The sequence below is a fragment of the Rhea pennata genome, chromosome 11, assembly GCF_028389875.1.
Source record: "Rhea pennata isolate bPtePen1 chromosome 11, bPtePen1.pri, whole genome shotgun sequence".
In the NCBI taxonomy this organism is placed as follows: Eukaryota; Metazoa; Chordata; class Aves; order Rheiformes; family Rheidae; genus Rhea; species Rhea pennata.
The window spans coordinates 671,007-780,099 of NC_084673.1; the positions used below are offsets into that span (position 1 = coordinate 671,007).

General features: G+C 46.8%; 1 protein-coding gene across 1 annotated transcript; it reads left to right on the forward strand.

The window, feature by feature from the left end:
• Positions 1-46,057: 46,057 nt before the first annotated feature.
• On the forward strand, positions 46,058-108,548 carry AR (androgen receptor). Its single transcript, XM_062584511.1, has 8 exons — positions 46,058-46,974; positions 74,790-74,941; positions 83,291-83,407; positions 91,637-91,924; positions 104,139-104,283; positions 105,971-106,101; positions 106,652-106,809; positions 108,393-108,548. Exons 1-8 carry the CDS (start codon positions 46,058-46,060, stop codon positions 108,546-108,548), a joined length of 2,064 nt encoding a protein of 687 aa, XP_062440495.1.
• The last annotated feature ends 545 nt before the right edge of the window (positions 108,549-109,093 follow it).

The following is a 109,093-nucleotide window of genomic DNA, read 5'->3' on the forward strand; positions in this document are numbered from 1 at the left end:
CTAAACTGCAAAAGCAGTTGCTCCGCTATTAACTCTTTTATTACCAGTTTTAGCTGAGGGTCTCAGAAGAAAGTCTCACAGGCAATCCGATTTTCAGAGAAAACTGTAACAAGTTGTAAGACTGGGTGTACAACTGACTCAAGCGGGAATTGTTTTCTGATCTGACCTAAGCACTGTATTAAACAACACTGGAGCTGTTGCATAATGGTTCTGCTTTCCAAAGTACTGACTCTTAGCAGTAAATGAATTTAAGGTCTGTGTGCAACCACATGGATGGATCAGAAAGAAGGTCTTGTGTCAAACACAAGTGTAAGTTTATTGTTCTTTGTAATATGCAGCTCATGGGGAAGATAGGCTGTGATACCAAACTATATCTGTGGCAAAGCCCTTCCTGAGCTTTGCTAAAGCGGTGCTACCTCTCTGCATTCTCTGAGTGTCATGAAGCTGAAATCCAACCTGTTTGGAATTTGCAAAGGGTTAAAAACTTTTCAAAGGAAATTCAGATCCTAGAAGAAAGTTAACATATGTAGGCTGATAGATATAGCACTGTTTTTTATGTGGCATATATACAGATGTGCTTCTATTTACATCAGTTCTTTAGAAGTAGAGCAGGGATTCAGAAAAGGTATACAGGCCACCTGGCTTTAAAACTCATGCTCTGTAGAGAAACCTGCCTGGAAATAAACATTTTTGGAGTGTTTCTTTCAGGCACTGTAACAAGACTTTCCCTGTGGTACTTACATGCGTTTCTCACCACTGTGCTGCATTTTCTCTCTTGTTTATTTCAACAAAAATGTCTTTCTTGCTTCTTTGCTCTCATTCCTGCTGTATGGCCTTGCTGTGACCGCAGGCTGCCTTGACAGAAATCACTAGCTAGAACGGTGTACTTTGCCAAGGTTGTCTTTATTTAGACAAGGCTTCTTCTTTCTGAATTCTCTTATAGGAACAAATGGATCATAAAGTAATGGTGCTGCACGTTCCCAGGTTGGAGGGCTGTATAGTGCTCTCAGGGAGAGTGTCTTTGACACTCCTACCTTGTTTAGCTTCCTATTTCAATTTTGTACAAGGAAAACAGGATCTTCTGAAAAAATAAGCAGTGAACAGACGATTTCTAAGGATTTTCTGCTTTGAATATAACTCCTGTTTGTTGAGGATAGTGAATAATCCTCTCTACAAAGAACTGATGTTGTCAGTGCAGTAGCCTATGCATGGACATGCATGTAAACACTCTGACTCTTCTAAAGGAGTGGCATGTGGACAGTGTCTTGAATTTTCATCCCTTCAGTATATACCAGAACACGGCAGACTGCAGTACAAGTAGTATATCTGTGCTGAGCATGTATATTATAATTATTAGTATTCCAAAGGAATCTAAAGAGTCTAGCATAGGTCAGTCTCTTTTCCGCACTCTTTCAGGCACTGTAATTGAGGTAATGTTTATAGTGAAGAGTTTACATCCAGAGACAAGAAAGGGAACTGAGTGGAAACTGAAAGAACAGCAGAAAACAGATTTACCCAGGCCAGTGGCAAAGCCAGGAACAGAGTTTAGGTTCCTACCCAATAAACTAACAACCTCTCTTAAATTCATATCACATGGGCCAAAGAGATTATCCTGCATTTAATATAATCAAATTCTATTCTAATTGGTAACATTTTCTGGTTAGGTGTCAAGCCCAAACTGAAGAACTGAGATATGAAACAATGTGTATATGATGGAACATGTTTCTTTTCTTTTTTCCTTTTTTTTTTTTTTTTTTTTTTTTTTTTTTTAACTAGAAAACAGAATTCAAAGCCATGAACCTGATCCTCAGCTAGTACAGACTGAGAATTCTAATGAATCTGGGCAGAATGATGGGAGGAGGATCTGAGCACAGGTGTTGGTTTCACATCCCCACACAGGGGATTTGGAATGAGTATTTCATCAATTCAGAAACATCCTGAGAAATTTTTATGATAAAAAGTACCAGTTAGCTTGAAAGTGGTTAATAGCAGGTTAGAATGGAGTAGATTTCATGGGGCTTTCAATTAGAAAAATTCAGGTATCTTTCCTAATATCTCTACTGTCAAATAGTCCTTCTGTACTGCTCTTCCCTTTCACAAAGGTGGGAAACAGAGGCCTTGAACAAAATAGATGATGTTTGGTCAGATGGGGATTTAAATCAGCCAACTAGTGTGCACAGATAGTGCCACCTATTTAAGATTTTTTTACATGTTGAGGAAAGATTTTGCAATAGACAAATAATTAATAATTTTGGAACACAATCCAAATAATGGGACAGGATTACTCTGTTTACAGTTTCATCCTCCCCAAGGAAATCTATCTGCATGCATTGCACTTTAACCATTGGTGAAATTTGTTAATGCCCATTACAGAACCAGCTGTACTAAAGTACTTATGTGATTTATGTTCAGGTAATCATTAGTGGACTACCATCATGGAATGACAATATCACAACCATACAACCAAAATAGGTCATAAGACATTCCCCTTAAATACATGATTTTTCCAGTGGCCAGACTGATTATATGCATGATTTTGCATTTAATACTTTTGCTTGGAGATTTGTGAGATACTGGATCACTTATTTGCTGAAGGTTAAATAGACTTATGTACATGACTCAGTGTCACCTTAAGTCTTATTCTGCTGTAGAATTAATCCCACACAGGGTAACTGCCTTTGGGAAAGCCTGAAAATTTGAAATATTTGAATTCACAAACAATTAAAATATTCTAACGTTTCTAAATTCTGTAATATAGACTCCCTGGAGCATCTTTTGAAAAGATCTTGCATTTGGCATCCTGATTCATACGACCCTGAGGAATTATCTGTATCCTACAAAATGGGCAGAGTAATTCTCCCAGAATCAGAACTAGTGAAGCCTGTTTATCTCTGAGTTTATGTGATATGGTTAATATTCTGAATGAGTTTGAAGTAGCTGATATTAGTGAAGCATATTAAGGAACAGCCTGAAATCGCACCTTAATAGATACCAGTCAACAAAAAAATGCGAACGCTAACTAAAGTTTTTCTTTCTTCTGTTTACAGAACATGTAATACCTTTCCCTTGTGTGACTTTTTCATGTCTGAAAGGGACTGGGATGATATTGTAGTTTTTCACCTGCAAAGAGCCATTAGTAGGTTCTCCAACCCCTACAAAGACACTTTATTCACAACGCTGTTAGGATTCAGCTTCATGGGCCCCATACGAATAGTTCTTCTCTAGCAAAACACTACTGGAGGCAGTGAAACAATTTCTTCACATGCATGTGTCTGGACATACACATGCAGACAATGTGATTATATGAATTTATTTTCCTTAGGAAATCAGGCTTAGAAGAGGAGGATGCCATTTGAACTTCCTCTCAGTCAATGTTTTATGAAATAAGCAAACATGGAATTAATGTGTTTTGTATTCCAGGGTGAAAACAGAATGAAGTCTATGTGGAAGTTTAGTTTAAAGCACAAATAGATTTCTAAAAAAAAGAAAAAAGGAAAGGAGGAGCTAATGGCAAAAAATACCCAGAAGAAGCCTTGGTTATTTAGCAATATTCCCTAGGAGAACAGTTTCCTCTCCCAGACTTCCATCTGTGCTATGACCAGAGTTTTCTCTCCTTGTATTAATTTGGGGGGCTGGATCCTTGGGTTCTCTGCTGACAAAATGAGCACCTGAAGCAGAACATAAGGAAGGAACTGGCCAGCTAGAAAGGGAGAGAAATAGAGCTAATGAGATGCGGGTGATGCATTTCTTAAACTTTAAATATGAAGTACACGTGTCACAGCTGTGTTCCTACCCTGCGATTTTCACATGCAATTTCTCTTCCTCAACAGACCTTCCACTAACAAGATGTGCATTTCCTCAGTCAACATTTGTGCTACAACCCACCCAGCACATCTGTATGATAGCAGGGAGACCTCTTCCTCTCCTCCAGCAATACTGTAACACAGACAAAATCATGAAACAAATGCTGTTGTCTCTATCCTTACCGACATGCATCAGCTCTGCCAAACATGGATCACACACTGGATGGCTCAAGATTATGGAAATGTATTGCATCTCTTTTTGACTCAAACCACTGGTTCAAAGGAGAACCCGATCAGGAGTCACTGCAAAACAGAATAAATACCTGGTGATCATTCAGCCTGCTGCGCAGCACATGATGTTCAGTAGTGTCAGAGTTGGCACCTGATTGCCCCAGTAAAGAACTTGCGGCTAAAAAGCTGGGATGAGTTGTCCAGAAGTAGTTATTGCCTTATTACCAATCATCTGTTTAGCTTTAGGGTTGGCACATTGGCAGGAAATCATAGAATCATGGAATGGTAAGGTTGGAAGGGACCTCTGGAGATCATCTAGTCCAACCCTCAGCAGAGCCCATATGGGGGTTGAACCCGCAACCTTGGCATTAGCAGCACCACACTCTAACCAAAGCAGCTCTGCTGCTCCTCCTGTCCTGACAGCGTTTCACCCAGGCAGCTGGGGTCTGCCAAAGAACTGATATTTTATTCCAGCACTAAAAATGGTGTTTTGTTTGCCTTTACATTTAATAAGAAATCAGCCACTTACAAGCCACTTAACAGCTGTTGTTCCTTGAATGCTCCTTCACATCTCAGCTCTACAGCATTACGCTTGCTTGCCAGGAGGAATGTGTTTCTGAAACTTCTATGTGTTAGGTTGGCTGAGAAAAATCAATCTGGCCTTGTCGCACCCCGCTGCCAGCTTCAACATCAAGGTTGCAGAAAGCTGTGACAAAATATTTTCTTTTTACTTCTTTTAGAGCTTATTTAAATCTTATTGCCTTCCAAAGTAAATTAAAAGTCAAAACCTCTCTGGACAGAAAAAAACATATAATACGAGGATTACAGGATTTTTTTCACTAAGCATTCTTTATGTTATTTAGGGCTTTGCACAACAGTTTTTCACTTCATGTAGTATTTTCAGAAGAATTTAATTTTCAAAGGAAACATAAGCTTGTGCCATGCAAATAATAAATATTCTCATTAGAAAGATTTTCTTGAATTTTTTGAATTATTAAGTAATGAAAAAAAGAAGCATGCATTCAGAAATTAGGTATTATTTCAGTTGAATGGACTGTGTGCAGTGGAAGGCACCAAAGGAATTAAAACTGTTGGTCATGTCTCATGCAGAAGTACTCACTGTCAGCATCAAGTTCGGTTATCATTTCTCTGTTGTAACAATATAGACCTCAGTGTGTCCCCTGTTTCCAAATGCACCATAATTACTGAACTTCAAAATTGCTCATGTTCTTCTAAATCTAGAACCATGGTGGATATTAATTTGGTGAAAATGCACTCTAATAAATTTGTTAGCAGATAAAAACCCAACAAATTCCATCCAGATAGGAAACAGCACCAAAAACCTGCACAACTATAAGGCTGAAAAGTAAAATTGAGGGTATGGAAGGAAAGAAGGAACCTGCAGTATCTGGGTATGAAGGTCAAGAGAACATTGCTTACTACTGAGAAGCACTATACCTGGATGCTTTTCCTGATACCTGTTCTTTAGTGATTACTGGATCATACTGGGCATAAACCTGGGTTACGTGAGGACTGATGTTCAAAGGGTAACACACTGTTTGGGTAACACAGTGCTAGAGGGAGCTTGCTAGTTGGCTGCAGTAACAATTCACACCAGCTAGCCAAAACAAAAACAAGACAATAAAGAATGATCTGAGCTTTGCAAAGTCAAATTTCTTTAGCTGACTAAACAGAAGGAGGGGGTAATAAAGGAGTCAGGAAGCACTCCCAGGGGTACCCTTTGGCTTGAGGAAGTATTGCTGCTGCAAAATGCCAAGGCATGAGCAGCAGTGAATGGAGCTGGAATGGAGCTGAAGTACATTCAGCTTGTCATGAGACTGGACAGGGCAACCCCCCTGCCAGAACTGCAGACAGCCCAGCGCCTGCCAACAAAAACTACAGCTGAGTTAGGCACTGAAGGGAGAGTTGAGATGAGTTCAAGCTTGGCTTCTGGAAGTCCAGACTAACCCAGAGTTTTGTGGGAAAATTTCTGCCTTGTCTATGCTGGAAATACCTGGGAAAAACAACACATCCATTGCTGAGAGACAGAGAAGATCTCACTCTCAGTATGGTAAAGGCCAGGGAAGGTGGGCATCATGCTGTTTTCTGGTGCAAAAGTGTCTCTAGAAAGTCTAGGCCTTGTAGAGAAGCTTCAAGAGTGGATAAAATCCAAAAATGCTAAAAATTCACATCAGCTTTTGCTAAGGATTCCCAGTTATTCATTACCCTCCCTTCATGCTATTTCCTCTATATAGCTGGATTCTTGAGCAGAATTTCAATTGCAGCTATTCATTTTTCAAGCACAAAGAAATAGTTTTAAACCTTTTTAAGTATTTGAATGACTTGTTATCTTTTACACACATATACACAGACCAGTTACCGTATTCACACCAAAAGGAAACTGGAAGCCGGACAGAGAAAGGAGCTGGAATAGTAAGAGCTAACCTTCATGCTGTCTGCTGGATGATAACTGAAAAGCCCAAAGCAAGTATGGAGTGTTCATTATGTAGCAGTACTTGGGAAACTGAGCACTCGGGCGTTCTCTCCTCTTCTGCCTCTGACTGCATCTGTGGGCTTGGTCACTCACTTCAATCTCAATCAAAAAAATTGTCAGGCTTTAGGTATCTAATTCAGGTACAATAGACTAGTAAGAATGAAAGATCCACATCCCTCAGCATGACTCAAACTATGAAAATCCCTTTTCTTGGCCTGAAAATTCTTTTGGAGATGTGTGGATATGGTTCTGGGAAAGCCAAATTGACCCAGGCCAAGAAAGTAAGCGCAAAAGAACTACAAATTGAAGAGAATCTATGTAGACTTGTAGAGGCTTTGGTTCTCCTGGCTAACATACCATCTTAGAGAAAATACTTGTCCTAGGTAATGCAACAACTATTGCATCTGTCTTATTCTAGTATTATTATTTATACTATTATTACGATTATAATTTTTCCCCAACTTGATGGTATCCAAACTTATAAGAGAGGATTCCATCCACAATTCTTACATTCTTACAGGCTAACCTGGCTGGTTATATGTGGAAATGAACAGCTTCTAGCAATCCTCTTTTTTTTTTTTTTTTTTTTTTTTTTTCCTAGCAATGAATGCAACATTTGCAAAGAAAACAAAATGTGTTGATAGTCTCAAGGACAGGAACGTAATTGAATGTGTAGAGCCTTGAATTCTGGCCCTAGTTCCATCATTGTTTAGGAATTCCTCTTAAGGAACCATTGAATAAAAACCAGATGACTCCTGCTTTATTTTCTACTATTTTTTGGCCCGGTCTTCGTTCTTGAAATTATTTGGTCCAAAGGATTTTCAAAGTTTAATTATTTGTCTTTTATTATTTTACTTTGCAACGACTATTGATAAATCATTACTGTTAGATTCACTAATCATGGGGACTCTTTATGAGTTGCTCTCTTCAGATCACAGATAGGTTCTGAGGAATGTGTTTTTCTATGTGAACATTTTTGTAAGTTAACTGCTGCTTTCAAACATTAATGTAGTGCTATTTTTATTTTGGAGGCAAAGCTAAGGTGGAAATTTTGGGTTTCTTTTAGCTTGTTTGCTTTTTTAAACTTGGCTGAAGAGCTGTAGAGTTCTAGATTATCCATTAACTTCAAAATTGTTTTTTTAAAGCACAGATGAGGGTATTAAAGAGAAAAACAAAAGAGCACTCTACGGGTTACTCCCTGAGTGGGAATGAGTCATCTACAAAGCTTCAACTACTACACAGCACAAGATCCTATCTTTAGAAAGTTTCTGAAACCATTTGAAATTTGGGCAAGGATTTTCAGTGCATCAGCTGACTTTCTTATATTAAAGAAAAAGAGGGGAAGTTAAAAAAAACCCTCTGTTGGGAAGATGAGTTCTTTTTGTTTTTAATTAATTTAAGCCTGATAAAATGTGCTGAAGTATTAATCTCATTGAAGTGCAACCTCTGCTTATCTCTGAAACAAATGCGATGTAGGGATCTTCTGTGGGGCACTTTTAGGTAGTTCGACTTACGCTTGAGGTCTGACTGAAACACTGTCCTCATTCAAGAGCAGTTGCAAATTGGCAACCTGAATTTGAGATAATTTCTGAATTAGAATTACCTTGGAGACAAGACCACCTCTTTAAGGCCCCTGAAAAATATCAGTTGTTTTAGAATTTACCTGGTTTTAGCTAATTCACTAATTCTGAGGGAGCACAGTAGGGCTCTAATCCTCCACCAAAGAAGTAATGTATCCAAGTTCAGTCTGAGCTCAGAGGAACATACATGACTTCAAAAGCGGGGAGTATATCAGTCAGAAATACTGAGTTCACTGAGTTCACAGTCGTACTGTGACTTCAAGCACAGGACTGCAGGGCATGGTGCTCCTTTCTATCTGTAGCAAAAGGATTTTATTACAGCAGAGTGACAGCTCTCTTAAAACTATGGCTGAACATCACTCCCTACTTAAAAGTCAACCATTATAAGTGCTCTGAAATCCTCATACTTACTTGGGCTGGCTTGCAATCTCCTGTATCTCTTCAGGGTGATGTAAGGTAATATCATAGATGGGGGTCACTCACCAAAAGGATTTGTGCGATTCAGCCCTGTTTAAAACAAGCTGATCTCATAACCTCCTTTAAAAAAGCGAACATGTTTCTGGGGTCAAACTTCGTCCCTTATCTTCCAAAAAATAATCTCAGTTGTTCAGGAATGACCTTAGCTGTTCCACACTTCCCACAGCCACTTCCCTAACGGAGGTTAGTGTTTTGCGAGGTTGGTCCAACACATGGGCAAAGCAGAGTGTAGAGAGTGGGGCAAGGACTCTTGACTGTCACCATCTGTACATCTCTAGTCACAGGAGCCTCTGGAGTACGTGCCTCTGAAGTTGAGCAGTGCTGCTGGGCCAGGGAGCTTGAATTCTGTCTCTGGCAATTTACAGAAATTGTATATTGTGGCACGTATTTTGTTCACAGACTCCTAGCGAGAGTCTGGGGGCAAAGATCAATACTGTATGTTCTCAGCACTGTTTTATCGGGTGATTTAAAGCCCACACACGGACTGCAATTTTACTTCAGAAATAGGTCTGGGAAATTAATGGTAATTAAATACCAGAAAATCACTAATAAGCAGGTGGTAAACTATTCAGAAAGATCTGTGAAGGGCATGAGTCATGACTGCAACATGATCAAGAGAACAAGTGAGGAGTAGGTGAGTGGGCAATTGGTCAAGCAGTGCTTGATGTATGTACAACCTTTCCCACCCCACCTAAACTGTTCATGAGATTTTTAGATCTTTAGGATTATTTTGGTGAGGATCTAGGGGAAGGAAGCAAAACACTGAGGAGAATGTACATACAAACACTTGAGGGAAGGTGAAACAACAGGAAGGAGCAGTTGTTAGAGAATGCAGAGTAGCGGGGATCAAAAGAGTAAAGGGTCAATTTTCAGCACCTGCAGTTATAACCAGACCTGCCTTTTATCTGGGAGAGAGAATTGGAGGCTCCCAAGTCTTCTCCAGTGTCAGGCCAAAGCAGGGGAAAAGAACAACCTCCTTGCTAGTCCCTATTTAGAGAAAGGATGCAGAAATTTCCAGCCTTCATTCTGACTGTCTCCAGCAAGGAGAGAAGAGTTTCAAGTTCACCTGGAAGGGCATCCCATGGCTGTTCCTGTGGAGGAAGGGATTGAGTCAAACCTGGCTATGCTGAGAAAAGTTCAGCTGACCCCAGATTCTCATTTTGTCTCTTAATGCAAGTCTAGCCATTGCCTGAACAATCTCTTCCCCAGTCTCCATGCTTGTCTTAATCTGTGGCACATGCCATCACCTCCGTCTATGTGCGACTTAGTGGAGTCCTTTTGTACATAGGATAGGTGGAGATGAGGAGAAAATGAAGGTGCAGAGAAGTGGCTAATGGCAGCAGGAGACACTGAAGGAGCCAGTGATAGTGAGGAGGGGAGAGCTCATATGTAGTGTAAGGACTGGCAGGACTTTAAACAGCAGTAAAAATAATTAAGGAAGGTAAATACTCAGAAACAGTTACACAGAGTGAAGCTGCCCTGGTGGTGCTTTGTGCATTTCCAGAATGCAGAGAAGGGTTATATTTCAATCTCAAAAAAAAAAAAAAAAAAAAAAAAAAGAGAAATAACAGGTTAAAGCGATACTGGTGTAGGACTTGGAAAAGCAGGAAATAAAAACAAATGTCCACGCCATCTTCCAAGTTCACGCTTTGTCTTCTCCGACAGTGCCCAGCCTGCCTCAGCGTACCAGCAACGCGCCGGTCTGTCTGCCCTCACACACACCCAGAGGAGCTGGGGACATGGTCGCGTTGCAAAGGCAAAGCCAACACTTTGACTTTGCTAGGGCAAAGCTCCGTGATGGGCCAGGCAGAGCAGTGCCCGGCCTTGGCTACAGCTCTCGCCCTCCCGTCCCCTTTTCCTGTCTGCACAGTGTTAACTCTCTAGATGCTTGTCCTTGGATACCTTCTGGGATGTTTTCTTTCACTTACTCCTCAGGAAAACCTGCAGTGTATGCTGACAGTTCGTTTGCTAACAAAATATCCTTAAACAACCAGTTTCTCTGACTTCACAAATTAAGAAAGTTTACACAGACACTTGCGTTCATGTTTTTAGTGCTGCTTACCCATCGAAGATTGTTTCACTGGTTTTCTGTCTGTCTGCTTATTTCTGCCTCTTCCTTCTGGAGTGGTTGAAGAGTGCTTAGAATAGCACTGGAGCAGTATTTCTTTTTCCTGCATTTATGGAAAAGTTGATGCCATAGAAAGGCATTCCTAGGAATGTCTCAATAACTCAGTCTTATCAAAAGGAATTGCTTCCTTCCACTCCAGGAGTGATCCTGATGAGTTCAAAGAGAAAGCCAGACCTTACACTGAGCTCCATTTTCGTGTAAGAGTAACAAAGTTTCTTACAGTAATGTTTCAGAGGAATAAGTCAGTCAAGGTGCTTTTGCAGATGCATAGTTGGTGCTTTCCAGAAAACTTTTTCTTCAAAAAATGAAATACTTCACTAAAAAGGAACAGAATCAAACCTTATTCTCCAGGAATGCACCTCAAAATTACTCAGTGCAATAAAAATGTTTTGCTGAGTAAAGTCAAATGAATTACTTCTCATTGCTTCCTAATTCTTCTGAAGGAGAAGTTGAAATCAAAGATTTTCAAAAAAGAGACAGATATTTTCCTAAAGGAATTTAGTCAATTTGAAAACTCATATTTTGCTCAAACACTGTTATGTCTCTTCTAGTTACAATGAACAGTTATGAGGATCAGAAGTTAAAGAAGTCAGTAAAAGCAAATCTGTTTCTTCATTTTTCCATGATGTCTCTGACAGCATTTTATACACAACCTGTTTGACTGTTTCTCCTGCACATTCAGATAGTCCATTTCTGGTTGTCCATGATGATAATGAACAAAAAAATCTTCACTGAAGTGTTTGAAGTGCTTTCTAAAGGGGGGAGGGAGGATTAAATGGTGCTCTGTAGTCACAGTAATAATATATTTTTCAATTGGTCTTAAAATTCTTTGTGACTATGTTTCCTTTAGCTCTCAGAAATGGGAAAAGATCACTTAACCTAAACCAAGAAAGCCCTCAACATGCCTTGGGAATATAGGAGGGAACACCAAGAGTCTTACAGGCAAGTAATTGTGAATGCTATGATCTTTAGGTGTACCATTTATTTGTTTTAAATGATGTATTTTGAGTGACAAGGTGCCCCCATTTACAGATGCCCATCTGTTACCTTTGGCCCCACTTAATGTTTGCCATTGCCAGAAGATGTAAGTATGTGTGCATTCAGTGTCCTTTCTTTGCTTATCCTCGCTTAACTCTTTATTTGATCTTAAATCATTTAGTGTAAGAAGACATGTTTGTTCTCTATCTATGGGAAAATAGGGAAAGCAACATGATAGGAGTATGAGACATGTCCTGTCTGAGTGCAGGAGTGTAAAATTGTAAAACAGTACACACAAAAAGTTGCAAGCTGAATTTTTCTTCTGTCTCTCTTCAGGCTTTGTTACATAGCCACTTTTTCACCTAAAAACCTGAGATGCTATAGATTTTTTTCAGCCAAAAGTTCTACTTAAATAAAAACAAATATAGTCTCAAAATTGAAAACTCAAGTTTTTCTACACTGTAGAAAATAGTTGCCTCAAACAGTCGGTGAAATATGAAATGTCCTGGTTTTGATGTGCAAATAACAGTTGAGGGAGACAGTATTTCTTTCTTGTGTTGCAGAGTACTGAAAATGTGTTCAAAAATACTGTCTTTTAACTCTGCTCTGACTCACTGCTTCCACAAAATGCTATATAGACACTGGTATCATTATTTTCTGAATTCACATCACCTTTCTTGTTCATATTTACCTAATGAATTCTTCAAAACTGGATGAAACCTGCTACAGTTTGAAGCAGAGGAAATAAAATAGGCCATCTCCCCCTAAACTTGACATACTTCATATCCATTGTCCAAAGACATAAAAAGTAAATATCTTATTATATCATACCCGTGGCTACTTTGCTGAATTTTGGGCACAGGAGTTTAGGGTGGGAAAGATTCAGCTTTTCATTAGTGAATTGGTAGCTGCACAAATAGTTTGATCTGAAACGTCCCACTGGGTGTCCTGTTGTTGACAATAGCAAGTGACTCTGTAACAGCTTCACAAATCAGCTACGCTGGCAACTTTAATGATCTTGAAGAAGTTTGAAGTCCACACAACACCCATCAGTACACCTGATCAAATAGCCAAGATGATGATTTTCAGGTTGGTGTGATAAAGCAAATGCTTTATCATAACATCTCTTGTCTGAAAGAACCTTAAGCTTTTCCTTTTGTTTAGACCTCTTTGCTGTGGTTCCCTTCTGTGCTCTGATGCCCTAAGGAGATCAGTTTCTTCAACCTGGCACAGCCATGTTACCTTGCAGTAACAACGTTATCGCTCTAAACAAGAGGAGGATTCCTTTACCTGAAAGACAAATCTCTTTAGTCTGGTGGAACAACAAGAGCTCAGAACTGGCATCAGCCTGTGGTGTGGCATTCTGCGTGTCCCCCACCGCAGCAGCATCGAGGGGACATACCCTTTCAGATCAACAGGATTGCACAGGCTGGGATAATCCAACCTTTGTCACTGTAAATCTGTTCAGTCATCCACATATTGATATAATTTACTACCGGTGCTGCCTTACAATGCAAAAGCACAGTAATAAATGATTATTGCCTTCTACCACTGTAACTCACAAAGCAGGGAGACTTAAGCTGCACACCTCCCAGTCCGTGAAGCTCTGTAAGAAGGCCAGACTGTTTCTTAAATTCACACCCGCTTGATGATATTATCTAGGCTGTGGGTAATTGGTTCAGGATGTATTTCTTGATGCATTCTAGCAGACTATGCATATCTTGTTCAGCTGATGGTACGATAGACAGCTGTGTTTGTACTTTCCAGAGACAGGTCAAGTTAATCAGTTTTTTACCCTGAGATCTAAGAAGTTTTACAGGAAAATAATGATCTTCTTTTGTGAAATTATCTATCCTATCGGAAGTAGAGCATTTATTATGTAGCATAACATTAGGCTAATAAGAAAAAAATGTCTGGCATCAAATAACTGTTCCTCAAATAAACTCCACTCAAAAAAAAATACTTGAAAGTATACTCATAATATATGAACTCAGATTATTGTTATCAAGCAAAGGTCGAAATACTTTGTTGCCAAACATGTACATGCATGTCTGTATTAGTCAGAAGGGAAATACTGTTTGGGGATACCTATTTCAGCTTAGGACATATTGAACTGAGAAGATCAAGCACTTGGATGCGTTGATGAGAGCTTGTGCAAACACTTACATAGTAAAGCTGCTTTAGGTACTCATTATAGAAATACTGGCTCCAAAGACTTATATTTGTTGTAATTTGTATGTGAGCAGTTTCTCATGAGGAGGCTTGCAAAGGTGAAGCCAAGTAAATTGATGTGCATCTGTGACCAGGAACAAGCAGAGCAGAGCAACAGCAGGAATGATGAGCTGAGCAGGGAAGTGAACGAAGAGACCAAGTTGCGTGCTGGCCTGCTTGTCAAGTTTTGGCAAAGGTCCTGCAGAATCAGCTCAGTAACCTCCTCACTCTACAGATATTTCTGTTTGGTCTTGAGCACTGTGCTGACCATAACAGAGGCTCACTCTCTGCCAGGAGAGAATGAGAAAAAAATTCAAATTTCTGTGACATTTCCAGAGTGTTAGGGTTCCCTCTGCTTGGTAATCTTTTCAGATCCCTAGACTATCTTTAACATGACTGTGTTTCCTGGTACAGAGGAATTTTTGTTCTATGTTTTTCTTACAGGCCTTTCCACAATTAGGGAGAAATGTGTAGTCCCCAATGACCCCTTCAGAACTGTCCAAGAACATTCCCAGATCTAATTGGTCTCATTTCCAACTTCTGAGGAAACTCTAAACTCACAGCCTCTTTTGCCCTGGACAAGTCTGTGGCTGTGTCAACTGCTGCTGCTGGGCAGTTGCTCCTTCTGGAAGGCATTATGGCCAGTCACAGGACAGACTGGGGTCCCTGACGTCTCTTCTGTAGTCAGCATGCCTGTCTCAGCCTGGTTTTTGCTGCTTTTGTTCAAGGATGTTGCAGTGGTCCTGAGCCAAAAGCCTGAAGACATCCTTCATAAGTAAGGCACATGATCATTCCCCATCCCAAACCTCCACTTCTGGTAACAATCTAAATGACGCATCTGGTCTGAGATCACTCCTGTTTTTCTGATCTGCTTATTTTTTTTCCAAAAACCCCATCTCTCAATTTCTATCTATATTTTAAGTTTAGAAGTCCATCCTAAAGTTAGACTGCTCTGCAGAGAGCTCATGCTCAGTGTTTTTGTTATTATGGGTCACTTCTGTCTCAGAGAAACCTTTTGTAGCCTGAGACCAATAAGGCTCTAACCCTGCAACCAGCCTTATTTCATCATCTCATCATTTGTAGAATCTGCTGGATTCCCTTGTAGTCTGAAGTTTCCGAGAGCCTACCTCAGGCCCCTAGCTCTTCCAAGAACTGATAAATTTAAGAAGTTGAGCTCTTCAGACCTCTCTGTCATCAGCAGTTCCTTGCTGTTCTTCTTTCAGCCTTCTTTTCCCAGGTGGCTAGGTCCACCTTTACCTGTTGGCCTTCAAATTTATCCATGTGGTGGCACAGGAAAATTAACAACCTTAGCAGAAGCTAAACATTGACTTGAAAAGTGTGCTGTGCAAATCTGCAGGGGGATTGTCATAGCGTGAGAGATGTCCCTTCTATACTTCTCAAAAGAAAAATTACCCAAACATGACTATAAGATAAGTCCTAATAAATTTCAATTTGCATAATTTAGTAGAAATCTCTTGGAGTCTGGTAGCAACATCCTTTTGAACATGCTCTAGACAAGATGTTCAGTCAGACTTTCTCTACAGTATTGCTTGTAGCTGTTGTGGACAGCCGTGGCACCAAAAATGGGAGTGATAATAGCACTTCCTATAACCCAGCTAATAGGAAGGAAGAAATTAAATAACACATTCAGAGTCAGACCAGAATTAGACCAGACTAGGTAGGGGAACATGCTGCAAATCAGGAGCCTGAAAGGTTTGGGGACAGAGAGTTTTAATTCTCTGTGTTAGCAACTTCATGTTAGCTGTTATCTTGGTGAGTCTTTTGGTATGTAGTTCTCCCCTGGAGTGATAGGAGTGTTTGGGAGCCATCAAAGAGCTAAGAAAAATCAGTATATGTGAACACATTCTCTCATTCCCTGCTGTTGACAAACAGGCATTCGTTTATCCTAAAATGCTGTTCCAGAAGGAGAGCGTCATGGACTGGCATTACGATGACAATGCACCAAAACCAGGTCTTGAGACTAATATTTACAAAAATAGTTACATCAAAAATTCGCATTGCATTCATAGTTTTCATCAAGTGAGTCTTTTCTGAGTTAGCAATACTAGATGTTTATAATATTAGCAGCCTTCCTTCCACATATACATAATTATGAAATTATGGGCTACAAAACTGGTGCCACTGATGGAAAATTACCTACTGGGTTGTATCTGGTTCATCTTTCATAGGCCAGTGGCAGACGGCAATTCATAGACTTCCTCAGGGCAACTATCTAATCTAATCAATATTATCATCAAATTGTCCTAGTGCTCAGACTGAATTAGAGCACAACTCATTGTTTGAATGTTTAGCAACATGGGTTATCTTGATTTTGGAGAAGACACAAATCAAATACTGAAATTTCAAACTGGTCAAAGAGCTTGAAGACTGAATCTCCTGATGCTGTGGCTATGCATTACAGACATTTAAGAGAAGGAAACTTCAGGTAGCTATGTAAAATTTTTATTTGATTTTTTTAAGGATATAATCTCTCTGGCAATATGAATAAGAGAACATCTGAACAGGATGCAAGCACACATCAGACTGCCAATTTCTAAATGGGAATTTTAAGAAAGTATCACTAAGATCAAGTTCTTGGAAAAAATGCTAATAGATTTAATGGCTATTGGTAAATGTATGTAACTGTAAGTATACGTATGTAGATATTATGGCATACATATGTCCTGAAGAAGGTTGGAAGTACAAGGAGGCAGCCTCACTAGACTAAGGAAGGGATTTGAGGTATAGATAAGCAAGAAAAAAGCTACAAAAGAGAGATGAACTGACTGGCAAAGTGCCTACCACTGAGGGTAGTACGTGCGAGGAGAAAGGAATAAGGAATGAGATCTGGACAGCAGTGGAGCCAGACAGCACCTCAAGGGTGGATTGGAGAAGTCTGAGCACTTACCTAAGGGGATTAGAAGGCAGCAGAGACACTCTAGAGGAGTAGGACTAGGAAGGGGAAATTCACTTCCATATGGCAGTTAGCTATCTAGGATCTGATAAGCAGCGAGCTCATGAGGTGAGAATTACACTGAGAACTGCCACAGGTCTGCAGGTGCTCAGCCATTCTGGGCCTGATGTAGTCATTGGGAATGGCACATCAGGGGGAGGAAGAGCAGACAAAAAAGCTTGCCTAGAACAGAAGCTGGTGGCAAAACCTGAAATTACTGTGTTCTGGGCTCGGGTGTTCTGGCAAAATATCACAGAGGCCCATGCCTTAATGGAAATGGATAAAAAGAGAATAGTGAGAAGTGCTGCAGGGTAGGGAGAGGTAAATTGGCAGCAGAAAAACTAATAAATTGAGGTTTGCAAGTTTGGACTGAAAGACCTGGGGAGGTTGGACTGAAAGGAGCTGGAGAGAAAAGGTAAAAGGGTGGGTCTGGACCTGTTGGCAGTATGGGGTAAAGAAGTTTGTGAAGTTTCTGCATGCAAGGCCATCTCCCAGCAGGTATGAGGGTCTCTTGTTCTTCACAAGGGTCCTCCAACATACCCAGTCTCCAGCTTACCAGTCAGGAAACTGTGCTTAAGTCCAGGTCCAGGTGCGAAAAGGTACTGGCACAGTCATCCACTTCACCACCCTTCTTCCTAGAAACTGCTGTCTCGAACTTGAAGGAAGCTTCGTGAACGTGTTTGCAGTCACATGGTCACTACTAACACTGCATTTCCCGGTGACCTCATGCTCAGTCCCCTCGCAGGAGATGGTGCCATGAATACGCGTACCCTTCCCCACCTACACTCTGAGCGGTCACTAGGAGCAGTCCCCAGTTCAGTTCTTTCTGTTTCGTGATTACACGCACATAACCCTTCGTTAAGCAAAGCGTTTTATTCTCATGTGTTTTCACATGCAGCAAGCAGCCCAGCGTGGGACTCTGTGTTACTTTTATATTCACATGAACAACCAAGCAGCTACTTTTCTGAAAGTCGCTTAAGAATGTGAATATCCATTAGGAGAAATAAAAATCCAGGACAAGAACAAGCTGCAACATCCTGGCCTAGAAAAGAATTGCACAAAGGTTTCCAATTGGTTTTTCTTTTTCTCTCCCCCACCTCTCCACCTCCCCCAGCCAAGGGAAGCTAAATATCGATGGCCTACTTTAACCTTAGTTTCTCTGCTAAAATTGTCCACAGGAATAGTGAGTAACTGTGCGGGTTGGTCCTGACATATGGGATCCTGCCCATTAGCAAGTAGACTCAAAGACCCAACACCTGGACTTTCTTGATAATTAAACTCTCCTGAAGAGTGTGTTCTTCAGACAATAGCCCATTCACACTCTGCTTTCTCTGAGCCTGCTTCCTAGGGCAGAACATGCTCCTTATATATTCCCCAAGGCACTGATATTGATCTCCATCAAAACAGAGTCCCAGAAGAATGAAAGTACAATCACAGCAATGGATAGAATTACAGTACAATGCCTTGAAGCTAAGCAGTGACAGCTTAATAGACCTGCAATAAATGAACTACAAGACAAAAACAATATGCTGTGGGAACCATAAATATGTGATTATGAAATAACAAACCAGGATTCCCTAAGTGCCAACAACCTCCTAGCATTCCATTTAAAAACTATAAATCTGCCACGGCCCAAGTTAAGTAAATTCCCCTCAGTGTATTAAACTCTTTGTTTACAGGAAGGGTAATTACACCATCTCTTAGTGCAAATAAGAGATGCCCACTCCAGAGCATGTAAAATTAAACAAGGACATTTCATGCTAAGCTGAAAAGTTCCCTGTGACATTAGGGGAAAACTGCCATCTTCTCAGGCAGGGATAGTCTGTACACAACATTGCTAAACTGCAACATTTTCCTTGATGCAGTGGGAACAGGAAGGGGTTAAAGTCTTCTGGCAGATCTTGATGTGGGCAGGAATGGATCGTGCAGCAAGTTGCTAACTGAATTTTCTGCAAGAGGGACAAGGTCACACCCCAGGAACAGGAGCTAAAATTCTCCGAGTTTTAACCTTGATTCTGACACTGACTCTTTTATGAGCTTGAAGAAAGTAGAGAACTTCACTATGGATAGAGGAAGGATCATAAAACTCACCAACCTTACAAGGAAGTTTTGCAGTTTATTTAGAGTTCATTTTCATAGTGCTCGGAATGTGAAAGGTGCTGGGATAAAAAAAAATTAGAAAAGGTTACAGATTAAGCTGCAGCAGAGAAAGATATAAAATACTTGATGCAAATTCAATGGGAGGAGCAGGGCCAGTTCAGCTATAAGAAAAGAATTGAAAAAAATATGGAAAACTAACTTAATTGCCAATGTCTGAATAGTATTCCTGTGTACTCAGGTGAGAGAGGTTGCCAGAGAGGGGCATTGCTAAAGCTTTTGCCTCCATCACGAACATTCTTAATGTTCGCAGCTACCAAATGGACTCCCAAGGATAATGTGCAACCAGTGCTTGATATTTGAAGCCGTCAATTTAAACTGAATGGTGGAGAATGAGCTTAATTATGCCCAAGGGAAAAATGAAAGGTGAAAATAAGGTTGAAGGCAACCTGGTGGTCCTCAGAAACAATCACTGAACAGAAACTCATGTGAACAAGGAAACAAACTAGACAGGGAAATTGTCCTTATAGACATTCACACGGGGCAAATTCTGCACTCACGCCTGGTCACTGGAAGAGCCAAAAGTAGAAGAGCTTAAGGCTGTGAAGAAATCACAGACACACAACTTGGCACGGAAATGGGACCCAACAGTGTCAGCTTATTCAGGATGAATCTAAGGTCCTATCTGCATGTGGATGTTTTCTCTGCATCTTCCAAATGTCACAATCTGCCACAGCTTTGCAAACTCAGGTGTTAACTCAGGGAAGAATCGTCAGGAAGTTTGGAAGCAGTTCATTAGCATATGTAAAAGTTCAGAAAGGAGCCCCTCATGAGAATGAATTTAGTCTCAGCAAACTTGTAACTATATAAAATATCTATTCAGACCTTGAGATGCTTGTCAAAGGTTTGTTTTTAGCTGTTCTATTGACTGTCAGCTGTCAGCCCATACCACTCAGGTAAAAAAACTGCGGAAATTGCTAAAAAGGATAAAGTAACTGAGCATTTCTCAGAGCGGGACTGAGTCCCAGCAGGCAATCACAGAGACCCTGCAACATACAGCACACTCTTGTCCATTTGTGATATCTCATTATATATAAAAAATGGCCATAGTTCATTTCACACACTACGACTTAGGCCAAATGGCATCATAGACAATGCTTCACAGATGAAAATCTTTAGTTTGGCTATACAGCTGCAGCGCTGGATGACTGAGGGTGAAGCAGAGACCACACGCCTCTGAAAGTAGCATGGAAGGAAAAGCTTTGAAGTTCAATGGAGAACCTTCTGAATAGTCTGGGGACAGCACCCACAAACTTTAAAAGATATTCCTCAGAATTTTTCTCTGCTGAAACTTGATGGATCAGACCTTAGACTCAGAGCAGAGATGGGAGAAAAGATCAGTTTTCTTGGGCTGGATTTTCTGAAGGACAGGAGATTAATAGAAGAATCCAGCAGTCTACCAGCACAGGTATACAAAGAAAAAAAATCAGAGAAAGAAAAGCAGTGACAACAGAAGTGCTCGCTGACAAATCAAAATCAGATCAAGATCTTCCCCACATGCTAGCAGGAGGAAGACTGCTGTAAGAATACCTGAAATAAGCAGCTGGAACAGCCCCTTTGAAGTAACACTCTCTCTCTGCCTTCTGCAGACAGGGCTCCAAGGGACAAACATTCTGGGTTACACCAAAACAAGAAATGTCCTTGAATCCAACACCTGAACAAATTAAGAAATAGAATGGAAAGAACTTTTTTAAAAGTGATTTCAGTAAATTTTTCCCTGGATTAAGAAGCCAAAGGAGTCAGGTCTGTGAGAATGAGGAAGAGCTTTTGGCCAGGAGACAGGATCATCTGTGGTTAGCTAGCTAGAAAATTTGTCAAGATTCAAACAAGTATCAAATTATACAAGATAATCAGACCCCTTTGACCTAGAAATCCAGCTGAACATCTTCCAGAGGCTGGTGTAGTTGTCTATTTCTCTCATTTTATGATTCTGGCTAAAAGAAACCAACATTGTTGGATATTTTGTGGTACTTTTCCTTCCAGCCTTGTCACAAAGAAATGCAGAGGCAAACAAGGAGTCCTAACTGGCAAAATAAAGTCAGGTCCCCAGCTGGAACTGAAGAATAGTGGACCAACCATGGGGGGGAAAAATAAACAACAAATGTGAATGTCTTTCAGGTCTGGGTACAATTCAAAGATTATTGAGGTAAGTGGAAAGATCCTCAGATCATTCTGTTGTGCATTGCATACAGGTCAGTATCTGTTCTGCATCTAGCTATTACGCAGTTACAAAATACGCAGGTGTCTGTCATCCAAATAACACTAATCCTAATCACTTCAAGGGATGTGATCACTTCACTACAGTATAATGACAGCCCATCATCTTCTCCCCTCTGAAGTCCCTAGCATTTTCACTGTATAAGAAAATAGAAATAGCCAAGGGTAGGAACATAGTCCTCCACTGTAAACACTGTGCGATGCCACGGCCCAACAAGGCTAAGGCTTCTCTATGTATTAGAGCTTTTGGTACTCGCCCAACAAATCAACAGTCAAAATCACCAGGGATGTTTCAACAGACTTAAATGGAATTCAGAAGAAGGCATGATGATCAAGTAATCTAATTAATCAGACCTTTCCCTTAAGCCACTTAAAATAGTTATCAAGGGATAGTCTCTCACAAAATCACAGATCATAGAACGGGTAAGGTTGGAAGGGACCTCTGGAGATCATCTAGTCCAACCTCCCTGCTCAGCAGGGTCACCTAGAGCATGTTAGACAGGGTTGCATCCAGGCAGGCTTTGAATATCTCTAGAGAAGGAGACTCCACAACCTCTCTGGGCAACCTCTCAGGCCTCCCTTTTGTGCAATTAGCCCCTGTGAGGCACTTCATAATCATTTTTCTGTTCCAAGAAGTCTTCTCCTGTCCACTTACTACCTTTCATAGATGAATGCACTTTAAAAGACATAAACATTTTTACCACGAGCTTTTCTTTTTGAAATGTATGGCTCCATCTGATAGGGCTAATCTTCTGGTTTGGGTCAGTAGATTCTGGTCAGTCAGAAGGCCAAAGCTCTTCCCTGCCCTTTCCCTCCCCAGGCTTCCTGGCAGCTCAGACCTGTTTGTAGTTGACAGCTCTGCACCTGTATTCCTCAACCTTTTCAGGTTTTCCTGAAAGGCAAGCCCTAAACCAAGCGCACTAAACAGCTCTGCCTGTTTTACCAACCAAGACTCAGGTATTACATACTTCTGCTGCCTGTACAGTCATTTCTGCTGAGAAATCTGGCAGAATGACTATACCCGGTCCTCTTAAACTTCCTTTCAGAGATTTCTTTCAGATTTTCATGTTATGTCAAGCCCCAGGAACACCTTCAAGTTTTTTTGTGAATGTCTTTTGAAAGTATCTGACTGTAAATAATTTTAATTATTATTTGTTAAGTATCAAAACTAAATGATGCAATCAATAATCCCTTGGCCTTGTGTTCCTAGAGCCCTCTTTCTTGAAGTTCACTAATCTTAGAAAAAAATCTTCTATGGAATTAGAGGCTGAACTAGTTTTTCAAGACATTAGAAATCTAATCCTGTTGTGTTATATAAGCAGGTAGTCAGCTAGCTTCTGAATTATCGTTAGCAAACTGATAATCTTTCTTAGCTGTTTGAATTCTCTCTGAAAATTGGCTGTCCCATAGAGCAAGGAACTCTTCAGCTAGTTTATGCTAATCCTTCCTGAAATTTCTATCAAACAAGAAGTAGCTCAGATCCCGTTTAGCCTAATACATTTACTTGTTTTCTGTTGAGAGCAGAGGGTGGAGGGAATACAAAAGTCCTACTTTCTTTCCCTTTCCCACCTACAGCATATTCAAATTTCTTTTCTCCAGCTGTACAAGTTGATTGTGTTGGCTGGAGCGTGCACACGCTTTGGATTGGTGCTGCATGTCCTTCAGCTGAAGCATATTGCTGGGTCATGTAATGGCAGCGCTGCCCGAGAGGAGACTCCACCAGACTCTACACGTCTCACAGATGATTAACAATTATGTCAAAACACATGATGTAACCCAAAGTCCAGGAGACAATCAGAGGCAATTTCAATTTACTTTGGAAAGTTATCTCTGACCCGCGTACCTTAAGAGACAATCTTGCTTTATATGTAACCCCTAGTTATGATGATAATTAATAAGCACTTCTGCCTCTCCTGTGAAGTTGTGGTAATAGCAGACTTTCCCTCAGGAACACTTTATAAGATTGATTGAAATGTGACTTTTCAGCAGTACTCTTAAGGGTCCCAGGTGGACAAGTTTGAGAGTGTTTTACTGAATACAATCTGTGAAACTGGATTCATCCTCCGTTTTTGCACCACGATGGCACACTGATTCTTGAACTGCTCCCATGCACCAGGAGGATGACTGTGAGACAGACATAACAGGGAACACTGTGTAAAAGGCCATGTAAAGACAGCATGAACAAATATAAAGTAATAAACAAAACTTTCAAGAGACTTTAAAGCACATGCAGATTCTGGGTGTAAATTCTCAGCACGAGGCAGAACTAAAATGAAGATGAAGATGTAACATACTAGGTATTAATATTCCATTTTTGGAATGAATATTGACTCGCGGAAAGCAGGGTGGAGTCCTGCGTTAGGCATGGTCGGTTCTTCAGCGTGACTGGAATTAAGTGCGGCCAAGGGTTACGAAGACATGACCAGATCCTGAGCATAAAGTTCCAGTAGCCAGTGCAATTACAGTTTTGCCCACTCATTTCCTGTGTCACCAACCTACACGGGCTGGCAATTTATGAAGGAAGTGAAAGCCCTCCTACGTGTTTATTCTGAAAGGATCATTACTTTCTACACTACAGTTGTATTGCAGGTACTCATAATGTATCCTGAAAGAGCCATAACACAAGATCATCTTTGAAGACTTTGAAGACTGTCAGGCAGAAGAATGTCGGTTTAAATGAATGTATTTAGCTCTCTAGGACAAACCCTATTTCTTACCTGCTTTTATTTCCCTTTCAAAAAATTACTCTAATCCATTTGTATATAAAAATATGAGTGCATTAAATTCTTCAATCAGCTATATCTCAGTAACTTCATAAAACTGAAAGTAAACTAATATTTATTTCAAGATACATTTCATTTAAATTCTGCAAAAGCCAAAGGAATTCTTGTTTGTATGTCAAAAACCTCTATCTTTAGAATAATATAGTTCTGAAAATCTCAAGGAAAACAGGCCATTATTTCCAATAGATGGGATGTCTAAAGTGAGATGCCTAAATATACATTATGTTACCTCAGTCATTGGCTAGAAATTTGGAGAAACTGAGAAACCTGAGCTTCCCCACGTTTAACAGGAGATTCAGGCCGTAACTCCAGGACCATCTGCTGAAATAAAGATAATCTTTACAGTAGACTTTTTCTATCCATGTCTCAGAGTGCTTTACAGAAAAGGGCAGGAAGACCCTAAAATCTTGAATGTTAAAATCTTATCTTGTTTACATATCTATACATTTATTTGTATATCTATTTCATTATGTGTCTCTGTATCAATTTACCTTTCTTCATTTACAGTCTACCTGTCTACCTATCTGTTGGCTGGCAGTTTGGCTAAGGAATTTTATAGCTTGAGTTAATTCATAATCTCTATTTTTCCTCATTCTTCTAGTGAGATTAAGTGCCTCATCAGCCTCATTAGCCACCACAACATTTGAGTAGATTTGAGGACAGGAATCACAGCGAATGAGCCAGTTGCCTGAACCATCAATAAACATAGGAACAATCCCAGAAACCAAATTTTTGCCCTTATTCTTCTCTTCACATATTCAGCTGCAAGAAGCAAACATCAGCAGCAATGCCAGGATCTTTTGCAATCATAATAAAATATTGGGGAAGCTGAAAGACTCTCAGAAATCTCATAGTCAGACTTTCCTTCCTGTTTCTGGTTGTCTCTTAGCATATCAGTTACATATGAGAGTGAAAACAGCCAATTCAGATTTCCTTGTTGCTTGTCATTTGGCTCATTGACCTAATACCAGATATGTTTGTGTTTCCAGTTCTAACAGGGTTATTTATATATATATATATAAATATATAAATAAGCCCATCTTCCCTCTTGTTTGTTCAGATCAGTTTTCTCATCATGCTAGAGAGTGTCTAGTTTTATGATAGCTAAGTTTAGGCCTGGAGAAATCTTCCGAGCTCCGCTGGCCGCAGTGGGATGATTACACTTCTGTGCCTGTGAGACGAAAGCATCTGGGAAATGCGAGCACAGTGCAGATTACAAGGACAGCAGCTGGACTGCTTGCACCAGGGTAACTATGTGGAGCTGTTTTGTCTTAAAAAAGCACGATGCCCTGCAGGCATGGAGGCCATTGAGGGATCGCAGCTCTACTGCAGTGCCATAGGAAGATCAAAAAAGGGAGGGGAAGGACTAACCACCACTAAAATAAAAAGAGGGAGGACAGCTTGCTAGTTTATCTGTTTATTCTTCAGCTGCCAAAAATTGCAGAGCCATTTGCCTTTCCATTTTCCATGTGGTAGAGTCATGGAGATCAAGGGGCAAAATCAGTTGTTTTGTTTTACTCTGGTCTTTGGGACATCCATGTTTTGCACTTCCATTAAACTTGTCTCTCCCAGGCTGAGAACTCTTTTTTTCCTGCCAGGTGAAAAACAGCTCTGTTGAGATTATGTTCAACAGACAGTGCAGAGTTAAGATACTCCAGGCTCAGCTTTGAAGCAGGACTTTAGTGGGAATCACTTTGAAATAGACCACTCATTTTTTCTACTTTAATTTATTTTTTAACCCCACATAGGACTTTGTCTAATGGAACAGAAAACAAGCTGCTGCTGCTGAGGAGCTGGTGTGAGCACCATAGTAAAGAGGAAGAAAGCACTAAATAATTGGTTAAAGCTCTTTGTTTCCCAGAAAATAGAATGAACAAGCATGTCACACAACTGACAGAGATGCTGAGATCAGGGAAATCCTTTTTCCTTTTAAGCTGTGCTTTCTATATAACTTGTATCCAAACCACCCTCCTCTATTTTGCCTACCTTTCTAGTGCAGATTTAAAAACATAATATGCATCTTCCAATCTGATAGTTTTTCTAAATCCGTGAAGCCAGCCCCACAGCTGTAACCCATCCAAAAGCCTCCTCTCTCAGGGAAACTGATGGGCACTGCGGAGCGTGTGCTTCAAGGAATCACAGAATGTACCAGCTTGGAAGCAACGCAGAGTGTGAGTTGAGATGCTGGACTAACGCTGTTATGTGCCTGGGCTCAACTGCTGCAAGCAAAATCATATAACAACAGCTTTATATTCTCTGTGGCTCCGTGACAGTTGCTTGTTTGGCGCAAACAAGACCAGAAAGCTAGTATTTCAGGCTGACTCTGTGTAGGCTAGAACATGACACTGCATAAGTTTATTTTTGAAAGGTTACAACTGTATCTAGATGGAATACCAAACGTGAAACTGAAAATTCATCAAACCGAGCAAAGCATAGCTGTGCAGGAACTAACACAGCTACCAGAACATGGCTTAACCCCACCAGCACTTGCAGCCAACTGTGGCCAAAATAGTTCCAGGTTCAGGCTCCATGGAAAGCAGGAAAGGAGACCAGAAATGAAATCTGGCACTTGGTTTCCAAATGCAAAAGAACAAGAAGCCATTTTATCAGGCCTCCCTCCAGGAAATAAAAGGACAACAGCTTGCTGCATATTCAGGGAAGAGAGATTTCAAACTCACGGCTGGCTGGTCAGAAATGGAAATTATGGAATAAATCTGATGATGAGCAAGGCTTTCTGGGGGAAAGCGAGACTAAATGGGATTTTCTCCCCACCATGAGGGTAGGTAGAGATTTGAAAACCAGACTGGACAGAGATGTCATTTCCAATTCCCTGCTTTCAAAATGGGATATCAAAAGGCCAAATTCCTTAAGGGAGAGAAGAGGGGGTTGAAAAACAACAGCACAAATGCAAATACACAGAGTACTGGAGATTTTTGTTGTTTAATAGGGAAATACAGTAACAGCAACAAAAAAAAATCTTTTTTTTTTTTTTTTGCTAATAAAGCTGCCATTTTCATGATGTTTCAGAAAAATGAGACATCTGCTGATAATTTACAGAGGACTCCACAAATAAACTTAAAGCAATAGTTTGTGAAAGTACGTAGAACATCACATGATGAGCAATAATCAGCTGTAAAAAGGAGGCTTTGTATGATACAATTCCAGTTACAGTCATGTAAGATTTTAAAGTGAGCAGATGGAGGCAATTGGTTGAGCAAGACATAGACGAATACTTAATTTCATGGCATTTCTGTCAATGTGTTCAGTCTACCAAAGGGTAAGGGAATGCTTGTAATCATTAACAGCTTTCATTATATCCATTTGCAATATGGGACAAGATTGCTGCCATTCAAATGCAAACCTAGCGTGGGAGACTTGAATTGGAGAAGGTTGCTTTTCGTTGTTAAATCACTTCCTGAGATTTCACATTTTAAAGCCAAGTAAGATATTTCTCACCTGTGCAGTCCCACCCAGGACTGCACAGTCCTGCTAATCTTATAGTTCCTGATATGCGCATTGCTCTTCATGCCGAGAGAGAGATGTACTGTGCAGTGGTCCAGCACTGAAGTTTTCTTATTGTCCATGGCAGGAACTTGTCTGAAATGTGTCAGAGCTTCTTTCTGGCTCATACACCCGCTTTGCCTTTCCAGGGCAAAAGGATGCTGGCAGCAGGACATTGCATTCCATAGAGCCCAGACATTGCTAAGCTGGGTATCTAGAACCAGGAGATTTGAAGTGCTACTGATCCCAAAATTTGGACACGTTCTGTATAGACTGTATGAGACAGAGACTTGGAAACAGAGTGCTTTGTCTGATCCAACTTTCTCCTGTAACCTATATTCACATGTACACCGTCTTTGTTTTCTGGGTTCTTGGCATTCCCAGGGACTAAAAGAGTCGCAGCATGCATGTGCTTGTGTGTGCAAATGTATGCATGTGTGTGAGTTGTTAAAGCTGGAATTGGAACAACAGAACAGCGAAGATAAAGTCTAAGAAATAAACACTGCTTTGTCCCCAGAGACAAAAAAAAAGTGTGGTCATTTTGGAAATACTGCACAAGATGCAAAAAAGCTGGAAGTTTGTTACCTGCTTATGCCAAGATTTACTGCCTTGTAATGATACCACTAACAGTTTTTGCACTATAAGCCAAAACATTTCAGTGCTAACTGAAGGACAGCAGGAGGTAAATCACTGAAAACCTATTCCACGAGAAGGCTGCTTTCCTACTGCAGAAGAATGCTTAGTGCATGTAAACACAGCTAGCCTTTCTGAATTTTCTTTAAATTATTCTCACCTCTTTTAAGGGTAAGACATTTGTCCTAGTCATCTCAGAGTGCTGCATCAGAATGTTTCTTTGTTTTAATTTCTTTGAGACACTTTGGAGACACTGTACTACCCATATGGTTATTTTAGGCCAATGGTGTATCATTATTAGCAGGATAAAATCTATTACATCTGTTTATGGCAAGTTATCTATACCTGCACCTGAGCTCATTGATCTTTCCCATCCTTAAATTTCTCGATTCTTTCTACGCTGTATCACCTTGGGATACGTATGTTGTAGACTGCACAATTTGCTCCGCAGCCTGAGAAGAATGCAGTGATAATCTTTAAAATGCATACCCCCAATCCATGAGAAACATGTTAATCTGGTACATTGGCATTTCTCATGCTACAGAAAATTTAAAACCAATAGGTTTTAAATTGGTCTCCTTGAGACCGATAGGAACATCAAGAAGATTGTTACCTACAGCAAGCAATTGATATGGCAGCAGTGCAGTCAATTATCCAGAGATAATCCCCTTTTATACATTACCACATTGCATAGCTTTTTTTCCTGTCAAATATGCAGGTAAGACCTTTAGTATCCACTGGGATAATCTAATCCAGATCTATAAAAGTGGAGGACTGTAAGTACTGTTTCCGGTGGACAAGTATCCCCACCACAGAAGTCATCATGACAACTGGTTCTAAACAACATCATTTTACCTTTCCAAACAAAGAAGCTGGGTTTGCACTGGCTGTTGTGGGCTCCAGTGTCACATCACCCTTAGCAAGAGGTCCCTTCAGAAAGGTGGGATAGGGTGAAGAGCACTTGGCACAGCTGTTGCCCGCAGGTCTCAGTGCTGCGTGTCAGTAGCTCTCTTGCGGACTAGCTGACGTTTTCCCCACCATTGTGCTAATTAATTTTACAAAAAGAAAAGAGGCGGGGGGAGTGCAACCCTCCACACCTGTGTGTTACAACCATTTTGCTATTTATGGCTTTCCCTTCCAGGTCATGTAAGTGAGATTTCCCTTGCCGAGTACTTTTCCTCTCTCGCTCGGGGATGAACTATTTGAATTCTCCTTTTACTTCTTCCTTATCCCAGAGTCAGTGCACAGAAGCAGTACACACCAACCAGACCTGGATTTGCCTGGCTGGTGCAAGCCCGAAGACAAATCTGTCCATTCTCGCCCATTACGCCAGGGTACTGCACGATCTCCAAGACAGAATACACTTGCAGCTGCTCCACTTCCCTGCACACCTGCAGCTGCCTCCAGATCAGCATGCTAGGAGATGTGTTACCATCAGCAAAGGAGCTGCATGCAGAGAGGAACAGAAGAAAAGAGACAGAAACTGTCTACTTCAAAACATTGCTGACCTCTGTAGCAGATGAGGGGTGCTTTTCATACGAGTCTACACAGTGTTCTGCAGAAAGAACTCTTTTCCACAGTTAAGAGAAGCAAGGAGCTCAAAAAAGATGGCAGATGGGAAGACTGCGGGAAGACTCAAGATTCAAGAGAACAGATTTAAAACTGGTGAGGATTTATGCAGGTTATCTAGGTGCTACCTGTAGAAATACATAAAATAGCTGGGCATTTTGCATTTGGACATTTGGACTCTGGTTTACTGATGTCTGAATCACAAATTACTTGGACAAAGTTTTTCCAGAAAGGAGGATGAGGAAAATAATGGGAAAAATCAGAACAGTTCCCTTAACATGCAGCTCAAATACATTTGCACTGTGTTTGGTAGACTCCCAGTCACTTACTGGCTGACGGTAGTGTAGCTGCAAATTCACTGTGGTAGTGAATCTGTATAGCTGTCCTCAGTCTCCTCTCCTCCTTAGAAATATCCCAGAAGTCTGGAACAGCGATCAGTTCCTTACTGGGTAGGATTTTGGTTCCAGTACTCCAGTCTATGAGCACTGTTGTTTAAAAAGGCAAAATTTTGCATGAAAGGCAAAATATGTTAGTGCAGGAGTAATTGTACTGCTCTGACTCAGGCTTTGTTAAAGATCAAGGATGCCTTAAGCCACTTTGGCAGTTATGCAGTTGGGCCTGATGAAAGAACAGACTCCTCAGTGTGCAACTGGCAGTGAAAATGTGCTTAAAAAGCAAAATGTGTCTTTCACCGTTAGGACATTGTATCAGAGGTTTTGTGACCTGCACTGTGATAATGTGATAGCGATGTGTACTTCTATGGACTTTTCCAATGGGCAGTTTCCTTCCCCAACAGCTTCTATTACAGTCAACACAACCTAGTTCCCTCTGTCACAGTCTTAGCTGAGCTGTGACACATCTTTCCTCTACAATAGTCTTTATATATGTTTCAGGATCACTGGATACCAGTAACGGAAACAAGAACTTAAAATGGCTTTTGTCGTGTTCTGAGGAAGCACTTTGGCTGCTACCATGGGACAGACAGGTAACGTTAGAAACTTCAGGATAAAGAAGAATGTTCTGATGCTTCCTGGAGATCCTCAGAGTATTCATACAAGGAATAACGACCCAACATCAACAGTTTGTTTAAGCCTGGATGAAACATTGGTTTGCTGAAGGCAGCAGCGAAGCACCGATGGACTTCAGTGGAGGCAATGTGTCTACATCAGCCTTCGGTATCTCAGCTTAGGTTGTCATCCCTGTCCAGTGGCATTATCCCAGGCTACTCTGGACAGCCACAAAACAGCTGCGCAATGGGAATATGGATCTGTCAGCGTTTCTGGGTTGGGCCAGATTTCACATAGTAACTTAAAAGCCACAGCTCTGTATATGACTTCCCCAGATCCTGAGAAACTTAAAGATCTGCCCCAAATTCAATTGTTTTAGATCCAATAAGTGATGAAAATGCATGTTTCATTGGGAATGAGGTGCTAGGCTTAAAGTTCTCAGTACCACAATGATTGCCATTGATCAAATGGACCGTGCATTTGAGTTATTTCATTGAAGTGCATGAACTGGCTCTTCTGAAAATCTGTCTCTAATTTGTAAGTGAAGAAAAATATTTTAGTAATTCTTTGGAGGTGACAGAGATGAATTTTGACAAACAGAAGAATAAAATTTCAGGTTGCTGTGACTATTCCAGAAAAAAAAATACATAAAATACCTCCTTAATCTTTTATTTAAAACAAGAATTCATTTGAAAGGTGTTAACAAAGGCACTTAAAAGGCACGCTGCTGTTCTGTTTTCTGTTTAAGATGGCTCTTGGTTGCTGAGCAACGAGGTGCTTGTCTGGTGCTGCCCGTGGGCAAAGACCATGGGACCAGTGGATCTTGTCATGTGCCTGGAACTCATCAAACTCTTCAGCTCCCAAGTGCTTGCTGCATGAGAGGCAATGACACTCCATCAGTTCCCTCTCTGCTCTGGGACACAGCATGCAGGGCAACTGATGAGTAAAGCAGGATCCTCGCAGTAACTTGTGCCAGAAACTTGATCAAAATTTACTGAAGGCAGTGGCAAGAAGCCAAATAATTTCTGCTCATGTTCCCTGGAGCACATGAGGTTTCAGCTTTCTTGGGTAAAAGCAGTATGAGTGCAGGACATCAAGGCACAAGGGAGAGTTAAACAACCTATAGTCCTAAATAAGAAGGATGCAACATATTGAGCAAAAAGAGATGTAAAACACTATTACCTTTCAGAATTAAAATAGATGAAAGTGAAAACATTTCTGCCACCCATCTGCAGAGACAATTTTTAAAGCCTGCTTATGCACTCACATGCACTCAAACATCTATCTTACAAGATGGGACAAAGTTAGCAATCCAGGATTGATACAAATGGCCAAAATATTTAAAATTTTTAAGAGATGTGTTATTTCTGTGTACCACTAGGCAATCTAAGAATGACAGTGTCAGTCAAACAGCAAAGAGGAACCGCGGACAGTAGATGTAACGAAGCCCATTTTCCTGCGGGCTCGTGCCTTGTTTTGTTTGTAAGTTTGGACCAGTGCCTCCCTGGCTGCTGGGAGGTCTGCAGGGCCTCTCTGCTGTACCTGCCTGCTGGAGCACAATAACCTCCCAGTTCACATTGTGGTTCCCTCCTGGCAGTGTCCAGAGAAGGTGTGTCTAAGATCTCCGTCACCTACTTGGATGTTTATTTTCCACAAAAATACATGGTCTTCATTACTGCTGAATCCTTTACCTCCCTGTTAAAATTGGCTGAAATTGTTAACGAGCTCAAGTTCAAGCACTCACACCATCGATGAAAGTGCCTTTGGCTAAGCAAGCTGTATCTACACCTGGCAGAGAGAGATGCAGTTTGTGCTCTAAATTCTCTTTGAATATGTGCCATCATTTTAAATTTGCCCCAAGAACGACTCCTGATATTCCTATAGAGGCTACTGCAGTTGGCAAGGACTTCATTATCTGAACATTCATGGGGCATTAATAAGGCAAGTCACTAACACATCTGCAGCTACACCACAAATAGGCTGATAGCTTCACCGCTGGGCACTGCACGGAGGAAGTGGTACAGTCAAGCTAATGCTGCATGCAACTGGCTGATGGCATGTGTTTACAACTTGCCTCAGATGAGTGGAAGCAAAACTGTTAAACTGTGTGCTATTAGTCTTATTTTACTAGAGATTAATGGCAAAAAAAATGATTGATTCTGCCCCTGGCAAGCTCCACTGGATGACGAGAACGTTCAAGCTCTCAATGGCTGTAGATTTGTGCTCTTACAGAACACTTGATGTTGATTTTTTCAGGGAAATGAAGGAAGATTTATTAATGCTGAGTCTCTAGAGAAAAGATGTTTAATGGACTGTCCCCTATCAATCTGAAAATGTTATTTGCTGCCATCCTGAGTAGTAGCATAGGATACTCTGAGCCAAAGGATGTTATCAGAGAAAGTATTTTCTGTGTCTGATATATTTGATAGCACTTTGTAAACAATCCTTTTGGTACTGATCCAGCAAAGCACTTAAGTGTATTCTTAACTTTAAGCCCATGAGCATCTCCTAGAGTTCAGTGGGACTATTCATAGTCTTAAAGATGAGAACATACTGAAGCGCTTTGCTGGATCAGGGCACTTCAGTATCTCCCCCAATAGGGGAGTAGGATCTTACTCTGCTGTTAATGAAGTGATTCTCATTCTGTGAAGTCATGCAAAGTGCCTGTTGGTTTCAGTAATGCAGGATCAAGTCCATCATCAGTTATCTTTTTCATCTCTTGGCTTTCTCTGAACTGAAAGGCAAAACTCAGTCAAGCCTATGATGGAAGTCCCTTATAAATATCTATAGGGGACTTAAAAATTCACCCTTTAAAAAAATTACAAACAGATACAAATTATCTCAATACATGCTATTGAGAGAATGGAAAAATAAGATTGAAAAAAGGATCAAATTCAAGTTGAGAGTGGGTTATCTCCAAAATATTATGTGATCCCTCAAGCAGAGGGAGTGCCAGAGAATAAGTTCCTTTTAATACTGTTCTCTCAGGATATTTCGTTTACTTGCTCTGCTGACAAGCCTGAGTTTCTCTTCTACCTTCTGGACAGCAAAGGGGCCAATGTAGCTAGAGAACAGCAGACTGAGTTCTGCTTTCCTCCACTGGCAGTGATGGTTGGGGAGTGTGGGAGAGAACAGAACTGATTTTTTTAATATATATATTTATTTGACCTGGCCAAGCTATCAGTCGGGAGAATCCTACTCTGTTTATCGAACAAGCGGTCTCTGGGACTGACTGAGGGAGAAGAAATCTGAAATACTCAGATAAGAGTTTTTCTAAACATGACCAAATTGATGTAAGCAATAAATGGAAAAAGCTTGGAGTCAGAGACAAGACAGACAGAGGGAAGATGTGAGGGCTATTCCCTGCTCTGACAGTGACTCGCTGTGTGATTTCTACCAGGTCATGCCGCGACCCATGTGCCTCACACTCCCCTGTGTGGGAGACTGGAATAATTAGTGGTACCCCTACTTCCCTCTTTACAGATCTGCAGTAAAATTTAACTTGAAAAAAAAGTTGTAAAGCATTTTGCAGCTCATGAATGGGGAAGCCACAGGAATGGCAGAAGCAGAGAAGATATCTGACAGTTTTCTACCTATTTCATCAACAAGATGAAATCTCTAAAGGCTAAAAACCTGAATCTTGCTTGAATATAGATTCACCTCTCTATATTTCCACTGTTTTTTTCTTTCACATCTTAGGAATACCCTTTGGATTCAAAATACTTTGTTTTTAATTGTCTGTAGTGTATGTCTCCCTGGGGTAAGGTAGAGGTTACCATAGCATCTGAGAAACTCTGCATTCTGGTGAGCAAACTGAAACCTTAATGGAGAGACGTTAGGGTGAGGTGTGAAAGCCCCACCCTGCACATAAAGAAATCAGTGCTGATCTCTCCACTAGCCTGGTTGAATGTTGATTGTTTTGGAGAAAGTGAGCATGCTGGAGATCCACATATGGGGCAGGCTACCGAGTGATCCAGAATTCAACCTACCTGCTTCCTTCCCCACCAGCCTCGTGCTTTTAGCCACCCTACCTTGTGCCATGTATAAAACCAAAAGGAAGATGTCCAAAGTGACCAGTATCCAGAGGGCATGCAGAAGAGAGCATAGGTTCTGAGAGAAGATGGGAATTTCCATCCAGTTCCTCCCAGGGATGGTATCTCAGCAAATGCCATAGATGGCTGACACTAATTAGAAATCCTTCTTGGCAGTTTTCTAGAATATTAATAAGTTGTAAATGTTAATGATAAGCTCCATGATCGTTAGAATTGCTCCGTTTTGATTTTTTTTTACAGCTAAAACCTTTTTGTAGGTTTTCTAATAGCTCTAGGTGGCAGTGTCAATGAGAGGCACAGAATCACGGAATTGGTAAGGTTGGAAGGGACCTCTGGAGATCATCTAGTCCACCCCCCTGCTCAAGCACTTAGAGCATGTCACTTAGAGCATCTTAGACAGAGTTGCATCCAGGCGGGCCTTGAAGATCTCCAGAGAAGGAGACTCCACAACCTCTCTGGGCAGCCTCTTCCAGTGCTCCGTCACTCTCACAGGGAAGAAATTCCCCCTCACGTTCAGGCGGAACTTCCTGTGCTTCAATTTTTGCCCACTGCCTCTTGTCCTGTCACATGGGAGAACTGAAAAGCGTTTGTCCCCATCCCCCTTGACACCCTCCCTTCAGGTACTTGTGCACATTGATAAGATCCCCCCTCAGTCTTCTCTTCCCCAGGCTAAACAGGCCCAGCTCTCACAGCCGTTCCTCACAGGGCAGATGCTCCAGCCCTCTGATCATCCTTGTAGCCCTATGCTGGACTCTCTCCAGTAGCTCCATGTCTCTCTTGTACTGGGGAGCCCAGAACTGGACACAGTACTCGAGATGAGGCCTCATGAGGGCTGAGGAGGGTGGCAGGATCACTTGCCTTGACCTGCTGGCAACACTCTTCCCAATGCACCCCAGGAGACCATTGGCCTTTCTGGCCACAAGGACACATTGCTGGCTCATGGTCAACTTGTCATCCACCAGCACTCCCATGTCCTGCTCTGCAGAGCTGCTCTCCAGCAGGTCAGCCCCCAGTTTGTATTGGTGCCTAGGGTTATTCTTCCCTAGGTGCAGGACTCTGTACTTGCCCTTGTTGAACCTCAGGAGGTTCCTCTTCACCCAACTCTGCAGCCCATCCCGGTCTCTCTGAATGGCAGCACAGCCCTCAGGTGTATTAGCCACTCCTTCCAGCTTGGTATCATCAGCAGACTTGCTGAGGAGCCACTCTGTCCCTTCATCCAGGTCACTGATGAATATGTTGAACAGGATGGGACCCAGTACTGACCCCTGGGGAACTCCACTAGCCACAGGCCTCCAACTAGACTCTGTGCCACTGATGACGACCCTCTGAGCTCTGCCTTTCAGCCAGTTCTCAATCCACCTCAGAAATGCTGAATGTGGCAATAGGAGTGAAATTGCTGTCTAGCAAAGGCGGCTGGTCTCTCAAGTGTACGTGAGAGAGCACACGGGAAGCCTGCACCATGCTATGCTCATTTATATGGTAACTCTTCTCCTATCTTCCCCATTGCTTTCAGCTAGACACTCTTTCTGAAGCTTCAAATCTGCACCCATCCTGCCCACTCAAACTGGGGTGTTGCCACTTATATGTGGTAAGGTTTGTAGAGAGCTGAATCTCATTTCTTAAACTCGCTATCCACGAGGAAAAAGAAAAAGCGTGAGATTTTTGCAAGTGCTTCTTCAGCTTCTCCAAAGCTGCCATGTATAAGTTTCCCCTTTACAGCTGTATAATTATGTTTTTAAAAAGTCACAGTCTTGAACCAGTGCCCAGAATAATTCTCCTCAACTGAACAGCTCGACGCATTACAACAGTACCGTTGGCTTCAGTGGGTAGGTTTTGGTTCAGCACATGAACCAAGTGCTGCAAGTGACTGTACTGGTCAGACAAGGACGGAGCTCCCATGTAGACTCATCTGAAGACCAAACAAGTCAGCACTGATTGCTCTTCTTGTTACTGATAGCCCAAGCAGAAAATGCGCATCATGCCCTCTTTGCATTATTTTCTGCTATAGGAGCCCCACTGCAAATCACTGAAATGTAGAAAAGTCTTTTCACAGAATATTTCTCACAGCATTTGCATATATTTCTCACAGCATTTGCATTCAAGAATAAGTAACCATCCTCAATTTACTGATTGTTATCCTTTAGCATAAACTGAAGAGTATTTATAGCTGCCTTTCTATTATATTTACAAAGCACTGATCAGTCTGAGAAAGATTCTAATATCCTTTTTTACTCGAAATAGGCCTGCAATCATGAAAGTTACTCCTTGGAATAAATGCCTGCAGTATAAGCTATTTAGAATGTAACTCTTACCCTCCAGGTACTAAGCATCTGCTGCCAAATCTTACTCTAGCATGTTTAGGTCATATGAAAAGGAAAGCCTAGGATAGAGGTTCTTAGTTAATAGAATTATAAAAAGAATCTCAAGGGGTTTCATTACTGAAGCAATTTCATTATATAGTTAGCCTGACACATGATTACGTGTTGGGAATCCCCTTCATCGGTGGAAGCCAACCACAAGTCTCTAGTGCACACCATCTTCTAAGGAGTGACATTACTGGAGTTCCCAGGTCACTGGGTTTAATTTTAACTTTAAGCCAACTCTCTGAGCCAGCTAAAGACTGCACAAAGATGAGGACCAATTTTAAATTTGCAAAGCTTACATCTCAGATGCAAACTGAAGCCTCTTCCTGTATCTATAAATTGTTGGTGTCAAGGGGACTGGGCCAAACTTTTTTCAGTTGCTCCGTGTGACAGGACAAGAGGCAATGGGCAAAAATTGAAGCACAGGAAGTTCTTCCTGAACGTGAGGGGGAATTTCTTCACTGTGAGAGTGACAGAGCACTGGAGCAGGTTGCCCAGAGAGGTTGTGGAGTCTCCTTCTCTGGAGATCTTCAAGGCCTGCCTGGATGCAACGCTGTCTACCATGCTCTAGGTGACCCTGCTGAGCAGGGAGGTTGGACTAGATGATCTCCAGAGGTCTCTTCCAACCTTACTGATTCTATGATTTCCTCTAGAACACCTGACAACTGTGTACAGAGCTGATGCAGGAAACCCCTCTGCTGTTCCCTCTCTCCTATTCTCAAAGGTCAATGCCTCCTTGATCTTTCCAGGATAAGCAGTCGTATAATGTCTGCAGAGAGCATTTTTATTTGTTATAAAACTCCTGATCTAATTCAGCTGTTTGCCAGGAAAGCTTCCTTGGAGAATTACCTCCTCTGACTTTTGAGAGAAGGTGGAAGTTCCAGATGAATAAAATTAAATCTCTGCATAGCCATTTTCACTGTCATGCTAAACAGAAGTAGCAGATAACTGGGTCTAACTGGCATTTGTCACTATGGGATAAAAATCTCTCTCTCTCTCTGCCAGCTTCACTTTGGGCAATTGTCTCTCCCTTTTCTCTTGCCCCCGATGGCGAACACGTGGTCCTGGAGAGATTTCTCCTGTGGGATGCTACTCATTATAATAACAGCTAAAGGATTTCAGCCAGTGTAACAAAAAGCAGGGTTTCAGAGAACTGACTTTTTTAATCAAGATTTGAAATAGTAACTGCTAGTAAGAGCTGACGGAGTTAAGCTTTTAGCTTTGTGAGTATGCAGACGCTCTTACTGCGTCTTTTGGCTTATTGAAAACAGTGCCAAAGCCCCTCTGGTATTAATAATACAGAAACAAGCTACAAAAAGTACATAGGAAAAGTTCATGTAACAGTTTCAGTGGAATAAAATAGAAGAAGCTCCCAGTGATGAAGCAGTTAATGAAAAAGAGAAGTTTAAGGGGTTGTTTCCTTGAGGGACACAACAGTATACAGCTGTCCTGAGAGCGGTTTTATCACCAGCATTAATTGGTGATAATGATTGACCTTCTGCTGGCTCTGATACTGACTTACAGTTGCCTTATCAATACTGTAAAGGATTTCACCTTACTGACCACCAGGAACAGGTTTTTCTGATTAATAGTTTACATTTTCTTCTTAAAGCACTGTTCATGGAAAAGTGAGGTCAGTCATTAAGGTGTGAATATGATTGGGATTCTGAAGGGCAATGCTATACAGTATTAGCATGAATATTGTCAGACTTATTTTTAAAAACTTTAAAATTTTAGCTGTCTTCTTGAGGTCCATAGCACTAAATAAATGCATGAAAATAGAAAGAGAGAAATTGTTTGCTTGCTTCTTTTTCATGGAGGCATAGTATTGGGAAAAAAGAGGAGGTAAGAAGGCCCAGAACTGAATCTCTTATTTGGAGGGGTGGTGGGTTGTGTGGCAGAAGGATGGAGAACATGAGGGCTTGGACTTGGGGAACGGTTGGATGGGCTTACAAAATGGGTGCTAAGGAGGAGGGGAGAGACTGGCTAATCGGGGTTTTGGAATAATTTAGACTGCTCATCTGAGTCCTACTTGGGGCTCCACGGTGTCTAAGGCTAGCCCTGGACAGCATATGCTGCTAGGAACCACAAGTACACTGGGAAATATATGGGTATTTTAGATAAAGCATGCATAAAAGCTGAGGATTAAAATACACGTTTAATGCTTTCCATCTGTGTGTCTGTGCATAACCAGGACCAGAGTGAGGGCAGGCCGCATGTGGGTTTCTTTTGAAGGCACTTGGAAGCAGAAAAAACTATCCTTTTTCAGAAAAGTGAACGGGCAACATAACTTTGGAAGTCGTGTCTGTCTCTGGCAGTGCCAGAGTCTGCATAGTGCCTTCTCCATTTAATTGCAAATGACAAGGCAGATGCAAAAAAAATTGTTTCATTTTATATTTACGTGTTTGTTCTCCCAGGATCCGACCTCACTCCTTTCATCAGCTGATTCCTCCTAAGAAGGGCCATCAACAGATGGGAAAACCCCAAGAGGTACGCTATACGGACAGAAATTGGGAACTGATGATTGACAAGAGACAGCATCCTTAGGAATGATAAAAGAGAGAGCTTAAAGAAAAAATCATTAAAAAACTAGGGGGGGTTGAGAAGGAGGAATGGAAGCTTACTCTTTCAAATGTTAACTAAAAATCCCTTATACTGCTTTTCTCTGTATCTGAGTCGTAAATGAATGTTTTCGTATTCTTTATGATAATCTAAAATATAAATTACTTGTATGAAAGTCACTAGAAAGCAAATATTAGACACTTTTATTGATAAACAAGCTTGTGTTATCCTCAGTGCAGAAGCCGTAGGAATACGGTAGAGCTAACATACAACCAGTTTTAAAGTGCTACAAATTTTTATGTCAAATTGTTGTGCATTCTATTCGGCCTATCTTTCTGCTAATCTAGTATCAGTAATAGGTTATTCGTTAGATGAAGTGCTCTCCCGTTTAACACCGTGAAGGGTATACAGCCATGCAGCCGAGGAGATTCTAATTATATGCTTAGTCTCTGCTGGGTATATGTAACAAATCCAGATGTGTTCAAAGTACAGTAAGCACAAAAGTTTCGAACGTGAAATAAGTTTGCTTCCATTTTCTTAGATATGCTTAAGATATGCCTAGCTTTAAAGCAAGAACAAAAAGTGTCCTTTTTAAATATTTTTAATGAAGAAACTGCTTGTGAAATGCATACAATTGAAATAATCGAAGACAGGCAAGTTTTTTTTTTTTTTTTTAATATAGGGATAGAGAAAAATATCTCTAAAAACTTATAAATTGGTTCCTCTGTTAAACTTTCTATTTCATGTTGAAAGCTATATAAGTGTACATAATGCATAGCATTAACATTCTTTCCCACTCAAAACATACAAATGAACATGAAAACAAACACTCTGCTTTATAGCTAAGCATAGATTTACCTGCTTTGGTCATGTGCGATTTTATAGCCAATATACACACAACTCACCAGTTACCTAAATAACCTGTATTCTACCATTCAGGTCAGGCTAGTAGAAGGCCATTTAATATCAAGAGTTTTAATTCCCTATTTAGATAAAAGAAACAATAGTGCAAACATGAATGATATCTTGTTCAACATTTTTTTTCCACATTTTTTATTTTATCCATATATTATATTAGAAAAATGAACAATATATTTCTTAATTGTAAGACAATTATTCATTTTGTGTGTGCTGTTTCAAGTTGTAGTTAAAATCAATTAAAATATATGTGCAGATTCTTAAGACTGAATAGCTAAAGAAAATGCCATTAAATTCTGAGCATGTACAAAGAAGTTTATTATTTACATGTAAAGCAATTGATTTATTAAATAAATAAAGGCGCATCCACATTTAATACATTGCATTGACTGCACATTGTTCCCATATCCTTCCTGATTTTAAAACCAGTAGATCTCATCTATCTGCATCTCGTTTTTGACCACAGACTAGGAGCAGAAGGGTTCTCCTGCCCTTCTCAGCTTGCAGTGCCTCAGTTATTGAACTGCACTAGCTGAATGCACAAAAATGAAAAATTCTCTCTGACCCATAATAAGACGCTTGGAAGAGACAATTTAACTTTTCAGTAAACTCTAATTTCAGCTGCTGAAGTACTGACTTCCTCCAGGCAAATGACCAAAATTTCTTTATGATTCTGGGAGCAAATAGAAAGAATAATGCTGTTTTCAAGTTTAATGCGTTTTTACAAAGCGTTTTAAGCTTAGACATAAAAATAGGTTCTCAATTTTTTTGTAATCAATATGCATTTTGTATACATCAGGAAGAAGCTTGTAAAACAAAGAAAAAAGTGAATGTTTCTCTTAAAGTTATGTTAAATGGTTTATTGACATCTAATTTATGTCTCCTTACTCTCCTCATTACGAAAATCGCCTGTTTCAGTACGCCATGAATTATCGTATGATATGTTACTCACAAATACATTAGAATAATAAAACGCGCTAAAAGCTGCGCCTCCGTACTGCCAAGCAGGAAAGAAAATGGAGACAGACTGTTAACGTGTCCCAGGCTCGGGAAGCGAGCCTGGAGAAGCAGCCGGAATTACCTCCGGGATCCGCGGCGGTGCTGTCGGCCGCGGGGCCCTGCTGCGCCGCGCCGGCGTCGCCGCGCCGCGGCTTCGTGCGGCACCGAAGGGCGCACGGCGGCCCGCACCGCGCGGTGGCCTGCTGCAGCGACGCCGCCCGCCTCCCGGAAGGCGCCCCGCGTCCCTGCCCCTGCCCCGCTTTGCACAGAGCTTGGGACGAAGTGCCACAAAACGCACGGATCAGCCCGACAGCCTGGGCTTTTCCTGGAGTCCTCATTTTCCAATGGAAGTCATGCCTGTCTCAGAAAAACTGATCTGTGAAAAAAAATACAGATTCTTCACTCACAGCTAATTTGCTATCAAAGCCACTCATTATCTGGTTAAGAGAATAAGTAATTCCGATTAAGTGTAGATCTTGTCTCAGCTTCGCTCCATAAAAACAGTCGATATTGTCTGTACGTCTTCCAAAATATATCTGATTTAAATTGCAATACATTTAGCTGTAGATGTCTACACCAATGATGTATTTTAATCCTATTTTGCATGACAGAAAATAATGTATTATAATTCTTAACCTCTGATTTAATGAAAAAGAAACCAAAATCCTGGAACATTAAAAACAAAGACGTTAGTATTTGATAGACAGTAAACTCAAACAAAATACTTTCAGCCCTCCTCAATATTTTAGCAATAAAGTGCCTAAGTACCTTAGTTTCACGCAGTATGGCAAGGTCACTCATAAGGTCCAAGTGAAAAATCCATTACAAGTTTTTCAACATTGTTCTACAGGAAAGCAGAGGCTCGCTTGAAGGAAAGGCACTTGTCTGAAAAATACGTGGGATCGTTCTGCTGCTCGTTTTCTACTAATTTGATAATCAAAACTAGAGCTAAGCTTACATCCAGAAAAATGATACATTTGCGTATTTTTTGCCTGTTTTTTCCATAAACTATGCCTATTTTACTATGTTAGAATTTAACTCTCAGAATTTAAGATGTAAACTGATATTGTGGTTGACTTCCAGACTGTGGAAAGTAATTTTATGAAAAGGATTTAACTCGGCTTTAATGAAACTAGTAAAATAACTTTGAAACGTTAAGGAAAGTTACATTTTAATATTTATAAGATAGTAACTGCACATAAAATACTCTCCACACATCTTAAGTGCATTAGCAGTAAATATTTTCCTTGTTCAACCAAGTATTAAGATTTAAGATTAATGTTTGAAGACATTACAAAAATAGCATGCACAGCCACACAAATACACACCCAGAAAATCCATTAACTTTTAACAATTTCAGAAAGAAATCTGCAAATACTAGGAAAATAAAGTGCTCACAAGAAGCCTTTTCAGAAAAGGAAAAAGAAAAATGACTGACTTCTTTGAATTTATGTGAAGATTTAATCGCAAAATTGCTGCTAAAATAATGTATCCTAACCAAATAGACAATAAGTCAAAACTAAAGTGTTGGCTCTGTAAACTGAGAAGAACATAAACCATTTTGCAGTCTTTCTTCGTGCATGTCTGCTGTGATCAGCATCTCACAAGGCAGCAGCCTTAAGATTGTGGGAAAATACACACAGATTTTGCAAACGTACAAAAATGCCGGAACACCAAGAGTAGCAGGACAAATACTAAACCAAAAGACAGAAAGCTAGGCATACCCATGCAAAGGCACAAAAATAGCCAATCCCAGGCAGAAAAAAGTTATTTTGGCATAAAGAGCCTCGCTCGTACCTAAGTCTTCGCAGTTCTTAGTGTTTTCAGTACGTAGAAATTAAGGCTATTCCTTCCTTGGTGGGAACGGTGGTTTTAACGTGAAGTTCTTAGACTGCTTGTCAGAATAGTACATGTGAATAATCCAGTCGTCATTTAAAATGCATACCCATCTGTTTCTTAAGGGAGATTACACCACATCGCTGATCCTCAGCTCTTTGCAGTACATTTCTTGATGCTCATCGTGAGAGTCCTCCCCTTCGTGTTCTCCAGAGTCAGTGTGTTTTACTCCTGAAACCTGACAACTATTGGAGGCTGAAAGAATAAAGACACTGTAAATCACAGCGACTTGGCAGGTATCTGCATGGATTTGTGGCAACAGAAGATCTTTTAGGGTAGTTTTCTGCATCATTTACGGGGGCTCCTGTCGTAGGCTGGAGCTGTGAATCCTGGCTTTGTGCCTTCGCTCCTGAACCGCAGACGGCCTTCCCTGCAAAGGTAGGCCATTCTACTGCATAGCTGCTCGAAGAGCGAGCTCATAAATTCGTGTGTGTGAAGAAAAAGCTATTTGAAGTAATGAAACTAATCATTCAAAAAAAGATGGTTAAGATGATTAACGTTTTATATCAGTTTTTTGAAAAGTAATGCATACAGTTTCATATATTTCTAGTATATTTCTGCAGGAAACATCTCTCAAACGTATTGAAGCCTGCTCCACAGAAAGGTCTCTTACAGGTGGGCTTTTTCTCCAGTGCCCAAGTGAGGAACAGTTTGTAACACGGTTAACATTCGACCTCTTGGGCTTCCGCCTTCTCTCTGCTAGTTTCTTCGCGTCCCTCGGAAGCACCGCTCTGATTCTCTCCCATGGAGCTATCTTCCCACATACTTTTAGCTGCAGTTCTTTTTTATTTGTAGGGCTGGGCTGCGTGTGAGTCACCGGGCTGGCAGCTCTCGGCGCCGCGGGTTCCGGGGCCTTGCGGAGAGGGAGCCCGTCGGGAGCGTGAGCCCGGCCCGGCCCCAGGGTTCAGGTGGGATTGCTGAGGGTTACGAGTATTTCAATAGATACTGTGCATATATTTTGCAGTATCTCCCTCTATTTTTATCTTTTGAGCTTTTAGCTGTGCTTCTTCATTATTTTCAGGGTTATACGACTTGGGATTAAAAAAGCTTTCGTGTCCCATCCTTCCCCAAAGCCGCCAGGTTTCCCTGCAAGTCCTTCTTACGGGGAGTCAGGAGGAGCTAGGCAAAGTCCTGGCACCACGACTGCGTGAGTGACAGCAGTTTCCTGAGCACGGCTAAAGCAGAACGAGCAGTAACAGCCAGGCATGTGGGGCTTGCAGCAATGCCACCGGTACTTACGCACTACTACTTTGTCTCCTCTGTCCACTTTGTTGACAGGAGGTAGGGTTTTCTTACCACTCAGGCAGCATGGAGGACACTGCCAACTTCTGCTTGGATATATTTCAGTTTTTATTTTTGTCTTGTATAGCTTGTAAAAATGCCTTTGAAAGATTCGGCACGATTCTTTTTTTTTTTTTTTTTTTCCCTCACTGGCTCTACGTCTTCTGCATTTGGCACAAATTACTACTTTTTTTCCTTTTGTCTCCGAAGGAGCTGAAAGTAATGGGCCTTTTTTTACTGTACCCTGCATGAGTATAATTCCATTGTCAGGCTGCCTGGGAATGGTGCATTTTACAACTTGCCTTAGAACTGTTATTACAGAACCAGCAAGGGGAGCTCAAGTATTGTTTTTGGTAGGTCCTACACAAAACGTTTCTGATAGGTATTTGGTCTTTTTTAATTTTATGTGTGACCAGAGCAGAAGTGCACACAAGACATAGGCACCTGCAGTTTCCCACCAGCGGAATACGGAGATTGCTCCAAGATGTGGAGAAGAGGAAGGTGGAAGCAAAGTCTTGTAAGTTGGTAACTAGAGGACATTTGGTTTCCTGAAATACACAGTGAGAGGTGTGCAGATACTGAAAAAGCCCACCTTAGTAAAGGCAGCAAGAGCAGTTGGAAAACATCCATAAACACTGTGTCAGTGTATAACAAAAATTAGTGTTTTTCCTAAATTCCATCCAGCTGTACGAATTCCACTACCTGAGTTAAAGGGATCGAGACGAAGCGAGCTAAGGCACTCGGGAGGCAGAAACCCGCGGGGCGGCGGCGGGCGGGCGCTTGCTGCCCTGATCCGCTCCCGGCCGCGAGCTTTGCGCTCTTACCCGGGGCCCTGCTGCAGCGCCGGGGGGCGGGCGGGGGGCTGCGCGCCGCGGTGCAGGTGCGCAGAGAGCGCTGCGCTCCCCGCGCTGCGCTGCGCTCCGCCCGCGGGGCCGGCGAGGGGGCGGCGGCAGCGCCGGGCCGTGCGCGCCGCGCAACGCCGCGCTGCGCCCCCCGCGCCCCGCGCAGGAGGGCGGCGGCGGCGCTGCCCTCCGCGGCCGGATCAATCATTGCAGAGCGCCGGGCCGCGGCGCGGGGCGGGCTCCCGCGCTGCACCTCCTCTCCGCCGCAAGCCTGCCTCTCCGGCTCTCCCGCCGCACATCCAAAGATTAAAAGCCGCCGCCCGGGCCAGTCGCGGCGGAGCTCCGGCCGCGCCGCGCCGCACCTGCGCGCCTCGCCCGCCTCCTCCCGCGCCGCATCCGCGCCGCGCCGGCGGGCCGCGGGCATGGAGGTGCAGGTGGGGGTCGGCCGCGTCTACCCGCGCCCGGCGGGCCGGACCTTCCGCGGCGCCTTCCAGAGCTTCTTCCAGAGCGTCTGCGAGGCTTTCCAGGCGCCGCGGCCGGAGGCGGGCGCGGGGCAGCCGCCGCCGCCGGGCTCGCCGCCCTTCGCGCCGCCCGCCGAGCCGCCCGGCGGCCCCTTCGCCGCCTGCGCCGGCGACCTCAAGGAGCTGCTGTGCGAGGCGGGCGCGCTGCCGCCGCCGCCGCCCGAGCCGCCCAAGGAGGACTTCCTGGGCGACAGCGCCAAGGAGCTGAGCCGCGCCGTCTCGGCCTCCATGGGGCTGGCGCTGGAGGCGCTGGAGGCGCCGGCCGAGCCGCTGCCGCCGCCGCCGCCGCCGCCGCCGCCGCGCGAGGACTGCATGTTCGCCGCGCCGCCCCGCGCCCCGCGCCCCGACTGCAAGGGCGCCGCGGAGCCGCCGCTCGCCCTCGACGTGCCGCTGCCGCTCTTCCGCGCCTCGCCGCCCGCCTCGCCGCCGCCGCCCGCCGCCCGCCCGGGGCTGGCGCCGCCGCCGCCCGCGCGCGTCAAGCTGGAGGGCGCGCTGGAGCGCGGCGGCTGGGCGGCGGCGTGCCGCTACGGCGCCGAGCCGCCGGGGCCGCCGCCGGGGCCGCCGCCCGCGCCCGCGCCGCCCTGGCCCGCCTTCTTCGCCGACGAGGGGCAGCTCTACGGGCCCTGCGCCGAGCCGCCCGCCGGCCCCTTCGCCTGCGGCCGCGCTGCCGCGCCGCCCGGCCCGGAGCCCGCCGACTTCCCCGCCGACGGCTGGTGCGCGGCCGGCGCGCTGGGGCGGCCGCCCTTCGCCGCCGCCTGCATCAAGAGCGAGGTCGCGCCCTGGGGCGACGCCTACCCCGGCGCCTACGCCGACGTGCGGTGAGTGACCCCGAGCGGCTCCGACCCCCGATGGGCCCTGGCCCCGGTCATCCCCCGAGGGGCCCCGAGCGCCCCCGAGCAGCCTCCGACCCCCGACGGGCCCTGACCTACTCCGTCCGCGACCGGCCCCCGACCCGTCCCAGCCCTGGTCATCCCCCAGCGCGCCCCCGAGCAGCCTCCGACCCCCGACGGGCTCCGACCAGTCCCAGCCCCGGTCATCTCCCGAGGGGCCCCGAGTGCCCCCGAGCAGCCTCCGACCCCCGACAGACCCGGACCTACCCCGTCCGCGACCGGCCCCAGCCCCGGTCATACCCCGTCGGGCCCCGAGCAGCCTCCGACCCCCAACGGGCCCCGACCTACACCGGCCTCGACCAGCCTCCACCCCACGACGGGCCACGAGCAGCCCCGAGCCGACCCGCCGCTGCCGTCGGTGCCGGTGCCGGCGCGGCTCCCGCGGCAGCAGCTGGTGGCATCGCCGGAACACCGCGGCTCCTGAGCGCCGGAGCTGGAAGCACCGCGGGCTGCCGGCCGCCCCCCCGAGGCCGGGGGCTTCTGCTGCCGGCGCCCCGACGGCACCCCCCGGCGCCCCCCTACCTCGACGGGGTACCTCCCCCCGCGGCCGCCTCCCTGTCCCCCCCAGCACCCCTCCCTCCCCGACGGCCCCCTCTGCCGTGCTGGGGGCAACCCCCCCCCAGCACCCCTCCCTCCCCGACGGCCCCCTCTGCCGTGCTGGGGGCAACCCCCCCCCAGCACCCCTCCCTCCCCGACGGCCCCCTCTGCCGTGCTGGGGGCAACCCCCCCCCCAGCACCCCTCCCTCCCCGACGGCCCCCTCTGCCGTGCTGGGGGCAACCCCCCCCCCAGCACCCCTCCCTCCCCGACGGCCCCCTCTGCCGTGCTGGGGGCAACCCCCCCCCCAGCACCCCTCCCTCCCCGACGGCCCCCTCTGCCGTGCTGGGGGCAACCCCCCCCCCCAGCACCCCTCCCTCCCCGACGGCCCCCTCTGCCGTGCTGGGGGCAACCCCCCCCCCCAGCACCCCTCCCTCCCCGACGGCCCCCTCTGCCGTGCTCGGGGCACCCCCCCCCCCCCGGCTCCCTCCCCACACCCTCCCCCGCATCCCTCACTGCCCCGACGGCGACGGCGCCATCCTCCGTGTCCGGGCCACCCCCCAGCACCCTCGCACCCAGCGGCCCCGAGAGCTCGGCCATGCTCCGGGGAGGCTGATGCCACCGACTCCGTGGGCACGGAGGGGCCGGAGGCGCCGCGTGCGGCGTGGAGCTGAGTTCCCTGAGCATGGGCAGAAGGGCGTCTGGGGAAAAAAGCACGGAACCAGAGCAGCTCTGTGGACGTGCCCTTGGTTCGAGGGGGAACTAGTTGGAAGGAAACGTCTCAGCGCTTGAGGAAGGCGCGCTGTCGAAGGCAGTCCTTGCTGACGGCCCGCGCAGAGGTTAGCGCTCCGCGGGGACGGCGTGCTGCGTCCAGGTGCGCGCCGTCGCCGCGGCTGATGGAGACGGGGGGCAGCTGCGCGGGGGCCTCTCTCCGGCGAGTGGAAGCCCCGAGCGGCCGGCGGCCCCGGCCCCGGCCCCCTCCGGGCTTCGTGTCCCGTGATGGTCTGCGTGGTGGCACCGCGGGGCAGAGCCCGCGCGCAGGCTCCCTGGAGAGCAGCGCGGGGCAGACGCAGCCCGCTTCCGTGCACGTTTGGCTGCTTAAAAACACTTGTGTTTTTATGTGTGCACCTAGCGATCACCACCTCCACCGTAACTAGCTAGGGTGTTATATAGAGAGGTTGAGGACTTGGGAAAAAACGGGGTGAAAGTAAAGGAAGATCAAAATGAGTCCGATTTACAGAACTTGTACCGGTAGAAGGAATTATGTGGTTCATATTCCTTTTGAGCCTGGGTAAATTTCTGCTGAAATCAGTGCAAAGGCAGCAGGACTGAATAAAGCTGGAAAAGTTTTGCTATCCGAATACTGCCCGTCACTGGTACCGGCTTCTCGTAGCAGAAGGCTCCATCCTGCAGTGTCGCACCTGTGGGTGATGTCCCTGCAGCGGATCTGCCCGTGGATAAGGAACGTTTTATTAAGGAAAGCAGGACGGGTCTTGTGCTGCGGCCATGCAGCCGTCGCGTGGGCTGGACTTGGGTGCAGGCATCTCGCTCCCGTGGGAAATGCTGCTCCTCCCGGGTCTGGTGGATGGGTTCGGCAGCAGAAGTTGTGCCCTCGTTTCCCGGGAATAGCGGTGTTCGGGGCCTGACTGATGTGTCTGAGCTCCGCAAAACTGCGCGGCGTAGATGGAGCACAGTGCTTTAAAATACCATTCCCTCGCCCTCCGAGCCGCTTTGCCCGCGCGGCACGGCTCGGCTGCCGCAGGGGAGCGGCTGGCGGAGTTTATATCCCTCTGCGTCCGGCTGCAATTCTGGAATGTTTCAAGGAAAGTGGAATGCTCTTCTGTGGTCCGGCTGAAGTTGCACAGTTTAATCGCTGTCCAGTTTATTTATCATCCTGGTAAGATCTCCATTAACTTTACAGCACGCTGCTTATCGATTGCTGTTCGTGGCAGCTTTTAATTTACCGCGGGCTGTGGAGCGGCGACAGCGTGGCGAGCGGCTGACGCCGGAGCGCGAGCGGGGCCGAGCGCGTCGCGGCGAGCGGCCGGCAGCGCCGCGACGAAGGGAGCCGGCGGAGCCGCCGCGTCTCGTGGCGGGTTTCACCTCCTTCCCCGGAGGAGGGTCTGCTTCATCTCAGCCCTCTGCTCTCCAGAGCCGGGCTGGGCCGAGTCCCTGCCCTGCCTGGCGTTGCTCAAAGCTTTTCCCCCTCGCGCGGGAAGAGGCGCCGCTGGCGTCTCCGCGGGAGCCGGTGGTGGCCCCGGGGCCCTGCGGCGGGCGGGCGGGCGAGGAGCCCCGCCGGGGCCGGGGTGCCGCGCCGGTAGCGGGAGACCCGCGCAGCCGGGAGGCTCTTCCCCGAGGGGGCCGGGCAAGAGTGCGTGGCAGGGCTTCCTGTCCCCCGCCGCGCTGCGGGGCTGCGCGCCGCTGCCTGCGCCTCGGCCCGGCGCCCCGGCCCGCCGTCCGGAGTAGGGACGGGGATGCCACGGGCAAGGGAGGGCCGCATCCGCGTGCATGTCTGCATCCATGTGCACATCCACGTTTGTGTGCACGTCCACGTGCATGTCTGCATCCATGTGCACCTCCACGTCCGTGTGCACGTCTGCGTGCACCTCCATGTCTGTGTGCACATCTGCATCCACGTCCATGTACACATCCATGTCTGCACGCACATCTGCCTGCACATCTACGTCTGTGTGCACGTCTGCATCCATGTGCACCTCCATGTCCGTGTGGACATCTGCATCCATGTCCGCATGCACATCTGCGTCCGCGTGCACATCTGTGTCCGTGTGCACGTCCGCGTCCGTGCACCCCCGGCCCGGTGGCCGCTCGGCGGGCCGCCGCGCGGGCGGGGAGGCGGCACCCGTCCCCGGGCAGCCCCGCCACCGGACGGTCCGCCGGGCGCAATCGCTGCCTGCGCGCTGCTTACGCACGTCGAGGGATTCATCCCTTTTCACGCACCGGGACGCCGCACGGGTGGCAAAGTAGGCATTACCACAGTTTGGTTTAATTTAAAGCTTTGGATATGGTATACCTAATTGTGCTGGTAATGCTGACATATAATTAGCAAATTAATACAAGCTTTTGCTACATGATGGACTTGTAGCTGTTTACCTTTGGGCTTTGTTTATTGCATAAGTATTACCAGCAATCTTTGAAGTGACTAACGAGCTATTTTAAGAATAAGAAGCAGATTATATGGAAAATTCAAGGCTGCGAGATCAAAATGACTTTAAGATTGAACTGCAGAAGAGTTTAAGTGGTTTAGGCTTATTTGCTGTAAGTGAAATGAACTGAAAGAGGGAACTATTACTGAAGCAATGTAAATGAGGGGGATAAAAGAATTTAAGGGGTAATTGGCTCAGAAAAATCTATCTGTGCGTGTGGTTTCAAAGGTTTTGGTGACGGCATTTCCTGTTACTGCTGTCTGTCTTTATCCCCTTTTTGCTACGCTGCGTGCAGCTTCACTCCGGGTTCAGCTGTAGTCTGCTCGGGCGAGTGCCGCGCGTTGACGCACCGTCTGGCGGAGCCGGTAGATAATCTTCTTTGTGGTCAGCTGTGTAATTGTAACACACCTGATAAATAATACCTGCAATGATTCCTGCCTCCCGAAGGAGGAGATAAGGTCCCTGATAAAGGATCGAGGGCGGATCGTTACGGTGGGAGAGGAGGCGAGGGGCCGCGCGCCGGCGGCCGTCGCCGTGCCCCCCGCTCCCGAGGCGCGGAGCCCCCTCCCTCCGGAGGAGGCCGGGAGCCGGCCCGCTGCCGGCGTCTTCTCCGACTGTCACGGAAGTGGGCTTGGCCTCCCGCTGCTCTGCTGCTAACGTGGCCTTTCCTTCTGCTCCGGCGAACGGCAGTACCGTGTGAATACGTCTTTTGAAGACAAGCCGTGCGTGGAAGAAGGCCGTTTCTGAAACCTGTCCCTCTGGGTGGCCCTGTGGTGCGTTCCCACGGTCCACGGCAATGGTGCAGGTTTCATGTGCTGTGAATCCTGGGTGGTGGAGAAAATCTTTGAGGTGCTAAACCTTGGTGGTGGTTCCTGGGCAAAGGAGATGAAAAGCACGAAAAATAAGCTCTTCTTCATCACCTTTTTTTTTAATTCTTGTTTTTCATTTAAAACACTGCACATTGGGCAATCATGTTACCGATTCTCTTGGCTGGGATCACAGCTTTTTCCACAGTGCAGCTGAAGTATTTGCTTCATTTCATGAGAATTTGGGCATCATGTCCCGAGATCTTTGCTTAGGTACAAGTCCCTGTCTCCAAAGGGAACACACAAGTGGTGTCTTCAGAGCACATCATGTTCAACTTACAATTTCCATTGCTGATCTCTTCTTAATAGGTGGTAAGGTTGATCTCTTGGCAATTTCCATTTGAAAAACAGCTTTCATATTTTTCCAGATCACTTCTGAATTTTGAGCAAGTTTTTGGTAGCAGTGGGTTTGGTGGTATACACTTAATTCTCAGCATGTTTATCCATGCTTTCATGTCATGTGGCAGGGCAGTTTGCATCGTTGTGACCTTCGTCATCGCGAGTGACTTTAAATTAGCAGTAAATGCTCCAGACTGCAACGGAGATCATAGCAAATTTACAGTGGGAGAAACCTTTCCTAGGACACACCTGGAAAGTGTCCTAAATTCACACAAGTGTTTGCCAAACTCTGTCTTCGGTAATTGCTGCCTGTAGGCCTCTTCGTACTCAAAGAAGAGCTTCACATGGAGGCAAGGGAAAGGATCGTGAGTAGTCTCCTTGAATTGCATCTCAAAATTGCTGTAACTGAGGAAGCTTTACAGTCATTTGGTTTGATATTGCCAGTCAGTGAGATATTCCAGTGCCCGGGTGGTTCCTGCCTGCTCTTGGTGGCCTCCTAGGGCAGTTCCTGGGGGAACCCAAGGCAGCTGCCGGGAGAACGTGCTTCCGGGACGGGGAGCGCCCGGGTGCCGCAGCAGGGCCCCAGGGTGCTGGGCACCCGCAGGTTTCGCTGCCCTGTGCTAAGGCCTCCTGCAGCCCGGTCCGTCCTGCGCCGCCCAACGGGTGACGCACCCTTCTGTGCGGGACTCGGCGGATCCCGGCGCCGCGGCAGGGCTCGGGGCTGCGCGCGGCCGCCGGACCCGCCGCGAAGCCCCGGGGCGAGTTAGACGGGTGCCGCCGGGACGCTGCGAGCCGGGGCCGACCCGCTCTGCCCTGCGCTTTGCGCTTAGCTGAGGAGCTGGCCGCCGTTCGGAGGCTGCTGGTTCCCCTTGCATCTTCCACCAGTCTCCACAGTGCATACCACGTGCTGTACCACCGCCTCCCTCCCCGCCCCGTCCTTCTCCCCTCCGTCTGTCTGTCCTCCTCCCTCTTTCTGCCCCGCTCGCCCCCTTTCTCCGCTCACAGCTGGAGAGGCGCGTCGCGGTCGTGCACGGCATGTGCCCTGCGCGCGGCGGGTGCCCGGCGCACGCGCGCTCTGCGTGGTTCGCTCCTGCCCAGGGTTTCTCTGAAGTGCTGGATGCGATGAAGGATAGGCAGTACACAGCGCTTCGCATAGGCGTGCGGGCTGGCTGCTCGGGAAAGTTCACCAAAAAAATAAGTAGCGTGTAATAAGACGTCGGAGCAGTGGTGGGATTAGCAGTACAGGCACCGCGCTCCGTCCGGCGCCGCCGAGAGCCTCGGCGCAGGCAGCGGGGAGCGGTTTGCCAGTGACAGCTCTTCTGCCTCCCCGGCTTTGTGCTCCTCCTCCTGTTTGCGGTTTTCCCTGGTTTTCCTTCGCTGGATGCCCGCTGTGCTTTGCGTGACTCTGCGCAGCCCGTCCCCATATAGTCTCCGTCCCAGCCAAGAAGGTCGGGAGCGATTTGGTGCTTTTTCTGCGTTAAGGGCGCTATGAGGAAGGGCAATGCGCTTCGCAGCGCAGTGCTGATTGCGAGCAGGAGATAAAGTATGTTTTGTAACTTGCATAGGAACCTGTAACTTTGCTCTTACCCAATGTAGAAGAAAATGCATCTAGCGAGCAGCTGCACGTTGCCGCCCGTGTCCTGCGCGCGGTTCAGGCTCGCGGGTCCTGCGTCGCTCTTCGGGGGCCGCGGGCAGCACCAGGGTGCTGCGCGGCGAGGGGCAGGGAGGAGCTCCTGCTCTGTCCGTGGGCGCTGCTGCGGCTTCTTAGCGCGCCCGCGGGACGTTGCCCCGGGATGCTCCCCTGCTCCAGGAGCTGCAGCGCCGGCTGCGCCCCGGGCTGTGCGCCGCTCCCGCCGGGGCCCCCGGCAGCCCCGAGGCCGCGCTCCGTTTCAGGCAAGGAAAACAGTTCACTCCGTATCCAAAGCAGGGTGGGCCTCTGCGTTGCATGCAGAATAAGGAGGAATAAAAAGTAATGACTTGCAGCACTTCACCAGCAAGAATCAGATGATCAGTTCAAGGAAAGACTGCAGTGAAAAATGGAGCTGATCAGGACTTACTTTCCCAGCAAACAGAGAATCTACTTGTCCCCAAAACGTAGTCCTGAGCTGGAATGAGCACTGGAAATGTTGCTGTTTCTGGCAACAAGAAATTCCAGAATCCGTTTAAAAATTGAAAAGTTTTTTGGTCATTTGGAAACATTTTGTTTTCATATGATGAAAGTAGTTTTGTTTCACAGAAGCAAAAATAATTTGTAGTATGGTGTACTGGGGTTTATTTATTCTATCATTCATATTCATTTCATTCTTGCTTTACTATTGAGTTTTACTCCTATTTTATAAAACCCTGATTTTAAAGGGCTTAATTTGCCATTTCTGTACTGGCAATTGGTGTTCTGATTTGCTTGCGGTTTGTACTTAGCACGCGTGCTGGTGGCTGCTTTAGCAGGCTATTTGATCTGAAATGGATACTTTCCTCTCATGATGGTATTCTAAAACTGCGAAGTGAAATATAAAAGAAAAAAAAAAGTATTATTTTATCAACCCACAGAACATTCTGACTTTATCAAATGAACATTAACTCGAAGAAAATTTTTCTGCGGGAAATTTTTGGATACATCTAGCAGAAACCGTGTGTTTCTCTGAGCTGTTCCAGGAGGTCCCGAAAATCCGCCCCGGAGCCGCGCAGGGCGCTGCGGAGCGCCCTCGGAGACGCCGGCGGGGCTCGGGGCCGGTGCCTGCTGTGCCGCAGCGGGCGGGCGCGCTCGCCTCGGCCGGGGCGGTTCGAGAAGGCGCAGCTTGGTGCAGCTCAGCCGACGCGCGCTGACTCGTTGCCGTGGTTTGCTAATCCTCCGCGCCGCTCCCCGCGCGGCGCCGCGCCCCGCGCTGCCTGCCCCTGCCTCACGCTGTTCCTCAAAACTGGCCTTTGCTATCACAGCTTAAAAAAAATCCTGGCATATGAGCTGATAGTCTAATAAGCTGTAAACCTCTGTAAACGTGAACTTTTTTCAAGGAGGATTTTAATGTTTGGCCTGTTGCGAGATGGTTTCAGTCCTTGAGAGGTATCAGCTGTGCCCGTTTTGCCTTATCTCCCCTGCGTTCTCCCGTTACATTTTCAGGATGTTTGCAGTCCTGAACGCGTTTGTCAGCAAGGAGGAAAAGCAGCATGGCACAGCGAGCCAGAAAGCAATACTGAGAAAGAAGCATCAGGTGAACCTATCTGCCTGGCAGGTGCATGAAACGTGGCTATCTTCTAGTTTTGTCCAGCTAATTTAAACATTCTTTGCAATTTGAAGGTAGCTTTGTATTTCTGAGAGCACGGCGTAAGCAGTTGCAGATTGCAGGTCTGCGGCGCGGCACGAGCGTGGCGGGTGCAGCGTCTGCGCCGCTTGGACACCAGCTCCTCGCGGGGAGCAAGCGGGAGCCCCGGGCAGGTATCGCGCTCACTCCCGCGGAGGGCTGGGGGCTGCAGGGAGGGTTTTGCCAAGTGGCAGAACGACAAAGTCATCTCGAAAAAACCCGCCAGCTTCCCACGTAGGAGCAGGCTGCTGTTCTTCAGCGGCCTTTACTGTGGTGAGTTGGTGATGTGATGCAGACGGCATGGACAACTTGCCCCGTTATCATCATTAACTAAAGTGTCAGTATATGCAATAAGTGATCTCCGCTCACCTTGGATGAACCCATTTATGCACTTGTACACACAGAGTTTATAGGAATGCAGCAAAGGAAAAGTTTTCTGGGTAAATAGCAGATCTTTTCCCGCTCTCCCTTTTCCCCAGAAGAGCAGGGAGACGCATGCGGGAGAGGCAGACTCGTTTCCTGTTTTAGTAGTGCATTTATGCCTGGTACACACTTAGGAAACAGAGACAGGCATGTCATCTCTTTGTATGTGCCAGTGCAAGCACGCCATCCTCCCTACCTCTCATTTTCCAGTGATTGCAGCTGCTGGACTGCAAACCGAAGTGCAGTATTTCACCTCCTCGTTGCTGTGAGGGATGGGTCACGAGGTGGCTCGGGAGCGCGCCGAGCTGCAGCGCCGTCAGCCCAGCCGTGGGGACGGGCACGGCCACTGCGGCTGCAAGCGGCCGGGCGCTGCTTGTGCGCGTCTCTGCTTCGGCCGGGTTCCCCTCCTCCGCTACGGGCTGGACGCAGGTCATGGAACACCTGGATGGTCATTTCTGGCCAGTAGAAATCTTCTGCGTGGGAACCATTTGCAGCGTCACAGACCTAGGGGGACTAGTAACCTGTTTGGAGACCTCTTTATCTTCAGGATCGCACAGTGCAGTAGGTGAGTGAGGAGAGATCACAGAGACACTGCCTGGGTCTCAGCAGTGTTCTCTGAGTAACCCTTGAGAAAAGGGAAAGCTCTCAGCTGTGCATGCGTTGCGTTACCAGGGCTGGGCAGCCACTGCCAGGGGACTGCGCTGTCGGGTGTTGGACGCACTGTTGCATGGAAGTGGTTGCTCCCACCCGTGGGAGGCTGCTACAGGATACTACAGTCCAGCTGTTGTGGGATGCTGCCACGGGATGCTGTGGTCCAGGAGGTGCAGGATGCTGCCGCGGGAAGCTGCGGTCCAAGTGCTGCAGGATGCTGCAGTCCAGGCACCGTGGGATGCTGCTGTGGGATGTTGTGGTCCAAGTGCTGTGGGATGCTGCGGTCCAGGCACAGTGGGGTGCTGCTGTAGGATGCTGTGGTCCCGGTGCTGTGGGATGCTGTGGTCCATGCACAGTGGGGTGCTGCTGTGGGATGCTGCGGTCCAGGAGCCATGGGATGCTGCTGTGGGATGCTATGGTCCAGGTGCTGCAGGATGCTGCGGTCCAGGAGCCATGGGGTGCTGCTGTGGGATGCTATGGTCCAGGTGCTGCAGGATGCTGCGGTCCATGCACAGTGGGGTGCTGCTGTGGGATGCTATGGTCCAGGTGCTGTGGGATGCTGTGGTCCAGGCACAGTGGGGTGCTGCTGTGGGATGCTGCGGTCCAGGCACTGGAGGATGCTGCCATGGAATGCTGCGGTCCAGGTGCTGCGGGATGCTGTGGTCCACGCACAGTGGGGTGCTGCTGTGGGATGCTGTGGTCCAGGAGCCGTGGGATGCTGCTGTGGGATGCTATGGTCCAGGTGCTGCGGGATGCTGTGGTCCAGGCACAGTGGGGTGCTGCTGTGGGATGCTATGGTCCAGGTGCTGCAGGATGCTGTGGTCCACGCACAGTGGGGTGCTGCTGTGGGATGCTGCAGTCCAGGCACTGGAGGATGCTGCCATGGAATGCTGCGGTCCAGGTGCTGCGGGATGCTGTGGTCCAGGCACAGTGGGGTGCTGCTGTGGGATGCTGTGGTCCAGGTGCTGCAGGATGATGTGGTCCACGCACAGTGGGGTGCTGCTGTGGGATGCTGCGGTCCAGCTTTTGTGTGTGCCAGGGACCTGAGCAGCAGCATCCCATGGAGCGGTCGCTGCCTGCCCCGCTGCCGCTGTGGGTCAGCGGTGCGGCAGGGCAAGTCCTCGCCCTGCGGGGTCGGCGTGCTGCTGGCATCCTGGGTTGTTGCGTGGAGGCCATCGTGTTTGCTGCGTGCTGCGTGGCAGCCTGCCGTGGCTCAGCGCCTGGCATGGGGCAGCCGCCAGCACCAGCGCTGTGTGCGGTGGAGAAGGTACCACAGCACGCCAGGAAGCAGGGGCCTTCAGTGCACACGTATGGGTCCTTATAGGAGCTTTTTTGCTCTGGGTAAGAGCTGTAAGTTACAGTTAGTACAGTGTGTAACTTAGCAGCGAACTTTGAATATGAACAGTAGGAGGGTACGAAGGACTTTATCTAGCATACAAAAGTACATTGATTTTCTTGTATGTAGCTTACATTTCAAGTCTTTCGCAGAGAGATTGGGTCTGGGTCATATGACATACTGCTGAGTGAAAATGCTGATTGATTTTGGGGAATGAGAAGCAAATCTTAAGTTTTAAGTACTTCTTTGGGGGGGGTGACAATGGCATAGTTTCAGTGGCACCATCACTCTCAGTTTTGAGTTAGCATTTAGGTGCATTTGGGTGCAGGTACCTCAGGCTGGAGGTCTGGTGACCTCCCTTGTGATTGACCTGCGGGACATCTCTTGCCTTCCACTGCCTTGTTCACAACCTGCAGTTTCAGAGTAGCCAGGTGTCATTTGCGAAGTATTTTGGGATCTACGGTAGGAAATTGTAGCAGAATTAGGTCTGGTTGTTAACATTATTTGCTTGAAAAAGATGAGGGAAAGAAAGAATTTGTGTTGTGAACTTCAAGTTTGTGTTGTATAGCAGAAAGCAGAGATTTTGCTCAGAGGGAAAAAGGGCCTTTGGAAGGAGTCAGCACGTCTGTGCATGGCCAGAGGTCCTGCCGAGAGCAGCCGTGTCCCATGGCCGAGCGTTTTGCCAATGAGCAAGAAAGGAGCCTCCTCTGTTACTGCACTGACGTGTTGACACCAAAGGATCCCCATGACTTCCTGCCATCCCCGTGGGAATCAGCAGCAGAGACTGAGGTTGTAGAAGGTTTCGTCCTCCAGTTGCAGTTAATGCAAAGAGAATTAAATCTGGATCTGGAAGAGGCTGGCAGCCATCCAAACCAGACTGAGTGGATGGATAAGCTGCATGTTGACCGGGTGAAAATTTTCTTCTTAGGTTTTGGTGTTTTGAAGACATGGGATTTTCAGACTTCTGGGCAGTGAAGATGCCGAGGAAGGGAAAGGTTTTAAGGAGACGGCAGAGATTTTCTGGCATTTTAGGGTGCTGGTTGTAACAAGCAGGGCCATGGGAAATCAGCACTAGGAGTTAGGATGAGACAGCAAGGGGAAGTGAGTCTCTCCTCCCGTGCATTGTGCCGCAGCTCTGCGACTGTGCTCCAACGCGGCGCGTGCGCCTGCGTGCGCGAGCCCGGCAGTCTTCTCGTTTCAGTGACCTCCTGCACCCTCGAGCAGGCACCTGAGCCACGCAAAGACAGCAGGTCTTGTTGCGTTGGAGCAGTTGGGTCACCGTGGGGTTCTAACTTGCAGGGACAGTTGGCCTTGGCAGCAGCAGCCCCTGCAGCCGGCCGGGGCCGGGGTGGCTTGGCCATGGCGCTGTCCTGCGGGGACCTGCTGGCTTTAGCAGGGGCTGCGGAGGGCCGCAGGCACCAGCGCGGCCGCAGGAGCACGGTGGGCGCCCTGGTGCGGGATGGTCTCCAGCCTCTGCTCCCTGCTTGGTGCCACCAGAGCCGAGGCTGAGGAGCAAGGTCGCCCGTGCTGCTCTCCGCCTGGGAAGGCCTGTCCTGGTGATGGGAGCAAACAAAGCAAATGCTAAGGATAATTCGTCAGAACACAGGCTGCGTAGTAAGTGAAACTGCAGGAGCAATCATCTGAATCATCTGAAAAATACAGCCAGGCTCAGCAGGTGTGGCACCATGGAGCTCGCCACAGGGAGGGGACAGGCACCCGCTGCCCGCCGAACCGTCCTGAAATCCGGGGGCTGAACGTTTCCTCGGACACGCTTCCCGGATCCGCCGGGACACGCTGCGGGGCCGGGGGAGGCTGCGCTCTGCTTTCTCCTCCTGCAGCGTTCCCGCTCTCGGCGGCGGCCTGGGAGGGTGGCCGCTGCTGCTGTTGTCCTTCCCAAGATGATGCTTCAGTGTTTTTCTGATGTTTTCTCACAAGCTTTACAGCAGTGCGATGGGTGTTACATATTTTAGCTGCATTGGCTTCTTTACTGGTTAGAAATGACAGAAAAAATGCTTTGACCTTGGCCTGTGAGCTGAGAACAGCACAGGAACAAGTTTTGTATCAGTAATTTACCAGTGCAGATTCCTTCCTCCTCCCCCTCCGGCTGTATCTGGAACGGGGAGCATCCGAGTTTGCACATGCTCTGAGGGGCTGCCGGGGGGGACTGGGACGGTATCTCCACCGCTCTGCTTTCCTGCTCAAAGAGAGGAGGGCGGAGAAGTACTTTGTGCCTGGATCAGGGCACAGGCTTTTGCCTGGGCAGCAGCTAGGTGAATTAACGCAGAAACTGCAGTAGTATGCACAGATATTTCTGCGGCCGTCTGCAGTTTTTGTGGGACTGAGCACGTATGGGTGGGCGCGTGCGTTTGTGGGTATGCGGTGTATTACACTTGTGGGGGCAAAGCGTATTTTTGTTATTCTCTTCTTGTCTAAATAACATCTGCCAACGTGTCTGACTGCCAAAGCAAGATCTGCATCCACTACCCGGTGCCTGGAGTGATCTATCTGTGAGCCACAGGCTGCAGAGCAAACTTAAAAAACTGGAATTTTGCAGCCGAACCATAATGCCCGTGTGTGAGGGTATACCTGTCTTTCTGCCTGTTGTCTTTCTGCCTTCTGCACCAATTTCCTTGTGAGTTGCCTCATGAAGACTCAGCATTTTCCCAGTTTCTTCCTTTCTTGTCCTTTTTAACATCCGACCTTGTGTTGGAAAAGGAACTCACCATTTTTGTTTCAGAGTGGTGCCCAAGATGGCCACAGTTTCTCTTTCATTTGCCATGTCCAGGGTGGAAGAGCTAAGCCTCCAGATAACCGTATGACCTCCTTCCTGTTATGTCTGGAAGTGCTGGTTCCAGGTAGAGGAGCAGTTGCAGATGACACTCGACAAGTCTGGGTCAGGAGCCTGATGATGCTGGTGCTGCAGGGTACCAAGTCACCACACTTGAGCTGATCCATGCTCTGTCCATGGGTGTGCTCGGACCCTGCAGAAAACGTGAGGTCATGCCAGTTAGCTCAGCCCTGTTCCTTGGCCCTTGGATTTAGAGTTCTGCTTTCCAGTTACTTGCTTGGCTGCTGCTTTTGTGCCTCCCTTACGGTGAGAGAAGAAAGTCTCTCCCTGCTGATAGTATCTTTCACTTGCAGAGAGGACCGTTGCTTCCCAATCTGCTTCTGAGTCCACAGTTGCATCTTTAAAAGGTTACAAAAAATATAGCAACGCTTGGATTTTTTTCCCTTTATTGTTTACAGAACAGCCTGAGCCAAATTCCAGGTCCTTGATTCTTGGCTATTTCGGAAACCACACAGCTCAGCCCTTCGAGGGGTGCAAAGCTTGCTCAGTCCCTGACGGGCTGCTCGCAGATGGGGCCTTTAATTTTGCGCTGGCTGTGCGTTAGCGCTGCCCCGCGGGTGCGAGGCGAGGCTCCCCGCGCCCAGGCTTAGCGCGCTGCCGCTCGGCGAGCGTCTGCTCCACCTTCCGCGGCGGGAGGAGAGGGCGGACGCGGGCGCTCGCGGCGCGGCTGCCAGCAGCCGGGGGGGGTGAGCTGTCCGCCTAAGTTTAGCAGGGCGGCGGGCCAGGCCGGCGGCGCGAAGGGGGAGCAGGGTCCCCCGGGGCCCGGCCGCGGTCCTCCGCGCGGGCTCCGGCCGGGGGCGGAGCGCTGCGCCGGCCGCCTGCCCTCTGCTTTCGGTGGCGTTGTCCCGAGACGGCTATCTGGCTGCTTGCTTAAAGGAGAGCAGAGAGGACGCTCTCAAGGCTAGGAGACCTAAAATTAGTTGTGGCATCTGTGTTTTGGTTTGCAGGCAGGCTTAAAAGAAAGCGGTTCCTGCCCGCTTTCGTGCTTTGCTCTGCTCTTAGAGCATCACGAGAAGCCGGGTCTCCCCGGGACGTTGCCGCTCAGCAGACCCGAAGCCTCTGCAGATCTCGGGGTTTGCTTGCGTTTATTGCTTTAACTCCCAGTTAAACTGGTGCCACTGAGGAGTGATTTTGTGTGGTCGGGGGAGTCGTCCTGGTGCAGTGTTCTGCCCGTGAGACTTTCCGAGAGGTGCTTCCAAACCCCTGGCGTTAAAGGTCTGCCTTCCAGCAGGGCCGCCTCGTGGCTTGTGCCGCTGAAAAAACATATTAGCGTCCAGCCAGAATTTCACAGGTCCCTGCTGGGGCTTGCGTGCTCACATTTAGCGCGCGCACGCAGCCAGGGTTCCTCGGGGCATGGTCTGCTCTGCCATACATGTGCTCTCCTAAAAGTGTCGAGTTCTTAGGATGAGCAGGCTGATGTTTGCAGCCATCAGCTGCGGGCAGGTGCATGAGACGGGCAGCTGGGAACAAAGGCAGGGCCATGAAATGCAAGGATCTGGCTAAAAATTAGTCGCTGGCTACGGGATCCTGGAGAATTTGCCTCTGCGTAACTATGCTCGCTGCTAAGATCAGGGCTAACAGTGCCAAAAAGACCACAGATGTGAAACGTTCATTAAAAAGTGTGTGTTTACTTTTCTTGAGGTGACTCCAAGTGCGATATGCTTTGAGGACATTGCATTGTTGGGTAGGTTATAAAGGCTGCTCTAGAAACAGATGCGTTGCCAGTAGAGCTAAATGGAACTTTTGCAAATAGATCAGTTTCCAGACAAAATAAGCAAAAACATTTTTATGCCCCTGCAGCTTTGTCTCTGCAAAGCTTTTATCTGGTAGAATCACGCCTGAAAATAAAACAAGCATGCCCACAAGTTACCCCCGGCTGAAGTTCCCACCTGAGAGCAGGCCCAAGCCCTCAGGGCAGGAGTGGGGCCTGCCTGCGTGCCGGCAGCTCTGGTGGGCAGCGCAGAGCCAGCGGCACCGGCATTGGGCAGCTGCGGTGCGGCTGCTGCCAGGCTGCCTGTCGCCAGGTCGTGCTCAGCTGCATTGCTGCCGCTGCCTGCGCCGCTGCGGGAGCCGCCGGCCGCGGGAGTGGGGCAGGGAGCAGGGGAGCACCAGCTGCGGGAGCGGGGCAGCGCAGGGAGCGGGGGAGCTGCTGGCCGCGGGAGCGGGGTAGTACGGGGTGCACAGGAGCCGCCGGCCGCGGGAGCGGGGCAGCGCAGGGTGCACAGGAGCCGCCAGCCGCGGGAGCAGGGCAGCGCGGGGAGCGTGGGAGCCGCCAGCCGCGGGAGAGGGGCAGCGCGGGGAGCTGCCGGCTGCGGGAGAGGGGCAGTGCGGGGAGCGGGGGAGCCGCCGGCTGCGGGAGTTGGGCAGTGCAGGGAGTGCGGGAGCCGCCGGCCGCGGGAGCGGGGCAGGACGGGGAGTGCGGGAGCCGCCGGCCGCGGGAGCGGGGCAGTACGGGGAGCGGGGGAGCCGCCGGCCGCGGGAGCGGGGCAGCGCGGGGAGCGGGGGAGCCGCCGGCCGCGGGAGCGGGGCAGCGCGGGGAGCGGGGGAGCCGCCGGCCGCGGGAGCGGGGCAGTGCGGGGAGCGGGGGAGCCGCCGGCCGCGGGAGCGGGGCAGTGCGGGGAGCGGGGGAGCCGCCGGCCGCGGGAGCGGGGCAGCGCGGGGAGCGGGGGAGCCGCCGGCCGCGGGAGCGGGGCAGCGCGGGGAGCGGGGGAGCCGCCGGCCGCGGGAGCGGGGCAGCACGGGGAGCGGGGGAGCCGCCGGCCGCGGGAGCAGGGCAGTGCAGGGAGCGGGGGAGCCGCCGGCCGCGGGAGCGGGGCAGCACGGGGAGCGGGGGAGCCGCCGGCCGCGGGAGCAGGGCAGTGCAGGGAGCGGGGGAGCCGCCGGCCGCGGGAGCGGGGCAGCACGGGGAGCGGGGGAGCCGCCGGCCGCGGGAGCGGGGCAGCGCAGGGAGCGGGGGAGCCGCCGGCCGCGGGAGCGGGGCAGTACGGGGAGCGGGGGAGCTGCCGGCCGCGGGAGCGGGGCAGCGCGGGGAGCTGCCGGCCGCGGGAGCGGGGCAGCGCGGGGAGCTGCCGGCCGCGGGAGCGGGGCAGTACGGGGAGCGCGGGAGCCGCCGGCCGCGGGAGCGGGGCAGTACGGGGAGCGGGGGAGCCGCCGGCCGCGGGAGCGGGGCAGCGCAGGGCGCGGGGGAGCTACTGGCTGCCCAGCAGCTCGTCTGCCTGCTGAGTCCTTCCTAGGTACAAGAATCACCGAGTGGGGATTGCGGGGACAAATCACACACTTCCACGGGAAGAGCGGCAGGTGTGCTCTGCTGCTGCAAAGCCGATGGGGCTCTTCATCTTCCGTGAGCTGAAGAGCGAGAGGAGCGTCGTTAAACGCATGCTGTCAGCGGGGCAAGGCGCGGAGCCTTGCTCCTGGTTTCTCATTACGAAAGAATTTGGAAGCCTGTATTTACTAGAATGAATTAAAATCACAGAAGGTAAATAAAATATAACGGTAGGTGGTTCATAGCTGTGCTGGAGTCTTGGAGGAGCTCAGATTCCCGAGCTGGCAGGAGCCAGCGCCTCGGCCCTGCAGTTTACTGAACTGCTAAACCAGCTTTAGAGAGCGGTCGCTTCTGCAGAGAGGATCCAGTTTATTCAGCCCGTTCGGTTAGAAGGTGGTCAGTCAAAATGGAGACCTACTCCGAGCTGAAAAGGCCAGAGAATGTGGGATTTTTTTAATTCTAGCCTATGGAAAGAAAGAGCAGTTCCAATGGCTGCTGGGTCTTGGCGGACCCTTAGAACAGGACCAGTCAGCTTAGTTCAGAGCTTGCACATGAGCCTCCTGCGGCTTGATTCATCACCTGGTCTGAAGTGCACTCTGCTCTGAAACATTTAGTTTCAATTTATTAGAAAAGCAATTTAAAACATTTGCATTTCCATTGAATTTGTATTTCCATTTGAATGCAGCTTGACACACATCACAAGTAAAACATTCACGAGGATCTAATAAATAAGAAATATGTCATATACCATTTTCTAAGCTATAGAATGGGAAATCAAAAGTCATGCTAAACTGTATAATTGCTTCAATTACTAAATACATACTTCCTGAACGGGAGAAGGCCCTTGTGAACAAAGCGAACTGACACATTTTCTGTAAAGGCCATCAACACTTACTTAAATATCAACACAGTCTTGACACAACACATTGTTGCCAAATAGAAATATTTCTTTAGGGAAAATAGCCGAATGCATTCCTTAGGGAAAGTCACTATGAAGAACAGATGCGGAAAAAATTAAAAACAGTTATTTAGACAGAGGTTTCCGTGTTGCCATTATAAATTATGATTACATTTGAAGCTTTATATAACACTGGTTTCAATCCATGTACCGTGGTTTTCTTTCTACAGTACCTTAACAGATTTTCCTGAGTTAGTTCTCAAGGTCATGGAAGAAAAAAGGCAAAAACTCCCAACACAGCGTATACCGTCTTCCAGAGGGGAACTGAAGGAACGCGTCTGCCTCGCCAAAGCGATCTGCGGAGAGGAAGAGTCAGCCTGACTCTGTCCCAGAAGCCCGGGGCAGCTAGGAGTAACCCTGAACTCGGATAATTTATAGCTGGTTTATAGCTCTGCTCCGCCGGGTTCGGGTTGCCCCGCTCGCGCGGCGCGCGGGCCGGGCGCGCTTCCCCGCGGCGGGGCCGGGGCCGGGGGGAGGCGGGCCGCGTGGGGCGGCCGCCGCGGGGCGCGTGGGGCGGCGGCGCGGCGTGGGGCGGCCGAGCGCGGCCCCGGGACCCCCGCCGCCGCCGCCGCCGCCGCCGCGCGCAGCTGTCGCTGTCAGGCCTGAGCCCGACAGCGCTCTGGCGGCGGCCGGGTCGGGGCAGGGGCCGGTTCGTGTGGGGCGCGCGGGCCGCCCACGGCGGGCTGTGGGCGCTGCGTGGCCCCGGGCCGCCCGCGGCCCCGGCAGGTCCCGGCTGGCCGCCTCTCGCAGGCCTCGGCGCGCGGCGCGGCGCGGGAGCCCCCGCGGCCCGGCTCCGTCCGCCGCCCGCCCCGCCAAGACCGACGTGCTCCGGAAACAGGACGCGTTTTCCGGCGCCTCGGGGGTGGGGAACGACAGGCCCCGGTTTTGCCGCTGCCGGTTCCGCGGAGGCGGCGGGCGCCTGCCTGGGCGCGAGCCCTGCCGCGCGCTCGGCCGCGGCCGGAGGTCCCCTCGCTGCACGCAGCAGGAGCGGTCCCGCCGGGCGGGCCGGGTCGCGCCCGCGTCCCGACCGCAGCAGGCCGCTGCGGCGTCGCGCCGGCCGCGGCGCTTCAAGCTGGCCCCGGCGCCGCCAGGCCCTGTTCCCCTGGGGCTTTACACGCTGCAGATCTGGGCGATGTAGAAAGCCCACCGAGGAGCTCGCATCATCTGCCCGAAGCGTTTAATCACTTGACCTAATTGCTGAAGAGCGGAGGCTAAATGTCTTGCTGCCTATTAAAGCAGGGTGTTAGCGCGCTGTAATACAAGCCTGCTGCCCCACGCGAGCTAAAATAAGTCAGGAGGCTTTCCAGGTGAACTTCAGCCAGCGCTCCTGTCAGATGGCAGCGCCTCTTTGAGCGTGAAATACGTGGCTTAAGACTACCTTGTCATTTGCGATGTTCTTTGTAGGCACATTTTCTTTTGGTTGCCAGACGGATTGGATTGGAGAATCGAAGATTACAGTGTGGGTTAAATCAACTTGGAAAATATTATGCAAGAGAGTCTGTTTCCTTGGGAAATAAGTAGGGCGCTGTGAGCACCGAGGACACCAAGGCCTCGTCCTTGGAGGTTCCAGGTGACTCGAGTCCCCAGGACGATGTGGTGCACAGCCCTGACGATCTCAGGGCGGCTCGTCGCGGCTGAAGCTTGCTTGCAGTGCTCTTTTCTTGTTTTGTTCGGTTTCGTCCCCTTCGTGCTTTGTAACCAGGCGAGTTCCAGTCTTAAGTGATTTTGCTGTGTGTTTGTGAGCGACGCTTTCAGGGGATGGATACCTTTTCTGCCTGGTGAAATCAAGTGCTTCGTACTCCTCCTCCAAGCTGATCTATTTAAACTGCTCCCTGGGCTCCCCAGGTGGAGGTCAGACTTTGACGCAGAAGTTTTGTCCTCGGTACCGTATCCAAAATGCAGGCGGCTGCTCGCTGCAGAGGCCGCCTGCGTGCTGCGGAGGCCGCAGCGTGGCGTTGCCTGGGCTTTGTGTTTCAGATATAACATACCTCCCTCGTTTCCTTTTTTAGCCTTGTTTTCCATGTTTGCCTCCTTCTGAGAGACGCCTGGAAAGCGAGAGCCAACAATTAGAGTTAAAATCAGGAGCCTCCCCTGCTATTTGGGTTGATGAAATGATCTCTGCCCTGAAAACGGGCATGGAAATGGTTCAGTTGGTCTAGGAAGCTTTCTGGGACTGTGTCCCGTGTGCCAGCGCAGACAGTCCCACAGGGAAATGGCAGGCGTTTCGGGTGCCGCTCCGAGCTGAAACATTCTTCCGACATGGTGCTGACAGCTAAAAAAAGCCATGGGCAAGCCTGGGTCTTACTCTGGTGTAGGTAGGGTTTCAGATGCAGCTGGGACCCTGTGCAGGATGAATAATAAACAGTCAAAACATGTACATAGAACATTTGGAATAAAAAAGAAAATTTAATTTAGAACATTAGTAGATGGATTTGTACTACTCTTTAAAGGTATTTGTCCTAAGTGAGCTGGGAGGGAGCCTCTGTTTAGCTGCTTGGGTGTCGCCATGTCGGCTGGAAAGCCCATGCTGCTACTGTTAGGAGCTCTTGTGAGGAGGACTTCATCTGGAGGCTGTGCTAGAGCTGCCTGCTCCCTCATTGCCAGGGTTGTTTGGAAAACCCATTGTCATCTGCTAATGTTTATTTGAATCCAAATGAAGATTGAGTTCCCATACGTGTTTACCATGGACATGTCCCTGTTGTTCACACTGTGCACCATACCCTGCCGGCTCAGAGATGCTATCTTGCCTCTCCGCCTCCAGTAGTTATACACGAAAACAAGGCATGGTCAGTTTAGAAACATATTCAAGGCTATTGAGAAAAAGTGAAATAAATTCAGCGTACAAGGCTGAGTGTTTGTAGATTAAACTGCTCAAAGCATTTTAACAGATGGGATGCTTTAAAGATTCCATGCAGACCATGTTATCTCAGTCAGTGGAGCTCAGTGGCTACAGATTTAAGATCCAATTCAACTCCTGTTGAAGTCAATGGCAATAAAACAGCTATGTGTGAAAGGACATAAGGCTCATGCTCAAAACATACAGTTCTGTTCTTAGCTAAACGTGGTTCTTGTGCTTTGACACAAGTCACAGATCTTTGTTCAGGCATGAGCCATGCAATTCCATTGACAAGAAGCCAGTTACTTTTAATGTTTTGTTAGCAAATGCCATGTACTGAAGATAATGTTTTAAAAAAATGTTTTTAAAAAAAGTTTGCTACTGATAACATCACAGTTATCTCAGATACGACAGTACTTAAAATGATTGGAACGGGGTTCTGTGTCATCTAAGTCTGCATGCATTGAGTTTCTAGTTCATGGGTTGGCATCTTTTGGAGTGTTATTGCCAGACAATGAGATTTGCCGCTCTAGTATGGTAGAGATGCAAAGGCATTGGCCAGACTCCCCAGAGAGCAAGAAAGTATGTGGACAGAGGAGGACTGTGCTCCAGGGACTCCCAGCTGATGGTTGGTTGGGCAGGGACATAGTCAGCTCAACGGGGTAAGTGATAGCAGCCGTGGATGTGGAGGCAAATCCCAAATTAGAGATTTTCTGAAGGCCAGTCCAGCTGTTTCCTAGTGTTTAAGCGTTGCTCAAACTGTGCTGTAGCAGACATGTTTCTGCAGGATGCACTCAAATGCTGGAGCTAATTCCAAGCCCACTGGTGCAAACGTTAATGCTGTGCAGTTCAATTAGTGAGCTGGTGCAATGGTGGAAGATCTTAGCAGTCAAAGCACAGCCCTGTAAAGAACAGTGCTGTAGCTTTCCATTTCAGTCTAATGGATTGTTCTGTGTGAAAATTACTGTGATAGTTGCAGCATAAAATTCAGTAAAAAATTAAGAGTAAAGGGGGTGGTAATTGTGTTTGTTCAGATATATCAGACTGACGGAAAACAGAAGGAGTATAACCATATGCATAGCATTATATTAGCATGGTGAGTTGCCTAAGTAATGAATCTTGTTGGAGCAGGGGGAAATAGACTGCAGGAGCCATGCACATAAGAAGCAAACATACTTTTTCATGGTCCGTCTTAAGAGTCAGAAGTTGTGGGCACTGGGAAGGGCCTTGTATTGCACATCCTTGTGCCTTGGCTCCTTTTGGATAGGATGTACTTTTTATTGCTGAGATGGAAACTTTCTTTGTGAGTGATGAGAAGTGGTTGACTTTTCTCTTATCCACGATTGCCCTTGGTTTTCTGGCTATGTTGTGAAATCCAGGCTGTTTGGTAAAATTAACTATTGACAAACAAATGCTTGAATTGCAGAATTATAGTTTCTGCTCTGCAGGAAGATTTGCATGTGTCCTAGGCTAAAACAAGCTGTATTAATTTCTTAGAGAACACTTCTGAAATAATAATAAAATTCTTCCTGTGACAATAAGAGGGATATTGAGGTTGTTTTTATTCCCCTCTGAAAGTTGCTGTGCTCCTTTGTGAGCAGCTCTGACCTTGGCCTTCAAGTGGTGAACTAGGGCTGGAATCTCTGCCTGACGTCATTACTACACAAGTTGTGTCTGCTTGCGCGGTGCTATCTCTGTTCTTTGGGTTTCTAAGTTGGTGTGACACTTGCCATATATTGTGCAGACTGCATTCGTGTAGTTAGGAGTCCCCCACAAGGTTATCCACACTCGCTCTTGTCAGATCTCCATATTTCTGTAGCTCTGTGGGTAGGTACAATCAGCAGGTACTGACGGAGAAAAACATCCGCTTCATCAGAGGAAACATCTGGAATATCCTGTCATGAACTTGTTGCTTAGCAATTCTTTCTGCTTCTTTGGAGGTGCAGGAGTTGTAAACAGTGTTGGTCATTCAGGACCTGGTAAAGGTAGGGCATGTAGGACTCTGCTTTTAACACTGGTGGTACCCACATAAGCCACCTTTTGGCTCATTAGCGGTGTAATTTCCTATATATTTTAAGAGCTCCTTTAAAGTGTTCTCGTGGAAGCTGGCAGGAAGGCAGATCACTAAAGGCAGCTTTATCGTGGCTCAGTCTCAGTCACCTACACTTTCTGTTATCTTCATTTTACGAGGCCTGTCTTAAAAAAAAAAAAAAAAAAAAAAGTCAAATGATGTCTCCTTGAAATCAAGGGCATACTTGGGCAAATCCTGTCAACTCCTTGCACAGTGACCGCCAGCAATGAAGGTGCAGGAATAGGTCAGAAGTTGCACAGTCTCACAGTTCAGCACTGGTACATGCTCATGGTTCAGGAGGTCTGTTCATCGTTGGGGATGACTGTAGAGCAGCTGCTGTAACATTAATCTTCAGGCATGATGGGACACTCAACACTAAATGCTTCCCCTGTGTAAACTCCCTCAAGGCAGCAGTGTTATGCCGGGGTGAACGTGCCTCACAGCCAGTACTATCCGTTACTGTACCCAGTTCCCCTCATTTCCATCTATAAGTGGACAGCCAGGAGCACGATTGGCTGATCTCCTTGCCACGCTGGTGCGTGCACCAAGCCCCGAGTGCCTGCTGCAGGCTCAGCCAAATGTCTTCTGTAGGGCACGTCTACGGATGCACAAGGTGCACATGCGCAGGAAGGTGTGGGTGTCCTTACACAGTTTTCCTCATGGAGAAATAGCTGCTTAGAAGAAGTATTGTTTCAGTCTGGTGCCACTAAAGCCTTAACTGCTAACCTGCTTTGCAGCTTTAAATAATTAAGCCCCAAAAATACACCATGATCTTTTGGGGTTCCTGCTAATATCTTCAAAGATATTGAGATGCTATTGAGAGAGTCATTCCTGCTTATTTGCTGTCTGAAATATATTGTACAAAGAATAGGGAAGGCATATTGTGGAAAAAGAAAAGTTCATCTTTTTCAGATTTCTAATGCCATATAAAAGAGAAAAAAAGGTAGAGGAGAGAGATGGTGTGGCTGGAATCTTAAAAATTACTGGATAATTAAGAAATTTTTAGCAAAACTTTTTATTTCATGCTGCCTGCTATTTTTTACTGGGGTTTACAGTAGTATCTAAAATTGAGCATCAAGGTCCTGTTGTGCAGGATTCCTGTATAGACATGATCAGGAGGAAACAAGTTGTGCCTCGGGACCTTATTATGCGCAGGACAGGGGGATTATTCTGGGAGGACAGAGTGGACTGCTGGGATGAGGAAGGGTGGGAGGACAAGATAGGGAGATGTTTGTTGCATCAGGACATGCCTAAACTATGGCAGATATGTTGCTGCAGCCAGCATTTCCTCCATTTAATCAGCAATCCAGAAAAAGCCTTGGAAATGGAGACTGTCAGGGAAAGATAGTTCCGTAGCCTCTATAGATGAGTCACTGATTCTGATTGCTGCTGCTAAAAAGATGAGAAGTCACTCAGAAATATTTCTTGCCTTAAGAACAGAGGATAAAATTGTTGCTCCAGTTATTAACCTACAATTTAGGCAGAATCTGCATTGCTCTGAGATGAAGAATTTAAGATAGCAGCACTCCTGGACTGGCAACAAGATCAGAAGACAAAGATAAGCCTCATGTTTTATCTCAGCAATAATTATACCATTTTGTACTTTACTTTCATGGTTAGGATTTTAGAAAAGACATGTTTCTTTCAGCAGACGTGGCCCTCACCTACATCAAGGACAAACTGTGTTGGCTCTCTGTTAATTGAATTAGGTTTTTGGTTGAAAATAAGCATCCCAGCTAGTTGTTCATGTGATGGTAGCGATCTGGACAGGCTGGAGAGTTGGGCAGAGAGGAACATCATGAGGTTCAACAAGGGCAAGTACAGAGTCCTGCACCTAGGGAAGAATAACCCTAGGCACCAGTACAAGCTGGGGGCTGACCTGCTGGAGAGCAGCTCTGCAGAGAAGGACCTGGGAGTGCTGGTGGATGACAAGTTGACCATGAGCCAGCAATGTGCCCTTGTGGCCAAGAAAGCCAATGGTCTCCTGGGGTACATTGGAAAGAGTGTTGCCAGCAGGTGGAGGGAGGTGATCCTGCCCCTCTACTCAGCCCTGGTGAGGCCTCATCTCGAGTACTGTGTCCAGTTCTGAGCTCCCCAGTACAAGAGAGACATGGAGCTACTGGAGAGAGTCCAGCATAGGGCTACAAGGATGATCAGAGGGCTGGAGCACCTGCCCTATGAGGAAAGGCTGCGAGAGCTGGGCCTGTTTAGCCTGGGGAAGAGAAGACTGAGGGGGGATCCCATCAATGTGTACAAGAACCTTCAGGCAGGGTGTCAAGGGGACGGGGCCAAACGCTTTTCAGTTCTCCCATGTGACAGGACAAGAGGCAATGGGCAAAAATTGAAGCACAGGAAATTCTGCCTGAACGTGAGCGGGAATTTCTTCCCTGTGAGAGTGACAGAGCACTGGAACAGGTTGCCCAGAGAGGTTGTGGAGTCTCCTTCTCTGGAGATCTTCAAGGCCTGCCTGGATGCAACGCTGTCTACCATGCTCTAGGTGACCCTGCTTGAGCAGGGGGGTTGGACTAGATGATCTCCAGAGGTCCCTTCCAACCTTACTGATTCTATGATTCTAAGTTCTGTCTGCATATGTTATTATTCAAACCAGTCAAGTATCTCAACGGTTCTGTGGTTCTGTGGTACTCCTCATCTGCTTATGAAGGCGCACTTTTTCCACTTTAAAGGGTGTTTTTCCTTAGATTAATTTATGTTTTTAAATGCAGCAGAATGTGCAATCTGAACCAAAAGAAGCTACTCTTCTACCAGAATTAGAATGTCTAAACAGAGGGTTTTAGCCAGGTGGGTGGCTTTGAGCAAGGGTGTCAGTTCCTGCCGCGGTTCTCCTTCAGCACCGCTGATCCTTGGGTGTCTGTGTGCCGGGCAGGTTCGGCGAGGTGCTGGGGCTGCAGCCGTGCGGCTGGAGGCAGTGGAGGGGTGCACGGGCTGAGGCATGCGGGCGGGCAAGGCTGCGCGTCTGGTGCGAGTTACTGTGGAGATGCAAGCTCAAGTGGAAAAAGCAGCAATTAGGACAGACAGACAGCACCGCCTGGCCAGCGCGTCCCTGCTCAGCTCCACTCCAGGTTCGGCCGTTCCCTCTGCAGGTTCCGAGGGTTTGCAGGAGATTCGCAAAGGGGTTCAGGCTGCCGTCCCTCCGGGGCCGTTTTCTGTTTCAGAGGATTTCTGTTTTCTTGGTTCTGTATTCACACCAGGGATCCAAATGGACTTTTCTGAGCAGAAAGATTTTTCATAAGTAAAGAAGTCCTGGCACTGTCACGCTCACTCCTAATGTAATTTGATTTCTGTGAGCTTGGTCATTATGGTTGCGTACTCAAACATCCAGAAACCGAAAGCAGATATAATGTAGAGCAAAAAGTTGCAGTGACTTATTGATTACTAGAAGTTAATTGCCTAGTCTAGAGTTTTCACAGAAAGCCAATTTTAGTTAATAATTTAAAATACTATTGTTTTCCATACTGCCTGGACATGCACTGGCCTGTAATTCTAATGAGCACTCCTGCTGCCGCCATGGCTTCCAGAAAAGCCTTCTCAGCGTATCTGATGGAAGAAATAGGTGGTAATGCCGAGTGCGCGTCGGAAGGGACCTGGTGCCAGCCGTGAGAGGGGAGGTTTGGCCCTGCAGGTTGAGAGGGGAAATGTGGTGAACGTGTGGTTGGATGAGAGCACAAGTTTTCGAAGTGTCTCCCTCCATCCTGCTCTTCATGTAGTTGATGGTTACCTTGCTTAAGCCTCGGGACAGAGGGCCCTGTGGAGCAGCTCTGCGCTGCGGAAAGGTGCCATGCTGCCTCCTGGCAGGTGAAATCGTTCCAGTGTTCCTGGGACGGTGCAGACATGGGTCCTCTCTGCACGTTAGCTGCTCTACAGGAGTCATGGGCTTTGCTGGCCAGGGATGGTTAGGAGGTGTAAGACGGCTCTGACTCTGAGCTCTCTGGTGCCATCTCAGTCCTGGCATTTTGTTCACCATCTCTGAGCTGTGCAAGGGCCAGAGCAGGCACTTTGTGCTTCCCCGGACCAACTTGAACGAGATCGTTTCAAGACTGGAGTCAGCGGCTGCGGCAGCAGGCAGAGGAGACCCAGGTCTTCATGGGAGTCAGTGCTCTGCATCAGTTAGGAGCTGTTTTCCATTCCACTCCTTGCTCCAATTACCCAGAATGAAAGTTGCAAAATGTCTCCTTTGAACTACTGAGCTGATGAGTGGAAAATGTGAAGCTAAATTATCCACAGTGACCCACTTTCACTAGTTAATTCTAAATATTATATGACAGCTCCTGCACTTTTTATTTTTGGATTGGGAGTTTGTTCCTGCCATTCACTGGTCGTTTGGCCCACGCTCTGCTCTGGACTCAAGGCCAGCCCATGGCAGGGTCCCCTGTGATGTTACTCTGAATGTGCTATGTGTGACTGGCGAGAAGCAGAAGCACAGCGCTTTCAATGGGTATAAACAGGAGAGTAAACATTTTCACAGCAAATGCGTTGTGTTTTCATCGGAGGTTCCTGGCTTTGTTTGGGAGTCATGTGGATAGACAGAGTCCTAGAAGAAAGTTCAATTTAGCTGTTGCAGAGTGTTCAAAGAGGGAATGGGTAGAAAACCAGCAAGAAGAAAAGCCAAAAGGAAAGAGTAGCTTAAGGGAGTTTGATAGTTTAGTAGAAAATAATTTGTTTCAATTAAGAATAAAAACAATAAATTCAACTGTAATGAAGTGACAACAGTGACTTTAATGGCTTTGGATCAAATAGCTTAATGAGCATGGAAAGTCCTTTTTTGTTGTGAGTAGCTGCACTACTGAAGCCAAAATTACATTAGCAGTACAGCAGCCAGTCCCAGAGGTCTCGCTTTTATAGGCAGTGCAGTCACGTGGCAGTTGAGGGCACCATGCCTGAACGTCCTCCGAGGTGCACCTTGTACCTAGGGGCAACGTCAAGAGGGGGATCCCTGCATGGACCTCCCACGTGCCCAGAGTGAGCCTTGGCTCAGTTGTTTCCTGCCTTCTTTCTGATCGATGCTTGGTTTGTCACATCTCTCAGATTTGGGGTTTTGCTATGAATGTTCTCCCAAGCACCAGCCACTGTGCTCACCAGTAGCTCATCTTAACCTTATTTGCTAATACCTTCTCTATTCTCTTTCTGTTTTACTCTGCAGGTTGGATACTGGCTGTGAACATGTCTTGCCCATTGACTATTACTTTCCACCTCAGAAGACTTGCCTGATCTGTGGTGATGAAGCTTCTGGGTGCCACTATGGAGCCCTCACTTGTGGCAGCTGCAAAGTGTTCTTCAAACGGGCAGCTGAAGGTAATGCATGTACAGAGAGGAGGATGAAATCTTTCCGACCACCAAGTGCTGGGTTTTTCCACCAAAGTAGCCTAAGAGCCAAGTAATACTGACACCAGTTCTTCATTAGCAGTAAATTATTTAACATATAAGCACTGGAGGCATTGACAGCATCATGATATGTTTTCCTCCTGTTGAAGTTAAGCAGCCTTGCTTGCTTTGGGGAACATGCCAAGCCACAGAGACCAAGAACAGAGAGACAGGGACAAAGTGTGGTGTATCTGTAAGGTCTCTTAAAATGTTAAAGGAGAAATTTCATGGATAAACTGATTTCTTTGACATATATTTGTTTTTCCATATTATAGATTGCCCTCAAAAAGTAGCCAAAACAGTATGCCATAACACAATCCTTTTCAATATTTGATTATCTAAGTGACCTAGTTAGGCTCCACAGTAGTCATTTCCTGCTTTTCCTCTTGACTCTCAAGGGTTCTTTACAGCCCTCTTGTGATCTTAAACCCACAAGTCCTAATTTGCTGGAGGCTATCCCTCTTTTGCTTCCCCTTCAGAGGATCACTTCTCTCAGTACCTGCAAAACAGCAGCACTTCTTGTACAGCAGAATCATCTGCCAAGGTTTGTGCTCTGCCCTTTGTGTCGCAGGTCCAACCTTTGTGAAAGCAACTTCTCCTTCACGACCAGCTCTGTAGCACAAGCTCTCCAGAAGTAGGTGTGAGTCCAGATACTCCATCACAACAGATGCAATCTTTACACTGCCTTTCCTTGGTAATTAGTATATAGAAGGAACTAGTCCAGCTCTTTTCTTAGGCTGGTGGATCAGTAATTTCAGGTTTTATAACTACACTTAAGAATAATGATTCCTTGGCAGCAAAGTCAGACTGTTTTTTGTGGAAGCTTAACTGTCCAGTAGTATAATATGCCCATAAATCACACTTCTGACCTGTTTTCTAGAGTATTCAACCAATACAAATCATAATTCTTCCTCAATGTAAAAATATTTATTTGGCACACCAGCACACCAGACATCAATCTTATAGGCTATGATATGTCCGGAAGAGGGAGGCAGCGCGGTTACCAAGCTAGTGACCAGCTCGAGCACTCAGCACTCAGTGGCCTCTGTCCTTGATGTAACACCCTGTGAACGTCCGCTTCCCCATGTCTTGCTTTCCCCGTCTGTTCAGTGGAGGTCAGAATTGCGAGCAGGAGAAGGGAGGTGAAGCCTGCCTTGTGCTGCGGCATTGCCTAGGCTGACGGGAACAAGGAGACAACATCATGCTTACCAGGGCGGGGGGAGCCGGAAATCAGGGTGGGTGGGTGGATGCGTGGTGGCTAGTTAATTCATTGTCACAGACTGGTGGATTCTCACCTGCCTTTCTCAGAACACTGCTTCTAGACTCATTCCAGAATTATCGAGCATACTTTAGAGCTTCATTTCCCTTCATGCATCATGCATGCCAGGAGTGACTCCTTTGAACCTGCCAGCACTAGCTCAGAGAAGAATCAGGGATGTGCGTAGAAGACTTTTACACCAGAATCATACACTTGCCCTACTACTAATATCAAAAGATAGTAAGTTTGGCATGTTTTTCCCAAGTAAATCATTTATAGGTGTGTCTCTTTGCCGTGTACCAACTCTGTGTAAGGAGGCCAAATGGGTTGGCTGTGCAGCCAGGGGAAATAACCCAAGTCTGTTTAAGTCAGTGAGTTATTGTTGATTTATGGTAACCGGAGCCTTGGCTCTGTCTGTCAGATAAGTTGTTGATGAAATATTTCGTGTCAGCTGATGAATGCTGGGGCACTGCTCCTCCTTTAGATCAGGGTTGTCCGTCCCGGGAGCGGAGTCGAGCAGGTAAGGGCCGAGAGCTGCTCGGTCGGGGGGCTGGGCAGGGACGGGGCAGCAGAGAGGTTGCAGCCTGGCCCACTCGTCATGTCGTGTTGTCGCTCCCTTCCTTGATTGCGTTAGGTCATGAATTTCAGCAGTGTCTGCTCCTCTTCGGGTTTCTGAGCGCCGAGGTGTCGCAGAGGGTGGGCAGGCTCTGGTTGTGCAGGGTGGTCGCAGCGGCCGGGGCGCCTGCTCGCAGCAGCCCACTTTCCTTCCCCTGGATGGACCGGGGGCTGGAGCGCGTCCACGCTGCAGCGTGGCACAGGGGCGGGGGGAAGCTGCCTCCTGGTGGGAGTTTTGTCATCGGATTGGTCTGGCTTTTCTGTTTAGAAGATGAAACTGTAAATAAAATCCTTCTCTGTGGTTTCGGATGTCAGTTCCTTTAGTTTCGCAGGGTAGGCTTTGCCAAGGAGCCCCCGGAGCGCATGGGGTTAAAAGCCTGTTCGCTGGCTTTCCCTTAGAAAGCTCCTTGGCTGAGGCACTGGCTGCAGAAACGCGCTTCCCTCTGGTTCGGTGCTTCGCCAGGCAGCGTTCCCGGCACGTGTCGAGGAGCGAGCTGCCCCGGCTCGCAGGCACAGCTGTCCTCGGCTCCTTCGGGAAGGGGTTCTGTGCTGGTTTACACCTGGCAGGTAGTTCTGCTTGGAAAAAAAGATCTCTGTTCAGTTTTGTTCTGTTCTGTTTTTAAGGATGATAACTGACCTGTGCCCCCTTTGCAAATGGGAAGGCCGGTAGGTCTCGTCTGATGGAGCTTCGGAAGCGTGGGGAAGGTGGTCCTGCCCAGCCCGCGGAGGGGAGGTCGGTCGGGCACGCAAGTGCTCGTGGTTTCTAGACAGCAGAACGAACCACGGCTGCAAACGCGGAGAACGGAAAGGAGGGAGGAGAGCAGCAAACTGCAAGTGAAAGCAAAAGGTCCCTAGTGATTGGGCAAGGCGAGGGAGCTGGTGGCTTGAAAAGCTAGGAAGCTCCCTCATCCAGCTCTCCTAGAAAATAGGACTTAATTCTGGAGGCTTCCGCTCTATACTAAACTTCTAGCAGTTTTGTTTCTATTTATCTATCTTCTCTGCTTTCTTAGCAGTGCTCTTGCAATTTCAGAAATGATTTAGTTTCTTTGGATTTAACCTAGTCAGGGGTGCAAGCAAAGACAGAACTCTTCATGGTTTTGTGCCTCTGAGCTGTTGGCAATAAAATGCAGTGTACGTGCATTTTATGTATTGAACAGTTGGAGCTAGGGAGCATTGGATTACATCTGATGTTACCCTGAGGTGCAGGGATATAGCTTTTGGGGGAGAAGAGACAGTAAATCAGGCTCATTTGTAAAAAGTGAACACAGGATAATGGTAGGTGATGATCTCTGTTTTACTCTTGGTGATTTTTGAGCCAGACCTTTCCTTTCTCAAGGTGAGGAACAATCTTGAAAGCTGATATTTCAGTGTGTTCTTAGGTTTTAAAGTCCATAAAATGTATCTCTGAAAACCTTAGGGCATCTTTTGACCTGCAGTTGTAAAATGTTTCCAAAAGCTTCACAGATAAGAAAAGAAACCCTTCCCTCTGCCTTTGTTTCCTTCCTATTACTAATATAAACCAGCATCTTCAAAAGGGCAGGAGAAGCAATGTGCTGTGAACTGAAGAGCAAAACAAACAGATCACCTCAGGGAACACAGAATAACTAGACCCATGGTTTTTCTATTTTTCATACTTTTTGGCTGATATAATACTGCACTTATCTAGCAGTAATTCAGAGAAGTTGAAGAATTTTCTTCACCTTTTTTTTTTCAAGTTCAAGTCCAACTAGTTCTTTCAACAAGATGCTGTGACAGTTAATAGGAAGACATAAATATTTACTTGTCCTCAGTCTATCAGGTGTCTGGGTTTGTGAACTTTCCCAAGACATACATAAGACCAGGTTAAATATGTGCAAACTCTGAGACCCACCATGCAGATTCTTCAGCTCCGATGTGCATTTGGAAGATGGACAGCCTGATTTTTGTAATCATACATAGGACTAACTGTTCTGCATTCAGGTTAGCTACGCTAACCCTATGCTATGGGTTAGCCTTTCACCAGAGCAATGTATTAGGGCCGATTCAACAGTTTCTTGACAGTTCTCAAGATGGCAACAAGTTTAAATGACTGTTTTCAAAGACCATCACCATGTTTTAAAATTCTTTCTTCTCCATCTCTTGGCTGATCTGACAGTATACAAAAGAGTCTGCAAAATGCTTTCTTGGTAATACAGCACCATGATGTTCCTGCTTTGGTGAATGGCTTCTCAGTCCGCTTTGGGCTCTCTTGGCCTTAAAGGTTCATGTAAAGAGCAGAAGGTGGAGTGAATAGGGCTACCGAACCTCAGGCACTCCTAGCACAGCTTGTTGCTTGTCTCCTGCTCAGTAGGCCAGGTGAAACTGCTTTTTCTCCCTTCTCTCTTCCTTAGACAAGCTCCCTTCAGCCCAGTGCAGCAGAACTTCTCTTCAGATGACCTAGTACATCAACACCTGCTTCTCCGTGTGACCTAAGGGATTCCCTGGGCAGGTGCTTGAGCAGGGGAGTTGGACCAGATGACCTCTCCAGAGGTCCCTTCCAGCCTCGGCCATTCTGTGATCTGTAGCTGCTTCCATACTTGTCTTGCTCTGGCTAGCTAGTGTTTGTGCTTGCAGATCATCATCTTCCAGCAGCCAGTCCCCCATGCTGAGCCTGCATGCCTTTATGGCACAGGGTGCTAAAATCCCTGCCCCCAAAGTGTCAGTCCCTGATAATGCACTGTGTAAAAATGGTGCTTGAAAATGTTCTTTCTTTTCTTTTTTCTTTTCTTTTCTTTTCTTTTCTTTTCTTTTCTTTTCTTTTCTTTTCTTTTCTTTTCTTTTCTTCAGTCTTTCAGTAATGGTGCATGACTGCTAACAAAACTGCTTTGCAAAGACAGTTTATTGATACTGGCTTATTGCTGGATCCTAAAAGCCAAGTAGCTTTGTCCTCTTTGATTATATAAGCAAGGGACTTTAAAGCAGTGCCAGTATCAAACTGGTAGACTTACCTGTTGCCATATCCCAGCTAATGTCAGCAGCTGGTACTAGAATTTTTAGAGGAAAGTGCTAGAAAACCTGCAGTTGCATGAGATTCTGGGCTGGGGGATTTGTTCTCTCAGAAAGCTCGGTCTTATTCCCTAGCAGTTAGATTTTGGTTTATGCCTTGAAATATGAGGATATAATCTCTCATTGAAAAAGTATTTAATGGGTTTTGACATTCATCTTTGTAAATCTTCCTCCAGATGTTGGCATAGATTACTTTGCTTTCTGGAGGAGAATGCTGCGCTAGGCACGGCACTTCATGTGGCAACAGGCTTTTAGTTAAATAACTTCCCTGGACTGAGCAACCAGTCGTTCTCCATAAATCTTTGCTTTTAGTTAGGAGTAAAGAACTGCTTTTCTTCCTGTGCTCTTGCTGTTAATTGCACTCTCAGGTGATGAGCTCTGAAAAACTCAGTGATGGCAGAAGCATCTCTCTGCCTGATACAAACTTGAAAAGGAGGGAGCCAGAGGAGGTAGAAAGGGTATTGCTGGCAAAGGAGGCAGCAGTGCCCCAGCCCCTCTTGGTGCCTAGTAAAGCAGAAGCTAAAGCAGCCCACGAGAGCCTGGATTGCACAGACTGTTATCTCCTGGGATGCTTCTTCTGGTCTGATGTAGTGGAGGAGCACTGAGCACCTTTATAACTTGATTTCTCATGTTAACTTATGCCAGACAGTGTCTGGGGCAGCAGAGCAGCCATTCTTCTCTCGGCGTACGTCTGAGAGGGGTGTCACCCGGGCGAACATGTCCTGGCCAGGTGCCAGCATCCTCATCTGGGGGACTGCAGTGGTGGGGTCAGGGGTGAGCTGATGCTTTCGAGTGAACCTGTGGTCAGAGCGTGGCAGGACGGGTAGCTCCGTGCTTCGTCATCGGTGGCAGGTGGGAGATCAGGCCTGGAGCCGGGCACCCAGGGAGACCCGGCTTCCAGCACCTCTCTTGCTCATTGAGATTTCCTTCGCCCTGTTGCAGCAAACAAAAGACCAGTAGAATTTCAAATAGCAAACACCGATGTTTTTGCAAATAGGAGGTCATTTAGCATTTGATTATTGCTGCCAGTTATCCTTTGCATGGTTTCAGAATGAGTGTAAGCCTTTTCTTAATGTTTGCATCAATTACTGCAGTCTGCTAAGTTCCAGGAAACAGAATTGGGTTAGCAGGTAAGGGCTGTTTAGAGTAACTGAGCTTCTCGTGTTTCTCCTGTGTGGGTAGAAGAAGAGACGCTGTAGAAGATGTTTAGGACTACTTTCGGTAAGGAAGTGGTTTTTGAAAATGGATGTTGTAAAGACAGTGCTCGATTCTACAACGAGCTGGAGCGCAGGGTGTATCGAGAGCGAGTGTAAAGTGCGGGTCCGTACGCGGCGGCTCGGGGAGAGGCCCCAGCCGGCGGGGGCAGCGCCGGACGCAGCGGAGGACAGGGCTGGGAGGAGGCAGGGTCTCCCGCAGCTGCACGGGAAACCCTGCTGCCCCCAGCCTGGCGCGGCGAGCAAAGGGCTCGCTCGCCCTGAGCAGGGACGCCTGAGTGATTTCCGTATTACCTTTTTCCCCCTTGGGGTTAATAGCTAACAGCTTAAGATGCGCAGTGCCAACCGATGCGTGTGCACTGAGCGGCGAGCTTTTCTGTCTGGAAGAGTTCGTCTGGTGAACCGGGAAGCCAGCCCCGGCTGTCGCGCAGAACCGCCGCACCGTGACCACGGGGCAGGTCGTGGGCTGCAGCTGCAAACCTTGCATCCGGCGGGGCCGGGGCGCCGCGGGGGGCCGGGAGCAGCGGGCCAGGCCGGAAGGGAAGGGAAGGGAAGGGAAGGGAAGGGAAGGGAAGGGAAGGGAAGGGAAGGGAAGGCCGGGAAGAAGAGCATCTGCCGCTGCCGTCGGCGCGCGGGAGGAGCCGGCGGGCGGGACGTGGCTCGCGGCCCTCTCACCCCGCAGCCCGGTTCCGGCTGGAGCTCTGCGTTACTCGTGCTGCTCGCAGAGAGCTGGAGCCCAGCAAGGTGCTCGCGTTCCCTGGGGTCCCCGGGGCTCGGCGGCGACGGTGCCGGCGTGCCGCGCGGCTGCAGGAGCTGCCGCTTTCCCTGGGGCTGACGCCCTACGGTGCGGCGGGCGGGCGGCCGTGGGGCTGGTAAATCAGCTCACCAAAGGTAAAGCTGCTGTCAAAGCGCTCACATGAAGTTGTTAGATTAAATCTTGTCCTTTTAATGGCTCTCTGATGAGCTCGGGAGGGATGTTCCTTGAAGAATGCAAAAGGAAAACGTTGGCAGGACATAAATACAGGTTACATCGGATGTGCACTGATTTCCCGCTAGGGCTGCTTCTACAGAATCCGTAATGCGCGCAGCTCCATTATTTGGTGAGACTAGTTTCAATTTGGAGCGGGGTGAAGAACATCAGATAAATCCCGATCCAGCAAACGTGTTTAGACTTGACAAGAAAACAAATTATGAGTCAAGAAGGAAAGTTCATTCTTGGCATGTCTAGGGAATGAGGCAGTAAAGAAAATAAGATGAAACCTGGATAAATATTACCTCTGACAGCTGCTCTCCTGCTCTTTAAGCAAACAGAAAGGTGAGTCTGATAGCGGTTACGCCTGGCGCCAGGCAGTGTCCTCCAAGCCCCTGCGCACCAGGAGAGCCGGGCGCAGCGCCGCGGGGCCGCCGGCGCCGGTGGTCGCCCGCGGGCTCCTGAGTCTGCATGTGAGCGGCTCTCGGTGCTCCGAAACCGCCCCGAGAGGAGCAGAGCCGCGCGGCGAGGGAGCCCGGCTGGCCACGTCTTGGTTATGCTTCGTTACTTTTGCACGCGCTGGCTTATCGTCTGCAGTGCGCCGCGCTGCACCGCGAGGTGCGATCCTGGGGTGTCTCGGTCCAGACGCCTGCCCGCGCAGCGTGCCCCGAAGAGGGGCAGAGACGCGTTCGTCGGCAGGGAGAACGGCCGCTCCTCCTTTCCAGCAGCCTGCGGAGCTGGCGGTGCCTCAGGCTGCGAAGGCAGCTCCCCTTGCCCTGCGAGGAGCGGGGAACGGCGGGCAGGCAGCTGCCGTCCCCGGTCAGGCGAGGAGGAGGAGGAGGAGGAGGAGGAGGAGCGGTTGCGAGAGTAAGGCTCTCTGTCTGCTGGCCTCCAGCGAGTGGCAGCTGCTTTAGCAGCTCACACCGTGTGGTGCTCAGCTGAGGAAAAGCCGTGTTTGAATTATATGCCTTGACTTTCAGCCTCCCAGCTGAGCGTTGCAGAGCTGTGAAGCTGAAAGGTATTTTTTGGAAAGACACTACAAAGCTAACGCAGGAATATGGACTGCAACAGTGCCGTTGGCTTTGGTAAGAACTTGGTGGATGTTGAGTGAGACTGAGAAGACATGAGCTCATTTCTGCTCCTAAGACTGGTCTGATTTGTATCCACCCTCCATGTGCTGTTTCTTCTGGTTTTTCTAGGTAAACAGAAGTATCTTTGCGCCAGCCGGAATGACTGCACCATTGACAAATTCAGAAGGAAAAACTGCCCTTCCTGTCGCCTGCGAAAATGCTACGAAGCGGGGATGACTCTTGGAGGTAGTGTATGAACAGCATCTTCTGCTTCCTTACGACGTTCCTGGGGCAGCCAGGGCTGATTGTGCAGATGATTAATGTACTTGGCGTATTAATGGTAGATGTCTGAGTAAATGAGGCTGGTGGGGCACGATGAGCTTCTGGAAAGCTTTGCGAGTTTCAACTGCCAAAACTGTGAATTTCATTACACCTTTGTTTGTGTTTTGGGAAAAAAATTCCCTTCCTTAATGTAAAACATTGTTATTTAGGAAAAATATATCAACACCACCCAGGACTCTTGCTTATACCAAAGTCGTTTTGAACAGCTCACTCCCATTTTAAGATGGTTTTTCATCTTAAAATCAGAATTAGGCAAAGGGATATTGTTCTTCATAAAAATATGGCCCCAGTGTTTTTCTTCTCTAAATGGATGTTGCTGCTGTATCAGTAGTAAAACTCCTTGATATAATATGTCTCTTTTCAAGAAATAAAAAGCTAGAAAATGTGTAAATATAGCAAAACCTGAAAGAGTATCCACTTCCAAAATCTGAGATTTTCTGTTTGACATCTAAAAGCTACAATCCGGATTACGCAAAACTATTTTCATCTTCCTACAAGCAGGTGTATTTTACTGAGTGAAACCTCTGAATTTCCACATAGAAGCTTCAACATTCCCTGCACCTGTCTTTTTTTTCTCTCTACATCAAAACTTTACAAAATTTTAAAATACAGTTATTTTCAAGTACTTTTAGGTTACTCATCTGCAAGTTTAGTTTATTTGATGTGGGAGTGAGGAAGAAAATTCACTGAAAAACTGGGTCGATGGACCCGGACTGTGATGGAAAGGCCTTTGGCAGCGAAGTGCTAACTATGTTATATGGAAAACGAAAGCGTCTGGTAGCATCAGGCACAGCACAGAGGGAGGTGCAGGAGTCTTTGCTAGTTAGATATGCAAATGTTTTAATTTAAAGGCTTGTACCGTTGCTGAGATCCATAATACCGTACAGAGCCATCAGGGTGTTGTGAAGTAGTCTTGAGGAGCTTGCTGCTGAAAAGGTTCTGCTTTATTGGTCATCGAGGAGCAATGATTTTAATTTTATTTTTCCCCAGAATAATTCTTACTACTTGGATCCAACAAGTATGCACACTTAGCAGAGCGGGAACCAGCCTGCTCACATCATCTGCTTTTACAGCAGCTGCTAATAAATGTGAAAGAGTGGTGGCGGTGGTGGAGAGAAGGAGGGAAGCGCAGAGATGTGCAGCTTCTCTCGTTTCCTCATGATCAGAAGTAGAAAAACCAAATTCCCAAACATCCCCGAACGTAAGTGCACCCTAGCACCTCAACTCAGCTAGTTAGTGAACAAGGTAACGAGCAGGGTCTGGCTAGCTATTCGCTTGCACTGCATACCAAAGTGGGGAGAGGTCAGCAGAACACCCTCAGAACAGACGTTTTCGTGTGTTAGCGGTCTGCATTAAACAGCGGAGCGTCGGTGCGTGGGCCTGACGGCGGCAAGATGGCCTGTTCTGCCTCGCGAGGTGCGAGGATGCCGCAGGCTTCCTGGGGCAGAAGCACGCCCCGAAGAGCTCACCCGGAGGCTGCCTCCACGAACGCGAGAAGTGTTGTTCTCCTTTTAGTTTTTCATTCAAAGCACATGTCTGCTTTGAAAGGTACTGTACAATTGGGGTAGAGCTTGTTGTTTTTGTCCCCTTGGGCAGGGGTTGCCCAGCCTGCGGGTCCTGGCCGCGTGGGGCCAGCTGGGGAGATTCCCGGAGGGCCCACGGGCTCATCCCTCAGTGCACCCCAACTCTCCTTCCCACCAAACTGAGCTGCAGCATTCACGAGATGAAAGCTAGAGCAAACCAGTGAGCACTTACTTCAATCAGCAAAGCTGGTAAATGTGACCAAACACATTCGAGAAAGCACATGGATGAAGTTAAAATACCACGTTTGACATTTTTCAGAGAGAAGAGATTCTTGTCAACCCCTAATGGCTTGTAGCATTGTACAGTCCATCGTTCTTGCTGTACGTGGCCTTGCTGCTGTAAAAACTTTTGCACTCCTTCCCCCAAAACTCCATCCCATCACATGTAAGCTTTGTGGCAACTGACAGGGTGAAACTGCTGTAATGTTTTGTAAATGGTGTGCTGCGTTTGTGCAAAGACACATCTGGATTTCTAAGCGCTAGGAAAGTGTCCAGTGATGGGACAAAGCAGCCAGTTTGCTTGCTAGTATGGTCAAATGAGTATCTCTCCAGTATCTGGTTCACCACTCCTGTCATCTAGTCTCGTGTCATCCAGCCCAGCTGGGAATGAGCATGAGGAAAGGAGGCTGTTTCGCTGGAGACATCCTGGCTGTTGGAGTCTTCCTGCCTGAATGCGTTCATTCTTACTCGAGTTCATAATGACACTTGTTTGCTTGTTTGTTTGTTGTGTGGCACCCGATGATGTTCTGTAGCCCTGGGCCTCCTAGTCATCATCATCAGGAAAGCAAGGAGACTCCTCCAGGAATGCCTCAACACTTCCTTTGTCAGCCTCACAGGGTCACTGTAGGAACACTGTATTCGCATTGGCTATATGATTCCTGGACTTCTCTGAGCCGGGAAGGACAGAGATGAGGAATCAAACCTAGCTCTCCAGTCCTCGGCCAACAGAAGGGCTCTTTGTAATGCTATCCAAAACAAGCATGCCCTTATTTTTCATGGTGAAGTTTCCTTAAATAAAAGCAGACATCCATCAATGCAACCTTTTTGTAGGACACTCTGACAAAATTAATGCTAATACTGATTCCACCCCCTCTCCCTTTTTTTTTTTTTTCCTTAAGCTCTTTTGGGTCACCCTGACCTGTTCTGCCTGGTCTGTTTTGCATTTGTTTTTAATGTTGGTTTTAAAGTAATTGTTAAAAACATGCATGCTATGAGTTTGTCCACAGCTATTTCTCCCACAGCAGAAAGGCACAGTATTTCAAAACGCTTCCAGGCTTCAGACAGTTGGTCTTAACTGCTTGTTAATTACCAGTCACTTGGAGGTATAATAGAGCTGACTGTGACCAGCAAACCTGCAGCTCTGAGGATTTTTAATGGTAGGAGGAGGTGACATACTGAGTGCCTTATTTAAGACTCTCTGCTTTGGCACAGAATGGCAATATTTCGAAGCACTTCATTATTGATTGAGATCACTCTGACCTGAAAGCTGAAATCCATTAAACAGAATCTTCTCTCCCGATCAACACTATAAAGCCAAAGTGATGAAAAACATTTAAAAAAGTGATAATGCTGGTTTTCTTTACTCAGTTCTGCTAGTGCTTTTTCCTCTCTGCCTGCAGTACCTCTTCATGTTACAAATTTAGATACCTGCACAGTTCCACAGATCCATTTAAATACAGATGTTTTGTCCATTATGCACATACGCATCCAGCCATCGTTACCTGTTTCAGTCTGGACCATACACATCACCCAGTCAGAGCGCACCAGTACTGAACTGCACAGCTCCAAATTTAAGGCAGCTTCTGTTGATTTGCTGCCAGTGCATTTTATTCTTGGCTTGCAGGGAGCCATACACTATTCCAGTTCTGCAAACTAAATGTATGTCTGCCAACGGCTTGGATTTCCAACTGTCTGTGTTGTTGGACTTTGCTCCTCAGCTTTGTCTGTACCTTCTGCCTAATTGCAACACTCTGTGTGGTTCATGTCCAGATTCTCCTGTGATCAAAAACTCCCAAATATGCAAGATTCATTTCATTTTTTTGATTGTCAGGCTAGAAGACTATTGCAATAACTGTTTAGATCCCCTGAAAGCCCAAGACGTGAGTCATACCTGTATATATTCCTAACTCAAGTCCAGTTACTGTGGTTGAGATAGAGCTCATGTCTTACAAAAACATTTGATATTAATGTAAACGTTTCTAACAATGGAGACTCTAACACATTTTTTTGCCAAGCTGTTGCAGTGGTTAATTACTTCCACTGCTGCAGTAGTTGTATCTTATTTTTCATCTTGTCTGCTCTTGATTTTCACGAACTGGATCATTATTACAACTTTGCTTCCTAGATTTAAAAAGCTGCCCTTAAGGAATTTCTGTTTCCTCAGTGAGTATTCGTCGGTTGTGAGGAAATAACCCCTTAGCTTTCTTCTTTGTAGCCACCTAGGTTAAGTTCTTTACTTCTTTGCTCCAAAGTGTATTTTCTAGTCTTTATTAGTACGACTTCTCCAGTTTGGCAACATCTCCCGTGTAGTGTGAGCATCCGGTCACAGCTTTCCATCAGCAGCAGCATCAGTGCTTAAAAGCAGAGCTAAGACACTCAGCTCAATATTTTCCTCCTTTGTGTGCCTGGGGATCCTATTAGTCCTACAACCTCTGAATTGTACTGCTAGCTCTGGCTTTTGTGTTTACCCATTAACTTTTTTTTGAGAATTCAGGCTTTCTAGGATGGAGTTCATTGTTCCTTGAGTATGGCTCACATTTTTAGTTACTGGTTGTATCCGTTTACAGTGAAATGCAATTAGTTTGAGTAGACTGAGCTTAGCAGCAGACTCTGATCAGTCCATTCAGTGACGAGCCCTTTTCATTCGTTGCTATATTCCCATCTTAGCATTTTCTCACAGACTTCATTAGTAGAAATACTTAATTTTCTTTTTGAATGAATATAAATGTGCATTAGCAGAGGGCTGAGAACAGCCCTCATAAGAACCAAACCTGTTTGATAATGTTTCAACATTTATAGCTCTTTTTTGAATTATATCAGCCAGGCAATATAAAATCATTTCAATAGTATCGTGTTCATTTTATATCATTGTGAGTTTTTTTGTTTCATGCAAACCAAATTGAGTCAGGTGTCTTAAAGAGTTCTACTATACCAGCACTATTATTTTTATCAATTAAAATTATCGTGCCAAAAAAAAAAAAAATGGTGGCTTGACAGATTCTGTTTTCAGCAAGCCAATTGATGTTAATAAATAATTTGAAGAGCAGAATATAAATCAAGTCCTATTTTGGCTTTTCAGTCATTTTCCCTAAAGCTGAAATCAGACTGACATGCCTACAGTTGACAAGGGTTCTTTGTAATTTCTAATACAGAAGTAGTTTTATTCTAGTTGCCCTGAAGTTCTCAGAGTTCTCAGACTTGTTAGAAAACACTATTAGTAGCCTAGAGCATTCCTTGACCAATACTTCAGAAACTCCTGGCTGAAAGTCGTCCAGGTTAAGCTTCTTAAAATGTATGTAACTTCTACAGTTGTTCTATAATGTTCTCCCTAGTGGCTTTTGCAGTTCTGAGTGTTTTATCGTGATGTCATAGTATATTACATCATCTGGGCTTTTTCCAAGTACAAAAAATACCTTCTAAACCAAAAATAAAATAGAATTTCAGGTGCATTGCATGTGCAACTTGTCAGTACTGGGCATTTATTATCGTGAGGCTTCCTGAATGTTTTTTTCTCTATTAACAGCAAAAGCAGATTCATTTTTTGTTGTTTTCAGTCACACCCACTGGGGTTCATCCCACCTTAGTTCAGACATCTACAGTCTAGATCTCTGCCTAGCTTAGCTCCTCCTGGAATAGAAGTGTAATGGATGTGTCTTTTAAGAGGAGATTCATTGCAAGTATCTGTTTCTGTCCACTGTTATTAAGGGAGTCTTCACTAATGAGCATTGCAGATCTGTAAAACTGGGAGAGCTGAGTCCCGACTGGGTTTCTGGAATGATGTCAGAGTATTTCAGCGATATGTAGAAAGAAACAGCTCCTTCTTACACTGTCGTGGTAAGACTTGGTTCCAGGTATTTTTGTTCCCAGTCAAATGCTGTGCACATCTGCAAATGATGTGCAGTAGCTGCCATCAAAAGGGCTTTTGCAGAGGTGAAGCAAATTACAATGAAAGTACTTGTCTTTGCTATGGGAGAATTGTTACCTTTGAAGCTGTGTTTGTTAGAAGATTGAGATAGCTATCTAAATCACAGTATTTATAAATTTAAAATAAGCGTGCAGTAAAATTCCAGTAAGGCCAGGTGGGCCATTTCAGCGGTTGAATTTCGGGATAGACTAAGTACAACAGTTTTACAACCTAGAGAAATCCTCCTAAAAGCTATAGATTTTTACACTGAGTATAATCTAATCTTCACCTCTGAAGCTTTCTTCCAACTAGTAACATCAGTATTTCAATGATCTGTGGAACAACTGCTCCTGTAAAACACAAACAAAGTTCCTTTGAAAAGAATAGTTACTGTCTAGCTTCACAGCTTTCTGACACCTGGTACTTTGGTTTATGACTATAATCTCATGAGAGCCAATTTTTTCTTGCTTCATGGATTCTCTTTTAGCACTAGATAATTCAGTTAAAAATGTCATAACATTTAAACCAAGCTATGTGTGTGTTTTACACAGGTGTAGGTTGACTTCATTTGTACATAGGATTTGTACATTGGCACTGATTACTTATCCTTAGAGGTTACAGTTCTTGTTTTAAGCCTGGGAGTTCTTATTTCCTACCAGCACGCCTGTCACTAAAAGTCCAGTGCCAAGTCCAAAACATGGCTTTCACCTCGTGTGGAGTTAGCCCTGATGCCTCCTTCCTCGATTAACAGTAGGTTTTCTAGAAGCAAGGAATCAGTGTATCGCGCTTGTGACTTTTCATGTTGCTTGTCCAAAATGAAAAGAAATGCAGCTTGCAGGGCACAGCTGTGCCATGCCTTTCCCGGGAGGTCTCGCTGTCGGACGGGAATCTCAAGGTTACAAAGGAGAGCACCATGGTTTGCCAAAGCCCAGTGATGGATGTGCTATCTGAGATTTTTAGAGGAGTGAGAGAGGAGAGGCTCTTGTTTTCTCTTTGGCCTGTGACCCACACAAATAATTGCTGAAGTATGTCTCACTGCATATGGCCTTGTTTTCCTGTTGCTCTTTTATTTTTATTACTGTTTTCTCCTCCTTTTTTTATAGAGCAGCATGCCTTAATTACACTTACAGTAGATCATCCAAAGTACATTACTTAAAGAGCAGTGTTTTGAGTTGATTTACAAAGCTGCACTTTAGCTTGACATTTTTATGTTTCACTGCTTATTTTTCTAATTACAGCTGAAAGGAAATTTCAGATAAGTATCATGTAATGTAGGAGCCAAAACCCCAAGGACAATGGGTTTGATGTTATATTCTTTGTTTGAATTAAGCAATCAGCTTTTTTCTCTAATTAATTGAGGGTTTTTGGAGCCTATTAAGGACGAAAGCAGTTACTATCTACTATAGCCTGCCAACCTGTGTTGTGCTGAGCACTGTCATGTAGGTATCAAATTAGGTAAATAGTAACTCTCAAATAACTTTGTAATCATGCATCTGAAGCTCCTGGTATGTTTTGTTAGCCAACTAGCATTTGTAATTAAGAAACAGGTGCACCCTTAGGAGAGACCCTTCTCCTGGCAACGTGGGCACGTTCATTGCTCTCTGCAGTCTGAACCCCTCCAGTCCTCTGCCCTAAAGCTCCTTTGGGAGCTGGCCAAGGGACCAAGACTCTCACTTTTTGTGTCTTCTCTTTTTTCATGGGTTGATTGGGAAGATACCAGGAAAAGAGCCATAGAAGCACCTACCAATCTTTGAATATATTTTCTGTAATATATCTGTAGAGTAGTAGTGAAGTTGGACATACCTAGTTACACGATGGTAGGTGCAGTAGGAATCCCGTGCAGAGAGAAGGCCACTACTCAGATGGGAGCTTTGGCTTGGGTGCAGCCTATTTCATGCTCTTACAGTGAATTCATGAAGTCAAAAGCATTTCCATGTGGACAGTGCCCTGGCCTTACAGAGGGTACCCGTGCCGTCTGCCTAAAGTCTGGTGGCAGTGGAACTTTCCAGTTTATGACATTAAAGTGCAATGAGGTTTTCCGCAGAATGTGATTGTACGATGAGTTTATCTCCTTGTGTTGCTTTCCTTTTTAAATGCACATGAGCAGTGATCTAAATCACTTTATCTCTGCTCTCTTTCTCCTAGTCCTTCCTCTCCATTTATAACAGCTCATAACTGCAACCAGTCACTGTTGAGGATGTAAATGATGCTTGTTTTTTTTTCCGTATAAGATAATGAACAACCAAATATCCTTCCATAGTATATACTTCCTTGTGTCCTTACATGATATCTGTGTCTACTGAGTAAGTAGCTGCTGCTCTTCATCAGCTTTGCTTTCACTGTAGCTCCCATTTCATTGGAGCTGGAAGCCAAGAACCCTCAAGTTTAATTTTTAAATGTCATGCTAAGATGTGTCATTTTTCACAGCCCGCAAGCTTAAGAAACTGGGCAACCTGAAGATACAAGATGATCCTGAGGCAGGCAGCTCATCCAGCCCTGCAGAGGAGCAAGCCCCCAAGATGGTGATGACACGCATTGATGGGTACGAGTGCCAGCCCATCTTCCTCAACGTCCTGGAAGCCATCGAGCCTGGCGTGGTGTGCGCTGGCCATGACAACAGCCAGCCTGACTCCTTCTCCAACCTGCTGACCAGTCTGAATGAGCTTGGGGAGAGGCAGCTGGTCTACGTGGTAAAATGGGCAAAGGCCTTGCCAGGTGAGGAAGAAAATTAACAAATTCTCTCTCTTTCCTGTCGCATTCCTAAGAGCCCTCCTGCTGACATCCCTCAGGGGATGGATTTCAAAGGGAGTGGTGTAATCTGTATCTCAAAATCACAGCATTCCTTGGGGGAGCATTTTCACAAGGTGCCTGTCTGTGGGGTGTGTCTGTGGCCAGGACTGCAACAGAGTTGTCTCGAGTTGGTGCCTGGCTCGTGGGATGGGTGATTGAGGTGGACAAAGTCTATGCAGAAGCTTGTGCTTTTGGGTTATTTCCATGCTGATGATTCCTGGCTTGTGGTATCACATAGTCATGCTACTTTTTTCCTTTCTGCCTGTAAATGGCTGTTTTTAATTAGAGATTCAGGGCCCTGATTTCTCTCTGTTCTTCTCTCTGCAGTACTTCTAGCGCTATTTCAATTAAATCTGCAGAATTCTTGTCTAAACGAAAGATTAACATCACCGTGTAACTCGCATGAAGAGTTACATGACAGTATTAATCTTTCCTTCTGGAGGAAATGGTGAATCTTCCAGATGAATCAGAAGTGTCCTGTTTCATGAAGTGAATCTGATTTTTGGGAAACTGAGCTGCAAATAGCTAAGGCTTGGGTTTGAGTTGCTGCAAAACTCAATTAGGTTATCTGGGCAACTCAGCAAAAGTTTCCATCCTTAAAATCTGAGGTCAATTAGTTCTTACACAGTTACTTTAAGTATGTCTTGACAAAGGCCTGTGATTCTGTTTGTTATTAAATAGTTACATCTGTGTACCGTAACTGCGGTAAAAGCGCTTTCTTGAAATGCTTCCAGAGGCGTGTGATACACATGCCCTGCTGCTTTGCATCCAGTCAGAGCAGCAAAAACTGGCAAAATACCTCTAGGTCACCTGCTCTTTCTACCTCCACAGCATGAGAGGTTGGGGGGGGTGGTTTCTTGCCTGTGCTAGAAATGGCAAGAACACTCCCTTTTGGCTGTTGTTTGACCTGAGACATCTAACATTGCCTTTCCCAAATGGGCATTTTTTTAAAAAGGAGCTAATTCCGTCCTCATTTCTTAACCTATTTTTCATATTTCAGTTGATTTACTAGTCTGTCTATAAACTTGTCTTCTTCTTTTCCCTCTTTTTTACCCCTGTTTACTGTATTCCCTTCCATCCGCAATCTCTTCATCTCTTTCAGTGCTACTCATTTGTGGAGAAATGAGATAAAGACTGTATGTGTAACCTTACTAAATTTACACATTTGCAGTAGGGGCATTTTAGCTGCTACATTAGCGTGTACTTTGCTGAAATCCACACTAGAGAATTATGAAGGTTTCGTGTAGTATGCAAATTAAGCACTTTGTAAATGTATTTTTGTGCATCGTGGCACGCACTATGCAATTTGCAATACCGAAATATTACTACTGTAATTATCGTTACTTGAGTGGTTGTTAGCTTAGAAAGCTGGTGCTCGCCCAGGGCGCCGCCCGCTCCCCCTCCGCCAGCTGCTCGTCCACATACGGGCTTGTCCCGGGGAGCGCCCGTGCCGCGGAAGCTTTTCCTTCCTTGCGAAGGTCTCCGACGCGCGCCTGCCCGGTGCTGCGGGCGCGGAGAGGAGTCGCACATCCCTCCTCGCTCCCTTTCAGACCCTCGAAGCACGTTTTCTTTTGCTTCTGCTGTTCTTGGCTGTTGGCCTCATGGTTTTGTCTTTCCCCTTTCAGGTTCCTCTTTCTTTGTAGAATTCCCAGTAGATTCCCCCCCCCCCTTTTATATCTATTTTGTTATCATTTCCTACATTTTTTGTTCTTTTGAGAAGAGAGAAGGATGAGAGTTGTGTTTTTTGTTTGTTTGTTTGTTTTTGGTTTTGTTTTTTTTTTGCATAACTTTTCCTACAAGACGTATGCTGAAGATCCTCTGGGAAACTCTTCTGACCTTTGTGGATTTTTGTCTTCCTATACTCTAATTTTGAAATTCTTATATTAGCTCTTTTATTTTCTCATCAAGAACCACTTCCCCTTTTCTCCTCTAAGATTGCCTCTCCCGAGGTTTTACAGTTGAAGTTGTCCTGGGCCAGTCACGCCTGTGAGAAAAGTGTATATTACATGTCTTTATTTAGTATCTCCGAGAGTTTCTATCCCCAGAAGAGGTATGATTAGCCACTCTTTCATCTTCTGGAAAGGAAAAACAGAAAAAGAGAAAAAAAAAAACAAAATAATTTCTAAAGAAATTATTTGGTTTCTTGGAAGTCAGGACTTCACTGGGGCCACCCATGCCTCTCAGAGTGCCTTTGCCCTGCTTGTGACCTTCAGAGAGCTATAGAGAATCTCGGATCAGGTTTATTCCAAAGGAAAATTCACATTTTAGAGCGCCTGTTAAGAACTGGTCTTGTCAGTCTGTTTTAAGACACTGAAACCCAAAGATAATCTCACCTCACCTTGGGGAGACTTTAGCATTAGTCTTAGAGTCTAATTCCCTTCTGTAAGCACAGCTGACTCAGTAAAGAAATAAAATACAAGAGCTCTCAATGTTAATCAGCCATCCTTCCTTCATCTCCTAGTGGATTTACAGCCCATCTCCTTGTTGCAGCACAACATCTTTGGCTCTCAGTTCTGATTATTCACCTTTATGCGTAGCCACAGCCTTGGGTACCATTTACAAGCTTCATGCTCTCTGTAGCCTGGGATACTCCCTTGGAAGCCGCAGTTGCCTTGCCGTGCTCTCCTCGTGCCGCTGCTCCTGAGATGCAGTGTTTTCAGAGGCTTCTCTCTGCTCTGGGAGCTCTCTGCTTGGGAGCTGCTTCTTGAGACAGAATCAGCTGCTGCTGCTTCTAGTTCCCTTTATCCTTATGTTCCCCATGAGAATCGGCAGCTGTCAGCCCAGGTGGCTCTCAGCTCACCAGCCTGTCCTCCCGAAATCTCTTGGTAGGCATAGGGGACTTCAAAGCCTTCCAAAGTGGCTGCTTGTGGCCTCTGGCAATGTGAACTCCAGCTGCTGGGAACCAGAGCAAGGAAGGAGAGTTCATCTGCCTCCACCTCACAATTGGTGTGTTGTCATTGCCCTGGAAATACTTTCTGGGTCCTTTCTTGTAGTCCCAATACTAGCAGCAAGCAGACTTTCTGTCCTTCGAAGAGATCCCGGGTATCCTCTGCTGGATGACATCTGGACTTTCAGGATCTAATCCACTCAGCTCCTCAGTCTAGATCCCGTTGACAGAGAGCTTGAGGTCTTGTGTATACTCTCCATCAGCCCCCGCCGGCACAGCGGTCTCTTTAACAAACAAGGCAGCCTGGGTCCAACAGGTAGGTACGTCAGACTCCAGCTTCACTAGCAGTCCTGCTCTTGCAGCAATGTTAAGAGATGCCACCTTTCCCTTCTGAGAATAAAATATCAATCTTCTCACACATTCAGTCTCTGCTAGTAGTTAACATAGCCCATGAAGAAGCTAAGGGCCTTCCGGATTCACTTAGAGGAACTAACACTACTGGTTATGAAGGTATCATCATTAACCAAGCCTTCAGTTCAGAGGCTCTGGCCTCTCATTTTGATTTTCAGTCCTACAGCCAGTTCAGAACGTTTGTAGACCTCTGGCTTTGTTAAGGCCCAGAACTTTACTCTTGGGCATCCTGGGTATAGAAGAGATTGTTTTCTCTTCCATAGCCACTTTACGGCTGCAAAGTGCAGCAGAGGTCTTGTTTGAGATATTGAAATGCTCAGTGTGCAAGGTCTTCCCAGTCTGGAGCTACAGGACTCTACACAAACCTTTTTGGTTTTGGAAATCTGCGTTCATCTCTAGAAAAAGAAACCTGATTATTAGTCCTGTACCTTAGATCAGAGAGCTCCCCAGGCCCTGGTTTCTATGATCAAATCATAGCTGCAGAGCTCATGGGTGAGGCAACCTGCTTCCACAGGAAGATGCAGAGCGTGTTGCACTTCTCTTACGGTGGTTTAGTGGGAATGCATTTTTAAGAAAAGTAGAATTCATCCTTTGACTCTGTCTGCTTCTTCCTCCCTCTTTGGTCACTGACATGCTAGCTTCTTCTAGCCCCAAACTTTGTCTTGAATTATATGGAAGAAAAGGAAAAGATTATATTCCATTTCTTTTCCAACTTCTTCTACTCATTCTTGATATTTTCAAGAAATCCTTCCTTACTATTTTTGTATTTCACAAACCCATTAATCTTTAAATAGCAAAAGAGAGATACAAAATCCCCAAGGGCTTTTTTCTTGGCAGTCAAGCTGATCTTGCATTACAGGCTGATGGAATATATTTATAATGTATTCAAAGTTGCAATACAAGAGTATATTAGGATTGGAAAGTTTCCAACTGGGAATTGTTATCAGGGGTATAAGTGAGAACATCCTGATGATAGACTGTATTTAATGAAACACATCTGTTTTAGTTCTGAGCAAAGAGGTTACAGTGCCCATTGCATTTCATAATCTGCCAACTGAGTCAATGAAATTGTAAGAATCAAGATCACACTAGGTGTAGTGGGACTTAGTTCAACTTCCAGCATCCCCGAGACTGCGGCCTGGGGCTGAGACGAAGCTACTTGCCTCACTGGGCTCCTATTCTTGATGAAGTATCAGGGAAAACAAGGATCTTTTACTCTCTGTGTGCAAGTGATATGACCAAAGGAGGAAACTGAGAAAAAAGAAAAAGTTTTCTAGTACATGCCAAAATCTGGTGAAAAACTGTAGTCAGATCTTTTACCTTCCCAGAAACTTAGCAATCTATTCAGAAATGTAAGTGTTCCAGGATTATTAGTTTAAATATAGTTAAATAAAGAATAGTCCATTCTATTTCTTGTATTCTTGAGTAAGAAAAGGTTCACTTAGCTTGTGAAAGTGAGGACAAATCATACTTTCTCTCCTGGCTTGCCTATGATGTGAGACATCAAGATTTCTTCAGAAAAGTACTTGGAGACACCACCAAACCTAACTAAGAAGCTGAGGGCTGAGGTTATAAAACTGAAATAGTGCTAATGGGAAGGTGAAAGTTTCTGGAAAACATTTTTCCTCATGACAACCCCATCATCAGAGACTTTTGCTCCTCTGTACTAGAACTGATCTACAGCCTCCAAATCGCTCATGGTGCTACGCTGGAGACACGCTGCAGAAACGGCCCCTGCAGCGTAGTGGTGCTTCCACGCAGCCGCCTGGGGCCCAAGTGCTGCACCCTGCCCAGCTGGGTGATTGCTATGGAAATTATGTCATCCAGGCAAAATTAATTCTATTCTTTTTATGTTGGAATATTCACCCACTCCCTGGAAAGCTAAAGCACAGCCGCAGTCCCCTCAGCAGCCAGAGTACGAGGAACGCTTATGCAGGCCACGTTTTCTTGGCCGGTCTGTCAGAGGTCTATGTGGGAGCAGTGTGAGTCCATCCTCATCCACCCCAGCTGTGTCTACCAGAAATAAAAACCTGTGATGAACATGAGCCGGGACCTCCCTGCGTACGGACGTGGACTGAGCCCACAGAGCTCGCTGCTGCCGGGAGCACGAAGCGGCCATCGACTTCGCCGTGCTCGGAGCAAAACGCAAAGGTTTTCCCCAGCTTTCTCCTAGTATTTCTGTGACAAGTGCTGACACTGGAGTTTAATAGTAATCATAACAAATCCACAGCTTAGTTACTGTCGTGATATTTTCTGAGGAGGGAATAAACAGTTGCAGCACCGTTGCTGCTGTCGCGCTTCAGGCTGTGCATGTGCAGCCCCCTTAGCAGAAACTGAGGTGTGCCACTAAGAGGGGGCTCCACGTCCACTCTTCCTTTCTGCTGCCTTCCCTTTTAGCACTGGCGCCTCCTGGGGACCTGGGTCCGGGGACCGGCCAAGCTGGCAGAGACCCCGCTCCGGCCGGCCGGCTCCGGGGAAGGACCCTGCTGCCGAACGGGCGCCCGCTGGCGTGGCGCTGTGGTAGGCTAATGTTTAAACCTCTTAGTTTAAACTTTTAAAATACTACCTGATAGCCATAGTTTGATTGCTGCCCACAATTTATTTGAGCTATATTTTGATTAATAACCTAGCAGTGTTTTCAGCCCTGGAGTCCGTGGTTAGCTAGGCAGCCGGACAGGCGGCAGAGTCAGGAGGATGACTGGGGTGGAAACCAAGCAGAGGGAGAAGAATGGGAACGAGCTCAAATAACTGAATCTCGCTATTTGAAATTGTTTTTGTCAGTGCTGCACGATTTTCCCCCAACCCATCAAGGGAAGGGAGGCTTTTTTATGGCGCAGGACTGCCAAAGAAGTAGAGGGGAGCAGCGCGGTGCCAGGGCTGGCTCGGCGCGGGAGCTGCCGGGCTCGCGGGGACGGGGACGTCCCGCCGTGCCGGCCGGAGGAGCGCTGCCGGTGCCGGCATCGGCGAGCACCTCTCAGGAAGGGGACGGGCTGGGGAGCTGCCGTGCTGCAGGGTGCTCCCTGCTGTGGAGGTTTTGTCCCCTTTTCTTCCGCATGGACAGAGCTCGGCCAGCACGGGCATTGGCCAAACTAAGCATAAGCGAAAGGTTTTGCTTTAAAGTGGCCGCTAGCAGCAGGGGAGGAAGCGTTTGCACCTGGTGCCAGGCAGCGTCAGGCTGCCCCTGAGCTCAGCAGGCTCTGCTCGGGTGTTGGGTCATTACCACCGTTGCCTCTGCTTTGAACCTCCTCTGAATAACGAGGATGATTAATGCGTAGCACGGTGCTGCCGTGCTTCTTCAGCAAGAAGGTTTTGGTCATACCCTAGAGGGTCAGAAATCAGAAGAGCCCCTAGAAATCTTCATCAGGCAGGAACGTTTCTGAGCTGCGCGTGCTCTCAGGAGCCATGCTGGCCTCTGCCTTGCGCAGAAAATTTCATGCATGGCCCTTCGGACCCGATGCCAAGATAAGTTCAAATTGTGGTCTCCTTGGAAGGGAAAGATTAAATAACCACAGCTTTTCAAGAAAGCTGCTGCGGTACAAAATTGAAAAACCTGTTTAAATCCACAAAGTATGTCCATTTGAATGTAAGCAGAGGGAGTTCCCCTTGTTCCACATAGAGAAATCCAGACAAGAAGCTACGGTTAATTTAGTTCAGCTATCAAAAGTTTAGCTTTCAAACACGTTTATATAAAAATTGTTTTAAAAGGTAGCAAATGAGAAGTCTACAGTCCATTCCTGAAGCTGCTAGGAAATCAGTCTATTAAAAAAAATTTGAATTGCAAGTATATGGGGAAAACTAGCTTGGGTCCTTCTGTCCGCTTCACAGCAGACCAGTGGAAGGGATAGCGCAAGCTGCCGCTGCGCTGTAAATAAGATAGTATTGATGGAGATGTTCCTGTAATTAGAGGTACTGCAAAAAGTCTGTGTACTTTGCATTTAAATTAGGGCTTTAAGGATATTTTGTTTACTTGGTTTTCTGCTTGAAATTTGCTACCTTATAGCATATGTAAGTCACGCTCTAACTATAAGGATACAATTAACTGAGAATCGTTTTCAAGTGTCTGGACAACAGACTTTCCAGAATACAAAAGGAGTATTCATTTATATTAAAAATGTTACTTTATGGTAACACAAGAGGTTTTAAATTGCTGACCTCCTAGGAATATGTCATTCTGACAAAGAAAGCTGCACGTCAAGAGAGAAGATAAAGAACCTGTTTGTGAACCATGCTGCTTTAATATTATTTGCAAGAAAATGGTTATGCTTTCAGCTTTTTCAAATCATGAGTAAAAGTAATTTTAATTCTTCTCCGATTTATATCTGCAGAAGTTATTATTTCGGTCTGGTCAAACTATGCCAGTACTAAAAGCTTAACTAGATATTATGGCATTAGATTTTTATTTATTTTCTTTTACAGTGACTTTGGCCTGTAGAACATCTAAGATACCTGAAGGGGATAGGTTTCCAGGAAGTGATAGGCATCTGCTTTTTGAAACCTTTATTTTAAAAGCATTGCAGGTTGGAAACTGAAATCAGTGATCTCTTTTAGAAATGTCAGCCAGTTTGATTCTAGAACCTGTTTTTTGGATGAGCAGAAATCAAACTTTAAGTCATCTAACCACAGGACTGCTGCCTTCAAATACCATTCTTAAAACACTGATAAAGCTTGCTCAGAAAAAAATTTTTTAGTGAAAAAGCTAGTGAGCAAAGTTACAAGCTAATGAACAAGTGCACCAAAACTCCTCCCATATCAAAGACTAGGTGGAACTTTCAACAAACGTTGAAAAAGTGATATTCAGGATTCAAGGGAAGTCCAAACTCAGTGTGTAGGTACAAACTGAAACCTGCAGAGGCTTTTTTGATCATTGATTTGCACAAACATCATAGAGCTCCCTAAATATACCCAGTGATTACAGCCTCATGATGAGGTTACAGAGAATTAAGAAGTTCTGCTGTAGATGTTGATGTTCAGACCATGTCTTCCTATTGGTGCTGAACTAAGCAAAGGAGAAAGATCATTTATGAGAGTTAGGAATTAAATTTCACTGAATTCATTGGACTTTGATTAAGGCCTTTGTAGTGCTCCAGAACAAACTGCTGAATTGATTAAAATTTGAAAGGTCACATTGCAAAACAGAGCAAGACTGTACATATGAGCTGAAAAACCTGAATGTGGACATTTCTGAAAAGAATGAAGTTACTGGCAGAGAAATGTCAATATGGGAAGCACCAGCAACAGGCAAAATCAACCCAACTAATCTCACTGTGAACTGATGGTCCCAAGGAAGCTCTAGAGGTGTGTGGCAGGCCCAGAGCAAGATACCCCAAAAGATTTTGTCCAGGAAGAGTGACAGATCCTGGCTTCTGGGAACAAAGGTCTCTAATAACAGTCTGCAGTTACCGTGACTCCACAAGATGTTTCTTGCTCCCTGGACTGTAAGAAACCAGCTAAGCTTTTACAGGATGCAGTCTGCCCTTTTGTGGGAGATGTGTGGCGTGGGGTCTCACCTGCGAGAAGAGACCTGTCCGCGAGCTGCCCTCCGAAGCAAGGGGCAGGATGTGTCGCCTCCCAACCTGACAGCACCTGCCGGAGAAGCTCGGCACGTGCTCCTCGTGCTCTCCATGGCTCAGCAGAAGAGCTCCTTCCTCTTTTTAATCTCCCTGTAGAAGACCCAAATGGTACTTGAGTAAACAAGACTACAGCTGCTCCTCAGCCACAGTTTTGGCCTCTCCAGCTTCCTTGCATCAGAGGGGGTCATGCAGGTCCAACACCTCCAGAAGTAACAGCAGAAGCACAACCAGGGCAGGTTTAAAAGCCCCCCGTGAGCAGAACAGGTATGTTTTCTGTCTCTAATTCGCTTACAGAGTATAGGTTTCCTATTTAGTGGTAGAATTTAAGGCCTCACTGCCAAAATATAGGCAGGAGAGAGACCTCACATTTGCCTTTTTCCTCCCTCACCTGATTCTCTCCATTGCAATTAATTTCTGACCCTACAGCAGCTCTTAGTTACGAAATACGATAAGGAATTTCTTGCATCGCTTTCATAGACAGAGAGACAGACATCTGCTGTCACGAGCATGGCCATATTCACAGGATACTCTTTTCGGTGTGGTCTCGAGCTCCTCTCCTGGGGAACACCTTTTGCTGAAGACGCTGGCGTCTGTGTCCTCGCAGCGCCTGTCTGTGGGGCGAACCCCGAATGCTGTGCCAGCATCTGGATTTGTCGGCGCTGAGTCTTCAGCGCTCCCTTCAAACTGCAGAGGGGCTCTTGAGTGTTAGGCTTCAGTCTGACCTACTTATTTGTGTTTATTCTTTTTCTATAAAGCAAGGAAGAGAGCAGGAAAACAGCTGAAATGGGGGCACATCTCCTGTAATGACCTGCTACCCCGTTGTAGGCCTGTACCTTTGTCCGGGGCCTCGCTTCCACCCCCACAGATTTTGGCTTAATACAGCAGCTTCTACTTCCCCTGCACCCGACTTGACTCCTCTTCGCTTTGATATCAGCCTTGCAGCCCGTGTATGTATGTACGTGCACACGTACGTACCTGTGCCGAACCGGCCAGCTGCTGCAGTGCGCGTGGACGCGGAAGGTACAAGGAGGAGTTTATCATGCGCCTTCTGGCGTAATAAATGCAGAAGTCAAGTATGAAGGTCCAAAGGCATCTGTCACTGAGGTCAGTTCAAGTAAGGAAGCGTGCACTTCTCTGCTAGCTAAGATGTCCCAGGCAAAACCATGGACTTCACGAGCGTCTGTGGATAACTCACGTAGTTGTCTTTTAATTCCTTATGAGGAGAAGATATGTTTTCCCTTCAATGGGCAATTTAAAAAGGGGACAAAAAAAATTTTTTTATGGACTTGAGGAGAAAATAAGTGTATAGCAGCCCGAGTAAATGTTTATCCTCATCCCTCGAGCCAGTCTAGGGGCATTCCCAGCGGCATGTATCACTTCTTTCTCACTGTAAAGTTTCTGGTATGGGGGCCAACAGTATGGCTCCTTTTCACGTACATCAGATTTTTCCCATCTTTTCAGAAAATCTAAGTAAGGAAAACAATATCAAGTACTGAGAAGGAGAAAACTCAATAACCAGTCACTTGTGAATGGCTTACATTTTACTAGACAATGAATTCCTCTTTGACCAGATTTGCTGGCTGAGTAACAAATGTTTTTTTATTGCATGTAGTACTGTAATTACATGTGAAATTCTAACTTGGGCAGGTCCTAAAAATGAGTGTGACTAACTTAGGAAGCCTTTGAGTTACCCAAATGCCAAGGCTGTAGTCGTGTTCTAGTAGCAAGTTTCACTCTGGCTGCCTGAAGGTTGAAACATGGTAGGTAGCTGAGAGTCCTAGAATGGAAAATTACCTATCCACGTTCAGTAGGACATTGCACAGAAGCTTTTATTTTTTCAATCCACTGGCAGGAAAGCTGGAAGGAAAATGTGCAAACTTAGAGTAGTTTTAGTCAGCAATAAAACATGACTTGTGCTTGTTTGAAGTTGACAGCTTCTGCAGCAGAGACAGATGCTTGCCTCAATAACTAATAACTATATACTGAAAGTGTTAGAGTTGTTTTAACTTTGATTGAAATAGTACAGAATTTTCTTGTAAACCAGATTACATTTGTCTGCTTACAAATAACCAGAAAATTTTCTTTAAGTACGCTCACAAAGTTCAGTGTTTGAGGGCATGTTTGTGTGTGCACTGTAAACATGCCTATGATTAACTGTGACCCATCACCTGGAAATACTAGTTTGAATTGAATTGATCTTTTTGTTTAGCTTGCAATTCAGCAGAATTTCTAATTTTTCATTAGGTAAATGTATTATGTCTGTAACAGACAATCCAAAGAAGTTCACTTTGTGATAAGACTTTGGTGATGACTTTCAGCATTATATATAAAATCTATGTACTTACTTTTGATGAAGTCCTTAGCTGCTGACAAAAATGGAAGTCTTTCACTTGATTTCATTTAGTGCCAGAATTTCACCCAAAGGACATAATTGCTTAATGAAGGTTTGCTTCTGCCTCAGAGCCCGGAGAATTTGATAGGGTGCATTGTATTGCTGCCTGGGGCTCCAGCTCCCGATCAGCTGGTTTATTTGCATTAACAGAACAAAGCAAACAATTTCTCTTCAGCTGTCTGCTTCACCTGCCTTTGGCATACCATCTCACACTGTAATTGTAAATGTTTTGGAGCAGAGACTTCAGGGTTTACATTATGCGTTTATAGTATAAAGCACACCGTACAGCAGTCAGTCCTGGATTTCTAATTAATGCCTGTTAGAAACAAATGATGTTAAAATAATAATTTGGTGCTGTTGGGAGCTGGAAGTGCTTAGACCCTTAATTGCTCTGTTTCTCTGTGGGTTTTGGAAGTTGCTTAACCACATCCCGCTGTATCTTTTGTGTCTGATCTGTAGCAGAATGAGGTTTGTTCATCTCATCAGGACTTGCAAAATCTTCAAATACAATCTGTGAAATTCTCTGAGGCTTTAGGAGGAGGCTGTCACTTACTACAGCTTGACATCGCTTTCCTTTGAAGTGCTTTGCTCCTTTTCTACCTGGTCTTTATCTCCTCCCTGTGTTTGGGGAATCCTCTTCCCCACCTTGAAGCGCGGTTTTGTGGCTTAGAGGGTTTCTGGTTTCCTTTCAGTGTGTCAGTGCCTGGTGCTAGTGGTGCAGAACAGCCTCAGCTGTGGCAGCCGGGTGCAGCCAGGTGTCCGGGCAAGTTGCAACTGTGCTGCGGAGCGCTGCTGGAGAGTCCGCGCCGCGTGAAAACAGTCCTGGCGACTGCTGGACCCGATGCGAATTTGTAACGTTGCTCTGTCGCTTTATCACAGGATTTCGTAACCTGCATGTGGATGACCAGATGTCTATAATCCAGTACTCTTGGATGGGGCTTATGGTTTTTGCCATGGGTTGGAGATCTTTCACCAACGTCAATTCCAGGATGCTCTACTTTGCTCCAGATTTGGTCTTCAATGAGTAAGTGCTACATAACAACAGTCTAATATTTTGTTTTGTCTGGGTCAGACTAGATAAGAAATGGAGAAGAAGACAAGGAAGTTACTTTACAGCCACCTGTGTGATGTACAGCTTGGGTGATCTTGCTGTGAGAGCTGACCAGGAAAGCTTGAGAGGGTCCTGCTTTTTTCCCCTGTAGCTGCTCTGAAGCAATCTCCAGGAGTAATCTGGGGAGTTGCAATGCCTCTTCTGGACCTTCCTGCCTTTCCCTCAGCTTTGCCTTCAGTTAGAGCCCAATCCAGGCTGCAAAAAGCCCTAGTGCCAGGTAGAAAGAACCAGGACATACAGAGCTGCCTCTTTTTTTCAGGGATTTGGTTTCCTGTTTTCAGCTTGGTTGGTCTGCTAGAGTGAGCCAACGCAGTGTGAATGAAAGCAAAGAGAGGTGTTTTATCTGGGGGGGGCACTGAAACTGGCTTCTGTTTCTGCAACTGGAAATTAAAAATCAGATAAAACATGGCCCTGTTCCCAGCTGCATTGCTGGAGAAGCCAAAATGGCAAATCTTGCCGAGCACGAGTGCTCTACCGGGGCACTCGGCTCCCCTCAGCTCCGTCCCCCAAAGGAGCAGGGCTATCAGGGCCTTTATTATTATTATTATTATTATTTTATTTTTTGCAGCCTTTGTAGTACTACTGAAGAGCAAGGGCCGGGGAGGCTGAGAGCAGCCTGGTACCGCTGCCGCGGCTCGGCCTCGTCGCCTCCCTTTCGCCAGTCACTCCCTCATTCCTCCCCTTTTCCCCAGGGCAGCCACCACTCCTCGCTCCGCGTTTCCTCCGTACGCGCCTGCCCCTGCTCTAGCCCCTTGCTTGCCCCCGCGAGGACCTTGTGCTGAAAGCCGCCCCTGCCCAGGAGGGCGGCTCGCCCGCGGCGGTCCTGACCTCTGCGCTTGCCGCGCATTAGCGCTAGCGTTCGGTTTTCAGGGTGGTAACTTACCTGCCCGGACACTTGGGGCCTCCGCGTGCCGCAGGTCCGTGCAGCGATCTCTGCGGCTCGGTGCTTTTGCTGCTGACCCAAAGGCGACGTCTGTAGGGAACGCTTTTGTGGTTTCTGGATATTCCCAAAATGCACTATTCAGTCATGGCCTTGAAGAGAAAATCTACTTCTTTTTACAGATTAGTGTCAGAGTAATCGCCAGGATACTGATTTGCTACTTAAAACAGAAGCAAATACGTATCATAAGTTCCTGAGGATTACGCTCGATTTGCCTTAAGCTTAGAGCTGGGAAGGTTTTCTTGACACTAAGGTAGCAAAGTTTAAAAACAGTAAATAAGAAGCACAGTAATAAGCAAAAGTATATCTCCCTGAGAGCTCAGGAAGGATTTCACATCCCTTTTGGATAGCCCAGTTTAGTGAATCGTTGCAGTGGGCTTTTAAAAAAGGCAGAGGATCAAATGAACCTTGCAAATCCCAGGTAGTTATTTCTTTCCAGACAAACAGGATTACACACGGGCATTTTGGAAAACTCTCCTGGCCTGCGCTCAGGCCTGTTGCTGTCAGCATTCCCCTGCAGACGGGGTGCAGTTCCCTCGCAGCTGGCATGTGCCAGACGAGCCTGGGTGTTGCTGGATTGGACAGAAAATGTCAATCCATGCACATCACGCGAGCAGGCTTTACTCTTCTTGCCAATGCATTGTGCGTCTTCCCTGCCAGATACCGGATGCACAAATCCAGAATGTACAGCCAATGTGTCAGGATGCGGCACCTCTCTCAGGAGTTCGGGTGGCTTCAGATCACACCCCAGGAGTTTCTCTGCATGAAGGCTCTACTCTTCTTCAGTATTAGTAAGTGCTAGCACCCTTCCTTTGACAAATTATCAGTTGCTATATGGTGTATCATCCCAAAGTATCTGGTGCTTTCCTGTGCCTGTGCACGCACTCGTACGCCCGAAGGGGTGTCTCTGAATGTTTTCTCTCTGTTTCAAGCTGAGCTGCTCAGAGAAAACAAGCTGCCAAGCACAAGGCAGCCAGCCAAACCCCCTGCAGCCACTCAGCCTACCACTGCAAACTGCAGCGTTTCTCCCCATGCAGCTCCTGCAGGAGGCTGCTCCTCAGCCTAACTGCTAACACGATGTGGACCTCTGAGCACGAGCTGCTGAGCTGGAAAATTGTTCTCGTGTTTGTTGCGTTGCTGCTGTCTGTAACACATGCTAAAGGAGCTAGCAGCGGTCCAACAAGCCGATCACACTGGGGTCCATAGTGGGAGCAGAGCTGATGGGGAAATCTGTTCTCTTAGGACTGCACTGACCAGTTCCTCAGTTTTCTTGTTATTCCTTTCTTTTCACTTTCCTCCACTCTCAGCAACTATTACTGTTTCCTCTCCTTGTTCATTAAGTTCCAGTGGATGGCCTGAAGAACCAGAAGCTCTTCGATGAGCTTCGAATGAATTATATTAAGGAACTTGACCGTATCATCGCTTGCAAGAGGAAGAATCCTACCTCCTGCTCTCGGCGGTTTTACCAGCTCACCAAGGTCCTGGACTCTGTGCATCCGGTAAGGGAGGACGGTGAAATGACTGACTGCGCACAGCCGTTAATCACCTTAGCTGGGGGCTAGCAGAGTTCGTTGCAGCTGAGGGATTTGGGAGTACAGCAGAGAGGGAATCTTGCCAAAACAAGAACATCAAGAGATGGTGTTGTAACTCTTAAACACATAAGCCCTGTGTTTATGACATTCTTACCTGTAATTATTTCTTCAATGACTTTCTTCTTTTAATGGTATATATGTCCTGCTCATCTCCCTGAGTGAAAGCCTGGAGGCAGATTTTGTCCTGATTGTATCCAGATGCTTTTGTTATTAAAAGAACAAAGGAGACGGATGTGCAGGAGATGGCAAAAATGACAATACTGTTACCCACCATCATGTCACTGTTGGGGAACAGCTGAACAGGAGGCAAGAGCATCAGCATGTGTGACCCCAAGGGCGTTCCTGCGCGTAGAGAGGAGCACGCCAGACTGGTTTGATTGCTTTATGATGGATTGATTTCTGTTAAGAAAAGCTTAGTTATTGCTGATGCCCCTGGCACGTTTCCGCAGTGGAATCCAAAGACGCCCAGAGAGGTTATGCAGACCCCCTCCGTGCGGTGGTTTGCTCTTTAACAGGCATTTGCAAGAGCAGTATTGCAGAGTGCTCCAAGATCAAGCAACAAAGACAGACAACAACTAGCTCTACTCAGGATGTGAACGTTAACTGTGGCTCACTCCCTGCAGTAACCCCTGTTGGCTTTGGTTTATGGGTTTCCTTTTTGGTAATGTAAACCTCCCTTATAGATAATTCTTTTTTATTGTCAGTCCAGCCGAGCAGCCCAAAATCTGAGTGCATCCTAATGAACATAAGGAAAAAGCTCCTTACTATGAGGGTGACTGAGCACTAGGACAGCTTGGAACCGGAGAGGTTGTGGAGTCTCCATCCTTAGAGATATTCAAAGCCACTGGACAGGGTCCTGGGCAACCCCGCTTGAGCAGGAGGGTTGGATCAGCCGATCTTTAAAGATCCCTTCCAACCTCGGCCATTCTGTGATTCTGTGAATTTTCTCTGATCACATCAGTAAAAGCAAATTCTCTATTGTGACTTAAAATTTTATTGGTGAAGCGTAACCTTACTATTTCCTGAGGGCCAGCTCCATGTCTATCCAGTTGTATGTCTACAGGCAAAAAGTAATTCTTAATAAGTGAACTCAGCACTCCCTGCATACACATTACGGCAAGTTTCTGTAGGAGTGAGAAAGTGCCATTTCTATGCACTCTCATTTTTGTGAGAAGCACACCTTAGTAATTTCTGAGCGTGAAAGACGAACAAGACAAAATACGCTGCATGCTCCCAGGCTGGGTAGTTCCCTTGTTTACCCTTGGGATGACTACCAGCCATCCAGCTGCTGCAGCAAGGTCTGGTTTTGCTCTCTGGGCATCACACAGAGCAGACGTCCCTAGACATCTCTGGACGTATACTCATGTAACAGCGAAGTCCAGCATGGATATGTTGCATCTGCTAATGTCTTCGATGCTAATGTCTGTACCTCCACAGAGAAATCGCTTAGCAGAGGATTTTTCACTTAATAGACTTTCTTTCTTTCCTAGATTGCCAAGGATCTGCATCAGTTTACATTTGACCTTTTGATTAAGGCACATATGGTCAGCGTGGACTACCCCGAAATGATGGCCGAGATCATCTCTGTGCAGGTTCCCAAGATCCTGTCTGGAAAAGTCAAACCTATTTACTTCCACGCGCAGTGATGTGCCAGAGGGGACCTCCCAATTCTGCCACCCCCATTTCAGCCATCTCCTGCCTATTATTTCTGCACTACTGTACTGCAGTGCCTTGGGGAATCCCCTCTAAAGAGACTCCATGCCCAGAAGATAGACAGTAACAAGCTACTACCTGCTGGGATTCCCTTGATTTCTATTTTTTCTGTGGTACCTCTGAACTGAACTACCTGCCATGGCTTCTGCCTAGATGTGGCTGGCTCGGTATGTTGTGACATGTGACACAGTGTCAGTGGCACCATGTTTACACGCTCTGGTTTGTGTGTTTTCCACAGTGACTTTTAGTGGCCCAGTGCCACAGGGAATGATGGATTGGGAGAAATGCCACCAGCTGTCTTTTTTTTTTTTTCTTTTCTGTAAAACAAAACGAGGCAAGAAGCAGGTTGAGCCTCTAAGTTTGGGAGTGGGTTACTTTTCTGGCCTCCCTTCAGGACTTCTTATTTGCATTATGGTGCTGGGAAGCAGATGAGACTCGATATTGTGGTAGAGAAATAGAGACAAGTCAGGGGAAAGAG

Bases quoted from the DNA above. Each gene is read 5' to 3' on its own strand.
- AR (XM_062584511.1), top strand. From the start codon at position 46,058: ATGGAGGTGCAGGTGGGGGTCGGCCGCGTCTACCCGCGCCCGGCGGGC. The intron at 104,284-105,970 runs GTAAGTGCTACA...CTTCCCTGCCAG, and splicing joins CCAGATTTGGTCTTCAATGA to ATACCGGATGCACAAATCCA. The intron at 106,102-106,651 runs GTAAGTGCTAGC...TTGTTCATTAAG, and splicing joins TCTACTCTTCTTCAGTATTA to TTCCAGTGGATGGCCTGAAG.